Genomic DNA, 124,165 nt, shown 5'->3' with positions numbered 1-124,165 from the left:
ACTCACCTCAGCCTCCCAAAGGTGCGGGATTACAGGCTGAGCCACCGAGCCCGGCTAGACCAGTTACCTTAATAGTATTAAGTCTAGGCCTGGTGCAGTGGCTTAAGCAGGCTGAGGCGAGAGGATTGCCTAAGACCAGGGGGTTGAGACCAGCCTGGGCAACTTGGCAAGACCTCGTCTCTACAAGAAATCAAAAAATTAGCCAGGTGTGGTAGTGCATGCCTGTGGGTCCAGCTACTTGGAAGGCTGAGGTGGAAGGATCGCCTGAGCCCAGCAGGTTGAGGCTGCAGTGACCATGAGCATGCCCCGGCACTCCAGCATGGGTGACAAAGTGAGGCTCCAACTGAAAAAAAAACCAAAAAACAATATTAAGTCTTTCATTCTATGAACATAGGATACCTTTCCATTTACTTGTATCTACTTTAATTTCTTTCAGCAGTTTCTTTTCCTTGGTTAGGTTTATTCCTAGGTATTTTATTTTTTTGATGCTATTGCAAATGGAATTGCCTTTTCTTCTTTTTGGATTGTTCATTGTTAGTGTATAAAAAGACAACCAATTTTTGTGTGTGGATTTTTGCATCCTGTAACTGCTGAATTTGTTTATTAGTTTTTTTTTTTTTTTGGTGAGTGTAATATTTAGAGTCTTCTACTTGTAAGATCATGTTCTCTGTGAACAGAGATCATTTTACTTCCTCCTCTCCAGTTTGGATGCCTTTATCTCTTTTTCTTGCCTAACAGCTCTGGCTCCGATCAGTACTGAGTTGAGTAGAAGTGGTGAAAACAGGCATCCCTGGCTTTTTGTTGATCTTGGAGGAAACACTGCCTTTCACCACTGAGCATGGCACTAGCTATGGATTTTTCACGTATGGGCTTCATTATATTGAGGTATTTTGAATCTTGTCAAATATTTTTTCTGCCTTAATTGAGGTGGTTATATGGTTTTTGTCATTCATTTTGTTAATGTAGTGTGTTATTTATTTTTTTATTTTGTTAGAGACAGGGTCTTGCTCAGTTCCCTTGGCTGGAGTGCACTGGCACCATCAGGGCTCACTGCAGCCTTTACTTCCTAGGCTTAAGTGATCATTCTTCCTTGACCTCCTAAAATGTTGGGATCACAGGCAAGAGCAGATTAAATTTTGTATGTTGAACCATTCTTTCATTCCAGGAATAACTTCCACTTGGTCATGATGTATAATCCTTTTAATGTGCTATATTGAATTCGGTTTGTGAATATTTCATTGAGAATTTTTGTAGCAATATTCATCCGGGATACTGATCTATAATTTTCTTATAGCTTCTTTGGCTTTTGTATCAGGGTAATGGCAGATCCGTAGAATTAGTTTGGAAGTGTTTCTTCAATTTTTTGAAAGAATTTGAAGATGATTGGTATTAATTCTTCGTTAAATGTTTGATGAAATTTTCCAGTGAAGTCATCAATCAGGTCCTGGACTTTTCTTTGTTGGGAGGTTTTTATGCACTGATTCAATTTCCTTACTAGTTATTAGTCTGTTCAAAATTTTATATTTCCTTCTGATTCAGTTGTGGCAGGTTTTATGACCATTTTAAAACTGTGCTGTCTTTTACTGTTGAGTCGTAAGAGTTTTGTTTTTTTTTTTTGAGTCTCACTCTGTCGCCCAGGCTGGAGTGCAGTGGCACACTCATGGCCACCCCAGAGTCGACCTGCTGAGCTCAGGCTATCCTTCTGTCTCTGCCTCCCAAGTAGCTGGGACTACAAGAAGGCACCACCATGCCCGGCTACTTAAAAGAAAATATTTGTAGAGATGTTGTCTCGCTATGTTGCCCAGGCTGGTCACAAACTCCTGGCCTCAAGCAGTCCTCCCACCTTGGCCTCCCAGAGTGCTGGGATGACAGGCTTGAGCCACCGTGCCCCGTAAGAGTTAATATTCTAGAGATTAGACCATTGTCAGTGACTTACAAATATTTTCTACTATCCTTTGGCTTGTCTTTTCAGTTTTGTGACTGTGACTTTTGTGGCACAAAAGTTTAATTTTTTAGAAAGTGCAATTTATTTTTTCCTTTGATTGTCTGCACGTCAGGCATTGCTCTAAAAAACCATGGCCTAGTCCATGTCAGAAGGTTTACATTTTTGTTTCTGTCTAAGAGTTTTATAGTTTTAGCTTACCTTTAGGTCTTTGATCTGTTTTGGTCAATTTTTGTATATTGCATGAGGTAGGGGTCCAAATTAATTCTTCCACCTGTAGATATTCAGTTGTCTCTGCACCATTTGTTGCAAAGACTGTTCTCTCCCCATTGAATATCTTGGCATCTTTGCTAGAAATCATTTGCCCCAAAATGCATGGGTTTATTTCTGGATCCACAATTATGTTCGATGGATCTATATGTCCTTCCTTATGCCAGAGCCAGTCTTGATTACTGTCACTTTGTAGTAATGTTTTGAAATCAGAAAGTGTGAGTCTTGTAACTTCGTTCTTTTTCAAGATTGCTTTGACTATTCTGAGTCTCTTACATTTCCATCTAAATACTAAGATCTTACAGTCAGACAACAAAAGGATATCAATCAATAAATATATAAATAAATGCTAAGATCAGCTTGTCAACTTCTGGAAAAAAAAAAAAGCTTGCTGGGATTTTTATAGGGATTGTGTTGAATTTGTAGCTCGGTCTGGGGACCACTCATAAATGTTTCCTATTTCATGTGTCCATACGATGTTCTTGATCCCTAGTGTCACTGCCTTCACTGAATGCCCATCATGCACTGCCTACATGCCGGCTGGTCTTCCCATATGTTCACTATGCCTTCAGTCTGCTTGTCCTCCAGTCACTTGTTCTCACTGTTCTCAGGCTGATTCATCTAAAAGGCTTAGGATCCGCTGGTAACTCCCCATGGCTTTCGGATTTATTCACTCATTCATTCAAATGAGTGTCTCTGAGGTCCTTAATGTGCCAGTCATGCTGGGAATACAGAAGAAAACAGACAAAAACAGCTGCCCGTGTGACGAACTTACATTCTAGTGTCGCCGTAAACAAAATCAGTAAAATAACCAGTGTGATATATAGTGACAAGTGCTATGGAGGGAAGCAGCGAGCAAACGGAGGCAGAACGGGCAATTTTAAACAGGGTGATCGGTCAGGGCCTTGCCGAGATATCTAGATAAATATCGGATGAGGCTGGAAGCCATGCACGTATCTGAGGAAGGTTCTGAAGCCAGGGCACACAGGAACTGTCAAGGCTCTGAGCTGGTGACATGCCTGGCATGTCTGAGGAATATTAAGGAGGCCAGTGGGCTGGAGACGAGGGGGTAAGGAGAGAAACGGGGGTCAGAAGGAACAGGTAGCAAGTCGTGTGTGACTGGGCTAGGCTTAGGGCTGTGGCCTTTACTCACCAAGAGGTGGGACGTCATTGGAGAGTATTGAGCAGAGGAGTAACAAACAGGTCCTGACTCAAGTCTTAACAAAACTGCTTTAGCTGGTGTGCTTAGCAAAGACATGTTTGGGGGTGGAGTGGAGGTAAGATGAAAGCGGGCATCAGCTGTGGTAGGCAGCCTCTAGAATGCCCCCAGTCGTCCCTGCTTCCTGGGATTCACACCCTTGCATGATCCCTCCCGCTCGCGTATGGCCTAGACCTTGTGGCTTTCTTCTAATGAACAGAATATGGCAAAAGTGATGGGATGCCACTACTCAGATAAAGTTATAAAGAGACAGTAGCTACCATCTTACATGCCCTCTCTTGCTCCCTCGGTTGAAAGCCAGCCATTTTGTGAGCTGCCTTCTGGAGAGGCCCATGAGGCGAGGAATACAGGGAAGCCTCTGGCCAACAGCCAGTAAGAAACTGAGGTCCTTGGTCCAACAACCCATAAGCAGCTAAATCATCCCAACAGTCACATTAATGAGCTTGGCATCAGATGCTCACGGTTGAGCCTTCAGATAAGACTGCAGCTCTGACTGACAGCTTGACTGAAGGCTGTGAGAGACCTTGAGGCTTCTGTACCCAGATAATCTGCACCCATATGCTGGATCCACAGAAACTGTGGGATAAAGCCTATTGATTTAGGGTGCTAAATCTTCAGATAATTTGATACTCAGCAATAGATAACTAATATGTCAGTTAAGAAGTTGATGCAATTATCCTGAGAGATGATGGTGACTTAGACCAGGGTTATGACAGAGAAGTTGGCAAAAAGTTATTGAATGCTAGATATATTTTATTTTATTTATTTTTGAGTTGGAGTCTCACTCTGTTGCCCAGGCTAGATGAATAGTTCTGGTGGAAAATGGAGCAAAGGGGAAATCCTGATGGAGTGGGTTCAAGAGAGGACTGAAGAGGACCTGGAATGGTGAGTACAGAAACTCATGGAGTTGTGCTGCAAAGGCAAGCAAAGAAACAGGGTGTTAACAGAAAGGGGAGGAGGAGTCAAGAAAAAGGTTTTTTTTGAGTTGGAGTCTCACGCTGTCGCCCTGACTGGAGTGCAGTGGCTGCTCCCGGCTACCGCAGCCTCGACCTGCTGGGCCCTGGCGATCCTTCCGCCTCAGCCTTCTGAGTGGCCAGAACGACATACTGGTGTGTGCTACCACGCCCAGCTAATTTTTTTGATTTATTGTAGAGACGAGATCTCGCCAAGTTGCTCGGGCTGGTCTTGAACCCGCGGGCTCAGGCAATTCACTCGCCTCGGCCGCCCAAAGTGCTGGGATTACAGGCTGAGCCACCAAGCCCGGCCAAGAAAGATTTTTTAAAGATGGAAGAAATAATAGGATGTAGGTATGTTGGTGAGAAAGGTTCAGTAGACAGAACAAGTGATGCTTTGAGAGAGAGGAGAATCGCTGGCCAGCTGTCCTGGAGGAAGCAGGATGTAATTCTTACCGTTTCACTTTGTATCCAACACCCTCTGCATTACCCTATTTCTGTCTGCCTCCCAGCTTGTGTGTACCCTTTATGTCATTGGGTTTTTGCAGTGTGGAGATCTTGGACGGTCTCTGCTTTTTCTCTGCTTTCAATACACCTTCCTTTAAGGGATTCATGCTAGTTTTTCAAAACAATAGCAGCAACCAAATCTCAGCTTAAGTGTCACCACCCTGGGAAATTTTCTCTGGTGCCAGTCAGAGTTCAGTGGTCTTCCTCTGGGCTCCTGTAACCTTCCTTTCTCTCTGTCTCTGTATAAGACACCATGATCAAACTTGTTTAACTTCCATTAGGCCACAAGGGCAATATTGGTAGAGAGACCATTCTTTATTTGACTCAATGCTCAGCACATATCATAGTGCTTCGCACACAGTGAATATGCACACTAAGTCTTTGAAAAAAGAAATCAGAGAACCTTCTAAATACAGAGATGTCTTTAGTTCTCGTGGCAGATAGACGTTCTGGCAATGAAAGACAGTTGACTTCAGATATGAATGTAGTACTGGTTAATCAAGTAAGCAGAACATATGCAGTTGATCCTCATCATGTGCTGATTCCACATTTGTGAATCTGCTCTTCTGAAAAACTTATCTGTAACCCCCAAATCCATACTTGCAGCACCTTGAGTCACTCGCAGCCACATGTGGAGAGGCAAACAAATCTGAGTTGCTCAATGTCCACGTTCCTAGCTGAAGTTGAACAATGTGACGCTCGGCCTTCATGTTTTAGCTTTCACACTGCAAGCATCTCTTTTCCATTATGGCCAGTGCCATGTTTTCCATATTTTTGTGCTTTTTCATGGTGATTTGTTTAAAATGGCCACCCATGCGCAGTGCTAACGTGCCACCTAGTGTTCCTAAGCACAAGAAGGCTGTGATGTGTCTTCCAGAGGAAACTACGTACTAGATAAGTTTTGTTTAGACTTGAATTACAGTGCTGTTGGCTGTGAGGTCAGTGTTAACAAGTCAATAATATATTTGAAGCGTCTTTAAACATAAGACAAGATTATGTATTGATTGATTAATGAAAACGTTGTGACCGGAACCCTGTTTTTTCGCTAGGAACAATGGTTCAATATTTGCTAATTCAGTGGTTGGGGGCAACTTTATAGAACAGGATTGCTGCAACTAAGAAAAGTTGACTGTAGCTGGGCCTCATCCTGAAGTTACTGATCAGATTCTTTCCACCCCTTCCTACGGGTGAGGTTCTGATGGATTTAGATGGACACTTGTAAAGTAGCTGTCATCAAGATGGATCTCTGGTTGCACAGCTTCATATTTAGAAAAATCTGGACCGCAGCTACCCCGCTCAACTTGAGGGGAAAGCAGTGTACCAGTTCCAAGGAGATCTAATGTCTCAGGGGATCTGATGTCTTGAAGATAGGTAGGGTAGCCATGAAGGTCTCCTACAAGCATGTCAGATATTAGTGCCTAGAGTGTTTCTGAGACGTCCATTTTCTAGAGACTGTGTTTACCTTTGACTTCCCAGACTCTAGAGGTCTGGAGTCATTCAATGCTTGGTGAATAAATAATTTTGGTAATTGTCTACATTGAAGACTAAAAAACACTACTGAGAGAAGAAGAGATGTATATCATGTTCATGAATTAGAGGACTCAATATTATTAAGATGTCCATTACCTTCCAAACTGATCTCCAGATTCAGAGCAATACAAAGCAAGATCACATCAGGTTTTTTGTTTTTAAAGAAATGTGTTAAGGAAATATAAAAGATCCAGAATCGCCAAAACAATCTTGACAACACAGATAAGAGGGCCTACACTACCTGACTTCAAAGCTACCTATAAGCCTAGAGTAATGAAGGCCGTGTGTTATTAGTGCAAGGATGAGTAGACAGAGTCCAGAAGTAGACCCTCTTATATAGTCAATTAATTTTAAACAGAGGTACCACACCAATTCAATGAAGGGAATATTTCCAACAAAGGAAGCCAAATCAAACATTACGGAAGGTCAGTGGGAGGAAGATCCTCATTCCTTGTCTCACATCATACATAAAAATGAATTTGAGGATGCTCTTAGACCTAAACATAAATGTTTAACTCCTTTTCATGTGCTTGTTGGTGACTTATATTTTTTCCCCTAAAATATCTACGATGCTTTCAGATGAAAATTCTTTCAGAAGAAAACATAGAATATCTTCATGGCCTTGAGGCTGACAAAGTTTTTAGAAGATACAAAAAGCACTTAACCATAAAAGGAAAAAAAAACTGAGCTTCGTCAAAATAAAACATGTCTGCTCCCCAGAGGCATGATAAGAAAATAAACGGGGGTTGGTAGGGGGTGTGTGGTGGCTCACATCTGTAATTCCAGCGCTTTGGGAGGCCAAGGTAAAAGGATTGCTGAGCTCAGGAGTTCAAGGTTATAGTGGGCTATGATCACATCACTGCATTCCAGCCTCGGCAAAAGAGTGAGACACTGTCCCCTCTCCCCAAAAGAAACTAAGGAGACATGCAACAGCACAGATGCAATAGAAATCAGAAAAAGGGTTGCTGGGACACGAAGGGGGAATGAATTCACCACAAAGGCACAAGGGGAATTTCTGGATGATGGAAGGATTCTTTACCTGGATTGAGGTAAAGGTTACACAGGTGAACTATAATTCTACAGTCTGTGCACTTTACTGTCTATACATTATATCTAAATACAAAGCATTTTACCTTAGAAAATTAGTACTAAAAAACCCGATTTATCAGAGGGCCCTCTGCCTCTTCGAATAAGTAGAGCTCACAGAAGTGTGATCATTTAAGTCCATTTGCCGTAGCCTTGTCCTTTGAGTCAGTGCTTCAATACAAAACTTAAATTGGTTTTGCATTCACCGAATTTTCTGATAACATACTTCTAATACAAATTTTGTCCTAAATTTATTGTGCATCATATTCTACTTGTACTTTATTCATTTAAGACAGAAGTTACTCTAAAGATAGCCCCAACACACAACACCTTTTTTTTTTTTTTTTTTTTTGAGTTGGAGTCTCACTCTGTCGCCCAGACTGGGGTGCAGTGGCCGCTCCCGGTCACTGCAGCCTCGACCTTCTGAGCTCCAGCAATCCTTCCACCTCAGCCTTCCAAGCAGCCAGAATTACAGGTGCGTGCTACCATGCCCAGCTAATTTTTTGATTTATTGTAGAGATGAGGTCTCGCCAAGTTGCCCAGGCCGGTCTCGAACCCACGGGCTCAGGCAATTCACTCACCTCAGCCTCCCAAAGGCACGGGATTACAGGCTGAGCCACCGAGCCCGGCTACACCTTTTTAAATGTAAGAACAAATGCCTAGATAAATGGATTTGTCCAAGATCATACTCTTATTTCATTTCAGAAATACATCAGTGATGCATTGTTGGTTGGGTGTGGTGGCTCACACCTGTAATCCCAGCACTTCGAGAGGCTGACGCAAAGACTGCATGAGCCCAGGAGTTCAAGATCACCCTGGGCAACACAGATCTCATCTCTACAAAAAATCAAAAACATTTGCTGGCTGTGGTGGCGTGCGCCTGTAGTCCCAGCTACTATGGAGACTGAGGTGGAAGGATTGCTTGAGCCCAAGAGGTCGAGGCTGTGATGAGCAGAGATTGTGCCACTGTACTCCAGCATGGGTGACAGAATGAGACCTCGACTCAAACCAACCAACCAAAAAAAATGATGCACTGTCGATCTTTGCAAATAGTAACAACTGGGCAAAGACAATTGCTTAACTTTTAAAATAAATGCAATTAAATTAGTGTGTGTGTTTTAACTGGCAATTGAGGAAGCATTAGGGAAAATGTTTGGGTGTCCAGAAGTTGGAATATTCTAAGTATACATTTATATACATTATATCAGTTATATACATACATGTATGTATTTTTGAGTTGGGAGGCTCGCTCTGTCACCCAGGCTGGAGTGCAGGGGCACGATCACCACTCACTGCAGCCTTGACCTCCTGGGCCCAAGCAATTCTTCCACCTCAGACTCCCGAGTAGCTGGGACCATAGACGCACATCACATCTGGCTTTTTTTTTTTGGAGAGACGAGGTCTTGCTATTGCCCAGGCTGGTCTTGAACTCCTGGGCTCAAGCAGTCCACCTGACTCAGCCTCCCAAAGTGCTGGGATTATGGGTGTGAGCCACCATGCCCGGCCTGTGTTAATATGTATATATTTATTTTTGACAAGGGCCGGACAGAGTGTGGGTGGCTCCTGTGTTCCCGGGCACTGTGGTCCGAGATACAGCGGTCCAGCAGCCTCACTGACGAGGCCACCCTCAGTTGTTCCTCTGCACCAAGGATTTTCTATTACAGCAGACATTGCCGCGGATTAAGGATCCTAAGAAGTCACTGGATTTTTATACTAAGGTTCTTGGAATGATGCTAATCCAAAAATTAGATTTTCCTACTATGAAATTTTCACTCTATTTCTTGGCTTATGAGGATTAAAATGACATCCCCGAAGATAAAGATGAAAAAGCCTGGCCATTCTCCAGAAAAGCTACACTTGAACTGACACACGACGGGGACACTTAAGATGATAAGACCCAGAGTTAACACAGTGGCAATTCAGACCCTCGAGGATTTGGTCACACTGGAATTGTTGCTGATGTGCATGGTGCTTGTAAAAGATCTGAAGCACTGGGAGTCCAATTTGTGGAGAAAACTGAGGATGGTAAAATGAAAGGCCTTGCATTTATCCAAGAATCCTGATGGCCACTTGATTGAAAATTTGAATCCTAACAAAATGGCAACTGTTGTTTAGTGCTGTGAGAATGCTCCCTCGAGATTTTAGTAATGACAGAGATTAAAAAGGAAAAAAAAATATTGTGTGTGTGTGTGTGTTTTGAGTAGGAGTCTCACTCTGTCACCCAGGTTGAAGTGGAGTGGCACGCTCACGGCCACCACTGCAGCCTCGACTTGCTGGGCTCAGGCAGTCCTTCCACTTAGGCCTTCCAAGTAGCTGGAACCACAGGTGCACACCGCCACACCCGGCTAATATTTTGATTTACTGTAGAGATGAAGTTTCACCAAGTTGCCTAAGCTGGTCTTGCAACCCGAGGCTCAGGCAGTCTTCTCGCCTCCACCTCCCAAACTGCTGTGATTATAGATGTGAGTCACCGCGCCTGGCCTGAGTTAATATATTTTATTTTACTTTATTTTATTTTTTTGAGTTGGAGTCTCACTCCATTGCCCAGACTGGAGTGCAGAGGCATGCTCCCGGCCACCACAGCCTCGACCCACTGGGCTCCGGCGATCCTTCCGCCTCAGCCTTCCAAGTAGCTGGAACTACAGGCATGTGCTACCATGCCTGGCTAATTTTTGATTTATTGTAGAGATGAGGTCTCGCCAAGTTGCCTGGGTGCGTCTCGAACCCGCAGGCTCAGGCAATCCACTCACCTCGGCCTCCCAAAACACTGGGATTACAGGCTGAGCCACTGAGCCCGGCCGAGTTAATACATTTTGAAAAGCACTTATTTTATATGGACCAGGGCTTTTCCAAATGCACACTGGCTCTTGGCTGCTTTATCCTGAATGATGCGATTTCTAGTGGAAGTGTGTTGGTTTTACAGTTGGTGCATTTCTGTCAGATCCTTTTTCAGGAGTTGTTCTGATGACTTGTAAAACCTGGGTCATCAAATAACTACATTTTAAACAACTGAAGTCAGTGAATGTCATAAATGATATTGCCATCACTATAATGGACAGTAAATGCAGTCAGATTTAACTTAAACCAAGTTTGGCTGTGATGAGCAGAGAGAGACTTAAATGCTTAAATAACAGAGATACACTTTAACTATATAGGAAAACTTTTATTTGATAAATATAACTTCATAAACGTTAAAAAATTATGAGAGCTGCACAAATGTACTACATTTACCAACAATGCAGATAATTTTCCAAGGATCACATGAGCCGGCCACAGTGTCTGAGGTCCAAAACTCTAGACTAAGTTTTGCTACAATATTTCCAGCTACTCATTCCTCACAAAAATCCACCCTCATGGTCATTACAAACATGTCATTCATTACGATCTATTTTACGTAGGAATATTATTCAAGTTATATCGCATAAAACAGCACTTTAAGAATGTTTTAATTTTATGAAAATAGATAACTCATTTCAAGAGACAAATAAAAACGTCTATAAATGGGGACCAAAGTTTAAACATGTTTTTCATGAACTCTTTGGTGTGTTACTTTTATTAATACCCGCTTATATCAAACTCCAAACTGATTTTTACAGGAAAAACGCAAACATGAAAGATTTTTCCCTTTCCCCAGCCTCCAAGTGACATTCAGAGTCGTATACTTTTAAAACTTTCTGCTCTTCGTTGTCAATTTTTTAGAGGCCTTGATTTCTGCTTATCAGGGCTCTCAAGCTACCAAACAAGTTCAAACCATCTTCTGCACTAGAAATGACTTCTGTCCCGGTACTAATAATAGGTCCGCGTGCAGGTGTTTCCTAACGGGATTTGCCTCGGTTTCATCTGCTCTTCAGGAGAGGCCTGGGTTTGGCTCAGGTCTGGAAGCCCGTGGACATCATGGCGCTTCAAACCCGAGGAGGGCAGGTGGGAAATGCAGACTGTAACCTCTCTCCCTCTCTCTCCTCAGCGCCACAGCAAGCCTTTCTCACCTCTGCTCCTGCCAGAGTGAGTCTACACTCGCTAAGCCGAGGTGGGGTGCTGAGTCACCAATTCTGGAAGCGGACTTGGTCTTGCACTATCTCCAGGCTTACAGCCGCAGACTAGGCAAAGGCAGGCGAGTGTGGCAGACAGCTTTGAGACCCGCGATTAACTTAAATAATACATTTAGCATCTTATTCTGGCTTTGGCAGATAAGAATAAGTTAATTCTCAACATCACACTTTCCAACGCAACAGGGAAACTTCTCGTAATTACTGGTTATATAGTAGTAATTTTATGAGATGAATATGAACACTACCAAATGATGAAAGCTTGTATATTGCCCTATCACTTTTTTCAATAAATAGGAGAAAACTCTTCTCTTAAAATTACAAGGCAATCTTCCTTTAAAAATAGAGTAGGTTTTGAACAAGTAGAATGAGTGCACCGGTGGACACCATTTGCTTTACTTTTTGGAAATGAAGTTCCCCTTAACTAGCCTCAAATGCGGAGTGCAGAAAATCCTGTCACTCTCAGTACCACACGGGCTAGCTGACCTCCTGTCTTGCTGCGTTTGGTCACAGACTGCTTGAGGACTTTGTGGTCCCTCTTTCGTGTCAGCAGTCAGTCTGATGGCAAACAAACCCCAAAAGGTAGGTAGGATGCAGGCCTGAATATCATTTTGCTGTATGTATGTTTTACAAGATACTCGACAAGAAAGCAAATTCCATATCATCCTCTATTAAACTACTCTGAATATTTCTACAATATTTCCTCTTCTGGAACATGAATTAGTGAATGTGTATATTGTATACTATATTATCCCTTGAAAGTATTTCCAGAATAACAGATCTTCCTAAACCCAACTCTGGAACATCTAAGTTAATGGGCTATTTTTGAAAATCAATATTTAGCCTACAATTAAGAATTTAGTATCTTTGTATTATCGAAACAAACAAATGTCATATCAGCATGAAATAGTTTACCACAAAAAAAGGTAAAGTCTTAAATCTTAGTTCTGCCACTCTTTTCCTACCAGTCCAATTCTAGAAGGCTTATCATGAAACTAGAAGGGGTGCAAGGTTGCATAATACATTTCCATAAAGGAATTATTACATTTTCAAGGAAAAATCTAGCAAACCTCATTTATCCATTTCCTTACAATTCTAAATAGGCATACAATCATTATTTGTGTAGAGCTGGGTAATAGTTCTTAAACTAATTTCTAAATCTTAAAACATTACTTCTTAAAAAACCAAAAACAAATTATAATACTGAATCTATATGATATATTTAGGATGGAAATTAAGTTTTGAAGTGCAATGAGTTAATTATGGTAACATGTACTTGATTAATCATTCTTAGCATTTTAATTTATTGCTGTCACGACCTGATACAAATTTAGTATTTCAGACTTTGTTTCATTTACATTCCATAGTCACACCTGACAATATACTTTATAATGGGACACAGGGCAGAATTCACTTCACTGTGGTAGTCTGCTGTAACTTAGACAACAAATGCTAACCTAAAAATAACAAGATTCTTAACTGAAACCCTTTATTCTAAAGTCTAGCTTACAGAACGACAAGAGCAATTCTAAGTTGGCCACAGAAAGAGTCTCTTCTCTTTATTGATTTAATTATCCACAATATTTTGATTTGTATAATTAAAAGTATTTGCAATACTTAAATACTGTCCAAACTTGTTTATTATTGACATAGTTGAACTTTACAACATTATCATCAAATACTATATACAGAGCCTTCAGATAGAGGAAAAAAGCAAATTTAAATATATTAATCAGATTAAAGCATGCAAAAGATCTGATAAAGACATTAAATTAATAATATGCTAATGTATCTAATTTACCCATTTATAGGGTCTTCATATTCTGCCACAAAATGTGAATAAACATCAATTTGAAATTTGGTGAATGGACCCGATTCCTGATTAATATATCAGATATGATATATCTTTGCATTTATGTTGCAAACTTTACAGGCTGTATTACAGTACAGTCAGAGGAATCTGGTACTGGTAGAAATTTACTACCCATACCGTGGTAAATAATGGTTGAAAATTATTCTTCTAATTTGCTCTGTGCACTTAGAAAGCATTAATGAACGAACAACACAGGTCACTGAGGGACCCAGATTCTTCACTATTCACATTAACTTTTCCCATGAAAAGCTTCAAATATAACTCTAATAAAAAAATAGAGTTCTCAAGGCAAACTTTCAGCATAATTTACAGAAGCAGATTTAAATAGAAGTCATTAACCAAGCTAATCCTAAAAAATACACATAACTAGGTTTATCTCTTTTCTATCTTGATAGTAAAATATAGTGGCCTCAGCAAGAGGCTGAAATGCCCTTAAGGAGTCCCATTAGCATAAGGGACAAACCAGACAAAGAGATGGAAAATGTCTCTTTATTCACAAATTTTAACATGCTCAGATTCAAATTAGTGGGGGTGGGAGGGCTATACTAGGGGTGGTGTTGATGCTTTCTGTTTGTGTGCCATTATAGCTCTGAGTGGGTCTGAACTATTCCAGAGATTTCAAAAAGTAATGTCAGAGCTAACATGGCTATTAACAGGATGATCACACTGAAATTTGGGAAAGGAGGGGAAATGGCTCCCACAAAGTACTACTGGCCCTTTAACAAGTAGATGAGTCCATTGTGGAGAGAGTCAAGATGCTCCTGTCGTTGGTATAGAAAGGATCCGATGCACTCCATGATCTAAGGCAACAATAAGAGAAAAGTTGGGCTCACCAGGACCTATGTTTTAACTGAGAAAAAAATTCACCCTAAAACGTAGGACCCAAATGCAATTTGAGTTTTAAAATAATCACTGATTGATTTCATTTTTAAATGCTAAAGAGAAGTTCTTCATACTAGTATCAAATGCCCATTCTATTTATATTATACAAAAACTTGGGAAAAATAATGCTCTAGTCATATAAAAATATCAGCCAAACTACAGACATTCATTAGCATTAAACTGTTCCTATATGTCGTAAAGCATAAAATGCTTTTAAAATCTTAACAGTTCATTAAGAAATAAGTATGTTATTAAGAGTTATGTGGGTTCAGTTTTACTGAAACAGTCTGTTTATTGAAACAAACAAAAATCCCACTTACCAAAAGTTTTGGAATGAAACAGTAGTATGTTCATTTCTTTTCAGCTATAGATTCTATTCTAAGGACTTTAGCATAATTAACTTAAATATAATCAATGGTCTATTCAAAAGGTATCAAAGACACCTGTAGGTCACTAGCATTTTCTTTTAACTAAGAACAAAATGATCTTCTACTGGCCTGAAAAAGTTAACTGCTGTCTGTATGATAAGGCCTTTAAGCAACTCATTACGGAATATTTTACTTGCAGCTGTAAACTTAAATTAGCTTGAGTTAATTTAAGCTAAAAAAACTCAAGACCAAAAGTCGCCTTCCATGTTTAAAATAGAATAACCTACTCAAGGACAATCTTAGAATTACCAAGTGAAAGGTGGCTTTTCTCGAGATTAAATACATATCATGTAAATTTTGCCAGGATTCTCACCTTCCCTAAATAGATGTCAGAGGAAGAGACTAGCATGTTAAATGGCCCCAATACACCTTTATCAAGTAACTTTCCCAGAGACTCTAAGTTTGTATGTAGTTAAAGTTCAAGCCAATTATTAATGAGCATAGCCTCATAATTTGAAATCTCGAAATTTTTACAAAGTTAGCAAACAAAAAACCAAGCAGCATCTATACCAGTTCTCTAATTTTACCGCTTTCCAGAAAAGCCGGAACAATATTTACCTCAGTTTAAGGAAGGGCTTGTTCACTACTCTCTAGCATGTAGAACTGTGTCTGGCACATATTAGGCAACCAGTATTTGTAGAATAAATGAATAAAATGAGAATATGGAAATTTCTGAAAGAGCAAGTATTTATGGGGAAAAGGTATGCTTTTAACTAAAACATAACTGTCAGTACCCCAATTATCTGGAGTCAGATGTTCAAATCCAAACTGCCAAAATTTCCATTAGTTTTTCTCTTTCCAACCATTGCCTGAGCAGAAGAATCTTATCAGGTCTTTACCTAATAAGGACCTAATGAAAAATGAACATTTCCTTCATTTTCCAGTCTTTTCAAAGCACACATGTGCATTCATATGTTAAATATCATTTTTGACAGAATATTAAACACCTGAGCTACATATTAACTCCTTTCTATTTAAAAGATACTTTTGATTAGGATAAAGTAACTGTCAGTACCAGACCGGGTGCAGTGGCTTACACCTGTAATCCCAGCACTTTGGGAAGCCAAGGTGGGAGGATTACTTGAACTCAGGAGTTTAAGACCAGCCGAGGTAACATATCAAGGTCTTACCTCTACACAAAAATCAAAAAACAAAACAGGCTGGGTTTGGTGGCACATGCCTGAAGTCCCAGCTACTCGCTGAGGAGGAAGGATCACTCTGAGCCCAGGAGTTTGAGGCTGTGGTGAGCCGTGACAGTGCCACTGCACTCCAGCCTGGGCGACAGAGTGAGACTCCGACTCAAAAAACAAAAGAAAGAAACAAACTGTTAGTAATAAACTAACAGAAAATCAGTCAGTGCTGAAACACAGTTCTTTAGGGTACAATATAGCATATTCTTTGCATAGCACCACGATGCTTCCTTTGAAGCTGAGCTTGAAATATGGGGTATACCTTTGACACATCAATTAATAAAATATAAGCACAATTTCTGAGCCTGGTTAGTAAAAATTTAATCAGCAAATAGATTTGTCATATAAAAGCACTAGCTGTATTTCTCAAGCGATGCCCATTACTCTTTTGTTTAATATGTCTATTTCCAAGAGCCTCCACATCCTGTAATGAACGGTGGTCTCAGCCTTGCCCTATCTTTTAAACTAAACGTGAAACAGAAATGTATAACTGAGGCTGCTCCAAATCAAGATGGAAACGCCACATTTCACAAATATAATTACATGTACAAAAGAAATCAAAACTCTACATATCAAAATGACTTTTAAAGTTTAAATATAATGTTACTAGATCTATGGCAATTTTCACATAGCCCTTTGAAAAGCACCAAGCAGCTCGCCATATCGTATAATTTTTCTAAAAAAAAATCAACAGATCTGAAAAGACTTTTTAGATTATACATCTGAAGAAAAAAGAGAAAATAATAGTAACCAACAATGTAACTTGTGATGCTGGACAAAACTGGAAAGGCATTTATAGTCTGTCAAATGTGATATTAACTACAAAGCTAAACATTTTATTGGGAAAATAGGCAAAAACCAGAAAATAATATAGTGCAATTTTAAGTGAAAAGATAGAGATGAAAATAGCCACCTTCAAGAGAACATGCCAAAATACATTCAGCAACCCTTGGGGCAGTATCAAAAGGGGCAATGCACCATAAACCTGGCTGTAGAAAGAATAATGGGGCAGATTACTCACATAATTGACACAAAGAGAATGGATATAGTACGTATAAAGAAGAAAGTATGTTTTGACTCATTTAAAATTAATTCTAGTTTTAAAAAAATCATTAACAAAAATGAATAGTTATTAAAGAGAGATTTCTATTGAAGCAGAAATTTAAAAAATTCTCTAGAAATTCTACTGTGTTTTAGTCTGACTCCCCATCTGGATTCTCTGCAGTAAAGCCGTGTTACCAGGTAAAATCATATTATAAATGAGGTTCTTTTGGAGCTTCCTTTGGGAAACTTGCTGGCCTAGGTGCATGACAGAGCTATCTTTTATAATGCAGTTGTGTAAGTCCTAACAAAGACCCAATGAACTTGACTGTCCATAGAAATCCCCTTATGTGGAAGGAAATTACTACAAAATGATATCACAGCATGATGAAAATATTAGATTACATGTTATAATCAAGTCAGAATAAATGAGGACTGAAATCATAGATATTGTATTCACATAAGAATACTGTTTATAAATTTAACTGTACCATAAAGTCATAGCCGTAGCTAAAGGTAAAGTGAGAAGTAAAAAGTTTGCCAGTAAAAGTGACCTGAATTTGATGACAGATGAATGAAATCATAGCCAACATTTTTAAAACACAAAGCTAACCAGATAATACAAATTCTTTTGTCAGTATGCATAGTGGTGCCTCCTCCATCCACCCTTTACAACCTGCTCCCGGGGTCCTTTCCAATCTTTCCCAGCACACAGAAAGGAATAAGACTCATGCAGCAGGCTGGGGACAAGGGGACTTGACACGGATCCCTGCCCCTCTGTAACCTTCATGCATACGCTGTGCAGCTGCTCCGCTTTTGAGAAGATGGTATCGTTCACCTAAAGAATACCAAGTGTTGAAAAAGCTATTTCTACTCCCCACCATCCCCTAAATAATGATATGCCTCTTGGAAAAATGTATGCAGAAACAAATCCATGTCACTTTTCAATGAATTTTAAATGGCATCTACCAGAAAACAGCATTTTTAGGTTATGATGCACAAAAGCAAGCACTGTGGTAAATCTAATTCAAGAACCAGATTGAGAGGGGACAGAGCATTAAGATTCTATTAACCCATAATTTAAAGAGCCTGTTCTAATTTGTAGATTTTTAATTAGACATAAGTACCAAGCAAAAGAAACTTAAAAATCACGACTCATTTCAAAACTTCATTACAGACATAAGAAGGGACAGAGGAGCAGAAATACAGCCTTTTGTGTTTGTAAATACTTCAAAGCCTCAAATGATTGGCTAGAAATATACATAAAGAGTAAGAAAAGCAAAGCCTTTTGACGTTGTTATGGAGATTTTGTAAAGACAAAAAGCAAAAAACGCCCCCCAAAACCAGAAATAAAATAGTAGTATAGGTTAATTTAAAAAAGAAAGTTATACAAGCCAAGAAAGAGTACCATATACACACTCCTATTCACCACATTTTAGAAAGATTCTGAAGCAAAATGTTTTGTTCATTAGATGAAAAGTCTCTTCAAAGGTGCTTTCTCTTCCTTTGTGAGTGAAAGAACACCCGACCCCAAAGCCACAAAGTGAAATCTACCACCAAGGAGGCTAATGAACAGCAGACTTCCTACTCCAGTTGGTAAAACCAGCTGCTCACTGATTGGGCATCTAGAGCTGCAGGTTCATCCCGTTCCAGTTTACAGACTACTCATTTGCAGCAAAGGCTACTTAGAGAAATTTCACACCTGCTGATGTGGGTCGGACTACATCTTCCTATAACTCGTTCCAGCATTCTTCCAACAGATGCGCACGCTGCTTCTCCTTCTGGGAAACAGCACATGGAGTCCAAGCACTTGATACTTGAATTTGCTTCAGTAAGCTGGAGGAGTTGAAACAGAAAAAAATTAGTTGTTTATAGACCTGGACTTCCAAAACACATTAAACAAAATTACAGCAAGCACTTTCAAACCAAAAGTAATGCATACAAATATACGTTTCTTTACACTATAGGAAATGTATGAAAGGCTTTAATTAGTAGCGTATAACTGTATAAAATTATTTAAAAGCCTTATAGCCTAAATTAGAGGTCGAGTAAAATAATTATATAAAAATCAGCAGCTAGATATTAGCCAAGACAAAGGCTTTTAATATTTTATTTTAGTGACATATACTGGCCAAAATGACTTTCACCAACCACTCAAAGAAACTTAGTAAATTCTAATTCTTCATGTAGTTTTTTTTAGGTGAGATGCTCCTGTAATTTCAATTTTAAAATGTCTAGCAATTGAGACAAGTAGAGTGTGAGCTGTCTTGAAGACTGGGGAAGTAGCAACCAGGTAGGACCCAACCCCAATCTTCAACAGTAACAGCAGCACCAGGAGCTTTATGTAGTGTTTACTATGTGCCAGGCTCCAAGCACTTTACACATATCCACTCCATAGTTATCTTGGAAAAAACAACATTTACCTTAAATTGCTAACTAACTGTTAAGTGCCATCCATGCCCATAATTAGCTCGTCCTGCTTTTTAAGTTAGCTGATGGCACATGGATTAAAATTTATTAAACAAGTGAATACTTAGTACTATTAAGAAACGGAATTACTTTTTGAAAGCATGCATGCTATATATTGATTCGGGCATAAACAGCCCAGCAAAATAACTTAGTTCTATATTACTAACAATTTAAGTTGTGTTAAAATGAGAGGGGAAGATGGGATGACCACATAGCTCAATGAATCCCAACCCTGGTTTTTATTAGTCAAGGCTGCTCCTAAATTTCTCAAGGGTTGTTGTTTTTTAAAAATACTTATTTTAATTCACTTTCCTTTACATTTGTGACATCCTGCATGACACAGAACAATAGAAATAAATTCATTAGAAGGCTGTACTTCCACAAAGGTTGGGAATCACCACGTGTCAGGTGTAGGCATGGCAACAGAGGACACTGTGGAGATGCTCACAATGGACACAAGACACGGATGTGGTGGAACAGAAATAACCTGGCCTTCGGAACGAAAGCAACTGTGATGTTCTGCAAGAGCCACGCTGAGAGTGACCCTACTCAACACACAGCAGTGTGACACAGAACACAGATCCTAGCAGGCAACTGCCAACTAGACCAGTGTCTGAGGACCTGCTAAGTAAGCACTGAGAAAGAACCAAACATGACTTATTCTTTTGTTACAATAGTCTTGGTTTAGGATTGTCTAGAGCACCGTTTCTTAAACTGTGTTTTGTGAGATGTTTACTGACACTTCATGAAAAACAGGACCTGTAGCCAATTAAATTTGAGAAACACTAATTCAACAAAAAATTTTTTTCTGCCTTGAGTTGACGGGGGTGTCACTTTGTTGCCCTGGCTGGAGTGCAGTGGCATGATCATGGTTCATTCACCACAGCCTTTACCCTCTGGGCTCAAGTGATCCTCCTGCCTCAGCCTCCTGAGTCCCTGGGTCTACAGACATGTGCCACCACACTTGGCTAATTTTTTGATTTTTTTTATAGAGACGAGGTTTTGCTATGTTGCCCAGATTGGTCTTGAACTCCTAGGCTCAAGTAATCCTTTCACCTTGGCCTCCCAAGTGCTGGGATTATTACAGGCGTGAGCCACGGGCCTGGTCCCAGTGAAGTTCCAAACAGATTTTTTTTTTTTTTTTGAGTTGGAGTCTCACTCGGTCGCCCAGACTGGAGTGCAGTGGCCGCACCCGGCCACCGCAGCCTCGACCCGCTGGGCTCCAGGATCCTTCCGCCTCAGCCTTCCGAGTAGCCGGAATGACAGGCAGGCGCTACCACACCCGGCTGATTTTTTTATTTATTGTAGAGATGAGGTCTCGCTGCCCAGGCGGGTCTCCAACCTGCGGGCTCAGGCAATCCACTCACCTCAGCCTCCCAAGGCGCGGGATTACAAGCTGAGCCACCGAGCCCGGCTCAAACAGATTTTTTAAGTAAAGAACTATCAGTAAGTCAAGACACAGTCAGTCTCCATGGGGGATGCCTGAGATATAATCCTCCCACTTGTTTACTCAATGAACTCCCCTCCCTCCTAACAGGAAACATTAGTTAACACCGGGAGGAACATTAATATTCAGATAAATGGTTTGGGAAATGCTGGTTTAGGTAACAGGCTTTCACCATTTCCCAGTTTTCTCTTCGGGTCCCTGGGCTCCTGCTTCCCCAGTCTTAGTTTCCTTCTCCGTAGCAACCAGGACTCCAGCGCTCCCACCTGCTCCAAGGATAAAGTCAACACCCCAAACGCCCCAGGCCCTCTATCACCTGACCCCAGGCTGCTTTTCTGGCTCTTCCACTCAGGGCTCCTGTGCAGTTTCCACTACAGCCAACTAGGCAGTGCTCTCTGCCTGTGGGCATGTGTCGGGGCCTGCTATCAGCTAGGGTCACAATGCTGACCCTACACTGAGGTTCAGTTCAAATCCTATCATCGCCATGAAACCACCCCTCCCCTCTCCAACTGAGTCATCTCTTTCTCTCTGGATTCTAGTCCACTGCTCGTCTGCATCCCTTAAATGACACAAGCATTAACTTAAATTCAGCTTATATTTATTTATTTACTGTTATTTTTTGAGTCGGAGTTTCACTCTGTTGCCCAGGCTGGAGTGCAGTGGCATGCTCACGGCGACTGCAGCCTTGACCTGCTGGACTCAGGTGATCCTTCTGTCCGTCCCAGCCTTCCAAGTAGCTAGAACCACAGGCATGCATCACCATGCCCAGCTAATTTTTTTAATTTATTGTAGAGACGAGGTCTCACCATGTTGCCCAGGCTGGTCTCGAACCCGTGGGCTCAGGTAATCCTCTCGCCTCTGCCTCCCAAAGTGCTGGGATTACAGGCGTGAGTCACCATGCCCGGTTTCAACTTCTATTTATTGAGCAAGATTCTGTGCCAGTTACCACAGGAGAGAGCAAATCCTGCACTCAGTCTTGTGAGCTACAGATAAAGGTGAGGAAGAGGACAAGTTAATAACACACACTGATGCAGTATGTTAATGGATGCTTAACACAGATGTGCCAGTTACTATGAAAGATGCTTCTCTCGCAATGTCTCATTTAAAACTGTTATAATAACCCGTTGGAATAGGCACTATAATCATCCCCATTTTACAGAAGAGGAAACAAAAAGATGAAGAATTTGTTCAAGGTTACCCACCAAAGCTGGGGCTTGAATCTTGGTTTGACTACAGAGCCCAAAGCCCTTGACTGTGCCTCTATACTGTCTTCTAAATTGTTTTCTACTCAGAAAAGAAGAGCTCAAACCCAGTTGCTGCTGGTGGTACCAGTGGGAAGGAATGAAAGATCTGATGAAAAAGATGGCATTTAAAATACCTCTTGAAGGATGGGAGGTATTTCAACAGCTGGAGATGGGGGACAAAGGGCACTCCAAGCTGGTGAAGAGAAAGAGTAATTGTGTGTGGGCACAAGTGTGGTGCATATTCTGCAGAGGCTTAACTTAAGCATAAGGGAGTAGTTGTTACTATGGCCCCCTCGCAAAAAGGCCAGAGTGACTCAGTGTGGAATCCATGGATCCGTGCTTATCTGTAATCACTGTTACTGACCGAAAAAGAAATAAGCATTTCTGGTCTGTGAGAGTTTACAGTTTAGCAATTGGACAGAATACTTTTTTTTTTTTTTTTAGTTGGGAGTCACTCTGTCACTGTAGCTGGAATCACAGGCATGTGCCACTATACTCAGCTAATTGTTTGATTTACCGTAGAGATGAGGTCTCACCAAGTTGCCCGGGCTGGTCTCGAACCTGTGGGCTCAGGCAATCCTCTCACCTTGGCCTCCCAAAGTGCTGGGATTATAGGCGTGAGCTCCTGCACCCGGTCAGACAGAATACTTTTATAACTGTTGAATCTAACAATAATTTTAAAATTGGGGCTTATTTTATATATGTTTTAAATTTCATTTCCCTAGTAATTTATTTTGATTCTATTTACAAATGTATTGGTCTATCATGTATTAGAAATTAAAAACAAGAAAATAAAGCAAGAAAACAACAAACTGGTCCTTTACCCAATTTACCAGGGAGCACAGAACTAAACCAGAAACAAGAGCAAGCAAGGATCTTGTCTGATACTTTTTAGTTAAACAACATTTACTTTGCTCAAAGTTGGTGCTCAATCAACTGAGAAGGATTTACTGAGGGTGACATACAGAAAGTCACCAGCATCTGAGTGTCCATAAATGTGCAGGACACTCAAGTCTGGATCTGACCTCAGGTAATCTGCTTTGTATTAATCACCTTTCACTTTAAAACCTGAGGACAGGCATTAAAATATGGACAACCAGTACATATCTTGAAATATCAAAAAGAAATGAACTCTTCAGGGCACCTTTCTAAATTAAGCAAAATATTACTTCCTTTTTTCCCTAAACAGGAAAAAAAAAAAAAAAAGAAGAAGAACCCAGCTGCTCCCTGTAAAGTCACCTATGGAAAAGGTCATACTTTCACCACCAAACCTTAAAGCTCTGCCACCCATGTGCAAACCTTTCACCTTAATCTGCAGCCTGTGGCCATAGCTACCATATCGTGAATCGAGTGGAGCATTTAGATCTCATTTCATTCAAAGTAAGGAGAGGGAATCATTTCATTTTGGGGGGACTACTTATAAACACTAAAAAAGAAAAAAGGCATAGTAAGGGGAATGAGACCGTATCTGGTGGTGTCAAATAGTAACTTTACTTATTTTTATTTTTTTTGAGTTAGCATCTCACTCTGTTGCCCAGGTTGGAGTGCAGTGGCATGCTCATGGCCACCCCAGCGTTGACCTGCTGGGCTCAGGCAATCCCTCCACCTCAACTTTCCAAGTAGCCAGAACGACAGGCACACATTACCATGCCCGGCTAACTTTTTGATTTATTGTAGAGATGAGGTCTCGTCAAGTTGTCCAGGCTGGTCTCAAACCCGTGGGCTTAGGTAACCCTCTCACCTCGGCCTCCCAAAGTGCTGGGATTATAGGTGTAAGCCAACGTGCCAGACCACCAAATATTATTGATTTCCAGATTTGGTTAAGAATCATAAAATTCCTAAAACAAGTAATAGCTTATTTCAGTATTCAAAATTGCAATGGAGATAGCCATTCAATATGGCATCCGGATAACTGGCACATATTACTCAAGGCTTGTTTCTCCAAAACATGCTTCAGGCTAAAATTCACTCCCTTCTCTCTTCCCAACTCCCTAAGTGAAATAAACAACTTTTGAAAGATAGAGATAAATATAAAGAAAATACTTCCATACTGTCTTTTAGGAATTTCCTGAGAGGAAGAGATTTCTGTATGTGTTGCCTAAATTTAATTATGAAAATAAGAATACAGTAAGAATTACATATAATTATATGGATATAAATCAATCGATTAATTAATTAAAGCTTATTTTGATAATTTGGCTTATCCCTAGTTTCAAAGGGGTCTAGAGACAGAGTCTGACTATGTTGACTATACTGGTCTTGAACTCCTGGTCTCAAGCGATTCTCCTGTCTAGGATTGCAAACATGAGCACCATGCCTAGACCCTTTGTTTTAATGATGTACTTATTCAACTGGTAACATAAATAGCAATATATGACTAGGAATTTATAGTTTAGGCATGGAAAATGGCCAAATCTCCAAATTTAATGCAGAGGGCAAATTAAAGTCTCAGGGTGTAAGAAAGAAAATTCACTTATCATTCCACTGCAAAGTAACCATAAGGGCCTTGTTATTTAATAGGAGCATTCTAAAAACCCAGTTCTCAACTGTATTGTACACATTTCAACAGACATGAAAGCAAAGCAAAGATCAGAGCAATGCCTTATAAAAATATCTACATGAACTTGAACCTTTGGGGAATTTTTGCCACAAGGACATAATCTTATAGCTTTAATATTGTCAGGTCCCAAGTAGCTGATCTGCTCTGTAGATTATCCAGGTCACGATACAAATCCTGGCCAGCTCCCATTCTACCCAGCAAGCTCTTCACATGAGCTTCTCTTGCAGGTCAATCGGGGCATACTAAAAACACTTAATCTCTTCCTATGTTAAAGTTCAATGCAAGATAAGTATATTGTAAATATAATCAAGGGAAGCATACCAAAACAAAATAAAAACTCAGCATTCTTTTAAATTTCTTTTCAGTGGATAATAATAATTGAAAGTTTATTAAATTTACATTTAGGACAATTCACAAAAGGAAGCTAATTTAAAAATTTTTTTTAATAGAATAATTCAGATTCTTCAAATTATTCTATGATCTGATTTACAGTGTAATTAAAAAACTTACCAATCTTCAATAGGCTTTGTTTTAAAGTTTCCCCATTTGCTTATCCCAGATGAGTAATCTGGACTTGTAATTACAGTAAGCAAAATGGCAACTAGTCCTAGTAAAAATATAATTATTAGTGGTAGGAACTTTTATCCTCCATAATTACTACTAATCAAAATACTTTGCATGTCCTAATCAGGTCTAGAGTGGTTGTTAGGGTTTATTCCTCAAGAGGGGAATAAATTAAGCCCTCAATACATCTTTTTAAATTAAAAAAGATATAACCATACAAAAGTTAAAGAAACTGAGACTTTGCTGTGTGTTAGGCAATAGAAAATTACTTGGCACGGAGTGTAGGCCCTCATTCATTTGATTGTTCACCTCCAGAGTTGGACTTAGAGAAGTAATTCAGTATCTAACCACATTAAGATGTGCAAAATGATACACAACTACAACTTCAAGGGGAAAAGGATTTCAGAAATAATAGAAATAGCATGACATTTTCAAATGGAGAAGGGAAAAGACATAATTTTTTGAATGTGAGCCTGCAGGTTGTAAGAATAACTTTCTAAGTTAGAGTGTGGGTAAAGTTTGATCATTGTAACTCTCAAGAAAGATTAATAAAATTTTCAGTGATGGACATATGAAAAATGGAAAGACCACAAAAAAGAGAACTAAACCAAAACAACATATGAGGAACAGTGAAGGCATCAGTAAAGTAAAAATGGAAATGTCAGGTCAGCTGTCCCAGAACACGCCCCAGCATGAGAACGTAGCGATGAATTCCGGGCAGATTCGGCGCAGTACTACCTAGTGCACGCAACAACTGTCCTGCTGGCTGCAAGCCTCAGCTAGCAGGTGCCTACTGTCCTCCCCTCTGTGCTGGCTTTCAGCAAATTCATATGCTGAGCTGACTGAACCCTGATCTTCTTCCATCTGGAAGGACAGAAAAGCAACAAGTCTCATATTACAGAATGACACTCTTCACCATATACAAGTTTAAAATCAAGGCAATAAGTTGGGGTCCACAATCTGTGAGGCACAAAAGAATGTCACACAATAGCACAGTTACTGTCACAAAAGAGGGCTAACAGGCGCTTCTTAAGGGGAACACAAGGACACAAATGAAGCCAGGATTTTCTAGTGCACAAAACTCTTACGAAACATGTATTACAGCCAAGTTAAAACCAGATTTCCTTCAATAAAATTCAAGTTTTTCTATTACATTCATTGCCACCAAGATTCAGGGTTCTTACTGCAAAGTCATGTTCAATTTCTCACCTCTCACACTCCCTTCTCAGAAGACTACTCTAACTGGGCTTCAGCAAGATAAACGGCTAACAAATGTTAGGAATGTGCATAAGGGGCTTGCTTGATTTATTTGTTAACAAAATCAATTTAATCCTTAATCTGGAATATATATATATATATGTACATGTATGTGTATGTGTGTGTTGGGGCCCCACTGCTGCACAGGCTGAAGTACAGTGGCATGATCAAGGCTCACTGCAGCCTCGACCTCCTGGGTTCAAGTGATCCTTCTGCCTCAGTCTCCTGTGTAGCTGGAACTACAGGCACGAGCCACCACATTTTTTACTTTGCAGAGACGAGGTCTAGCTACGTTGCTAGTCTCAAACTCCTGGGTTCAAGCAGTCCTCCCTCTTAAGCCTCCCAAAGAGGTGTGAGCCATTGCGCCCAGCCTGAAATAAGTTTTTAATGAAGTTCAACTAATTAATATAAATTTCTGTTCTTTGTTTATTCCATGTTTGTACTAGAGACTTTCTAAGGAGGTGGAAAATGTGCTCATAGCCACTCTTATTTTAACTTTTCATAAATTATGAGAAAATATCCTTAATGAATGTAAAACACATTTTGCCTCATTTTTATGTGTTTTTCTAGCCTTAGAACTGGCCACTAGTTATTTCTATTAAAAAAGTCACAGTGAATTTCTTACATAAATAGAAAATAATGTGCTTGGCCAAGGAGCCAATAGGGTGAAGCTATCATCTGTGGGATTATGACTGAAGACCTCCAAGTCTGAATCCTGCCCAGGCAGAAAGACATGGCAGCACCACGGAGACTCGGCTGGCCTCAGATAGCTGATCCCCTGCCCTCCTGTGGCGGGCACCCCCTACCGCGCATCTGGACCAAGTCCAGTGCAGAGAGTTCCACATCTGGACACAGGGCGTGGCTGGAAAGGTGACTGCCCCCTCGCCCTTTATGCACTGCACGTTCGTGGGGAACCTGGTGCTAAACCATTCCATAGACAGCCTGTTTCTGGGTTGGAGTTTCATACATAGCAGTGTAGCTCTCTCACTGCAATCTGCTGAAAGTCAGCCCTCGACAAAAGAGTTTGAAAAAAATAAAAAACAAAACAAATAATAAATTAGCAGTAGACTTTCTTGGTTTTAAGAGTACAGTAAGTTTATGTGAAGACTACTTAACTGCTGAGGGTGGTTGCTCATGCCTTCAATACCAGCACTTTGGGAGGCCAAGAGGATTGTTTGAGCCCAGGAGCTCAAGACCAGCTTGGGTAACATGGTGAGACCTTGTCTCTACCAAAAAAAAAAAAAAAAATACAGTCTAACAGTTTTGTCTATTAAATAAAGTGGAGGGAAAAATAAACTTTTTTTGTTTTTTAAGAGACAAGTTCTCACTCTCTGTCACCCAGGCTGGAGGTGCAGTAGCATGATCATAGCTTACTGCAGTCTTGATTTCCTGGGCTCAAGTGATCCTCCTGCCTCAGCCTCCCAAGTAGCCGGGACTACAGGCATGTGCTACCATGCCCAGCTAATTTTTAAAAAACTTTTGGAGATGGGGTTTTGCTGTGTTGCCCAGGCTAGTCTTGAACTCCTGGCCTCAAGTGATTCACCTGCCTTAGCTCTCGAAGCTTCTTTTATTTAAAAAAAAAAAAAAAAAAAGTTAACAGTTTTGTGTTAATGATTCTTAAGAGGTACTAACTTGATTAAAAATTTAAAAGCTCTTAAGAATATCTGATATTCACACAGTTTTCCTCTCTGCCACAAGAGTGAACTATGCAGCTATCAAGGATTACACCCATGGAATATTGCTCAGTGTAGTTTAAAAACAAGATGTATTCAAAATTCACAGGATACATCAGAAGACAGAAATACATGGGAACTTGTTCTCCATGCAGCTATGAACAAAAATGCGCACCTCATGGTCGGTCACTCTCTGCTCATTTGAGTAACTGTTATTTCTGCCTGGCTTTTGGTCAAGCATAGTATTTCTTCATTTTGTTTTTCTTTAATGCTGATGGTAAGCAAATAGATCACAGTATATAAAATGGTCATTTCATAGGTGAAAGGCCTGGAGGACTGGAAAGGCAAACTGATTTGGTTAGGGCCTGCTGGGAGTAGCACCAAGTGTAACACCACCATTCAGGGCTGCCACTCCCTGGACAGTACTCACTAAATCACCTGATTGGAGAGTGGCTTGCAGAAGGGCCAGTATCCTGCTCTCCCTGTGATCTTTCACAAATAAGTGTTAATACTACTTTACTATAGTATTATAAGGTCTGGAATTGGAATCTCTTTGATTTATGATCTCCTGTCCCCATTTTTTTAAGTTTAGTATTGCTAAAAAAAAATGGCTTGATTTAAACCAATATGGTATGTGAAAATATGATTTTCACAATGTAAAAATTATCTTCACTTGACAAAAGAGTTGGTCAGAATGTTCTTTCAAATAATGAGCTCTCCTATTGCCTTAGAGTTTAAATATTTAGATGTTTTAAAATGTAATATCTGTCTGGGAAAATGTAATATCTGTCTGGGAACGGGGAAACACCCCATATCAACAGGGTGCCTGAATGAAACGCAATTGTATACCTAACCCTTAACTGTACCCCACAACTTCACAATAAAAAAAAAAAAAAGGAAAAAAAAAATGTGATAGAAACCCATTGTCTTTAGAAAGTTACTTACTAGCTGGGCATGGTGGCTCACACCTATAATCCCAGCACTTTGGGAGGCAACAACTGTTTTTTTTTTTGAGTTGGAGTCTCACTGTCACCAGGCTGCAGTGGTACGCTCATGGCCACTGAAGTCTCCACCTGCCGGGCTCAGGTGATTCTCCCACCAAGTAGCCTTCCAAGTAGCTGGAATCACAGGCACATGCCACCACGCCCAGCTAACTTTTTGATTTACTGTAGAGAAGAGGTCTCACCAAATTGCTCAGACTTGTCTCGAACCCATGAGCTCAGGCAATCCTCTCAACTTGGCCTCCCAAAATGCTGGGATTATAGGCGTGAGCCACTGCACCTGGCCGAAAAGTATCAATTGCTAAAGAGAAAAATTTTAGTTACATTACCTTCCCTTAAAACCATATTTAATACCTAGTTTTGGTATCTTAATAAGAATTATAGAATTTAAGCTTTCATTCCCTTTCATCAAAAGACATCTCAAGGCCACCAGTTATTTTTTTGTAGAAATGACAGAATGAATCTGTCTGTGGAGATAAAGGTATATACAAGACATACAAATACACTGTTCAATTTATAGATGCACTAAATAGTAGCAAGGCTATGAAATGCTTCAGCAGCCATTACAGCGGACACACATCCATATGCACATGTATTTACAACACAGATTAGGCAAGATAGAAAACGGGCAACTCTCACTTCCATGTGACTACAACTTAAAACTTAGCTTTTTAATTGAATATTCGTAGCTTTAATTGCTCAACATGCAGGAGCAGTCTTAACTAAGAATAGACAAGCAGAAGCATTAGAATTGTGCTAGAAAAGGTAGGTAACATCTAAGACAGAGCCTCTTTATTCATGCCTCTGTCCATCTTTTGGATGCTGTATTATTGAACTTTAGCATGCAGAAGAGTTAATGAGGTTCTACTCCTCCTACTCTACCTAAGTTTGCTCAGCTGATTCCTTGCCCTCGACAATGGCTGCAGTGCGATGAACTCGTCACTTAAAGCGACTGTGTTGGAGTACATCTATAAGTGGACAGAAAAGGAATGGGACACACAACAAGTCAGTGAGTTGTATTCATCACCTAAGAGACAGACACAGGACAAGCTTTGCAAATACATCTGTTCCTACATGAGTAAGAAATATCATACACATACATGACTGACATTTGTAGGGCTGCTGGGTTTGCCATCAAAATAATTTATTCTTCACTCTAACTCCACATTGTTATTCTGGAGAAAAACAAGGCTCAGAATAAATGCTGATAGCTCTTCTTTTGATATGATTTTCCTTGCTACTTCTGGTAAACGAAGAAGTAGCTGACTTTCTAGCTATTTCTTCATCACTGGAAATCAGAAGTGATGATATAAAGCTGAAATAATAATGACTGCCACCTGTAGCAAAGGAATAATGTTACTTATGGGATTCAAATGACCATACACCGTCAAGGAAAAAAATCCCCAAAACCAAAAAACTCAGCAGGCTAGAAGATCCCTTGGTGGAAGCAGAGATTTCCTTCTTGGATCAGACTGCCTAAAATATCTGGTTAAGTCATTTAGAATTGAGTTTAGTGAGATTGGCTTTCACACATAGATAAAATGATTAATTAAAGTATAGTCTACTTTAATCAATTTTAGCTTATGCTAAAAGAACCAAAATATATATACAAGTAGTTTTAACTTTTTATTTGTCTAAGGGCCTACCTTAAGGTACCAAAAATTTCCTACATATTCTTTTAAGAAGACGCTACAGGAAAGGTAATAAGAACTGATATTATCACCTTTTGTATCATTAAGAAATCTCTATGAAAATACATAAGCTTGAAAATGCTCTACTTAAAGCAGAATTTCTAAGAATAAATGCAAATAAATATGATTATAAGTTGAATATCTCCAACCCAAAGATCCAAAATCCAAAACTTTTTGAGTACTGACATGATGCGCAAAGGAAATGCTTACTTGGAGCATTTCAGATTTTGAATTAAGGATGTTGAATCAAAAAGTATAATGCAAATATTCCAAAATCAAAAAAAAGTCTGAAATCTGAGAGAAGCATTACAGAAAAGGGATACTCAACCTGCATTTACTTTGATAAAGAATTACGATTTTAAAATGATGCCACTCATATTATTTTGGTGAAATGTAACTGTATGGAGGCCAAGAGGGAGAGACAAATTATTCTCCACAAAGGTCTAGAAGTAGTATAACAGACAATGTATTAAAAACAGTACTCTTTTATCATAAATATTTATCTCTGAAAGTTAGAAACAGTAAGACAGGCAAATGCTTTTGACAGATAGTTAAGTAATATACTGTAGAGTTTTTTGAAAAAGACTGTCCACATTGATATTAATGTATGGACAGAGTAATAGGATTGTGTGAATTTCTTAGCCTAATGTGAAAATCAGTATCACAGCGCAACATTCTCATCCTCATTATATTTATCATGATAACTTGCTTACTGAGGAACAACTTCTTATAGACCCAGTGTTAGATGCTTCATGTTCATTATCTCTAACAACTATGTAAGGCAGTAATTATTATTCTGATTTTATAGAGGAGGAAATGAAATTGAGGTTGAGTGAACTGACTTGATCATACACTGTTGAAATAGTATCTGAACTTAAGTTTGTCAGGCTTCACAGGGCTATGTTACCTCAGTGGTGTTAAAATGTATACTGGCTAAGATTAAAGTTACCAAATCAAATAAATGCTAAAGAACTGTTGATATGACCAACATTATATGACCAACATTTAAACCAATGCACTGTTCAGGAAGCCAAATTCAAATCACAAAATATTGAGGAAGCACATTTTCAATTTGTAGAATGAATATACAACTACATTTCCAAAATTTAAATAAAAGTTGCTTGGCATGTTACCAAAAATCTCAAGCTGGGCAAAACTAAATCATTTTAGCATTTATAAACCCTGTTTACCAGGGCATAAGAGTTGATTACAATACATTCTTAAGAGTACATACCCAATAATATGGTATAGTTAAAAGAACAAATTGAGATAGATTTCTAGCTCATATACTAGTCAAATATACAAAAAAGGTACATTTAATTAAATAGTTACCATATCTTGAGCATATATTATGTGTCTGAAAATTCTTTCATTTCAATTCTGACTACAAAGCTATTTCTATCATGATTTTACCAATGAGGAAACTGAGACTCAAAGTCGCGGAGATACCAAGTAGCAGAGCTGGGATTTGAACTGAGATTCATCAGGCCCCCAAAACCATATTCCTAAGCACTATGTAATATCCTGTTAATATCTGCTGTAGCTTAATATTTATCAATAAACGTTTAGTGAGATAATGTATTTGATAAAATTCCATTCTGTAAAAATTTTTAGGTTAACTTATTTTGTAATCTTTTGTTGAAAACAATATATCCTGAAAAAATATTACTCAAATTCTAATCTTTCCTTTTTTTTTTTTGGTTGGAGTTTCACTCTGATGCCCAGGCTGGAGTGCAGTGGCATACTCATGGCCACCGCAGCCACGACCTGCCAGGTTCAGGTGATCCTTCTGCCTCAGTTTTCCAAGTAGCTGAAATACAGACGTGCAGCACCATGCCCGGCTAATTCTTTGATTTATTGAAGAGACAAGGCCTTGCCAAGTTGCCCAGATTGGTCTCAAACCCCTGGGCTCAGGCAATCCTCTCTCCCTGGCCTCCCAAAGTGCTGGGATTACAGGTATAAGCCACTGTGCTCAGCTAAATTCTAATGTTTCTAAAGACATGGCTATGTATATCCATTATATATCTGATGGAATTCAATAGTTTCCTACTTAAAAATCTTGAGGTTTATTAATAACAATGTAATTTTAAAAATTACAATTTATCAGTGGTCATGAAATTAATAGAAGTAAGAAAATTTTAAAATATCATATTTAGCAATGTTTATATTACAAAATGATTGATATAGAAATGGGTAGTTTCAAATTTTCTAACATAAGCAAATTATAATAACAGCTGTTCATCATTAAAGACCCTTAAATAAAAAGATACTGAATACAAAAAGTGGTTACCTGTGCCTTCTCAGTACTTGTAGGATAGAAGTGTCGGTCAAACACCTTCTTTACGATGTCAAGAAATAGACATGTAACAACCATGAGGATTATGGCAAACCAAGCAGAACCACTTGACAGGAGCTGAATAAACACAAAGTACATATTCTGGGAGCCCAAAAATGGCCTGCAAGGAAACATAGTTGAAACTGAAAGACTAAACCTAGGACATCATATAAACACACTACATTTAAAAGTAGCAATTAAATACTCAAGGAAGATGGTCAAAATTGAAATCAACATAATTAACTAACTAATAAAACAAGGCAAACTTTAATTGTTAATAATAAAAACACAGCTTTTATTAGTAGCAAAGTGGCAAGCAGTTGATCAGACAACCCTATCTTAGTGGTTGGGCATCAGAAGGATAATGCAGTAACACAGATTTAAGAGATGAAGAAAAGCAGGAAAATGTACATAACAAAGTATTTTTTTAATGCACAATTAAAAGAACTGATAATCCAAACCTTAGTTTGAAAGTTTTATTGAGAGGCTCTTCTTTAAATATTTTAAATACTAGTCTTACATATAATAGCTATCGTAAAGATATTCTTTTTGGATTTTTGTACATATCACTTCAAAAGAATACAGAGAAATACAGAAAGAAATGGAGAAACAGAGAGGATTATGAACAAACAGTATTCATAAGAATATTCATTTATGATCCTAAACATAAGTTAATGTTGAGCTAATTCGAGTTTTTGGCCTGATAAACAGCACAGCAGGCAAGTGTAAATACAAATTCTCCAAAAGAGAGACTTAAGTTACCCCTCATTTACCAAAGAATCTTAAGCATTCATTTTAAATCTATCATTGTAACTAGCAGAGTATGAGACTCTACCAATGAAGAGGTGCAAACTACCTTTGAGAGAGAAGTTAACTCAATGGATAAATTCCACTGGTTCTATGCAATTTATTTTATCATATATGTTAATAAATAATTTGGAGTAACACGATTAGTGTGAAGAAAACTAATTGTGAAATAAGACAAATGGGGTTCAAATCTTGGCTTTGTTATTTTTTTTTAAAACCTTTGTGACCCTGAGGTTTCTTTTTTTTTTTTTTTTTTTTGAGTCAGTCTCATTCTGTCGCCCGGGCTGGAGTGCAGTGGCATGCACATGGCCACTGCAGCCTCGACCTGCTGGCCTTAGGCAATACTTCTGCCTCAGCCTTCCAAGTAGCTGGAACCACAGGTATGCGCTACCACACCTGGCTGATTTTTTGATTTATTAGAGATGAGGTCTTGCCATGTTGCTCAGGCTGGTCTTGAACCCCTGAGATAGGCAATCCTCTTGGCCTCTACATCCCAAAGTGCTGGGATTACAGGCATGAGCCACCATGTCCAGCTGAGGCTCAGTTTTTAAACAGAAAAAAATGAGAATAATTATTGTGATGAATCAATGTAATATCTTATATAAAAAATGTGGAACGCAGTATGTATTCAGTACATGTCAGTTTCTTTTTCTCTCCTTATCAGTTAAGATCAACTGAATGAAGTGAATTTATTATCGGGACAGGGTCTCAAAGCTATTCTGAGCAGACTCTGTGCATAATATAACCTATGACAATAGATATATATTATAGTTGAATCAATACAATTAAAATACAATATAGTCACTCACCAGAGAATCCCTCCATAAAACAAAGAAAATACAAAATAAAATATAATAGATCCCCAGGTAACAAGATGGTTGATCCAAGTCCAAAAATGAGTTTCCAAAGCCATCTAAAAAAAATAAAATATTTAGAAACATAAATAGCTTTACTTTAACCTGTCAGATAAAGCTCAAGAATAAGCATATTAACTATAAGTATCTAAAAGTCACATGGCATAATCCATCAAAAGATAAATATTAATGAAAGGGCCCTTGTATGAAATGAAATAATTTCAAGCTTAAGATAGTTTTCTACTGTAAAGCAGCAGCATTGAAATTTCATTTGATTACTCTATTCTCAACTCTGTGGCCTAAAACAAATTGTATAGTCTTGCACTATACAGAAAGAAGCACAATTTCAGAGCTTTTTATTAGACCATAAAAAACAGCTGAGGCTTCCCAAATTAAGGAACTTTAAAAAATAATTTTTTGACAAAAATTTAAGTGAATTATTAAAATAGCAATTAGTGAAATTACTCACTACTGAAAATGGAACAGGGAAAACTACCTATAGCTAAAGAAATGAAGAGAATTAACTACTAATTATGTGGACAGACACAAAATGTGTTCATGTTTCTAATTTTAGTACCATACCTTTACTGTAACTGTAATAACCATGACTGTGAAGACCAAAGTGCCAAATGTCCAGTTTCCAAACATCTAAACAAAAAGAACCAACTATTATATATGTGTTAACATGATGTTAAATCAAATATAAAATAAAAAAAGTAATTTCATTCTTTACTATATATCACTTAAATTATTTAAGTAAATTACATTTAAAACTGGTGACTGTGTTAATAAAGTTAAGAGTATGAAAATAAAAAGCATAAAGCATTATTATGTACATAAATATTATGCACAATAATCCCTTGCATAACATTATCAGACTAGAAATCCAAAGATGGGTTTAGAATTGTGTAGCAATTATGTAGTTGTTAGTAACTGCTTTATTCCTATCACACAGTAAAAAATAATAAACAGAACTCTGTTTAATCATAATTATTTTCTGAAATATTTCCAACCAGAAGTTACAGCAGATCACCTGCCACAATATTTCTGGACACAGCCTAAGTAGAGCAGAAAAAAAAAATTTATACTTAGAACCGGTATCTAGAAGGAAAGATAATGGACAATGGAATTTCTTCTTAAATAATTCCATTAAAAAAGGCAGTTACTGCCAGTCATAAAGTGCTCCCCTGGGCTTTACAACCTAAACTTAGTAAGGTTTATTAAGCATGAAGAATCCCAAATGATCACCAGGATTTTATTTCCATAAATAAGAACACATCCAGAAGGTTATGTTAACTGAGTTTCACAAGGTTCTCATAATCTTAACATCGGCTTAAAAAATTAGTTAAAAGGCTTTGTTTTCCATATTACACATTCCTAACAATTAGCATTTACTTAACAAATTACTTAACATCTCTGTCTCTCTTTATTTGTAAAATGAGGACAACCCCCCTAAGTTTCTATAAGAATTAGGGTATATAAAACAGTGTACCTGGTATATATACAAGGGGGGACCCAAAAAACCTCCCTAGAATTTATTGATAAAAAAATTATGTATTTTAGTCTTACATGTTTCAACTTCAGTCACCTTCAAAATACTCTCCATTTGATGTAATGTACCTATTGAGACACTTTTCACACTGCTCAAAACAGGTTTTGAACTCAGCAGTTTTGATGCCTTTTTTTGTTTCACCTCTTCTACATCAGCAAAATGTTTCCCTTTGAGAATTTTTTTCATTCAGGGAAACAAACAAACAAACAAACAAAATGTCACTCAGGGTGAGATCGTGTGAATAGGGATGGTGGGGGCATGGGGGTCATGACTTTTTTGGTCAAAAACTGCTGAACACTCAGCATGGTGTGGGAAGGTGCACTGTCATGGTGAAAGAACCAGTCACCTGTCGGCCTTAACTTGGGGCATTTCTCTCACAAATTGTGATGCAACCTTCTCAAAACTTCCAGATAAAAACTTTGGTTGACTAATTGATCCGGGAGAACAAATTCTGAGTATGCTACAAGGGGTCCACCCTCCAAAAAAAGATAATTCTGTTTTTTTGGGGGTTCCTCCTCATATAATAAGCAATCAGTAAATAACAGTTATCATTGTAAATAATGAAACATCAATGAACATTCTTTATTTGGGGTTATTGGGGGAAATTTTTTTTTTTTTTGAGTTGGAGTCTCACTTAGTCGCCCAGACTGGAGTGCAGTGGCCGCTCCCGGCCACCGCAGCCTCGACCTGCTGGGCTCCGGCGGTCCTTCCGCCTCAGCCTTCCAAGTAGCCGGAATTACAGGCATGCGCTACCACGCCCGGCTGATTTTTTGATTTATTGTAGAGATGAGGTCTCGCTGCCCAAGGGGGGGTCTCGAACCCGTGGGCTCAGGCAATCCACTCACCTCAGCCTCCCAAAGGCACGGGATTACAGGCTGAGCCACCGAGCCCGGCTTATTGGGGGAATTTATTTGACAAAAATGAAAATGTCATACTGAACCTGCTTACTTTTCTCCTTTTACCACCTCTTCATAATGAAAATCAGTCTCAACTTAGCTCATGAAGGAGTGTCAAGCTCCTCTTCCAGAGATATGGGGACTGATGCTGCAATGCGATCAGGGGACCCAGGCTGGAAGTAGTAACTAAGGCACGTGCCTATCTTTCAGTATCTGCTTTTACTGGCCTAGACTGGGATGTGTTACCTGCCATTTTCCTTAGCATGGAGGATTTAGGGCTTCTTTGTGCACAGCACCCCCACCCCCCTAAAGGAGCTGTACAAAAGCACTCACATGGCTTTTTGGGGGGCAAAACTATAAAAAGTAACGCATTTCAACTGTAATCAATAAATTAAGACTGCTGTCTTCTTCCATTCTTACATCCCCTTGAGCTGGTTGGCAATGAGTGAGTGGCAGAGGGCATTCTGGAGATCTCACTAAAGAGAAGTGAATTAAACTTTGGTTTGGTTTGGATTAAGTGGGACATACTTATGTCAGTCATAATCACTTTCATATATACTTACCTTTGTATTTATAATTGTATGCTTTTTTCCCCCCTTAATGTGGGCCTGCTATAATGTTTAGACTCTACTGAACCTGGATCTGCTGTCCCTGCTCAGAAGAGACAGATGCTCAAAATACTCTCTATACCAATCTCTGCTTTCTAGATAACCTTTTAGACAGAAAGGATGAGTGTACGCAGTGTACAGGTGAAGAACTGATGGCCTAGAACTGAGTCCCAGGCCACTGCTCCATTGAGAGCAGTGGGTCTTAAATGGAGGTGATTTTTGCCTCCCTGAAGTCATCTGGGTTTGTCTGGGACATTTTTGGTTGTCCTAACCAGGGGAGTATATGTGTGTGCGTGCTAATAGGGGCTAGGGATGCTGCTACACGTCCTACAATTCATAGAATGAGTTCCCACCACAAAAAACTATCCAGCTCAAGATGCCAATATGCAGAGGTTGAGAAACCTTGATTCAGAGGGTGGGACAAAGAGAAGACTGAAAAGGAGTAGTCAAAAACACCAGGAAGACAAAGGAAGCGACAGAATCTGAGAGAAGACAACTTGGCAGGAAGGAGGGCTTCGTAAATTGTGCCCAGTGGTCAAGGACATAATGTCTGACAAATGCTCTTGAAGTGATTGTGGTCATAAAGAACATGGTTTTGATAAGAGAGCTGGGGGCAAAAACCCCTCTGGAATGCATTCAAGGGAGAACAGGAGGCCAGGAAGCAGACAGTGAGAAAAGATCACTTCTTCAAGTTTTGCTCTATAGATACACAGAAAAATGTAGTCAGAGTAGGAAGCTGTGCTTTTTATTAGAAGACAGGAGATCCCAGAGCATGCTTATATGATGATAGGCTTGATCCAAAGAGGATGAAAAATTGATGGTGAAGGAACGAGACAGGATAACTGCAGGAGCAAAGTCCTGGTTTAAGCAAGAAAGGGCTTAGGAATAAACAAAAGACGAAAAGGTTTTCTTTATCAGGCTTAACTTGATAATACTTCTATCTATCTGTACAAGATTATCTTCCCTACAGTTAATCAGTTGCTCAATTCTCCAGTATAAACTATCAGTTAACCATAGACTGATTATACCATAAAACTGATTGTTGGGTGATACTGTAAGAAGCAAGGTATACTTTTCTGTTCTCCTCTAAGGTATAGCAATATCTACTCTCTATTAAGTACCCAGAATATTGTTAGTGCTTTAAATATCTGTTTCATGAACAGATGAGCATATAGAAAAATTTTATAATAAACAAGATATTTTCACCATAAAACATTTTATTTAAAAAATCTAGATTTACCTATAGGAATGAAATTGTATAAGTGTTCTTAAATGACCTGATTGGTAATTGCAATATTTAAATCATTTCAATTGAAATAAAAGATACAGCATTCTCTGTGGAATACAGATAAAATACAGTGTATTTCTAGTCTTACCATTTGATGGTTAGGTTTCAATAGCTGATGACATGTATTGCATGAAAGAGAAATTATTTAAGAATAGGAAATACAGGGACAAAGTGTTAAAAATTAAAAAAAAATAGGGGAAAATATTACAAGAAAGGTTTATTTTTCTTTTTCTTAAAATTACAACCTGAAATTTCATCTCCTTGGTTTACCTTGGATTATTAATTACTTATCCCTAACTATTCTGATAAATGGTCCATACCAACAAGGCTTAATGATGGGGTGAAAAATTGCTTTTTCTTCTCAAATCCTTTCTTTCTCATTCAATGTTTAATATGGTGGCATAGTGTATAATATATATATATATGCATTTTAGAATGGTGCCGAGGTTCTAACAATTTAAAATCTCTACTGGACAAGTCTAACGAGAATTTAAATATTTCAACAGCTTTCTACTTTTTCTCCCAATCCTATGTATTTTGGACTTTAATTATTTTAATTTTTAAAACTGAGTACAGTTCTACAAAGAGGAAAAAAAACATTAATGGTAGATATCTTCCTTTGCATTCCTGGACACTTCAGGAAAACAAACAAAAGAAACCCCTTATTTGGGCAGGATCCCATTTTATTTTATTTTTTTCAGTCAAAGTCTTATTACTCTGTTGCCCAGGCTGGAGTGCAGTGACCCAATTATGGCTACCACAGCCTCGACCTCCCAGGCTAAGACGATTCTTCTACTTCAGCCCTTCAAGCAGAGGGAGCTATAGGCATGTGCTGCTATGCCTAGCTAACATTTCTGATTCATTGTTGAGAAGAGGTTGTGCAGGCTGGTCTCGAACTTTTGGGCTCAGGCAATCCTCTTGCCTTGGCCTCCCCAAGAGCTGGGATTACAGGGATGGGCAACCCATTTTAAAGATTAGTTAGCTAGTTTGTAATTTTCATATCAGATCACTGGGAATAAGTGGAATAATAATAATAGTGTTTGGGAGCCCAAATTAACAAAGAATTTTAAATATCTTTATCTTCTGAAGCCTTTAGTTGAAACCACCAGAGAAACACTGTCATAAGATACTAAGATGGGAACTCAACTACCTCTGGAACTATTCTGGTATTTTCCTCCCTGCATCATCTTAGTTTTCCAATCTCACCATATGACAATTCCCTCCTTCCTGTTTCTGTCATTGTAATTTTTACTCATCTAATATACGCTTCTCTGGCAGCCAGGATGCCTTTTGCTTGCATTCTGTGGAAGTCTCTTTTAACTGGAGGTGAACTCAATATCTCACATTTTCCTGTCACTTTTTTCCTTACCTATAATCTTAAGTAGCATCTTTCTGTATTTATAATCTTAAATAGCTTCTTCCCTGAGTAAATTTCCTTATTAAGACCACAGAAAGACAATGTAAGTTATTTCAAAAAATATTCTGAACCAAAACAACATTGTTAGCATAAATGTATGCTAAAATGACTTATTTTGTAGGGGTCAACAAAGAAGTTAAATTCTTTTTTTTTCAAAACAGAATTCTTAGTTGCCTTTCTAATTTATAGTATACTTAACATTCTTCAAAGGTATATACAACTATTTTTTTTAGCATGGGGAGTTTTCCAGTTTTTACCGAAACTCCAGACAAATTCTAAATGAGATGTAAGCTGGGCTCGGTGGCTCAGCCTGTAATCCCGCGCTTTGGGAGGCTGAGGTGAGTGGATTGCCTGAGCCCGCGGGTTCAAGACCCACTCGGGCAACTTGGCGAGACCTCATCTCTACACTAAATCAAAAAATTAGCCGGGTGTGGTAGTGCACGCCTGTAGTTCCAGCTACTTGGAAGGCTGAGGTGGAAGGATCGCTGGAGTCCAGCAGGTTGAGGTTGCGGTGGCTGGGAGTGGCCACTGCACTCTAGTCGGGGTGACAGAGTGAGACTCCAACTCAAAAAAAATAAAAATAAAATAAAAGAGATGTAACACTTATTTAGCCTTAGAAAGAAATGATTTAATAGGCAGTCAAATTTATAAAAACAGAAAGCAGAATGGTGGTTGCCAGTGGCTAGGGGTGGGGGGACTAGTAGAGGGGACTAGTTGTTTAGTGAGTATAAAGTTTCAGTTTTGCAAGGTAAAAATTTCTGGAGATCTGCTGCACAGCAATGTGAATATATTTAACACTACAGAACTACACATTTAAAAATGTTTAAGATGGTTTTAGCCATTTAATATGTCAAAACTGCATATTTTACATATGTATAGTTTATTATATATCAGTTATACCTTAATAAAGCTGTTTTAAAAATGATTTCATGAAAGTCAGTTTGTATATGAAAGTCAGATGGTATATTATTTTGAGAAGGACTTCAATTTTTTTTTTTTAAGTTGGAGTCTCATTCTGTTGCCCAGACTGAGTGCAGTGGCATGCTCATGGCTACAGCAGCCTCAACCTGCTGGGCTCAGGCAATCCTCCCACCTCAGTCTTCCAAGTAGCTGGAATTACAGGTGTGCCACCATGCCCAGCTAATTTTTTGACTAATTGTAGAGAAGAGGTCTCGCCATGTTGCCCAGGATGGTCCTGAACCCCTGTGCTCAGGCAATCCTCTCCTCTCAGTTTCCCAAAGTTTTGGGATTACAGGTGTGAGCCAATGCACCTGGCTAGACTTACATTTTAAAAGTTACATCAAAACCTTTCACAAATAAATATTTTATAACAATCTTGTCTTTTTTCAAAATTCTATTAATAAAAATGATTACACTTTAATGATAAATTTGCTTACAAATTTAAGGTAGCATGAGAGTTAAACATTTATAACTATCAAACATAAACCTGTAGTGTTCAATGATGCCTGGTTAAAAACAATTCCAAAAAAGTTGATGCTATCAGATTGTAGAAACAATTTAAAATCTTAAGTTCATTTTTAACTTTGAAAAATAAAATAATTATACAAACATATATTCAACCAAATCACTAATCTGCGATTTCTTGACAAATGTTTATAGTAATACAATAGTACTGTTTTGCAAGACAAGCCCTAGCTTTTAACTAATATTTATATTCAAATATTGTGATTACTTTTTAAGTCTGTATATGGCTAAGCAAATTTTGTGTGAGTTTTACTCTACTATTTAGAAGAAAAACAGTAAAAAATTAGTCACTAGTTCAGAACTAATATATTTTTGGTCCTAGCAACTTGTTAAGGAGTAATAGTAAAGGAGTATCTTTTTTTATGGTGCTCTGAAAATAAAGGATTTGCCTATAAAAAAGCAGTTTTAGAGACATGCACAGACAGGAACTCAGACGTGTCATACACACTCTTTCAGTCTTCTCAAGTTTCAGTGAAACTGATCAGGACTTACATTTTACTAAGGGAAAGAAAGGCTTATTAAAAAGATTTGAGAAGAATATACAAAGAATGAATGGCTCTTTCCTAAGCTAAACTGAAATTAAGAATGAGTGAATATTTCTTTTTTTTTTTTGAGTTGGAGTCTCACTCTGTCGCCCAGACTGGAGTGCAGTGGCCGCTCCCAGCCACCGCAGCCTCGACCTGCTGGACTCTGGAGATCCTTCCACCTCAGCCTTCCGAGTAGCCGGAATTACAGGCGCGCGTTGCCACACCCGGCTAATTTTTTGATTTATTGTAGAGATGAGGTCTCGCCTGCACAGGTGGGTCTCAAACCTGCAGGCTCAGGCAATCCACTCACCTCAGCCTCCCAAAGGCACAGGATTACAGGCTGAGCCACCAAGCCCGGCTATTAAGGGGATATTTAAATAAATTATTACATGTAGTAGAGTATTATGTAACTATGAAAAATATTTTGGAAGCATTTTTAATAATATACAAAAACCATTTAGCCTATAATGTAAGAAAGTAAACTATGAAATTAATAAAAACAGCAAAAAATCTTTTAAAAAGGAAAAGAAATAGTTAAAATAATAGAAGTAATGACATCTGGGTAGAGGGATGTTGGGAGCCAGCCTTGGAGGCCCGCCTGATTGACAAAGTCCAGGTGTGCTGAGGACCCCAGGCTGCAAAGTGAGTCCGGGCAGCTGAGGCCCTTCTGTCTTCCATCTTTGCTGTTTGTACAGCTGAAGAATTCTGTACAGTCAAGCATGAAGAGAACAACACGTTTATGTGAAGTAGTCACAGCTAACCTGAGAATGTCATGGTTCATTTTTCCATTTCCCACTATGCTGTTTGGCCTTTCTAACATATGCAAGGGTTAAACTCTGAAGCACATCAAGAATGCTTTCTTTCACTTGGTTATAAGTTACTAGATATTGCTTGAGTAAAAAATGATATAAGTGCCGGGCTCAGTGGCTCAGCCTGTAATCCCGCGCCTTTGGGAGGCTGAGGTGAGTGGATTGCCTGAGGCCACGGGTTCGAGACCCACCTGGGCAGCGAGACTTCATCTCTACAATAAATCAAAATGAGCCGGGCGTGGTAGCATGCGCCTGTAATTCCGGCTACCCGGAAGGCTGAGGCGGAAGGATCGCCGGAGCCCAGCAGGCAAGGCTGCGGTGGCCGGGAGCGGCCTTTGCACTCCAGTCTGGGCGATGGACTGAGACTCCAACTCAAAACAAAACAAAACAAAACAAAACAAACAACAACAAAAAAATGATATAAGTATATTCACTCCTTATTTGATTTAGAATTATGTAGTTGAGTGTTTAGACATAAGGTTTTTTAGAAGCACAAGTTTATAGTAAGTTTATTATGAATTCATTATAAGTTCTAACACTTATCTAGGAGTTATGTAGGTGATTTATAACACTGTTTTCATAGATTTTGGATGAAGATTAATCGTTAAGGTTTTTACTTAATTCAATAGTTAAAATTCTAAGTTAACGCCTATAGAGTGGGTTTTCACTGAATTCATAATGTACTAATTGGATACTTTTATGATAAATTAACTAAATACAGAGAGTAACCTTGGGGGTCTGGGAAACATCACTAAAAGCTTCTTTTGAATTTTCTTTAGAAATACACACTGCAGTATAAAAGAAAAGTAACGAAGATACCTGGACAAGAGAGGTGATTACAAAGCTCTGAAGGTCATAGAAGGCCCAGAGAGAAAACTCCTGACAAATGAAGAAATGTGCACTTGGAAACTTTCTTGAGACACTTCAAGGAATGTAATTCGGGACTCTGGACTAAACTATCATTTTTGGCTTTATGAATAAGACTCATTGACTAAAAGTAGATAGTGTTCTTGGCCTGTTTGTTGCTTCTAAGACCACTAGATGGTGGTAACTTTTAAAGGATAGATACGTGAAGGAATTTTCTTTGTCTTGCCTCTTTACGAATGGTATAAAAGCTTTCTGTTAACTAACATTAAATGACATCTGTCCTGCAAGCAGGTGTTCAAGTATATCATTTTGTCCTAAGTTCCTTCTTTCGCCTATTCTGTCTCTCCTTCAAGAAACTTCACACCCGGCGGGAGCAGGACTCCGGCAGAGGGACAACAGACAACTTACTTTCTTCATACTTCTTCCTATAAATTCTAAATTTACCAAAATGGGCACATATTACTTTTAAAATCAAAAAAGCAGTATCTAGCAACAAAAGATCTCTCTAATTTCCTTTTCTTTTCACCCAGTGATGAACACCCACTCTTCCTATTTCTTACCTCTGCTCCTTCCTTCATTCTGTCCAGATTTCACATCACTGTTTTATGGAAGTGGCACCGTGACTCACACATCTATCTGTATGCTTGGCGGCACTTGTAATGGCAGCAAGATTACGCAGAAGGGCACCAGGCTGACAGTTGTTTCCCAAAGTAACCTAAGCACACCAGATTTTTTCTCTTTTTCTTTGAGTTGGAGTCTCACTCTTGTTGCCCAGGCTGGAGTGCAGTGGCATGCTCACGGCCATTGCAGCCTTGACTTGCTGGGCTCAGACGATGCTTCCACCTCAGCCTTGGAAGTAGCTGGAACTACAGATGCACGCCACCACACCCGGCTAGTTTTTGTGACTTATTGTAGAGACAAGGTCTCACCAAGTTACCCAGGCTGGTCTTGAATCCCCAGGCTCAGGCAATCCTCTTGCCTCCGCCTCCCAAAGTGCTGAGATTACAGGCAGAGCCACCACGCCTGGCCAGCACACCAGCTTTAAAGTCACACACACAGCTGTGAGCCTGCACCTGATTCCTGTAATTACTTACTGTGTGAACTTTCGTAGCCTCTCTCTTAACCTGTCAAGTTTCTTAACCTCTCTGAGGTTAATTTTCCAATATGCAAAAAGTAACAGATGATATTTTTCTCACACAGGGTTATTATGATTTAATAAGCTAATGCATTTAGTATACTTGGCACAGAGAAAAAACTTGCTAAAAAGTTGTTATTATTTGGTAAGTAATATAGCCTTTATGCTACACAAAATAAATTCCTATTTTTAGCCACATCAGAAGAGAAGTGGCCAGAAGACTTGTGCTCCTACTGCACAACCTGAAGGAATTTGCATGGTTAGGGCCTCTCTACATTAGAAACCTATTTCGGGGGGGACATAACATCGAGTACCAAACTTTACCCGTACAATGACCTCTTATGTACCTAACCCTGAACTGTACCCCACATCTTTAAAATAAAAAAAAAATAATAATAATGTCATCTCAAAAAAAAAACAAAAACAGAAAGAAACCTATTTCGTTTATTGCACTGGTATATTTTGTTATTAGTTTACTTGCTCATTTTCTGTATCCCTCACAAAAACCCTAAGCTTTATGACCAAGTAAACTGAGCCAAGTATATAATACTTAGGACCAAGTTGGCCCTCAATACATGTTTGCTGAATCTTGTATTTCTCTATCTCCAAGTGTATTTTGCAATACTTGAAGTACTGGAAATAGAAAAGGGAAACTAAAAGTGACATGCATTTCCAATCCACCATAGTACCACTGCTGTCATTTCTTTTCTAACCTATTTAGCTAAGTCTAGAAAGAGAGGTCTAGTTCTGCCAAGAGCAATCCAATCAGGACACAGTGTAACAGTGTACAATTTGACACCCTTTCCTAATTTCACATTTCAGAAAAGTGGCACTAAACAGTAGTTTATGACACCTACATAGAATTGCTAGTGACACTAAACAGTAGTTTATGATACCTACATAGAATTGCTAGTGTACATTGAAAAGCATGACAGTACTCCCTAAGCAAACAAATACACACAAAGTCTTCCTTTCTCATATGAAAAGCCAGGGTGATAATACCTCTCTAACAGGATTATTTTGAGGATTAAATGGAGATGGGACATGCAAATTACTCAGCAGCACAAAAGTAAGCACCAAATGAATGGTAGCTATCATTAAAGCACAATCCTGAGGTGAACAGCATGCAGGCACATAACATATCTCCTCGTATGAGCTAATTCTTGAATTGCAAAGTTGTCTAGTAACTTCAGTTTTATTTTAAGACTAGATTGTATTGCCTTTCTGTTTCAATTTGTTTGCATTAAACTTCATTACATTAAAAAAGTTTTAAACCTTTTAATATTTGTACTTTAACATCTGAAATTTTATAATTTAAATGAAATTTTACTTTCATTTTCTATGACAAAAAGTTATCAAAAACCAAACCAAGTCAAATTATTAACAAGAATTCTTTAAAAAATTAAGGATATTTTACCTGACCATTTCCAAGCAGAGATATATCTTTCCCCATTAGAAAATAGGATCCAAAAAAGAAAATAAAGGCATGGCTGAAACCCAGGATGGTCCAATAAAGAAATGTTTTAATGCTTAAGAGACGATTTTTACTAATGTCTCTGTAAATTAAAAAAGAGAGAAAAGAAAAAAGGAGCACATTAGGAATCATTTATTACTTGTCTGTTAAACAATTATAATATGATCATTAAAAACCTAGATGGATTTTAATTTAAAATTGTTTGAAAATATTAGCAGAAAGAATAAATAAATCAAACTTATAAACCACTGCTCATATCACACACCTGTGTAATGGCTTATAGTTCACATTATATATTCAAGCATATTTTCTCATTTGATAAAAAAATATGATATAGACAGAATACTTCAGTTTAATTGTGAAACGCTGACTTATCTATATTATATTCTTCTGTTAACATTCAGTCACTCTGCCATGATGGTCTCTTTTTAGTGGGGTCATCTTAGTTAGGTTCAGCATAAAGCTGCTAATTAACTTCACTTCCAACAATAGCTATATGGGAAGAACTATTTGTGCCAATCTTGGGTCAAACCCTGTCCTAGATATCCTGGGAAATCAAAGGAAGCTATTCCATATCTGGATAATTAGATAACTCGATGAGTGGTTCCTCTATAAGAGTTTATGGCAGAAACCATGAGCTGGCCCAGAAGAACAGGTCCCCATCACATCTCTGGAATTACTTGGTTCTGGGGAAGCTGGAATAAAGCAAGGGATCTGGAATGGGAGTCAATGTCCTCAACCCTGCACTTTGCACTGATTATTATTTGTAAATTCAGCAACAGTAGAACATAAACTAACTTTTTAAGGAATTCTAGAGACTACCAATTAGTGAATCAATGTCTTTTTGTGCACATGAAATAGAGTATTATTGGTTTACAACAGTAACTGCAAATTGTACAAATGACAATGCGTTCCTGGGATTAAAGTGCTCTTTCTTAAAACACTGGAAAAAAATTTTTTCTCTCTTTGATACTCAACAAAGTCATACAACTAAAGAATTTTCTATAGTAAAGTATAAATCACCAAGACACTAAAATATTTGCTTATTTTTTAGGTACTTTAAATAATTGGTAACTATTTAATACACTACTTGCAATCAGAAATGTGAAGGATGTTTCACACAAGGAAATACTTACCGATAGAGGGTGGGCTTGTTCTGTAATACATGAGGGTCTATATGTTGTTCCAAAAGACTATATATTAGAATAGGTAAGGAAGTAAAACAAATATTGTATAAAGTCAGGTACACGCTGTCATACAATGTCTAGAAAGAGAAATTGGTGGGAATGTTGAGGGTCTAAATTATGTATTAGTATTATACTTATGCATATAATCACAAAGCATATTCAAAACAAAAATCATACAACTTTTTCAATTTCACTAAAATCCATTTTATTAATTCCAATTAAATAATTCCAATTTGTTTTTAATATAGACATTAACATACGTTGCTCCTAGATTTATATTCTTTGTGGGAACTGGAATATTTTGCTATGTCAGGTATTTCTGTAGTTACAGTGAATTAGGTTCTCCACAATTTGGTCATTGTGAAGTGATTTACACAATCTTCCTACACGAATCCCAGACTTCTAACTATTCCCTCAATATGTGCTACACATAAATTTTGCTTTCATGACTTTGTCTCTCGTTAATATCCTACATTTCCTTTAAGGCGCCAAACAAGACTATCTTCTTCCATGAAACTCTGCACAGTGGGTTAAGCTCTTGATGATAGCTTCCACCGCTAAACAGTCACAGGTGCTACTGTTGGTACTAACTGTTTAGCACTTAGCCAATGCTTCATATGTTATTTTATTGTTATCAACACTACCTCCCAAATTACACAGTCAATTCTCTGAAACTCTGGCCAAAATAAGTCAGGTCCCCTTGTCATATAGTCTTACCACATTCTTAAGTTAATTCAGGTAAACAAACTGTTACTGGCAATCAATGCCCAAGCAAAGATTTAGAATTTAAAATTACAGATTACGAACAGAGGAGAAAACAGCAGTTATGAATAGGAACAACACATGGAAAACCTAAGATAATTAAGTTCTTGTTTTTAGTTATTAACTCAGCTAAGGTAAATTACTTAATCTCTGTGAATTTCACTTTCCTCTTCTATAAAATGAAAAAGAATAGATCAGGAATGGTAAATACATGATTTGTGTGCAAACAAAGATGAACATGGTGCCCATCACAGAACTACTAACAAATTAAAGCATTTTTCCTCTGAGCCTATAGCTTCAGAAACCTTTTCAATGTAGCACACCAGGTGACCCTATTAATTATTTGAAGATAGCTTCTGAGACAAAACTTATACATCATCCCTGGAATAAATCACTATGGTTCCTTCTAAATCTAAAAAATTCTGAGTCAAAAACAAAAATGAGGTAAGTCTGGCTTGATATGGATTCTATAGAAATATCACAAATGAGTTGAAAAGGCTATCCCAATTATCTCATAAACTGTTAAGAGTTAATATCTATTTTTTAAAAATCATCCAGAATCATATTTTGGTATTAATACTCACCTGAAACTGAAAACCAGAATACATAAATATTAATGTTATGCTGATTCAATAACAAAAATCAGAAAAGTTTTGACTAATTATCTGTAAAATTAAGAAAAATGAAAAAAGTCCCTCCAAAAGTCTATCAAAATCTGAACATGCATACCTTACTCTAAAAATGACAAAACACAAGCTTCTATTTACTTACTTGTTGAGAAAACAAACAGTAGAACTGATATAAAAATTGGGGTGTGATAAAGCACACATTCTGAAAAAGAAGATTAAATGAAAAATAATTAAAACATGTAGGTATAAAAGAGGAAAACAATTTAATGGCTACTAAAGTGTCCAAAAATACCACCTCAGATGTGATGGTCCATATAAAACAGGAAAGAAGTCTCAATTTATTAAAAATTGTCTAAAAGCATCCTAAGCAGATATGCAGATGTCAGAATGAAAATGCCCTTGACTCCGATCACTGACAAGCAATACTATAATTTTGAATTTGCAACCTTCCAATTATTAGTCAATGTGTTTCCTATATTGTACAGTAAGAAAGATTTACTCACACTTTAGGGTTATGATAGTTTTCCAATGGGAAAAAATTTAAAACACAATAAACTGAATTATTAAAACATCTTTTTGTCTCAATATACTCATATCACAAGTAAAAGTTGGAATAAGTTAGAAGACATCATCTTATTTGTGTTCTTGCATTGGCTTGCAGCAACTAATGATAGGAATATATGCAACATAGCACACTCTGATGTGTTATATGTACTGGCAGCAAGGTTTTTGTTTTTTTTTTAGTTGGAGTCTCTCACTCTGTCATCCAGGCTGGAGTGCAGTGGCATGCTCAGAGCCACCACAAACTCGACCTGCTGGGTGCAGGTGATCCTTCCACCTCAGCCTTTCAGGTAACTGGAACTATAGGCATGAGCTACCATGCCCGGCTAATTTTTTGATTTATTGTAAAGATAAGGTCTTGCCAAGTTGCCTAGGCTGGTCTCAAACCTGGGCTCAGGCAATCCTCTCACTTCAGACTCCCAAAGTACTGGGATTATAGGCATGAGCCACCGTGCCTGGCCCAGCAGGCGCTCTTAATGTGGGTTCCTCAGACTCCCACCCTCCACAAAAGTGTATTTTAATAGTAGAGTATTTCAATACAACTAGTTTCTTTGTAATCCTATGAACTTTATTTTATGCATATTAAAGCCCTGTATTGAAGAGCTCATACATTTCACTTAGACTATCAAAAGGTCATCATGGCACAAAAAAGGTGAAGAACTGCTTGAAACCAACATATTGGAGTTAAATTAAAATTGATTACTAGTTCAGGACAAATTAAAAGAAATAAAATTTGTGTTCTAATTTGCATAAAATAAAATATATCATTTTAAGTATACATTTTTGATGTGTTTTGACAAATTTATATACAATTAAAATAAAATTAGGCAGCTTTTCCATCACCCTAAAAAGTTCTATATCCCCTTCCAATCAATTTTACCACTGGAACCCTTGGCCCCAAGCAACCACTGGCAAGTTTTCTGTCAGTATAAATTAGATTTATAACAAAATAATGGTATTTTTACTAATATAAATGATTTTTAAGAAAAATTTCTATGGTTATAACATTCTAACCATATAGTTAGAAACTTATTTGGTTTCTAATTTAAATTGAAACTTCAAATTATGATATCAATAATTGATTCCAAATACATGAAACTTACCTTATAAAAAAAATACTGTACAAGGGTAGCTATCCTAATATAATAAAAATGACCATGAACAAAAAGCAATTTGGAGAGGAATTTAAATCTGGCTATTGCATAGTCACTGTTTCTTGCAGCCTGTCTTCCTTCTTTACCCATGATTCCTGTAACAAAGGGTTCAAAAAGTCAAGTTCACTAATAGCTGGTAAGTGTAATTTTCATGACATATCTTTAAATATCTTAATTATTTACAAGTATAGAATTTGAACACTAATCCTAATATACAGCAGATAGCCGATGTCCAAAATGTTGTTCTACTTAAATATGTAACTAATATAAAGCTACAATATATATACCAGACAGGAAGCATCAATATTCAAAGACTCAGAATATAATAACATGCAGATAATATAAAAACAATATTGAAAGTTCAAGATCTACAATGTCAAAAATTAGGCTAAACATGTACTCAGCCTTTGCACAGTTAAAAGGCTCCCTTCCTGGAAACTGGCAACAGCACTTGCTGGCTAGGTTAAATTGTCTAACAGCTTTTTTTTCACTTCTGTAAATCATGCTTGCATTGCTTGAAAGGTACCTAGGCCTCCAGGATGTTGCAGTTTAGCCCACTTAAAAAGTCACAATGTGGTTTAGCCTTTCTTAAGCAAGCCCCTACAGCTAATCAGGGCCTCTTGCTGTGGGACTGTTATGTCCAGCAGGCAACTGGCCGCCGGCCCAGCTCTTGGCTAATAAAAACCTCTCCTTTTTATAACTTGAACTTCTGGTGTTGGAGTCTGTGAATTGAGCATTCAGACCCTATTTCACAGGAACATCAATTTTTGCACTTAATAGCACAAGTACTGGGTTCTAGACAGATGGACAGAAAGAATGCTATAAAACAGATTTAACTTCACTATTTCCAATGAATACAAAAAAATTCAAATTAAATAATTTGAACCAAGCAATAAACTTTCATGTGTAAGTCAATGTGTACTTAAAAAAGTACATTTTAAATAAATAAATTTGAAAAATATAATAAATATAATATAGTAAATATAATAACATATCATGGCTCACTGCAGACTCAACCTCCTGGGCTCAGGCAATCTTTCCAACTCAGCTTCCCAAGTAGCTGGGACTATAGGCATGAACCACCATGCCTGGCTAGTTTTCAGATTTCTGGTAGAGATGAGGTCTTGCTATGTTGCCCATCCCAGTTTGTCTTTTTTATCTTTAAAATTTGTTTTGGGGAGTTTTTACCTCTGCAAGATCTTTTCCCTGTAGTTAACTATATTTCCTTGCTTTGGTATTGTGCTTAAAAGATACTTCTACCCTCAGATAACAGGATTATTCACTAAATTTTCTTCTATTACTTGTTATGGTCTTTAAAAATTATTTAAATCCTAATCTGGGCGGGGCACAGTATCTCACATCTGTAATCCCAGGACTTTGGGAGGCTGAGGCAGAAGGATCACTTGAACCCAGGAGTTCAAGACCAGCCTGGGCAACATAGAGAGACCTCTTCTGGACAAAAAATTTTAAAAAATTAGTTGGACATGGTGGCATGCATCTGCAGTCCTAGCTACTCTGGAGCCTGAGGCAGAAGGATTGCCTAAATCCAGGAGGTTGAGGCTGCGGTGAGCTGTGATCATGCCACTGCACTCCAGCCTGGGCGACAGAGTGAGACTGTGACTCAAAAAAGATCCATCTGGAATTTGTTTTGCTATAAGTAATGAAAAGAAACCCACTTTTTTCTTTTTTTCCAAATAAATGACCAGTTTTATAAATGTTTGTTACTAAACAATTTGTTGCCCTATATATTTGAAACATCTCCTTTGTCATATATTAAACTTCCAGATGCTTTATTCTAGTCACTGGTCTGTTTTGTTGTAACAGAATCACGCTGTTATAAATACTGTAATTTTTTTATCCTTTAATACATGGTATAGGACGTTACCAAATTGCTATGAAGATTTATGGGAAATAAAAACAATATCAAACTAGGAAAAAAGTAAGTTTTCAAAGTGAACAGTTAATTATCTGAAAGAGGAAGGAGTTGATTTGAGAGAGAGATACTGCGAATAGCCGATGTGATAACTACCCATCACAAGACATTACAGAAACTATTCCAGAACAGGACCTAGTGTAACTCTCACAATTTACCCTTCAATAAAAAACACCTAGCCACACTTTTCTTTTTTGCTCTGCTCTGTATTTGTAAAATAAAATTATAGAGACAGCTCAGAATACAGCTAACATAGGAAAGGATTAATAAATTAAATATAACGAAACGATATTAGTATTTTGGATTCAATAAAAGTTTTATCCAAAAAAAGAAAAAAGTTAGAATAAAGGCTATTAAAATTAGAAAACTATCTGAGGTTTTATGTTTTTATTAGTTTGGTACAGTTTCCTACCTCTAAAATTATCTTTAAGATGCATTGCAGGCCGGGCTTGGTGGCTCAGCCTATAATCCCGTGCTTTGGGAGGCTGAGGTGAGTGGATTGCCTGAGCCTGCGGGTTCGAGACCCCTCTAGGCAACTTGGCGAGACCTCATCTCTACAATAAATCAAAAACTAGCCGGGCGTGGTAGCACGTGCCTGTAGTTCCAGCCACTTGGAAGGTTGAGGCGGAAGGATCGCCGGAGCCCAGCAGGTTGAGGCTGCAGTGGCTGGGAGTGGCCACTGTACTCCAGTCTGGTCAACAGAGTGAGACTCCAACTCAAAAAATATATAAAATAAATAAATAAATAAAATGCACTGCAGAATCTTTAGGTTCACAAAGTGTATAACAGTAACATTCTAAAACAAGAATTTAAAACCATAGGGCAACTATAAATCACAAATTTAGGATTTAAAAAGGATAAAATAATGTGTGGAAGTACTTTAAAAGGTACAAAATGGCATATAAAAATAAAGTTACTTTTATTATGAAGAAGAATTGACAAAGATAAAATTCACTAATGTAGTAGTTATTTCCTTTAAATTTTGGAACTAAAATATACAAAATAGTAGGTTTAATTATAATAGGTTTCTGACGGGAATGCACTGTGATATGTTACCATGTTGTATTTAGTTTTCATTAACAAATTTAATATTGTACTTTAATCTATACAAGGAAAATTCTAAACCACCAAATAATTATACCACTTTAGAAGTTCAGGAAAAAAGTCAATCACCTATGCCAACATGAGCTTCCTGTATCATGCTTACATCATTAGCACCATCACCAACAGCCAAGGTGATAGGTTTCTCAGGTGAGATTTTTATCAGTCTTATTACCTGGAAGACATACAATAAATTAGGTCTTTATGTTAAAATTTCAATTTTCTTCAGTGTTAATATTTCAGTGAAATGTTTTTCAATTTTATTGCATTCACATAATATCATTTATCTAAGATGATTCTGTAATAAGAACAGTGAAGTGATAAAAAAATTTAATTTTATATTAGATAATAATATGCACTGGAATTAATTTTTTGAGAAATATTCCCATTAAAGTTTTAGAGATGTCTTTTAGAAATGTCAAAACAAAACAGAGAATTATCTTTCTATTTTTTGATGAAGAATAATCATCTTTAGAATACAGCTTAAATTTTTTAAAGGTTTAATAATAGTGTAAAAGACTGTACTTATGGGGCAAACTCCTCGGGTCCCCTCCCACTGTGGGAGCTTTTCTGTCCTCTCAATAAACCTGCTTTAAAAAAAAACAAAAACAAAACAAAAAAACTGTATTTACTTGAATTGTTAGGCAAAATTTTTAATTTCTCAATAAATTATTTTTACACTTGGTATAGAGGAAAGACAATTGTTTTGTAATAAAATTTAAAAAAATTTTTTAAAGTAATCAAGATTAAATCCAATGAAATCAAAAGAAAGATTTTCTGAAATTCTTGAATGTACTTTTATAAAGATCCTAAGTATTTGCCCTGTTTGACCTCTAGTTTTAGTTTCCAGAGACTAGGGTAAATGAATTATAATAATATAGGCACTGTAACAAAACTCCATGAAGCCAAAAAACCTGGATATCTCAAGTACTTATTAGATCGATATGTGAAACAATCAGTATTTAGATACACATTGCCAAGGATATTTATGAAATATATAGTTTAAGACTTCAAATCCCAAATTTGGAATGACAAAAAAGGTACAAACTTTCACTTGAATCACAGGTAGCTAGAATTTAAGTATTTCCTGCCTATAGCTCCATATTACAAATTAATTGGCTTTTTAACTTAATAGCCACTTTTAACAAAGATGTATCATTTCATGAGAATGCAATAAACAGATAAACAGAACCATCTTGAGATACAGATAATCTCCTAGGCTCCTTCACTAGCTAAGTAACAAACTGAAGTAACATTAGTTGTCACAGTTTAAATGTGTGTGTTCAGCAATGTCATGAACTTCTATCCTTCAGACTTTCCAGGTCATTATGAATAGCTGAAACTTTAATGTTCACTCTGAGAATTCCAGAAATCTAATGTACATGATTTAAATTCGCGAGATGTGACTGACTCATAGTAAAATGTATATACTGTACACCACCAAATTGAACTATGATGGGGGACTCCCCCCACAAAAAGGATTTGTTTTGGAGAGCGGGTCTCCTGTAGTATAGGCTTCCCCTGATAGGTAAGTTTAGTGTATGAGGTTTTCTCTTTCTTTGTTTTCCAATTTTTCAAGGACATTAAATATAATGGATGCTCTTGGTCTATATTTAGTCACAGAGGGAATAAAAAAGTTGTGAATATTCAGGAAGGCAAGTGCTTGTTTCAACATATGAAGAAAAGGAGTTTAAGAGTGGTTGAATAACACTGGAAATGTATGAAAAGGATATGGAAAAATAAGAACGTAGGAACAGAGAAAACTGAGGAGACTAGAAAGCGATATGAAAACCAGCTGTAGGATACACCGCAGAGTGAATGTGGGCCACAGGTAGCTTCAGAAATCCTGTGACAATTCTAGGAAGTCCCATCTTTTTTTATGGGTCAGTAGGGATGGCTACCATCAAGTTTGCTTGACAATGCAAACACCAGCTGTTTTGCTGTCTTGTTAATTATATCCACAGCTCCCTATAGGGAGGGGAGATGAACTTTCCCAGGCTTATCTGTGATTTCTAGCACACTGACTCTGACCCCTAGTTGCAGGGGTTTATGATAATTAGGCTTTTTACTCCTCTGTGGGGTCAACTGTTTTTCCTGAGAAGGAAGCCTATGTGGGCTTCTATGTCAAGTCAGAGATGTGGATGTGTGGGATAGTATAATGCCCATCGGCATTAGTGTACCAGCTAGTGTTGTTGTGAGAGGCTGTGTTCAGCTTCAGTGAATTTAAAAAAAAAATTTTTTTTTTTTGAGTTGGAGTCTCACTCGGTTGCCCAGACTGGAGTGCAGTGGCCGCTACCGGCCACTGCAGCCTCGACCTGCTGGGCTCCGGCAATCCTTCCGCCTCAGCCTTCTGAGTAGGCTGATGCGCTACCACGCCCGGCTGATTTTTTAAAAATTTATTGTAGAGATGAGGTCTCGCTGCCCAGGGGGGTCTCGAACCTGCAGGCTCAGGCAATCCACTCACCTCAGCCACCCAAAGGCGTGGGATTACAGGCTGAGCTACCGAGCCCGGCTGAATTTTTTTTTCAGATTCTTTCAATGCGTTTGCCCATTTTATGAGTGATTTACATGAACAACCTGTCCATACCATATTGAGTATTAAGCAGCTTTTGACCAAAAACTAATGACCCCTGTGCTCCACCCTTTCTATTCACCCAGTCTTGCCCCAAGTGACTTTTTTTTGCTTACTTGGATGAAAAATGTTCACAAAGGGAAACGTTTTGCCAAGGCGAAAGAGGTGAAACAAAAAATGGCAGAAGTACTAAAAGGCATCAAAACTGATGAGTTCAAAAACTGTTTCTGAGCAGTGGAAAACAGTCTCAATAGGTGTATTGCATCAAATGGAGAGTACTTTAAAGGTGACTGAAGTTTAAACATGTAAGAATAAATTCACAATTTTTTATAAATAAATTCCAGTCTTTTGGGTTCCCTCTTGTATGTAAGGCATTAACCTTAGAGAATATTTTTAGATTTAAATATTTACGAGACTTTTTATAACATATACATACTTTTGCTTTCTGCAGTGGTGCCATACGGCAGCATAATACAGCTGAACAATTTCTGCAAACTTCCATGAATAGTTTTTCATGCTCCCTGAGGGCAAGAGACAGGCTGGTCCCATCTACAACCAGCCCATGCTGAATCACATGATCCTCCGTAATTCTAAAAAATAAAATAAATACATCCTCTTTCAGATTCTTGGAAGTCATATTATTTACACTCATATAGAACAAAAGATTCTTACTGAAAGATGGATCATTCACCCACAGACATCATTGCTATAAAACAGGTATGTCAGAAAACAAACCCAGTTGTATTACTTGAAGTTTAAGATTAAGCAAAACTGAGTCACTGATATGAATAAACAGGTTATATTCAATTTTACCATGAACTTATATATAGATAGAGTAACTACAGTGAACTGTAACATAATCTGAGGAAATTCTCCCAAATTATGATTATGGAAGGTTTTACAAAAATAAAAACATTATTAAACATTCAGTAAATCCTATTAATTTTTAAAAGCTAAATGAAATAAAGAATGTTCAGGAAAATCCATGAGCTATAATCACCATATGTGTAAATAGAAAGCAAGAGAGTGAAGAACTCAGTACTAACCACTATGATGGGTTGTAAGGCCAGATAGTACTGTGGTGAAACCCTCACTTATGGGCATATGCTACATAAGTGCTATTCAAAGTACAGCCTGATGAATGGGAGCTAGGTAAATTTATTGCCAGTAAGAGATAAGGAGCTTTACACCATTATGATTCAACTATATCACTAAGCACACTATTTTATTCAGCTGTTTTTTCCCCACCAACCCTTTCTTGATGAAGGAAGTAGTACCTAGATTTATATACTAGTGCAAGCTCAATTCCCACTGCACACCAGCAAAGACCCTTCTGACTGTCTTTTTAAAACATCAGGTTAGTATCACATCAATGCCTGCAGAACACATATAAATAAAGCACTGAATTAACAACTACGGTATTGTCTTCTTGTGTTTGTTTTCTGGGTGAGCATCACAGGACCACAAATTACAGAAACTTGTAGGAGACCTAATATGCCTACAAACAAGAAACCCTGATGCTCACAATGATGCCCTCCTTAATTTACTGTGAAAATTAGACTGTGTTGAAAGGGGCCACCATCTGTTCCCATATGGGGCATAAATTTGATCTGCCCATAAAAAATATAGTTATAAAAAGACAAAATTTCGAGTATAAATTCTTATGAAATAATCTTTGAACAGTAAAATGCAGATGAATTTCCCAGTTGGGTCATGCAAAGTGTTTTCTGTAAAGGGCCAGATAGTAAATATTGTAATTTTTGGCTTTGTGGGTCAAGATGCAAAACTGAGAATGTTATAGCTGGGTGTGGTGGCTCATGTCTGTAATCCCAGCACTTTGGGAGGTGGAGGCGAGAGGACTGCCTGAGCCCACGGGTTCAAGACCAGCTTGATCAACTTGGCAAGACCTCGTCTCTACAATACATCAAAAAATTAGCCAGGATTGGTGGCATGCTCCTGTGGCTCCAGCTGCTTGGAAGGCTGAGGTAGAAGGATAACCTGAGCCCAGCAGATTGAGGTTGTGGTGGCCATGAGCGTGCCACTGCACTCTTCCCAGGGTAACAGAGTGAGACTCCAACTCAAAAAAATAAAAATAAAAAATTGAGGATTTTATATAAGTACTTATATAATGAGAAAGAAAAGAAACTTCAACAAAATTTGTATTGACTAAGTTAAAATGTAGTAATAATTGAGGTTACTTTTTAAAAATAAGTATATATTTTTTCACTGGCCAGGTGTGGTGGCTCATTCCTGTAACCCCAGCACTTTAGGAGGCCAAGGCAGGAGGCTTGCCTGAGCCCAGGAGTTCAAGGACAGCCTGGGAAATATAATAAGACCTCATCTCTACACCACCCCAAAATTAGCTGGGTGTGGTGGCACACACCTGTAGTATTAGCTACTTGGGATGCTGAGGTGGGAGGCTTCCTTGAGCTCAGGAATTCAAAGCTGCAGTGAGCTGTGATCATGACATTGCATTCCAGTCTGGGTGGCAGGATAAGATCCCAACTCAAAAAAAAAAAAAAAAAGTTTACTAATGAGAAGAATGAAAATTTTTTTTTGGGGAAAAGATTGTATTTTGCTTAATTGGGGTTCAAACCATCAAAATTAATGCAAATGTTCACCTGCTAATGTCTGCCTGTAATGAGACTTTATATTTCAATACAATAGAACTGTTTTTAATGAGATTTATAATTAAAATGTCTTTTCAAACAGGTAGCAGAGAAAAAATATCATTGTATAATAAACATAATCCTTAGTCATCTAATTCAATAATAAAATAATTCCCACTCCATTGTGCCTTAAAAGTGTGATGCTAAGAGTCCATTTTTCTTTTTTCTTGGTTTGACATGATGACCATATACTGACAATAATTTTTTATGCTATGGTGTTATTCATGGCACTCAAAAACATTACTGCATTATAATTGTGTCACTGTGATCTGTGGTGTATCAAGCAGCAGTGTGAAGTGATGAAAGTTATTTCATAAAGAAAGTTTGCTGCAACTACTCAACTCTGGTTCTATAGTGTAAAAGCATACATTAGCATATGTCAACAAACAAATATGGTTGTGTTTCAATCAAATTTTATTTACAGACACTAAAAATCTGAATTTTATGTAATTTTTCACTTCATGAAATATTATTCTTCTTTGGATTCCTTTTTAGCCATCAAAAACTACTTTTAGCTCATAGGCTACAAAAACAGGCCATGGGCCATAGTTTGCTGGCCCCAGAACTGTATGATACAGGTACATATATTCTCACCTTCTGGCAAGTTGCCTCAATTGTTCAGCACACTCATTGTCTGATTTCTGGTTTATAAGTTCAAGAATGTTCATGGTTCTATGAAAATGTCCACAAGATAAACTGACACTAACAGCTGTTTCATGTTTGTCTCCAGTGAGTACCCATACTTTGATACCAGCCATTCTTAATGCTTCAATAGTTTCTCGAACTTTATCTTGTAGTCTGAAAAGAAAATAAATAAATTGGTAGTAGAGAACACTTTTCTGACTATATTTTAAGTTAAACTATTCTGACTGTATACTAAATTAAACTATATATATATAGTTTATATAGTATATAGCATATGTAAGGTAAATTCTAAACTCCTTGACCTAGGGATGTTATAATACAGCAATATAACTGGAATTTTCTATTAGGAAAGAAACAAAAATAAAAAGATTAGTGATTATCTGGCTAACAACAACAAATCAACCAATTAAAATCTACAACTTCTTATTTTAAAAGTATACATTCAAGGTTGACATTTATTTTAATAGGATGTCTTAAATTTCAAATCAGTAGATTTTTCTCTTTTTGTGAAGAAAAACCTCTCAAAGCACTCAGAGTCCAAAAATCAGACTGTAGAAAACAAAGCGGTACATAAGGTGAGCCTTAATAAATCTCATAAGGGTAAATGAAAACATAAGATTTAAAATATGCAAATATCCTCAGATCTAGGTGGTAGAAAAAAAAATAACAACAAACTTCATTTATAGAATTCAATCTAACTCATAAAATTCAATTTAACTCAAGAAACTATAAAACAGACACTGAGATAAATGCTGGGGAACAAAAATGAAAAATAAATGGATTCCAAGGAATTCACAGGCTAACAGAGGAAAAGGTCTTTAAACAAATAATTATAAAACAGTGCCACAAGGACAACAACAATAACTACTACAGTGAGACTTCACAAACAAAAGAATTTCTAATCCTCCTGGGTGTCAAGAAAGGCCTTACTGGAGTGGGGCTAATATCTGAGTCATACTTTATGACAGGTATTCACAGATGGATAGAGATGGGAAGAATCACCTAGGCGGAAGGCACAGCCTTACCCAGGAACAAAGGGACAGCATAGACTAGTTTTAACTATAGCTGGCATGCAGAGAACTACAGACAATTTGGTATTGTTGAACTAAAGTAGAAAGGGACAGTGGTGGGAGGTGAGGCTGGAGAATTAAGCAGGAGCTTAAAGTCTTTGCATGGCACCCTGAAGAGTATTCTAAAAATTCAAGCCTATAGGGAAAACTATAGATAGATGGTTTCTTGCATCTATTTCGGATACCTGGTTAGAAAAAATATTGCATATATTGACAGGGAAAAAATAAGACTTTAATTCTCATTTTGATTTTAAATATAATTATTTATCACAAGATGTTAATAAATAGGACTTATGTCATATATTAGAAACACACAGAAAAATTATTATGAGAGAAAAATGATACTGCTTACTTAGCTGATACTCACCTGTCTTCCACAGCTGTAGCTCCCAGTAAAACCAGATCTTTCTCTATGAACTGGAAGACATCTGCCAATTTTTCTTCCCGTTGCTGTAAGGCAGTTCTTGCTTCAAATAGACGTCTATCTATTTCCTCATACTCTTTTGATGTAAATTGTCTATAGGCTATACACAGAGTTCTTAGCCCTTTCTAAACAAAATTTAAAGACAAAAATTGAACACAAATAAATAATGGAAAATCAAGAAGTCACTGAAATAAACTGAGGACCTATTGCCAAAATCAATTACAAATCATTTAAAGCACCATCTGCTAGTGATAGGAAATAAATCAAGTGTCACAAAGCCCTATTGATCTGTGTTATGGGGCACATATCATAGATCTTTCAATTTCTGAGTTCCTAAAAAGCTGCTCAAAATGATTAAAGTCGCCGGGCTCGGTGGCTCAGCCTGTAATCCCGCATCTTTGGGAGGCTGAGGGGAGTAGACTGCCTGAGCCCGTAGGTTTGAGACCCTCCTGGGCAGCGACACCTCATCTCTACAATAAATCAAAAAATCAGCCGGGCGTGGTAGTGCATGCCTGTAATTCCGGCTACTTGGAAGGCTGAGGCAGAAGGATCACCGGAGCCCAGCAGGTCGAGACTGCGGTGGTGGGAGCAGCCACTGCACTTCAGTCTGGGCAACCGAGTGAGACTCCAACTCAATAAATAAATAAATAAATAAATAAAGTCATTGAATTGTAGGATATTAGAGTCCAAAAAGGATCATAAAGACTATATTATTTGTGGTTAAAAAATTATGGTACATCAAAGGTCAGAAAGTTCTATGATGCGACCTTCAGGATTATCCAGACAGCCTGCAGGTTCTACTCTCCTGCTTTTAACTTACAAACCCACTTTTTTATACTTTACAAGGTTGTTTTTTTTTTTTTTTTTAAGCAAAGCCGATCATAATTTCCTGAGGATTCATTGTATGACAAAACTGACATAAAATAAAGAAGTCTGTAAATGGCTACTTTTCAACACATGATGCTTTTCAGATGTATCAAATGAATGATTTTAAATAATATCATTAAATCTTTATCAGTGAATTGGAATCAGAATTATCTGATTTTACTGGGCTCAAAGTTTTCTTTTGGTATTAATCTCTGAAAGTTTATATCTAAATCTAAAGACATATATAAGTTCCTTTTCTTGCTATATGTTTTCCTCAGAAAAACCTGTAACAAATGTTCTAATAAAAAAACTTAGAAAGGGTGAATTTTAAAATATAATATAGAACTATTTAGCAGTTTTCTAAATATTGGTATTCTCTCACTTATAAAAGACTCACACCTAGAAATAACTGTTTTTCTTAATTAACTTATCTGTGACTGCTAACATCAACTTATGTCATTCCTAGTTATTTTCCTGGTTGCCACTGATGTGAATTCACCTCATCGTGGAAGACTGTCTTTTCAGGTTTATAATCCGAATAAAAATACAAAGTATGGAATGCTAGTCAGTGGTGTCTGAGGCAAATACTGGATATGTCTGCAACTTTCAGCTGTATTGTGAAAAAGGTGACAATTTAGAAAAGACCATTTCATTGTGCTTAATGACAGAAGTCTGAGGCAATCAGCTTCAGATTTTTTAAAATTTTCAACCACTTAGTATTAGGGAAGTGAAAAATTTGCTGGTCATGAACGTGTTAACAATTAAGGAGTCATTAGTTATTAATATTAATATATCATTCATTCATTCATTCTGCAACACTTACTGAGAACCAACTATGTGCTAGCATTGTTCTGAATATTAAAATGGTAGTAAGGTAGAATAATGTCTTTGTTACAGTATGATGGGTTAACTGGATCATACACAATTGGGAAAAAAGTAATGGGAGAAAAGGAATAATAAATTAGTAAAGGAGGAGATGAGCAGAGATGACTATGGAGTATACACTTACAGACATGCAAAAATGAGAGATGATGAGGTTCTAAGACTGAGAGAGCGCTGGTTAATGATTTTGGTGTTCACTTAAATTATGGGTCTTTGTTTTGTAAGATTCTCCTCTATTCTTTTACTTTTTAAATAACAGAGACATCATTTACAGAACATAAAATTCATCCCTCTCAAGAGTACAAATACACTCTTAGTATATTCACAGGGTTGTGCAATCATCACCACCACCTAATTTCAGAACTTCTCATCCCCCTCACAATGACTCCTTTTTCTCCCTTTCCTCCAGCCCCTACAACCACTAATCTGCTTTCCCTCTCTTTGAATCTGCTGATTCTGAATATTCTATATAAATGTAATATGTGGCCTCTGTGACTAGTTTCTTTTACTCAGCATAATCTTCAAGATCCATCCACGTCGTAGCATATTATCAGTACTTCACTTCTTTTAACGGCCAAATAATACCCCAGTAAATGGATATACCACATTTGGTTTATCCATTCATCAGTTGGAATTTGGGTCTTTCCATTTTTTCGCTGTTAAAAAAAATGAATGCTTATGAACACTCATGTGGAAGTTTTTGTGAGGGTGTGCTTTCAATTATCTCGAGAGTGCATCTAGGAGTGGAACTGCTTGGTCATATGGTACCTCTATGTTTACCTTCTGAGGAACTGCCAGACTGTTGTTCAAAGTGGCTGCATCATTTATTATCCCACCAGTAATATATATATTGAGGGGTCCAGTATCTCCACATAATAAGGATTCCCTTATATTCTGTTCATAACACCCTTTTTTAGTAGTGTAGTTTGTGCAGTCCTTGCAACCAGAACTGGCCTGAATGTAATAGGTTTGAAGAGAAGACTCATATCTTAGCAAGTTAAGAGTAAGTTTTTAACACAAGGAATGTGGAGCCAACACACAGTGTAACAAAGCTGCAAAACTGCTATAATTTATCATACATTATTAATAAAAAATGAAGCCCCAAATAGTTCATTAATAGATCTTTTACATCACTTTAAATCATAGGAATTTGCACTCACCAAAGCAAACTCATCTACATGAATTCTGGTTTTTTCTACTTCTCCACCTATACATCTTGGGAGAATTGATGATTCAGCTCCTTTAGCAAATAGTAACTTCTCACCTAAAAAGAAAAAATGAGTCATCAAGCTCTTAATATTAGTAAAATAAAAATTTATGAAAGTTTACATTGGTTACCTGAAGGTGCCTGAACAATTACACTCATTCTCCTACGATCTGAATCAAATTCCAGAATATGAAGCAATTTGTATCTAAAGAAAGAAAATAAGAAAGACAAAAACTTTATTTTTTAAAATACTATTAAGTTACTATAGAAAGAATTCCTATAAAATGGCTAATTTAGAACAAGAAACTGATCAACTACATTTTCAAGATGATGAGTTATGAGCCATTAAAAACAGAATAGAAATAGAAGGAATCGACATTGAGTACTTCCTAAATGCCATTTACTTTACATACCTTATGTTACATACCTTATGCCAAGGAAGTAGGTCTCACCTCATTTTTATAGACAAAACCCATTAAACTCAGAAAAACGGAATAATTTGCTAAAGTCAATTAAGGTTATAAGTGGCAGAGCAAGATCGGAATCCAGATCTGTCCAGCTCCACTTAAGGTGATTAATTCTTAATCATTTTTCTGTCCTAATACACCTGACAAATATGAGTATAACCCACCCTCATTAGTATCAGAGGCTCATTATAGTAGTGATTATGAAGCTGGGTGCATGTGTGCAGGGGTGGAGAGGTGGTGACAAGTGCTACTCTAGGGAGCTGTACACGAATTTGTGTGGATAGGTGAGGTAAGGCTTGATAAGTCTTTCGGATGAATCTTACACAATGATGCACAGAGGAAATGCTTTGCACATTTCAAAGAAAAACAATGGCTTGAGTGATGGTTTATAAGTTCATGAAATTAGTTAGACAATCTCTCACATGGAAGTAGCCAAAGAATGGGGTTCTTTAGTATAGAAGAACAAGTTTGGAAAAGCATAGTTGGAGTTGAGACATAATCAGAATTGATAAAACCATGAAAAGTGTAAGTATAATAAGCAAGGGCTGTTATTAAAGAGTGGAACTATTAGAAATACACAGCTGTTTCTTAATGTTTGAAAGAAAACTATCATTGGAAACATAAGGAAAGTTTTCTTTATCCAGTGAGTAGAAGAGACCCATTACCCCAGGAGAGTTTAAAAATAAACAGTTAAGTAAATTCAAGAATCAATAAGCTAAAATACAGATGTAAGATTCAGAGCAGAATAGTGTTATAACTATGATGAGATGCAATGTAATGTTGACATATTCTAGAGTAGAGTTTAGTAAACATTTTCTGTAAAGGCCCAGATAGTACATATTTTAGGCTTTGCAGGCCATACATAGTATCTGTGGCATATTCTTTCTTTTTTTAAAACAAGCCTTTAAAAATGTAATTTGTAGGTTGTACAAAAACAAAAAAAAAAATATGTTACAATGTGTGAACAAAATTACCGTTCCAGTTTTCCAAGTGTTTTAACTTCCATCGTTTCTTCAGAATTGCCAATAAATACAACACCAATCCTAGGGATAAAAAGAACAAAGAGATATAAGACTTAAGAAATGATATTCCACAGCTGGGTGTGGTGGCTAATGCCTGTAATCCCAGCACTTCGGGAGGTGGAGGCAAGAGAATAGCCTGAGCGCAAGGGTTCGAAATCAGTCTGGGCAACTTGAAGAGACCTTGTCTCTACAATCAAAAGAATTAGCTGGGCGTGGTGGTGTGTGCCTGTGGTTCCAGCTACCTGGAAGGATGAGGTAGAAGGATTTTCCATACCTGGCAGGTCAAGGCTGTGGTGGCCATGAATGTGCCACTGCACTCTAGTAGGGGCAACAGAGTGAGACTCCAATTCAAAAAATAAGACAGTTCATATTGTACAATGTGTCATTACAGCTAAGTCTGAACAAAATCATTTAAAATTTATTTAAATGTACTTAAAAGTATTTCCTTTTAATAACCACTGCTTTTGGTGGAGCATAGTGGCTCACGTCTGTAATATCAGTACTCTGGGAGACCGAGGTGGGAGGATCACTTGAGACTAGGAGTTTGAGACTAGACTGGGCAATACAGTGAGTCCCCATCTTTACAAAAAAAAAGAGAAAATTAACAATTAGCTGGGTGTGGTAGCACATGCCTGTAACACCGGCAATTTATGAGGCTGAAGTCAAAGAGTCACTTGAGCCCAGGAATTCAAGACTGCAAGAGTTGTGATCGTGCCACTGCACTCCAGCCTGGGCAACAGAGTGAGACCCTGCCTCAAAAAAAAGAAAAGAAAAAAGAATATATATATCTCATTACTTTTAAGAACTAGAAGGATCAGAGTTTGTGTGGTACAATATATGCACAAGTATTTCATATGAATTTTATTGCACAGATTTCATAGTAATAAGATTGTTAAAGAGATCTTAAAAAATATGACTCAATATGAGCTTGGTAACGAAATTATTGACACATTTCAAAATCTCATTTACAATGCACTTCTACTTTTATGTGTTTATATGAATTGACAACTTAAAATTATAAATTTATGTTTGGAAATTTTAAATGATGATCCTTTAATGCTCTAACATTTATTTAAAAGATGTTTTTCTGAAGATTTTGAAATCAGACTGTATTACCTTGCAGCAGCTTCTACTAGTGCCTTCTCATCTGGCGAAGATGCGTAGTACTCCAAGTGGGAGGGTGCCAGGTTGGACTGCCAGGGACCATCACCAAAGCAGTCAGCCTGAACATTGCTAATCTGTACAGTGTGACAGAGACTGACTGCTTTAAAAAAGAGATCATGTTCTTTAACCTGCAGAAATATAATAACATTCATGATAAAAATACCATTTCAGAAACCAGAAACAGCATCCTAAGATCTAGAACAAGAATGTTATAACCTTGAGTGCCTGAATAATAGCTGGTTGTTTCCACCTTCAAAAAGAGAAATGTCACATTTGTTTAGAAACCTTTAACACAGGAGCATCTTTTTAGGAGGCATAACCAAATTGCAAGTAGAGGGAATATTCTTTTGTGGAAAAAGTGAGGTCTTTAGTATTAAATAAATTTAAGCTCTATTTCACTTCAAGGCAATAGAGCTTTTCTTAATTCAGTTCCATTTAAATACTCAGAGAGCGAATGCAGACACATATTAAACGATGAGTTTGGGCCAGGCACGGTGGCTCATGCCTATAATCCCAGCAGTAGGCAACATAGTGAGACCTCGTCTCTACAAAATCAAAAAATGAGCTGGGTGTCGTGGCATGCACCTGCAGCCCCAGCTCCTTGGGAGGATGAGGTGGGAGGATTGCTGCAGCTCAGGAGTTTGAGACCCTGACTTAAAAAAAAGAAATGACAAGTTAATCTGGGCTATAACTACAAATACTCAGCATTGTATTTTGTAGTGTTGAATCTAAGATATACAATTCAAATATATAGTACTCGCTGCACTGATACAAACTTTTCCTACAACCCAACAACTACTGAAGAGAATTATTTAACATGAAATCCTTATTTATTAGTTTAAAAATTACTTACTAGTTCAGTTTCATTTTCAGGACTGGTTCTAAAAGAACTGGTTGTAAGATGGGCTAAGTTGTTAAGATGGGATAAACTACTAAGGTAAGATAAGTTTCCTTCTGAAGAGTCTGGTGTTGGTCCTTCCGGTACAAGTCTACCATTGATTTCTTGGAATTTCATGCCATTAATTGAACATTCCCGAAACTGCATCTCATTTTCTGTCAGTGTACCAGTTTTATCTGTAAACACATACTCCACCTAGAAAGATAGAAAACAAAGAAAATAGACCTTTGTGTTCATGGCACTACATTAAACAACAACAAAATACTTGTCCTCTCTCTCTGGAAGTCAAGTTTACCTATTAACATTGATATATGGATGCTAAAATTCTTATCATCCAAACACAATAAAGTCATAAAGATGGTAAGGAAACAAAACAGGGTAACACAAAATATTTTAAATCTACATACACTTTGATGTCTGCGGCATTTTTAGATACATGATCATCTGTAGAGTTACCTAAGAATGTGGCATTAGAACTTCTTTTCTATACCTTAACTAAAGTGTTTTTAAGTAGTAGGACTCAATAATTATCTTTGAAGAAAGGGTAGAAAGGATGCTTAATAATCCAGAACATGAAAGGGTATCTCTGGGCCAGGAGAAATGGTATGGCGCTAGGAATAGGAATACAAAATGATAGCAACACAAGAAAGTTAGAGGTGAACAGGCATATAAAATAGAAAGACAAGGTTGAACAGGGCAGAAAAGAAACTTAGTGAAAGAAACTGAATGTTTAAAAGGAAAAACAATTTTTTAAAAGTAGATAAGACAAACAATTTTAATACTTTTGGAAATTAATTCCAGAAATTTTATTTTATTTTTTGAGTTGGAGTCTCACTCTGTCGTCCAGACTGGAGTGCAGTGGCATGCTCCTGGCCACCGCAGACTTGACCTGCTGGGCTCCGACAATCCTCCCGCCTCAGTCTTCCAAATAACTGGAACTACAGGCATGTGCTACCACGCCTGACTGATTTTTGATTTATTGTAGAGATGAGGTCTCACCAAGTTGCCCAGGTAGGTCTCGAACTTGCGGGTTCAGGCAATCTACTTGCCTCGGCCTCCCAAAGTGCTGGGATTACAGACTGAGCCACCGAGCCTGGCCCAGAAATCTTATTTTAAAAGAAGGTATGTCAGGCTGTGCACGGTGGCTCATGCCTATAATCCCAGCACTTTGGGAGGCCAAGGTGAGAGGACTGCCTGAGCCCATGGGTTTGAGACCAGCCTGGGCAGCTTGGCAAGACCTCATCTCTACAATGAATTTAAAAAAAGTAGCTGGGCATGGTGATGCATGCCTGTGGCTCCAGCTACTTGGAGGGCTGAGGTGGAAGGATCGCCTGAGCCCAGCAGGCCGAGGCTGTGGTGGCCATGAGCATGCCACTGCACTTGAGTGAGACCCTGACTCAAAAAAAAGAAAGAAGGTAGGTCTATGAAGAGAAGAATATAACAGTCAAGTCTTGATCCAACCAGGATAATGATGAGGATTTGAACACTGCAATAATTATTTAAAAAATAAATTCTTTAAAAAGATAGGCAGACATCACAAGAGAAGAACAAACTATACACCAACATCCCTTATAAATACACACAAACCAAATCCAGGAACAAGTAAAAAAGGATTTTATACCATGTGGGACTTAGCCCAGGAATGCAAGATTGATTCAACATTTTAAAAAATGTTACTCACTATATTAATAAAGTGGTACTTACTTATTCTGCTAATAAAATTATATTCTATTCTATTAGAGTTCATTTTAGTAAAGAATTTTTCTATCATTTATGGTATTAATTGATAATTTATTCTTTTAATTCTAATCTATTATATTAATTACTCTATAAAATAGAATATTTTATTATTCTTTATTCTATTAATAAAATAAGCATCTCAATAGATGTAGAAAAAGCACTTAACAAAATCCAATACCTTTCATGATAAAAAAACATTCAACAAACTAGGGATGGAAGGGAACTTCCTCAACTTGTTAGAAGTTTTCTACAAAAAAATCTCCTAACATATACTTTACAGAGAGAGACTGAATGTTTTCCTCCTGAGATCAGGAATAATAAAAAGATGCCTAGTCGGGCACGGTGGCTCACGCCTGTAATCCCAACACTTTGGAAGTTCAAGGCAGGAGGATCACTTGAGCCCAGAAGTTTGAGACCAATGTGGGCAACATAGCAAGATTTTGTCTCTACAAAAAGTCAAAAAATTAGCTGGGCGTGGTGGCATGTGCTGGTAGTCCCAGCTACTCAGGAGGCTGAGGCAGAAGAATCGCCTAAGCTCAGGAGATCAAGGCTGCTGTGAGTTGTTATTGTGCCACTGCACTCCAGCCTGGGCAACAGACTGAGACTCTGAAAGAAGAGATTTTCTGCTCTTGCCACGTTAATTCGACATCATACTTAAGGTTCTAGCCATGGCAATGAGGCAAGAACAAAGAAATAAAAGTTACCCTAATTGGAAAAGAAGAGGTAAAACTATTTCCAATGATTCAATGAGGTTGGTATTATGTACATTCTAGAGAAGAGGAAACTAAGGAGGAGTAGGATTATGTAACTTATCCAAAGTCAAAGAGCTAATAAGTAAATAGTGAAACTGGAAATAGGAGATAACATACTTTACCTTTGCTATCTGATATCTATAGTACATGTTGAATTGGAATTTAAATGTGGGTAGAGAGAAATATCACTTACCTATATAATAAGAGAAAATTCTTTTAGATCAAGAAGAATAAGAGATGATATTATGATATACATTAGCAGTCAAACAGAAATAATAGTCCAGAGATGGTTAGAATAGAGTCTGACCTAACTTTGAAAAAAGATATTAACTTTGGTTTTTAAAATATAGTATATACAAAATCAAGAAGTTTAATCTTTTAACTTTGATGACGTCATTATTGTAAACCTTCATAAGAGCTTTTCTTGGATAACATGGAAATGAAAGGACATATAAGAGTGTGAGATAAAGTAGATTTTATTGGTACAAAAATCAGAATAGTAATAGAAGCAATAAACATACATAAAACACTTAGTCTTAAAAGTAAAGAGAAAAGCTGAGAGGATTAGAAATTAAAGAAAGTAATCACTAAAAGTTTCTTAAAGAGAAAGTAGTTATAGATAGGTACATACAGTATGAGATTCCAGAAAGAAAATTCTATCATTAAGCAAAAAGGAGGAGAAGAAGCTTGAGATAGAAAAGGTCAAAGGCAGACTGGAAAAAAAATTGTTCAGAAAAGTAAAAATGGGCTATGTGTTAGGTTTTGAATACGTGATATATAATTAAAGAAATGTGACACGAATTGCTATTTGTTATCTACAGCAAATGTTATATAGCAAAATTTATTAAAGCCTTTTAAATGCTACTAAAAATAAATGGATCAACTTCTGGTTAATCATGGCAGGCTGAGCACATGCAGTTATCTCTGTTTCTCTTGAAATGTCCCCACAGTGAGAATAAAGAACAAAAATAATGGTTAAAAAAAAGTCAGCATCAGAGGGGAAATTGTAAGATGGAAAGATGGAAAGGAGATGAGTGAGTGGTAACTGATTTCCCACAACTCAGAATCTGAAACCCAAGCAATGAGGAAACCCATTCCCAGACACTCTCAGGAAGCAGGTACACCAGCTACCTTGAATCTGGGAGTACAGAATGGGGCTGAAAATGGGGTATTAAGAAGCAGTTTTAAATCCTGAAAACCCTTGTAACTTGCAAACTTGAGACTGCATCTTATTCATCGGAGCAATAGCTAGAAGGATTTATGCCCTATGGAACCAGAGGGAATGTGGAGTCCATGGACGACTGAAAACAGAGGTGAGACAGTGCACTAAACAGAGATTTCTACTGGCCAGCTCTAGCATTATAAGCAGCAGAAATAGTACCTGTAGTATTTCTCTCTGGGGAAATTGAAAAAATACCAATAAACACTGATGTCTAGGGAATATACCATAAAACAGCTTGCCTGCAAGCCCATTGAATAAAAAGTTTCTAATAAGCATATTAGTGCCTTATTTTTTAAACTTAAAATGGGCCAGGCAAGGTGGCTCACTCCTATAATCCCAGCACTTTGGGAGGCTGAGGTGAGAGGGTTGCCTAAGCCAGTTTGGTCAACTTGGCGAGACCTCATCTCTACAATAAATCAAAAAAATTAGCCAGGCATGGTGGAGCACGCCATGCCTGTAGTTCCAGCAACCTGGAAGGCTGAGGCAGAAGGATCGCCGGAGCTCAGCAGGTTGAGGCTGCGGTGGCTGGGAGTGTGCCACTGCCCTCCAGCCTGGGTGACAGAGTGAGACTCCAACTCAAAAAAAAAAAAAAAAAAAAAAAAATTTAAATGACAGCTAAAGATTAGTGTTCTTTCAAAGATTTTTTCGTACATGAAAGGTAGAGTTGAAAACAATTTACCATCAGTGCTGCTATAACACTGTCTTGAAAATACTAATTTGGCTGGGCATGGCAACTCATGCCTGTAATACCAGCACTTTGGGAGACCGAAGTGAGCTGACTGCCTGAGCTCAGGGTCCAAGACCAGCCTGAGCAACATGGTAAGACCTCATCTCTACAATAAACCAAAAATTAGCTGGATGTGGTGGCACATGCCTGTGGTTCTAGCTACTTGGAAGGTTGAAACCAAAGAATCACCCGAGTCTAGCAGGTTGAGGTTGCGATGGCTATGAGCATGCCACTGCACTTCAGCCTGGGGGACAGAGTGAAACTCCAACTAAAAAAAAAACAAAAACGCTAATTTATTCCAATGTAGTTTATATATAAGGGTACAATTTGAGCACAATACAAACTTGTGTTTCATTATACACAATTTTGTCTATAAGAAACACGAAGCGAGACCTCATCTCTACAATAAAGCAAAAATTAGCCAGCTGTGGTAGCGCGCGCCTGTAGTTCCAGCTATTGGAAGGCTGAGGTGGAAGGATCGCCGTAGCCCAGCAGGTTGAGGCTGTGGTGGCCGGGAGCGGCCACTGCACTCCAGTCTGGGTGACAGAGTGAGACTCCAACTCAAAAAAAAAAAGAAACACTAAGTGAATTCAGAAAACTACATACTAGCTGCATAAGACTAAGAATACATGAAATGCACAAACTTCAAAACTGCTACTAGCTACTTCGGTTCGTCATGTGTTGTGAGGCTCACTCGTCCACATCAGGTGTTTTAACTTTCCTTCTGATTTCAGACAACCTTCTTTCTAATACTTTAAAATAACACAAGATTGCAACCCTTCTGATGCCTACTTTTTACAAGCAAGCTTTAGATCTTTTCAAGATAAGTGCCATATTTATTATAATATTTGTATATTTCTTAACAATTTGGCAAGTGCAGTTTTTATTAAGTTCAACCTTTTTAAACGTGTTCTTGATAATGTTTTGGGGTTGTACTCCTAATACCATTCTCCCATAAGCTCTTTGGTTTTGTTGCTTTTTTTTTGTTTTTTTTGAGTCGGAGTTTCACTCCATCTTCCAGGCTGGAGTGCAACAGCACACTCATGGCCACCCAACCTGCTGGGCTTAGGTGAGCTCTTTTTTTTACTAGGCAATTGTTCACAGTGCAGTGATTTTTAAGGAATGCATATGTCATATTATAACAGAACTGACTGTTCTGGAAAAGGAATGAGAGGCAAACGAAGATAATGGAGGGAGCAGAGATGACTTTAAATCATCTAGTACATTAATATATTCAAAGAGGTAAAAGGACAGATTACAGTCAAGAAACATGAATAAAAGGCAATTTAAAAAACGATTCAGAAAATACTGAAATATTAGAAGTTAACAACATTAATGCAGAATAAAAGAAAACAAAAGATAGGTGAAGAGATAAAGCTGAGAAATTTTCCTAGGAAGTAGAAAATAAAAACATTTAAAGGAAAATGGAAAATTGAAGAGAGTTAAAGTATCATTATAAGTGGTCTGACATCTAAATAGTTAAGTTTTTTAAAAAAAAATAGAAAGACTTATCAAAGAAATAATGCAAGAACATCTCTAAAATTGAAGGACATGTACTTCCAAACTGAAGGGACTCACAGAGTTCATTACCTATGAAAGAAGAAGAAAAAACAAACACCAAGGTAACATCATAAAATTTCAGAATTATCGCATAAATAGAAGACCCTAAAAGTTTCCAGAGATAGGCTGGGCTCCGTGGCTCAGCCTGTAATCCCAGTGCTTTGGGAGGCCGAGGTGAGCGGATTGCCTGAGCCCGCGGGTTCGAGACCCGCCTGGGCAACTTGGCGAGACCTCATCTCTACAATAAATCAAAAACTACTGGGCGTGGCAGCACGCGCCTGTAGTTCCAGCTACTTGGAAGGCTGAGGCGGAAGGCTCGCCGGAGCCCAGTAGGTGAGGCTGCGGTGGCTGGGAGCGGCCACTGCACTCCAGTCTAAGCGACAGAGTGAGATTCCAACTAAAAAAAAAAAAGTTTCCAGAGATTAAAAAAACAGTTCACACATAAAGAACTGGGAATCAGAATGGTATTGAATTTCCCAACAGCAACACTGGAAGCTAGAAAACAATGAAGAAATGTTTTCACATTTTTGAGGAGAAATGATTTCCAATCTGGAATGCAATACCCAACTAAATTATTAATCAAGTGTGTGAAGAGACTAAAGATATTTTCAGACACACAAAGTTTCAAAATATTTTCCCATCATATCTCCTTTATCAAGAAGTTATTAGAGGATGTGCTGCACCAAAATGAGGGAAGTCAGAGGTGGGAAGATGTGGGATGCGGAAACCGAAAATCCAAATCAGGAGATGGGTAAAGAGAATTTCCAGGGTGATGGTAACGGGAAATGCAGAGTGACAGCTAAGAAGCAGGCCCATAAAGAGTAAGTCCAATTGGAGCAGGAAGATAAAAGCTAACACCAAAAAAAGGAAGAGGATGAGGGAGGAGGAAAGGAACTCTCAGATTACCTGATGCGTTTGCTTAGGTAGAGAGGTACTGCATATATTGTCAGAGACTTGTTTGAGGTATATGGAAATTAAGCAAGTGAAAAAACAGAAATAACTCTAAGGAAAACAAAAACTATAAGGAAGGAAATGTAGTTATAGTACTACCAGGTACACATATAAAACAGGGAATAGTGAACAATATTAGAACAGTCATAATAATGTCAATAAATAAATGTAGATTAAATGCAAATTGCAATTTAACAATATTAGGAGGCTGTGGAGAAGCAAAGAGAGCATGTCTGGGGGAATGATAAGTGTAAGAGCTATGTCTTTATAGTCCTTCGATAATGTATAAACTTAAGAATCAAGGGAGGGCACACCTCATCAACAAGGGTACCTGCATAATGAGCATTTGTATACCTAATCCTGAATTGTACCCCACATATTTAAAATTTTAAAAAAAGAATCAAGAAAAAACACCATATAGAAATATACTGGTAAATGGAAAAAACAACTTAAGATTAAAAAATCAGAAATAGGAATTAGGAGCAAAAGCAGGGCTATATAAGGTTCATAATATCTTCTGTTATTTAGTCTTTGTACATGAATTGCTTTAATAAAAACAACAAATTAGAAAAACAATGTCAAAAGCATTTTCACCTGTCCAAGCTCTTCATTCAGATCGGAAGTATTGACTTGAGCTTTCTGATCTGATTCTTCATGATACAGATCAAGATCCCAGCCAATAAAAAAAGATCCAAGAAATTTCTGCATTTCAACTGTCACATATAATGAAATTGGAATGATGAAATTGTAGAGTACCAAAAAAGCAAGGAAGTCCGAAATAAATCTCAGAATCTAGGAAAAAAGAAGAAAATACACAAGAATTTTTTCAGTATCACTGGAGAAAATTATCAGAAAGTTTCGTGTAACTATATCCTGAGGTAGAATAGTCTCTCATGAATTGAAATTCATCTACTGAACTGTCTTTTTAACATTGCATTTCCTCTGGTTATTTTACTGCTCATTAGAATCTTAACCAAAGAAAAGGTTAAATCCAAATTAATTTGTTACTTTTCAAAATTTAACAAAAAGTCTGGTGTGACTGAAACTTCTTTTGACAAAATTATAATCTCTGAAGAGTATTTATCCATTTGACTTCTACCCTTTTAAAACACAGATAACTAAAAATTGAATGTAACTTTTAAAAACTATAAAATAGTTGCTGGGCTAGAGTTGCTAGAAACTAAAACTCTCAAGTACAGATCACACAGCAACAGCCTACTTAATGGCTTAGCAGCACTACATTTCAATATGCATTCTGTGAAAGGAAGAGTACCTAATCGTGAATGAAACTGAAAAATATGACCCTCAGATTATCTGCTTTGTAGTTTCCTGAGATCACAATTTGTCTTCCAACAAGTGCATTTTAATCTAAAGTGAAATGTGGAGATGATTTACCAAAATTGTAGGTTAAATTCTCTTGGTGGTCCATATTTAATCAGTTCAAAACTTTATATGACATAATTAGTATATTGTTTCATATCATTAAAACTGACAATAAGAATCCTTGAATTATTCAGGCAAAATAAAAAATAAATCAGTTTACTCTTTAAATCATTCAGGATAAGATACAGTAAGAGGAATAGAAAACTGAATTTGCAGTATTGATGTGGAATGCAAATAGAGACGGATTTAAGATTCTGTGACTTCTTTGAACTATTCAAGTCATGCCACAGGGAATGCGACTGCGTATGCCCTAAATTGCAAAAAAGTATACCATGACAAACATGCTGGTTTCTTTGCATTTGCAATGCCATTTTGTCACCCTTCAGTACTAATGGTTTTAGAAGTCACAGTAGTCCCACCAAACAGAAGTCACTATCAAAGCATTAACTATGTCAAAGAATAAAGTTTCCTTTACAGGAGTCAAGAACACCATAAAATACCTTACTACTATTTCTCTGATGTTCTGTTTTTTGGTTATACCAAGGTTCATCCCATTTTTCTTCAGCTTGCCATGCATATTTCAAGATAGTGCTGATGATGGCTTCAGAAATAAGAATTATTAGATAAATTATCAAAAATGTATTCATTGACCTGAAACAAGAAAAATATCAATCAAGTGTTATTATATTTGCCTGGAAATTGAGCCTTGTAGTAAGGAAGAAGATACTATATAAAGAAGATACTACTGTAGCGATTTTAAAGGACATAGTTTTTATATTTAAGAAATAACCATTCAATAGAATCTATTTACTAGAAATAAAAGAATCAATACATACAGATGATAAGCCTCACTATTTACTATAGCTATGTTACTGTTCAAAATGTTTATAGCAAATGACAGTTTTGGCCATTACTTTGCCATAAGTAATTATTCTTTGATTTTTTTTTTAACATTTTCAGCACCCATCTAATTATAAGTATGATAACTAAAAATAAGTAACATTTTTATAGCATTAAAATGTTATAAAACTTTTGTCATAGCCACTATTTTATATAATCTTTACAAAAACACTATGAAGAAGAAATTATTGCATCTTTTTTGCTGATGAAGACCAAAGTCCAATATCATCCTGTAAACTTCCCTAAATCACATAAGTCAGAAATTGACTTCAGAATCCCTCTTCTCTTTTGGGTAAGCTTGATGTCACACACCTTTGATTTTAGGTTTAAAAACATAAATTATTAATACAACTAAATATTTTATCATTTAAAAATTCAAACATATACAAAATAAACAGAATGGTATAATGAACCCCTGTGCATCCAACAAGTACTGAGGGAAAATACAGGTCACAGACTTTGTAAAAACTCCTAAAGACAGAAAAAAAATGCCTGATTCCTGATTTGTCTCCCTAGGTCTTCCATAATTCAGCCTTATCTTAACTATGCAATAAGTTGATATTCCACTATCTCCAATGTAAACTCTCTATATACTGTAGTGAGAGTAGGTGGGGAGTAAGGGACACAAGAAAAGAACTCTTCTCTGTTGAGTATTTTGTGTCAGGCACAGTATTCAGGACTTTACCTAGAGCAGCACTGCTCACATTTTTACAGATGAGAACATTTGGGAATGAAGAGAATGAAACAACTGGGCCAAGGTCACATAGTAAGCAGGTGATCTGAAGTTCAAATTCTACACCTGTCTCCAAATTATGAGATCTTTTCATTGAACTTGTCACGTCTCCTTTTGATAACATAATGCCACAATGCCTGGTATATTTCCATCTTTCTGCCTTTGTGCATGCCTTCCCTCATCAGATACGCTCTCCTTTTTGCTTACATTGTTTAACCTATTTTTCAAGGTTTAACTTAAAACCCATCACATGCCTAAAGTCTGTCTAATTACTTTAGTTTATATTCAATTTAAACTATTTAAATTTAAGACTAGTACCACAGTTCCTATTATTTAAGTTTTCATTTTATGTTAGTTTTAACTTTAAACTTGATGAAAACTCCAAAAGGAGAAGGAAGTCTCTTGAAGAAAACCTACCACAGCTACAGGTCCACAGAAAAATAAAGATTTCTGGATTGAGTTTTCTCAAGCAGAATTCAGTCAACTGTTTCAAAGTCTCCTATAGTTTCTGAATAAAACTTTAAAGTTGAGATGCTGATAAATCTTCTATTTTTACTAACGTATTACCTCTCACTAACGTCCCCTTCCCAATTGCAACTTAATATAACAAGTCTTCGACTTTACTTTTTAATAAAATATTTTAAAAAATAAAATGCTTTAGGAATTTGCATGTCATCCGTGTGCAGGAACCATGCTAATTCTTCTATCATTCCAATTTTAGTCTATGTGTTGCCAGAGTGAGCAAGCAAATCTTTTTTGTTTGTTTGTTTGTTTTGAGTTGGAGTCTCACTCTGTCGCCCAGACTGGAGTGCAGTGGCCGCTCCCGGCCGCCACAGCCTCGACCTGCTGGGCTCCAGCGAGCCTTCCACCTCAGCCTTCCAAGTAGCTGGAATTACAGGCATGCGCTACCACGCCCAGTTGATTTTTTTGATTTATTGTAGAGATGAGGTCTTGCTGCCCAGGCGGGTCTTGAACCCACGGACTCAGGCAATCCACTCACCTCAGCCTCCCAAAGGCACGGGATTACAGGCTGAGCCACCGAGCCCGGCTGCAAGCAAATCTTTTAAACTGAAAAACAAATTTTGACACAAAGAAATCTTATTGCAGAAAAAATTCAAACACATGCAAATAAACAGAATGCTATAATGAACCCTTATATGCCCAACATAACTTCAAAAACTAAACAATGTCTATCATTCTTTTTTTTTTTTCAGTTGGAGTCTCACTCTGTCATCCAGGCTGGAGTGCAGTGGCATGTACTCCAGGCATGTGCCACCACACTCGACTATTTCTGATTTATTATAGAGATGAGGTCTCTCCATGTTGCTCAGGTTGGTCTTGAACCCCTAAGCTCAGGGAATTCTCTCACCTCTGCCTCCCAAAACGCTGGGATTATAATACATTAAAAAAAAATTAGTTGGGCATGGTAGCGCACGCCTTGGAAGGCTGAGGCAGAAGGATCATTAGAGCCTGGCAGGTTGAGGCTGTGGTAGCCATGAGAGTGCCATGACACTGTAGCCTGGGGGATGGAGTGAGAGCCTGACTCGAAAAAAAAAATTTTTAATTCCATATATAGTGTAACCACCACTATCAAGATACTAAACTGTTCCATCACCTCATATAAGAATTCCTTCATGCTAAAACTACCTCTGTATCTGTACCTATCCTGTCCCCTGGCAATCACTAATCTGCTTTTCATCTCCATAGTTTTGTCATTTTTAGAATGTTACATGAGAATCAAGCAGTATATGATCTTTGAGCCTAATGTTTTTCAGTAAAGATGGTGCCTCTGAGGTTCATTCAGGCTGCTGCCCGTGTTAACAATTCTTTCATTTGTATTGTTAAGTAGTGTTCCAGTATATTGATGTCCCAGAGTTTATTCAACTGTTCACCCCTTGAAGGACACAGGGATGTTTCTAGTTTACTGCTCTCACAAATAAAGTGGTTATAAACACTTCTGTATAAGTTTTTGTATCAGCATAAAAATAATTTCTCTGGGATTAATATCCAAGAGTGCAACTGCTGGGTCATATGGTAAACACGTTTAGTTTTGTAAGAAACTGCCAAACTACTGTCCAAAGTGGGTACACTCTTTTTCATTCCCACCAACAATGTATGAGATTCAGTTCTTCACCTTCTAGCCAGCATTTGGTATTACCATTGTTTTTATCTAATAGATGTGGTGATAATTCCATGTGGTTCTAATTTGCTTTTCTCTGATAAGTATTGATGTTAAACATCTTTTTATGTGTTTAGCTGCCACCTGCAACTCCTCTTTAGTGAAATATGTATTCACGTCTGTTGCTTATTTTCTAATTGGATCATTGCATTACTGCTGAGTTCGAGAGTTCTTTAAATCCCTAAATTTAAGGCCTCTGGGAGATCTGTTGTTTACAAATATCTTCCCAACCTGTAGTTTGTCTTTACACTCATTTAACAGGGTCTTTCATAGTCCCAAAGTTTTTAATTTTGATAAAGTCCAATTTATTAGTTTTTTTTCATTTAGAAATTGTGCTTTTAGTGTCATATCTAGTAACTCATTGCCTAACTCAAGGTCTTGAAGATATTGTTTTCTTCTAAACATTTTATAGTTTTATGTTTTACACTGAAATCTATGCTCCAATTAAATTTATTCATATAGTGTGAGATTTAGGTTCTTGTTTTTTTTCTATTGATGTCCAATTGTTCTAGTACCACTTACTGAAAAGATTATCCTTCTTCCATTGTACTGTGCTTGCACCATTGCCAAAAATCACTTGGATGTATTTATGTTGGTCTATTTTGAGTTTCTTTATTTTACTACACGAATCTATATGCCTATCCTCCACCAACACTAACTTGTCTTGACTACTGTGGCTATACAGCAAGTCATATTAGATGGTGATTGCTCCCATTTTGCTTTTCAGTTTCAAAACTTTTAGCTATGATAGCTCCTTAGCCTTTCTATATAAATTTCAAAATAAACTTGTCTATTTCTACAAAAAGATCTTGCTAATATTTTGAAAGGAACTGTATTTAACCTATTAACTGATGTGGTGAGAATTGATATATTTACTGTACTGAGTCTTTCAATCCATAAACATGATATAACTTTTCATTTATTTAGATCTTTGATTTCTTTCCTCAGCATTTTGCAATTCTCAACATAGAGATTTTATGCATTTTGATAGATATATATGTAGGTTGTTCTTTCTTTGGCGAGCTCTAGAGTCTGTAGGGCTATCCCCTCTTTCATACCTGATATTGGTAATTTTTTAGTTTTTCTTCTACCATTTCTGTTTCCCCCTTCGATCAGTCAAATTTGGTAGAAATTTATCAATTTTACCAATATTTCCAAAGAACCAACTTTTGGCTTTAATTTTGTATACTGTTTCTCTGACTTCTAGTCCATTGATTTCAGTTTGGGTCTAATTGTCCCTCTTTGTCTAGCTTCCTAAGGTACTAGATGAACTCAGATGATTAATTTTAAACTTTTCAGTCTGGCACGGTGGCTCACGCTTGTAATTCCAGCACTTTGGAAGGCTAAAGTGATAGTATTGCCTGAGCCCAGGAGATTGAGACCAACCTGGGCAAGATGGTGAGACCTCGTCTCTACAATAAATAAAAAAATTAGTAGAGTGTGGTGGCGCACACCTGAAGTTCCAGCTACGTGGAAAGCTGAGGCGAAAGGATCACCTGAGTCCAGCAGGTTGAAACTGCGGTGGCTGTGAGCATGACACTGCACTGTAGCCAGGGCAACAGAGTGAGACTCCAACAACAACAAAGAAAATTTAAGTTTTTCTTCTTTTCTTATGTAAACATTTATAGCTAGAAGTTTTGCTCTGAGCTAGGCTTTGCCTTGCGTCTGCAAATATGAGTATATTAGGTTCAAATGACCATTTCGTTTGAAATTTCAAATTTCCCTTTGTGATTTCTCATTTGACCCATGAGTTATTTAGAAGAGTTTTTTTTTTTTTTAATTTCCAAATATCTGGGCATTTTTCTTTTGGTTTTAATTTCTAATCTAATTACAGAGTATGTAAACATACTCTATCATTTTAAACCTTAATTTTGTTTTATGGCCCATAACATGTTTTGTCTAGTCAGACTTGCTATGTACAATTATGTAACCATTCTAGCTGTCATATGTTTACTATTTGCACGGTATTTTTTTTTTTTATGTCAACCTGTTTGTGTCTTCATATTTAAACTGCATCTCTTCCAGAAAGCACAGTTAGGTCCTGCTCTTTTATCCAATTTGACAGTCTCTGACTTCATTAGACTGGTGCATTTAACCAAATTTAAAGTATACCACACACAATGTAATTTTTGGTCAGATTTAGAACTACCATTTGCTATTCGTTTTCCATTTGTCTTATTTGTTTTTTTTTTCTGCTCTTCTTGCCTTGTGTTTATCAAATATTTTAAATATTCAGTTGCTCTAATGACTTATTAGCTATAACTCTTTGCCTTATTGTTTTTAATAGCAGCTCTAGGGATTAGAATATACATCTCTATTTATCATTTATACTCTTGCCCCCATTTTTGTGCTACTATTGATGTAATTTATGTATTATAAATGCCACAATACAGTGTTTTACAATTAACTTTGAACTGTCTCATAACTTTTAAATAAATTAAAGAGGAAACAATGTTTCCCATATATACATAACCTTTTGTATTTAGGAACATTTTATTTCTGATTCTCTTTATTCCCTCTGAGGAACTACCTTTAGCATTTCTTGTCATATATATGAGGAAGTAAATGCTCTCAGTTTCTGTTTATCTGATGATATCTTCATTTCACCTTTTTTGGGAAAGAGTTTTGCTAGATATCATATTTGGGGATGACTCTTTTTCTTTCAGCACTTTTCAGAAGTTATTTGATTGCCTTCTGTCCTCTGCTGTTTGTTTGTTGTTTTTTTTTTTCTGGTACAGATTTATAGGGCCTATAAATAATTTTGTTACATGTATATATTGCACTGTCACCAAGTCAGGGTATTTAAGGTGTCTATCACCCAAGTACAACACATTCTTGTTAAGTACTCTGCTATCAAACACCCAATTTATTCCATCTATCTCACTGTATGTTTGTACACTCTAACCCACTTATCTTTATCCACTCTCCTCGCCCTCTACTCACCCTTCCCAGTCTGTTATCTATCTTTCCAGTGTCCACCTAGAAAACTTTTGGCTCCTACATGTAAGTGAGAACATGTGATATTTGTCTTTTTATGGCTCACTTCAAGCTCCATTCATGCTGCTGCAAATGACATGATTTCATGTGTTTTTGTTGCTCAACAGTTTTCCACTGTGTATATACAACATATTTTCTTTATTCATTCATCTGATGTACACTTAGGTTCCATATATTTGCTACTGTAAACAGTGCTGCAATAAACATGCAAGTGCAAGTATCTCTTTGATATACATGCTTTTATTTTTAGTAGACACCAGTAGATGGGACTGCCAGAAATATTTTCTATTTTTCTTTAGATTTTAGTAGACCATGATATGCTTAGGTGTGGTTTTCTTTGCATTTTTTTCCTGCTTGGAGTTCACTGATCTTCCTGGGAGTGTAGGCTAAAAGTTATTCTCAAATTTTAGAAATTTTCAGTCATTATTTTGTCAGATATTTTTATTCTGCCCTTTTTGCTCTTTTATCTCCTGGGGGAATAAATTACATTTATGCCAGTAATTCTATTTTTAGTTTTTTGAGAAATTCTCATATTGTTTTCCATAGTAGCTCTACTACTTCATATGCCTACCAATAGTGTATAAGAGTTCCTTTTTCTCTGCATTCTTGCCAATATCTATTATTTTTTATTTTTTTAATAGCAGTCAATCTGACTGAGGTAATAAGGTAAGATGGTATCTCACTGTGGTTCTGATTTTCATTTCTCTGATGATTAGTGATGCTGAGCATTTTTTACTGTATCTGTTACCAATCTGCATGTTTTCTGTAGAGAAATGTCTATTCATGCCCTTTACCCACTTTTAATTAGATTATTTGTTTTTCCCCTGTTAAAGTGTATAAGTTCCTTATACAGACTTGGTATCAGTCCCTTGGGTAAATAATTTGCAAATATTTTCTCTCATTCTACAGGTTTTCTCTTCACTCTAGAAGAGACAAAGGAAACTCTATTTCCTTTGTTATTCAGAAACTTTTTAGCTTAATATAAACCCATTTGTCTATTTTTTGTTTTTGTGTGCTTTTGAGGACTTAGTCATAAATCCTTGGCCAAGACCCAATGCTCAGGACAGTAGTCCCTAGGTTTTCTTCTAGTATTTTTATAGTTTCAGTCTTACATTTAAAATCTTTAATTTGTTTGAGTTAATTTTTTAACATATCAAGTGACAGGCATTCAGTTTCATTCTTCTGCAGTTTTCCCAGCAGTTTATTGAAGAGGGTATCCTTTCCCCAATGTCCTCTTCTGTTTTTGACGAGAAACAGGTATCATTCATATTGTTATTCACTCACATGTGATGTGTTTCCTTTGATTCCTTGAAATATTTGCTATTTTTCTTTAGTTTTTAGTAGACCATGATGTGCTTTGGTGTGGTTTTCTTTGCATTTTTTTCCTGCTTAGAGTTCACTGATCTTCTTGGCAGTGTAGGCTAAAAGTTTTTCTCAAATTTAGAAATTTTCAGTCATTAATTTTTCAAATATTTTTATTCTGCCCTTTTTTCTCTTTTATTTTTTGGGGAGAATAAATTACACTTATGCCAGACAACTTAATATTGTCCCACATGGCTCTAAAGTTCAGTTCATTTTTCCTCCATCTTTTTTAAAATTTCTACCTCAAACTGAATAACTCCTATTGCTTTTTCTTCAAGTTCACTGACAATATCTTCTGCTTTCCTCAATATGGTGCTGAGTCTATCTAATGATGTTTGCATTTTGGTAATTATATTTTCAACTCAATAATTTCTATTGGGTTCTTTTTTATAGTTTCCATTTCTCTGCTGCGTTTCCCCATATATTTATTCAAGTTTTCCTTTAGGCACTTAAAATATTTATAATATCTGCTTTAAAGTTCTTGTCTGCTAATTGCAAGCACTAGATTATCTGAGACAGTTTTGATTAAGTACTTTTTTTCTGCTTTTTTTTTTTTTTTTAACATACTGGACTTTATAAATAATACATTGTAAATAGTCTGGGGTTTTTTTTGTTTGTTTGTTTGTAGAGACAGGTTCTCACTATGTTGCCCAGGCTGGTCTTGAACTGCTCCTGGTCTCAAACAGTCCTCCCGCCTTAGCCTCCCAGAGTGCTGGGATTACAGGCATGAGCCACTGTGCCCAGTCAGTCTTGTATTCTTTTATTTCTCAGAAGAATGCTAATTTATATTCCAGTAGACAGTTAACTTGGCTAGGCTCAAACACCAAACTGTCTCCACTGCAATGGGCAGTAGCAAAATACTCTGCTGGATTCTCTTGGCTTCCTGCTGTCATTTTTCTGCCAAGCCCACAGGAGTCTCTCTTGCTCATGCATAGTTCTAGCAGTCAGCCAAGGACTTGGGCAGTATTTATGTGCAGGTTTTGGAGTTAATTCTTTTATGTGGCTTTCTCTTTTACATATTCTCCCCTAACTTTCCAGTTGCTCTTCTAGCTTTAAACCTTGTCCTCTGTACTTCAATCCAGTAAAGCTTAGAATTTTTGATGTCCCAAGCAGCATACACATTGAGGAATGTCCTCAGGCAAAAAGCTGTACTCTTAAATCTTTCCCCTTGCTGCTGTCAACTTCGAAGATTAGACTCCTTGACAGTTTCTATTTGCTTCAGGTAACTCTCCAGTACTTTCACATAGTTGTTTATTTTTAGGAATTTTTTTTTCCATTTTATGATTGTTATCTGCCAGTTATCTGATCAAGTTACCTCACCATTTACCTAACAGTATTTACTTTTAAAGTCATACTTTAGCATCTGCTATGCTAAACACTATGTAAGATGCTACCTGTATACACAAATATAAGAAACTATTCCTATCCCCAAGGATATATTTTTGTTTACTTGCCTTGAAAAATTTATTTTTATTCACATATCTTATACATATACCAATAATATATACATAGTTATAATTATATGTAAATAAATGAAAACAGAGTTTTTCTTACTTTTCTACTGCAGATCGTTTCTGTGACTTGCTCTTGTAATTTAATGCCATCTTAGTTTCCATCCCGGTGTATATAGCAACACCTGCAAAACAAGATAATCTTTTAAAATAACCCTCCAACAAGTTTCTCAAGACAATAAATATACTCACTAGCATAAAACATTTAGTGTGACATCTGTTATAATTTTGCTTTCCTTTACATCTTTTCAGAGTTTTTAAAGGATTTCTGAGTCCAATTTTGGGGAATCCTAGTCAATCTGCTAAATGAGGGAGTGCATCGGGAGTGCATCGGGAGTGCACCTGTTCCTGAGTTATAACAGATATCTGAATGCAAAAGATATTATTTAAGTTGGAACTGATGGAAGAAAGGAATTTGAAAAGATAAAGGTGGCAGGGAAGGCCATTATAGATGTAGCGAGCAGTGTTCACAAAAAAAGAAGAAAAGAAAAGCACTTTCTGTTAGGTTGGAACAATGGAATGGGGCCAGAGTGTGAAAGGCCCTGAAGGTCAGAGTCTGAAGTCTAGACATCATTTCATAAGCACTGGAAAGATAATATGGAAGTTCCTCAGAATAAATCAAGTAAACACAAGGCAAGTGCTCCTTTAAAAATGTGCGCCTATGTGAATGCTTCTGAGATGAGTGAGAATGAAAGTGGTAATGGAAGTGAAAACGGGATGAATAAAATTAGGAAGTGAAAATGGAATGAATAAAATTAGGTAAGACCACTCTAATGAGAAACTTTGCAGGCATACCTTGGTTTGAATGCTAGCTCTGTCACTTAGTTCTGATTCCTAATGTAAGTAATTTATCTGAGTCTCAATTTGCCTGTCTGTAAACAAGAATAAATAACTCAGAGAGTTTTGTGAAGTCTGCCATGAAAAATTATCAAAACGCCTAGAAACAGACAAATGATCAATAAATGTTCATCCTCACCCCTAAATAGTAAAAACTGAAAAGTAGTGAAAACCTCATCATGCCTTATTCCTAGAGATTTGTCCTAAAACTTTTACCCATTAGAATTATTCCTAAAAGGCAGGGGTTATAATTCAATTGACAAAGGGCCCTGAAATTATAGAAATGTGGGAAAACAGCTGGAATGATTCAATCGGGAGACTTAGAGCTGAGGCAAACAACAGATGATACACCCATCTAAAGGCATTCAAATATACATCTTATTTTACATGTACAAAATTTGGACTCCTGCTTCAAGATAAACAGGAGTGATGGTGTTACTCCTAGAAAGATATGTTAAAATACAGTGTTACATGACAGAATCTAAAAGCCCCAAAGAGAACATTTTCATCACCCCCAAAGAAAACTCTGTACCTATTAAGCAAACATTCCTCATTCTCCTCTGCTCCCCAGCCCCCTGGAATCACTAATCTGCTTTCTGTCTCTGGGAATTTGCCTTTTCTGAGTATTTTAAATACAGTTTCTCCACATCTTTACTGACACTATTTTCTGCTTTTTTTTTTTTTCTGATATATGGATTTCTTCATCAGAGAGCCTAACACTGAGATATAAGCTATAATATAGATATCAGGAAAAAAGAGAATTAGGAAAAGGACCTCAAAAGCTGTAGAAGACAGCTAGTGGGTAACTTCACAGGCCAAGATACTAAGGGTGATTCCTAAAATAGGAGTTAGCTGACAGACAGCGAAAGGCTATCTTCAACTTCACAATTTGCTTAGAGTTGATTCAGAATGTACTAAATTAATTAAGATCTCCAAGGCATTAGCAGTATTTATTTACTCTTTTGATCCAGTCAGTATATGTTCCAATAGTACCTGGTAAATAGTCAGAGGTCAATAAGAATTTGTTGAATAAATGAATACATGAATGAATAAGTCTGTAATTATTAATCCAGTCTAAGAATAATCATAATGAAATTACAGAAGTGGTTTCCTGAAGACAATTTTTCCACAGACAGTAGGACTGGGGGGGGGCGCGGGAAGGGAGGGATGTGCAGTCAAATCTCACTGCTAATGTTAATCTGTATTTGCAGCTGCTCCCCAGTGCTAGCATCACCACCTCAGTGCCACCTCAGATCATCAGGCATTAGATTCTCATGAGGAGCATGCAACCGAGATCCCTCCCATGCACAGTTCACAATAGGGTTCACACTCCCATGAGAATCTAATGCCACTGCTGGTCTGATAGGAGGCAGACCTCAGTTGGTGTGGAGCGACTGGGAGTGGCTGTAAATACAGATAAAGCTTTGCTGCTTTGCTCACTGCTCACCTCCTGCTGTGCAGCCTGGTCCTAATAGGACACGGACCAGTACTGACACCATGATGCCAGATTATACTGGTTCTCATCCACCATTATTAGAAGTGACATAAATTATCTTACTAGCACTTAGTTTCACAAGTATCCACAAAGACAATATAAGAACAAGGCTAAATCTACTACTAAAAAACAGGGATCAACAACAAAAAAATGCAACACAAAACTACATTAATATGATGTTTATAAAAAAAATCATTGTCATAAACAATATTTAATCATAAATTATCTAACCAAAAGACCACAAATGCTGTGCTTTTAAAAATACTTCATATAAAGCATTAACACAAATCAACAATTTAAGATGTTTAAATATGTACAAACCAAAAATTTCTTTTGTGTTTTTTAATCTAGCTCCACGAAGCAGGAGACTCTCAGGTCCCAGAGGTCTAGGAGAAAGAGTAAATAACCATAAAGCACTGAATATATTAAAAATTCAATTCAATTCTAAAATGGCGTCTTCACCAGGTGGTACTTAAGATGTAGCTACAATACTGCTTTCAAATAAACCCAAAATCCCAGGTACCATAAAGCTGCCTAGGCCAATCATGATGTTAGTTACTGTAACAACAAACGCCTGTTGTAGCAGTTTGGTCACTTTGGGATTATTTAAGATTAGTGGCTTAGAAATAAGATTATGCAAGTAAATAAACTCACAAAGCCACTAGTTTCAAAACTTTTAAACATAAAATTCAGCAAAATCAAAGTTTAAGCAGTGATTTTAAAATGTTTAGCAGAAGATGAAATTATAAAAATTTTGATTAAAATTAATACACAGCTTTGAAAGGGGAAACAGAATTAAAATGCAAGGTAAACATAAACTGTAGTATGATTTGTGTATAAATGCATGAGTTCTGCACGATTAAAATTACACTGGATTATAAAATACAATGTAGAAAGTATGTTAGTTCTTTTTCTAGGCAAGATAGCACAATATAACTTGACTACTTGCATTGCATACTTCTTGGTGCACAGGTCTTCTTGCTGTTTGAATTTCTCTCCATAAGGGAGATATAAAACGACAAGGAATAACTAGAAAGGAAATTGTATCTTCTTAGTGATAGCAAAATGATGAGTCTGCTATGGATAAGTTAAAAAGCCTTTATTTTGCAGATATCCCTTATGCTTCTCCAAAACATACATATATACACATAGTTATCCAAACCAAAAAGAATCTGAACCATTTATGACGATCAGTAAATCCAAACACTGCAAAACATGCAATAAACCAAGGAGGACCAGGTACTGGGGACATGGTTACCAAGTGTGGGATTATTAGACAGTCATATTTGGAGCATATTCCATGGATATTCCAAAATCAATGTGGAGGCTAACTATTTGGAGCTATATCAAAAAGTTTTTTTTTCACTTTGTGTTACTTCTAACAATATAGAGAAATACTATTAGCTCATATGGACATATATAATTGGGCTATAATGACAACAGCTTCAGATGAAAAGATAATTCATCAGCTGTCAGGTTGCTTCAGTTAAGAACATGGCTCAGCCTGTAATCCCACGCTTTGGGAGGCTGGGGTGAGTGGATTGCCTGAGCCTGGGGGTTCGAGACCCGCCTGGGCAACTTGGCAATAAATCAAAAAATTAGCCAGGCGTGGTAGCACGCGCCTGTAGTTCCAGCTACTTGGAAGGGTGAGGCGGAAGGATCGCCGGAGCCCAGCAGGTTGAGGCTGCGGTGGCTGGGAGCGGCCAGTGCACTCCAGTCTGGGCAACAGAGTGAGACTCCAACTTAACTTAAAAAAAAAAAAAAAAAAGAACATGGTTCATTTTTTTAACCACTCTAGGGGCTGAAATAACGTAACTGCTATATTCCCTTACTAGCCACTGTATCTTAATGCAATTCAGACTGTGCATCCAACCATTTCCCACAACTTCACTATAGAAATCAAAATAAACCTAGTCATAGTTATTCAGCAGGGGTCCTACACATACAAAAATCTTGTTACAGATTTATTAGATATGCTTCCACTTTAATGCTTATTAAAAATGTGAATCAGTGCTAATGCATGGTGTTTTTGGTGACTTGTCTTGAAGATTTCATTTTAAAATGCTCAACTCTTTCAGTTAGTGACTTATCTCAAACAGCCAGTATAATTGAATATGTCCCCAGAAAAGAGGGAGAATATCAAATCTGATTAGAAATTCAAGAGCTGATTCCAAGATTGATTCTAAATTAGGTTTACGGTCATGAGTAACAACGTAAGCTCATCCTATCAGCAAATCTTTGAACTGACAAACTAAAGCCTTTCATTTAGGCGCCAGAAAGTAACCCAAACACTGAGGGGGAAAAAAACAACCAACCAAGCAAAAACCAGTCAGAAGAGTAAGTGGTCTTGAATTGGCCACCAAACACTCTAGCTTGCACTGAATGATTTTAAAGTGAAGAAGACTATAACATTTATATTGGTTAAATATTATATAAAACATTTTTCATATTCTATACTTTAAGTGTTGTGTGTTTAAATGTGTAAGGAGCTGAATAAAAGTGGCTATATTTCCTTCTAATGTTACTGCCTAATATTATTAGAAAAAGAAATAAAAAACACAAGTAATCTTACTAAATTATTTTGAAGATATTTCATGGGATTTGATTCATCCTCCTTGCTGCTGCTATAAATTACTAGCAGATGAAATGCTAAATGCTTTTAAATTAACCCTTTCCCATGATAAGCTGCTTATTTATATAATCTCCCTTTAACTTTTAATCCTTTACCCAAGCAGTCCCCACTTAAAGGTAATTAGATAACATGAATTATTCTTACCTTACAATTTCTTCCATTTGTTGAGTTATTATCATTCGTCCCATGAATCTATTAAATAAATCACCATATTACAAATATGAATACAAAAATGTAGTAACTTATAAATAACATCAACGGATGGAACATTTTAGAGAATTTTTGCATTATTCTTATACATGAAACAAGTCAACCTTCTGTATATAGGAATGGCCCAATATTCATGCTAAAAATTGTAAAATAAACACTCAGTTCTTAAACTTTAAAATATTTAAAAGTCTTGCTATCTCTACTCCAGCTATAAATGAGGTAACGAGTAAGAATGTTTTCCAAATGGCAAGAATTTGCAGCATTTTGGATTTCAAGATTTTTCGGATTAGGGACATTCAATCTGTAATTCAATAAAAGGAAAATTTTAAGTGTATAAAGTTAGGTATATAAAAATATTCTATCAACTGTCAACAAATATATAGTAAGATCTGCAAATATATAGTAAGATCTGCAATATATCAGATACTGTTCTAGGTGTTTGGGATATATCAGTGAACAAAACATACAAAGTGCCTGACCCTGAGTTTACATTCTACTGGAAGAGAGAGATAATAAGCAATGAACATTATAAGTAGGAAAATTATATAGTATACTGTACGGTATATGTTATGAAGACAGAAAAGCAAAATAGAATAAAAAGGATCTGGTTGCAGTACTAAGTAGTTAAGGCAGGCCTCACCGAGGAGGTGATTTGAGCAAAGACTTGAAGGGTGTAAAAGAGTTTAACAGCTAGTCTAAGGTGGGAGTGGATATGGGGACGTAAGGAGGCCAGCATATCTGGAGCAGACTAAAAAGGAGAAGGATAAGAAACAAGTCAGAGAGGAAGCCTGGGGATGGCACCAGATCTTACAGATAGTTATAAAGATATGGGCTTTGGCTCTGAGAGACATGAAAAGTCAGCACAAAGTATGAGTAAAGGAATAGTATGGCCTGACTACATTTTTAAAGGATCACTGTGGCACAGTGCTCACAGTACTTTGGGAGGCTGAGGTGAGAGGACTGCCTGAGCCCACGGGTTCAAGACCAGCCTCAACAACTTAGTGAGACTTCATCTCTACAATAAATCAAAAAATTAGCCGGGCGTGGTGACGTGTGCCTGTAGTTCCAGCTACTTGGAAGGCTGATGTGGAAGGATCGCCTGAGCCCAGCAGGTTGAGACTGCAGTTGCCGTGAGTGTGCCACTGCACTCCAACCTGGGTAACAGAGTGAGACTCCAACCAAAAAAAAAAAAGGATCACTGTGGCTGACTTTGTGAGGACGGACTACAAGAGAAAGAGCAAGGAAAAACCCAGTAAGGGTGCCTTTGATAACAACAATCCAGGCAGGAGATGGTAATGGTTAAAACGGCCAGATCTGAGTGTATTTTGAAAGTAAGCCAACAGAATGTTCTGATAGTCTGGAGTGAACTATGGGGAATGGGTGAGGAAAGGTGAAGGAAGAGATGCAAGGAGTCAGGGCTGACTCCAAGGTTTCTGGCCTCAGCAATCAGAAGGATGAATTGTTATCAACTGAGATAAGAAAGTCTGTTGGCAGTAAAAGTTCTGGAGGGAAGATCAGTAGTTTAGTTTTCAACATGATTGATTTGAGATTTCTTCTAAATATTCAGATGAAACTGTGGAACAGGCAGTTGGGAATGAGAGTCTGGGAAGGAAGTCGGGGGTGGAGATACAAATCTGGGAGTCATCAGCATGTAGAAAGTAGATAGTCTTTAAAGCCACCAGACTGGGTAAGACCACCAAGAGAGTGAGTACAGACAGCGACGGGTACCGGTAGGGAAGGGAACAGAACAAATCCTGGGCACTCTAATAGCCAGAAGTCTAGAAGAAAAGGAAAATTCAGCAAAGGAGACGGAGAAAAACAGAATAATGAAGGAGGAGGAAAACCAAGAGAGGGAAAGGTTCTGGAAGACTTGTTAACAAATTATATCAAAGAGGAGAAAGTGATAAACTATCGAACAACCGATTTTAAATTGGTGAACTTATTTGTAATATGGCACCATTAAATATTTGTAATAGCAAAACAGTAAAAAAAGTATAGAAAGATTAGGGAATAGTTCTACACTCTAATACATTCACTTGGACTATTACACAGCCATTAAAAAATGATCATTAAGAATACTATGCAGTATAATGGAAAATACTTTCTTAAATCACAAAACAATCCACATTTTCAAAAAATATTAGAAAACACAAAAAAGAAAAAGCAATTAAAATGCAGCAGAAATCCTACCATCAGAAAATTACTAACATTTGTATATACAATTCTGCTAAGTTTTCCTTTCTCTCTGTAGCTATTGATTATTCCATCTTGCTATCAACTACCTACCTATCTAATTCATACACACACACACTTTTATTTTTATATAATTGGATCATATGAGAAATACAACTTTATCTCTTATTTCATTTAACATTATATTTCAGTATGCACTTATGTCATTAAATCCTTTTTTATGAGTTGGAGTCTCACTCTGCTGCCCAGACTAGAGTGCAGTTGCATGTTCCCAGCTACCATAGCCTAAACCTGCTGGGCTCAGATGATCCTTCTACATCTGCCTTGCAAGTAGCTGGGACTACAGGAGCGCAACACCATGCCCAATTAATTTTTTTACTTATTGTAGAGACGAGATCTTGCCAAGTTGCCCAGGCTTCTTGCCTCTGCCTCCCAAAGAGCTGGGATTACAGGTGTGAGCCACCATGCCTGGCATGTCACTAAATTCTTTAAAGACATTTGCAGTATCTACATTTATGATGAAAAACAACCTGGAATTTATTTAGAAAAAATTGTTTTTATTCTTACACATTTAAACTTCAGTCACCTTCATAATATTCTCTATTTGATCCTATCGAGATGCCTTTTCCATTTTTTAAAAAAATTTTATTTTTGAGTTGGAGTCTCACTCTGTCGCCCAGACTGGAGTGCGCTACCAGGCCCGGCTGATTTTTTGATTTATTGTAGAGATGAAGTCTCGCCAAGTTGCCCAGGCGGGTCTTGAACCGCAGGCTCAGGGAATCCACTCACCTCAGCCTCCCAAAGGCGTGGGATTACAGGCTGAGCCACTGAGCCCAGCTGCCTTTTCCACTTCTTAAAACAGTTTTTGAACTTGTCAGTTTTGATGCCTTTTCATATTTCTACTGTTTTTTGCCTCACCTCTTCCACATCAACAAACCTCCTCTGAGGACTTTTTTCATCCAGGGAAAAAACAAAAAAAAGCACCACTTGGAGCAAGATCAGGTGAACAGGGAAGGTGGGGCACAGGGGTCTTGCTCTTTTTGGTCAAAAACTGTTGAACACTCAGTGCAAAGTAGGCAGATGCACTTGTAAATCACCCATCATGAAACGGGCAAACATACTGAAAGACTGTGAAGCCAAAATTCACTGAAGTCAAACACAGCCTCTCACAACAATACTAGCTGGTCCACTGATGCCAAAGGGTTCCTAGAACACTTACCTAGTGGGGGAAACTTGTACTACACGGGGCCCACCGTCCAAAAGATATTTCTGGTTTTTTGGGGTCCCCCTTGTATATCTATCTAAGCATTCTCCTACTTGAAAATGATAAATGCTTATAATACTTCACCTATCTACAGCACATAATAAAGTAAAAATATAACTTGTAAAAATATTCTCTTAAACTCCAATGAGCTCAAGGATATTAACTATTCTTATTCATCTTATTTATCGCCTATCACAATGAGCACATAAATGCTCAATAATAATTTATTGTTTTTGGAGTTGGAGTCTCACTCTGTCACCAGACTGGAGTGCAGTGGCCGCTCCCGGCCACTGCAGTCTTGACCTCCTGGGCTCCAGCGATCCTTCCGCCTCAGTCTTCCAAGTAGCTGTAACTACAGGCACGCGCTACCACACCCAGCTAATTTTTTTTAATTTATTGTAGAGATGAAGTCTCGCCAAGTTGCCCAGGCAGGTCTAGAACCTGCGGGCTCAGGCAATCCACTCATCTCAGCCTCCCAAAGCGCAGGATTAGAGGCTGAGTCACTGAGCATGGCTAACAATAATTTGTTAAACAAATGAATAAAAACAGTAATGAAATATTTTAAGTAATGAGATATAGATATAATTTTTTGAGGCAGAGTCTCACTCTGTCGCTCAGGATGGAGCGTAATAGCTTACTCATGGCTACCGCAGCCTCAACCTGCTGGGCTCAGGTGATCCTTCCACCTCAGCATTCTAAGTAGCTGGAACTATAGGTGTGTGCCACCACACCCAGCTAATTTTTTATTTATTGTAGAAACGAGGTCTCACCAAGTTGCCCAGACTGGTCTCGAACCCCTGGGCTCAGGTAATCCTCTTGCTACGGCCCCCCAAAGTACTGGTATTACAGACGTGAGTCATTGTACCCAGCTGGCAATAACATAATTATGAGTTAACTATTATTAAAGCCTGCTGTAATGATTACATTTATATTTAAAATAAACTATATACTTCCAAAAGAGGAATTATTTTTTATTTAAAAAGTTGTTTAGGCTGGGCATGGTGGTGCACGCCTTATAATCCCAGCACTTTGGAGGCAGAGTCAAGAGGATTGCCTGAGCCCACAGATTTGAGACTAGCCTAGGCAACATGGAGAGACCTCATCTCAACAATAAATCAAACAAACAAACAAGAAAAAACTACCTAAGTGTGGTGGTGCATGCCTGTAGTTCCAGCTACTTAGAATTCTGAGGCGGAAGGATCATCTGAGCCCAGCAGGTTGAGGGTATGGTGGCCTTGAATGTGCCACTATACTCTAGCCTGGGCAACAGAGTAAGACTGCTACACACACACACACAAAAATAAGTTTTAAAAAACTTTCTCCCAGCTGGGCTCAGTGGCTCAGCCTGTAATCCCGCGCCTTTGGGAGGCTGAGGTGAGTGGATTGCCTGAGCCCACGGGTTCGAGACCCGCCTGGGTAGCGAGACCTCATCTCTACAATAAATCAAAAAATCAGCCGGGTGTGGTAGCGCATGCCTGTAATTCCAGCTACTTGGAAGGCTGAGGTGGAAGGATCGCCGGAGCCCAGCAGGTCGAGGCTGTGGTGGCCGGGATCGGTCACTGCACTCCAGTTTGGGCGACAGAGTGAGACTCCAACTCAAAAAAAAAAAAACAAAAACAAAACTTTCTCCCTATATTCCAAGATACAAAACCACAGATCAAAGCATTAGTCATATTTCATCATTTTCTAGCTTTTAATAACTTTTTAAAATTTGCCATTGCCTAAGCTTAAGACCTAACAGCAATATAGAAAAGTACTTAATTCTTTACAGCTAAACACATCATGTAGTTTCAGTGCTCTTAAAGCATATTGAGAGAGGATCTAGCTAGAGAAAAGCCAGGCAGATAGACAGGATGGGTCCCCCAGTAACACAGCAGCAAACTTACTGCAGGCCTCTCTGGTTACAGATACACCCCCCATCTGTAACCAAGCCTCCCTACAAACAAGCCTCCCTACAAGCCTCACAAGAAAACACTCACTGCCGGGATTGGAAAACAAACCAATCAGTTCACTGCTTAGTGTCAACCAATCAGCTCAATATTAGGCCCTCCCCCTCCAGTCTGTGGGTTCTTAGTACTAACCAATCACCATAGCTGATTGTGTTAGCCAATCAGTTCGGCCTTAGGGCTATATAAGCATCAGGTTTTGGTTCCAAATTGGCAACCCTGTTGAGTCCCCTCCCTCTGTGGGAGCTTTTCTGTTCTCTCAATAAATCCTGCTTTCTCATCTTCGGGCCAACCATGTATCTCATGTCTCTCACGTCCCTCATTCCTCCATCCGAGTCCCTCATGTCCCTCATTCCTCCTAGGTGCAAAATAAGAACCCAGAACTGAAGAACACTCCTGGAGCTCAGCTTGCTGACCCACTGAGGTGACACTCTCGCAGCCCAGCCAACCACAGAAAAATCCGTATCAATATGATTCCACTTTTTCAAGCCAGGCGCAGTGGCTCATGCCTGAAATCTCAGCACTTTGGGAGGAGGAGGCAAGAGTGTTGCCTGAGCCCAGGGCTTCCAGACCAGCCTGGGCAGCTTGGCGAGAACTCATCTCTACATTAAGTCAAAAAATTAGCCGGGTGTGGTGGCACACACCTGTAGTTCCAGCTCTTTGGAAGGCTGAGGCAGAAGGATTGGCTGAGGCAGAAGGATTGCCTGAGCCCAGCAAGTCAAGGCTGCGGTGGCTGTGAGCTGCTGCTGCACTCCAGCCTGGGAGACAGAGTGAGACTTCAACTCAAAACAAAGCAAAATGACAACAAAAATTAAGTTTACTAAATACAGGCGTGAGTCACTGTGCCAGACTAGTGAACTTAGTATTAAAAGAAGTTAGTTCCTCTGCTCCTTTCAGAAACAAGGATTTTTACAAATCTAACAAACTAAAAATATATACTTTTAATTTTGGGCTTATTGTGATAGGCAATAAATGAGTAAGATTACCTTCTGTCCTTGAGGAATTTGTAGCTGTTAAATATTTACGTAACATTACATATCCTTCTCTTTATTATCTGCTATATATAAGTGAAATATTGAAAGTTTTATAAATTATAAGGCTCTAATTTAAAAGGAATATCCTCTAAATAATATAATAGTGAATAGAAAGTGAGCAGAGACATAACCCCTGCCGAATTCAGGGTACTTACCCCAAAAAATCATTAGATTATTTTCTTACAAGGGAATACTCTTAAGTCTACAATAACTAATGTTATCGCTATAAAGTGAAAACTCTAGTTCATAACAAAATAGAAGTTAATGTGAAGGAACTTATGAATAAAAACACGACCTCTGAATTAATACCGTTGGCTTAGAATTCTGGCAAATTCTGCTTTTAGTATTTTTCCCCATTAACTGAATCTACCCCAACCCATCGCACAAATATTGTCTCCAATGGTTAAAGATTTCATTTTATGTTTATGATGATAAAAAAATAAGGCCTGTAAAGAGGACTTAAAATGAGTACAATGACCACCACACCATACCTGTACAAGTCTGCTTCTGGTTGCTGGCATTCTATTACGGCTACTAGTGTGTCCAAACTGGCAACTGTTTGTAATACTGCTGTTTCTGGAACTGCCATATGTGTCTGGAAAAAAAAATGAAATAAATTGCACAGTTTCTTTTTTTAAATTTTAATTTAATTTTATTTTTTGAGTGGAAGTCTCACTCTGTTGTCCAGGTTGGAGTGCAGTGGTACGCTCACAGCCACCGCAGCCTTGACCTAATGGGCTCAGACGATCTTTCCACCTCAACCTTCTAAGTAGCTGGAAGTACAGACATGTGCCACCATGCCTGGCTAATTTTTTTATTTATTGTAGAGATGAGGTCTCATCAAACTGCCCACGCTGGTCTCAAACCAGTGGGTTCACGCAGTTCTCTCACCTTGGCCTCCCAAAGTGCTGGGATTATAGGCATGAGCCACCACACCTGGCCCACTTATTTATTTTTGAGTTGAAGTCTCTTGTTGCCCAGGCTGGAGGGCAGTGGCCTGCTCACGGCCATCGCAGCCTCAACCTACTGGACTCAGGTGATCCTTCTGCCTCAGCCTTCCAAACAGGTGGAAGTACAGGCATGTGCCACCATATCCGGCTAATTTTTTGATTTATTGTAGAGATGGGGTCTTGCCAAGTTGCCCAGGTTGGTCTCCAACCAGTGGGTTCAGACAATCCTCTCACCTTGGCCTCCCAAAGTGCTGGGATTATAGGTGTGAGCCACCATGCCTGGCCACAGTTTCAAGATCCAAGTGGGACCTTAGATATCAACTATTTCAAATCTCTTTTATAGAGGAAATCATGGTATACTGTACTTAAGATTATTAAGCTGGACAACAAAATAGAGGAGAAAGTCAAATGTAAAATAAACAAGGAGCAGCTGGGCACAGTGTCTCATGCTTATAATCTCAGTACTTTGGGAGGCGGACGTGAAAGGACTGCCTGAGCCCAGGGGTTCGAGACCAGCCTGGGCAACTTGGCGAAACCTCATCTCTACAATAAATAAAAAATTAGCTAGGCATGGTTGCCCATGCTTATGGTTCCAGCTACTTGGAAGGCTGAGGGGGAAGGATGACCTGAGCCCAGCAGGTCAGGGCTGTGTGGCTGTGAGCATGCCACTGCACTCCAGCCTGGGTAACGGTGAGACTTTGACTTAAATAAATAAATAAACAAGGAGCAAAGGAAGTTATTATGATCACCTATCTACAGAGGCCATTTGCATCTAATAAAATTAAGTAACTGTATATAGTCACTACTGCTAGGTTTACTATATGCAATTTATTTATTTTTGGTTTTTTTCTAAGACATCTTATTATATGGCATATTATAAGCAACCTAATAGGGAGAAAAATGTGAATTTTCACACTTGATTGCACTCTGAAAATTGAGAAAAATTATATTTGTCCCTATCTTAACAAGCACCAAAAAAAAAATTACATACATATATATCAAAGATTAGATTTTTCCTAAAAACACTTTCCATTTTTTTTTTTGAGTCAGAGGCTCACTCTGATGCCCACGTGTGAGCCATCATTCCCGGCTAATTTTTTTTGTAGAGACCAGGTCTCGCCAAGTTGCCCAGGCTGGTCTCAAACCCCTGGGCTCAGACGATCCTCTCGCCCCAACTTCCAAAGTATAGGGATTACAGGCGTGAGCCACTACGTCCAGCAAAACACTTTCCATTTTTAACTGGAATTGCTAAAACATGTGAGAATATTTTGAAATAAATATATTATAACATAGATTCTTTTGTAAAGCTTTATAATTTTTTAAAGTTTCAGTAATTTTAAAAATGTCTCTCTCCTTAATCAGATCAAATGTTGTTATTTTAACCAAAGAAAAATACCACTATAACCCAAAGACATTCTGTTCACCACAATCAATATTCAAACATATACACAAACAGACCTTCAGGTTAGTTTCTCCATCCAAACTTGCAGTTGTAACGTGACATGAACCATCAGGTCGGTCTGAGGACAGAAGCACCAAATCTGCAGGAAAAATTTCATCTTTGGCTATTCGAACAATATCACCCACCTATGGAGAATTTTGGGGAAAGTAAATACACAGATTTTAAAAAGCAAAGATTTATTTTTACTGGCTTCTAAATAAGTGGCCTATCACAGTATTCTAGTGTAAGAAAACAGGTTTTTAACTAAAACATTATCAAGATTAGAATTAATTGCTATGATACCAAAATAAAATTGATTTCTCTTATTTACCAGATGCATACCCGAATGTTTTTTGATCTAGTTTTTACAAGGCCACCACTTCGAACAACATAAACAGGAGCTCCATTTACTTCATTATCTGAGTTATGTCGTAACCAATCTTCATAGCCCTGTAAATATGTAAAGTGTAAAAAAAAAAAATCTTTCTCAATATAAGTTGAGGATACTTTTTTCAAACGAGAAAAAAAACCCCAAACATTTCATTCACCAGAATTATTTTGATGCATATGCTCACAGGCATCTGATATTCATTCCTACTAGATACACTCTCTTCACTATATTGTCCTGGCTTTCTTAGGTCCTCCAGTTATACTTTTCAGTTTCTCTATGTGAGGTCCCTTCACTGTCACCTTTACAGGCCCTTTTTTCACACTTCACTTTCTCTCTAGGAGATTTCTTCTATCCCTGCATGTTCAGACAGTATAAATAAGCTGGCAATTCTGAAATTTATATCTCTAGCCATGTCTCTCTTCTGGATTCCAAACTCGAAAATCTAACTGCTATTGTACCCCACATCTTTAAAGTAAAAAAGAATTTTAAAAAGAGAAAATCTATCTGCTTTATTAATATCTCCATTTTGATGTCTCATAAATATATTTAAAATATTCAAAGCCAGATTGATGGTGCTATTCCCAAAATCTGTTGTATTGCCAATGTTTCCCATTGTGATAAATGACATCACTATTTTATAAGTTGTTCTTGTCAGAAATATAGAGGGTTTTTTTTGTTTTGTTTTGTTTTGAGTCCAGATGTCTCACTCTGTTGCCTAGGCTGAAGTGCAGTGATACAATTCCGGCTTTCTGCAACCTTGACCTCCTGGACTCAAGCGATCCTCCCACCTCATCCTCACTAATAACTGAGACTACAGGTGACTGCCACCATGCCTGATTAATTTAAAAAATTTTTTTATGCAGACAAGGTCTCACTTTGTTGTGCAGGCTCGTTTCAAACTCCTGAGCACAAGCGATTCTCCCACCTCGGCCTCCTATATTGCTGTGCCTAGCCTAAAGAGATAGTATTAAGGAATTAAAATGTAAGGTATAGAATAGGTTGTTTTCTATGCTACTAATTGTGAAAAAATACGCTTGCCTATGTGAACACTTTGCATAGATATCTGGACTAATTTTTAAAAATTGATCCCTTGGCAGCAGAACTAGGAGAGTGGGAGTTAGGACTCTAAGACTTTTACAATATGCTATTTTATACTGTTTCCATTGTTATAATATGCATACCTATGACTTTGAAAATATCAAAACACTATAAAATAAAAAGCAAGATATTAAAAATTATTTTGAAGATCTGGTTTTTTTAAGGGGGAAACCTTTTTTAGAAAACATTCTTAAGATACCTAAATTATGTTGGTCCTATTTCAGTCACAATTTATCATTTTACAGAAATTTAGTTGAGAGTCAAAATATCTTTTCTAAAATAGCCCAAAGCACATTTTATTTTATAGTCAGATAATATTAGTAATAGCTGCACTCCAGCCTGGGCAACAGAGTGAGATTCCAACTCAAAAAATAAAATGAATTAAATAAATTTAATCCTCAACTGCAGTAATCATTCTTACATAGGCTTGAGGTATAATCTTTCTGCTTCCTGCCTTTAGATTTTATGCATTTTTACTTCACCCATTCTGGAAGGAGACAGGTTGTCGATTATTATCATGATTATATTAAGCTCCTATTTTGTAGCACTTTTTAACTCAGTTAATGGCATCACATTCCCATTCACAGTTCATATTTGGCAAAAAATATAGGGAGATAAGGTCAAGAAATACTGTAACATTTTTATACTACTTTTAATAATATTCAGTAGATTCATTCATTCATTAATTCACCTATGCTACAACTCTTCGAGGCCCAATGTGCATGGCCTTGTTCTGGTCACCGGAGAAAAGCCAGTATATAAAACAAAATCCAACCTGGGCAACATAGTAAGCCTTCGTCTCTACAAAAAAATAAAAAAATAAGCCAGATATGGTAGTGTGCACCTGTAGTCCCAGCTATTTGGGAGGCTGAGGTGGAAGGATAACCTGAGCCCAGGAAGTAGAGGGTGTGGTGAGCCATGAGTGTGCAATGCACTCCAGCCTGAGCGACAGAGCGAGACTCTGACTCAGAAAGAACAAAAACAAAATCAAAATCAAAATTCTCTGCCTTCATAGAGCTAAACATTCTAAGGAAAGTGACAGATGAACTAATAAATATTTATCAATAGAACAAAAGGTAGTGACAAATTATATGAAAAAAAAAAGGCCAGAGCAAGAAAGTAGCATAGTGGCCAGGAAAAGTCAAGTTAAGCATATGAATAAAATGAGGAATTGAGCATAAAATTATCTGGTGGAAGAACTTTCCAGGAACAAAGTACAGCAAGTCATAACACCTTGAGATAGGAGCTTGCTTACTGTGTTTGAAGACAAGTAGAGGAAAATAGCTGAAACACAGTAAGTATGGGGAGGAACCTAAACCACCCCGAATCGGAATTTATTTATAAAACATTGTGTATTTATTCTTACATGTTCAAACTTCAGTCACCTTCATAATACTCTCCATCTGATGCAGTATACCTATCGAAATGCTTTTTCGCCAGGCATGGTGGCTCAAGCCTGTAATCCCAGCACTTTGGGAGGCCGAGGCTAGAGGATTGCCTGAGCTCAGGGGTTCGAGATCAGTCTGGGCACCTTGATGAGACCTTGTCTCTACAATAAATTAAAAAAAAATAAGCTAGGCATGGTAGCGCCCGCCTATAATTCTAGCTACTTGGAAGGCTGAGGAGGAAGAATCGCCACCTGAGACCAGCAGGTTGAGGTTGTGGTGGCTGTGAGCATGCCACTACACTCCAGCCTGGGTGACAGAGTGAGATTCTAACTAAAAAAAAAACAAAAAAAAAAGAGAAAAATGCTTTTTCTACTGCTCAAAACAGTTTTTGAACTTGTCAATTTTGGTGCCTCATAGAGCTTCTGTCGTTTTTTGTTTCACCTCTTCCACATCAGCAAAACATTTCCCTTTGAGGAGACATTTTTCATCCAGGGAAACAAAAGAAAGTTGCTTAGAGTGATATTGGGTGATTGGGTAGAGTGGGGCATGGGGATCATGCCGTTTTGGTCAAAAACTGCTGAACACTTAGCACACTGTCAGTAGGTGTGTTGACATAATGAAAGAACCAGTCACCTGTGTGCCACAACTCAGGATATTTCTTCTGCAAATCATGATGCAACCGTCTCAAAACTTCCAGATAAAAACTGTGGTTGACCATCTGATCTGGAGGAACAAATTCTGAATATACTACAAGGGGCCTGTCTTCCCAAAGATAATTCCAGGTCTTTTTGGGTCCCCCGTCATAAAAGGAAAAATGGTAGGAAATGAAGCAGAAGGAGGAACCAAGGACTAGATAGGCTATGTCTTGTAGATCACTGAAAAGGCCTGTGGGTCAAGTGTGATGAGAAGCTTCCAACAGGTTTAGGTAGGAAGGTAGTATGATCAGATTTTAAGAGATCAATGTGGCTGCTGCTGTGAAAACTGTAGGAGGGCAAGAGTGGAAGTTAGAGAACTATCCAGAGAGGAAAGCAATTGCCCAGGCAAGAGATAATGGTGGCCTGGACTAACACAGTAGATCTTGAAGTTAGGGATAAACAATCAAAGGATGAATCCAAGGTCTGTGGTTACTGGATGGAAGTGCCATTTAATAAATGGAGGAACAGTAAGAATAGTACAGTTTTAGAGGGGGAAACAAATCAAGAGTTCTGTTTAAGATTCTTGTGAGGCCTGGCTCGGTAGAGCTCAGCCTGTAATCCCAGCACTTTGGGAGGCCGAGGCGAGTGGATTGCCTGAGCCCACAGGTTCGAGACCAGCCCAGGCAACTTGGCGAGACTTTGTCTCTACAATAAATAAATAAAAAATTAGCCGGGCATGGTAGTGTGTGCCTGTAGCTCCAGCAACTTGGAAGGCTGAGGTGGAAGGATCACCAGAGCCCAGCAGGCTGGCGGGTGGGGTAGCCATGAGTGTGCCACTGCACTCCAGCCCGGGCAACAGAGTGAGAGTACAACTCAAAGAAAAATGATTCTTGTGAGATGACCAAGTAGAAATGTGAAATGGCTACACGTATGTGTTTGGAGTTCAAAGAATAGTTTCAGGATAGATACAAATTTAGGACTTTCTTCATATAGATGGTACATTAAGTGACTGGATGGGATGAAATCACACTAGAGGAGAGTATATATGGAAACGAGGTCCAAGTTTGCTATTCTGATTAAATAAAACCAAGGAAATATGCAACTGTATGGAGTGATCTGGATGCTTCCTGACACAAACTCTAGTCTCCAATTTAGGAATAGAGTAGGGGATATTAAACTGAGTGACAGCGGTGACCTAATGTTCTGACACATAGATGCATAATGTAACAGTTAATCTATAGGCTCCTCTTATTCTTCCTATGTAAGCAATAAAGAATATATTTCATCCTAGAATTGTAAAATGTCAATTTTATTTTCATGTCAATTTATATCTTATCCTTACATCTTATAAAATGAAAATTTACCACATTTACCTGAGAAAATTCAATTAACTCTCCTGCAGGTGGAAAGGATAATCTCTGTATAACTGACAGTCTGTCAAGATTTTTTTGAGAACTGGTAGCTATCCTGATATATTCCTATAAATTTTTTTATTTCTTGCTCAGTATGTTTATCCAATAATCCTATTTCTCTATACCTAGATTTTAATGTCAATTTATGATTTGAGTGAAGCTATTTCCCCTAGGGTACTACTTTACATGAAAACCAACTTCACCAGAGAAAGCTATAAACTGTAGAAAAATACTATGCAATTTTTATTCACAAATGTTCATGCCAGAAGTACACACTGAATTCCCTATAAACATATCCCTTTTAAACTGTATTTCCTTTAAATATCACCAAACTCTACGATTTAATTATAATAAAAAATCTGTTTGACATACAAGTTGGTTGACATACATATACAATACTTGTTTTGGGATACTGCCTAGCTGTTCAACAGAGCAACATATTGTAACAATGGTAGGTATTCCATGAATCACCAGGTACTTGAAATATACCACATATCAAACAAATATGCTGCTTTCTTATGGATATTATTTCACAGCAATAAATGTTACCCTGAAGTGCAATTATTTAGTAACTTCTGAGAGACAAAGGGAAAATGATAATAGAAAATACTTCATACCTGCTTTATGGCGGTTACTGTTATCACAAAGAATAATGGAAGTCCACTGGTAATTGGACTGGTAGGTGTATCAATCATAAGCTGGATTTAAAAAAATAATGCAGAGTACTATATTTTTACATTGTATACATCATACTTTAACATCTAAAATCTCATACTATTATTTACTGGGTTTAATTTAGTTCACAATTTCACAACTTCACTTTGTTGGTTCTTACATGAGGTTGGTAGAACACTTAAATTTATTACCTATCCACACATATTGCAACAAGAGTGAGCTAAATCATGTTGCTTCCTTAATACAAAGGACCCTTAAGTTCTTCTTCAATAGCTGCCAAGGAGTAGACTACAGCTGCTCAGGTATCACTTCACATTTCTCTGTACATCCAGTAAATGCTGAAAAGTCTGTCACCAAATTCTACCCTGGGATTCAGAATAAAATCAACACTTGGGAGAGTGAACTAGGAAAAGGACTATGGAAAGGGTTTTTCCCACAAGTGATTTGTTATATCCAGCAAAACCAGAGGGGGATAACTAAGAAAATGATGATGAAGTTATGATTTAAATCATACAACTGAGGTTTCAATAAATTGTTGGAGAAGCAAAAAAATATTTGCAGTAATTAGGTATGATTAGTTAGAACATGGATATAATGAATTCTTAATGTTCCTTTACTCAGGATAAGCCAATTAAATTTGTTCTATTCCACAGATAAGCTGAATTCCTCATCTTAGCTAGTCATTTCACAAATATATGCAAGATACGTGGATATGGTTAGTATAAATTTCTTGCTTTTTCAAGAAAACCAAGTTGATCTCTATTGAGAAATTCAGAAATCAGAAATTCTTTCTCTGTTCACTAAGGAAAGCAATTTCTTAAAAAGTGAATGTTTCCTAAAGTTTTTAAATGATTACTTGACAAGTTTCGATTTTTTTTGACATTCCTGGTTCTACTGAGAACAAAGTTCAGTTTATTCAAACATTTAGTGCCACAATGGAATAAACTGCAATATGAAAATTAAGCAACCGTTGAACAGCCAATAATGAACACAGATTTAAGTAAGAAAATGATCACCTGGCCAAAAAAAAAAAAAAACAAACCTACATGGGGATGCTTAAAAATTAAAATTTTTTAAAATAAAGTTTAAATTAAAAAAATTAAAAGCCAAAGAAAAGTTTAATCTATACAAATATGATTCCATAGGCAGAAATGTGTCAAAAACATGCACTATATATTAAAAGCCAAAATATGTATGTCCTGAGGCAGGATATCTGAAAGATGATGGGTTATATTCTTGGCTTAGATTATGGTTAATCTAACGAGTACAGCACATCATAGGTGAAGCAAAATACAATTGTTGTTAAGATTCATAGGCAAATTTTTTGAAATCTAGATGTGACTTACATCATTCCATTTAATGAATACAATGGGGGAGCCTTGTAGGAAAAAAATGATCACATGGTCAAACGATTAAGAACATGATGTAATTTTTCCCCGTTCTAAGGCACATTTTTAGAAACCATGTTAACAATCTATTGAGTGATAAAGCTTACCTGAACCAAAAATATAATAAGAAAATAAAAGTTTGCCACTCTTCTGAATTGTTCAAATAAATTTTTTGGAACAAAATTCCACACAGTATACTAAAAAGAAAAAGGAGATATCAATACATTAATACTTAAAAATTTAATTTATACTATATAGATATAATAAGAAAAGTAAAATCAGATTTATTAAAGCCCTCAGACAATGATATAACTCTATTATTTATTTTTTGGTAGAGACAAGGTCTTTACGTTGCCCAGGATGGTCTTGAACTCCTGGGCTCAAGCAATCCTCCCGCCTCAGTCTCCCAAAGTGCTGGAATTACAGGTATAAGCCATCATGCCCAGCAAAATGATATAACTCTAGATGCTACAGAAATGATTTATCTGGTTTCTAGAGTTCAGGACTTTTATGGTACTTTCCTTTTTTCTTTTACCATTATTTGCAATTTTTGTACAACTTTTAAAACCAAGACAAACTGGAACCCATCAATTTTGTTATTAAATTCTTGATGTTTTAGAAGTTGGCAAAGGCAGTTCTAAAACAGCATTTTAATAATTTATTTTGAACTCTGGCTATACGAAAGGATACCTAATGCTAAAGATGAATACAAGCTGATACAAATGCTGGCATTAGATCCAACTTATTTTATATTTTACTTAATTCAGTGTCAGAAATAGAGGAAATTGTTTAACTGTTCAATTATTTTTTGTTTAGTATGAAAGACAAAAAAGTAACCTATAATGTTAAAGGAATAAAAATATTCTATAAATGATTACTGGGATAACCACCAAGAAAATTGCATAAAGGATATAAAAATCTGTCACAATATCAATTTAAACAGATAAGACATTAGAGTATGGTCAAAAGCATAGATGCTTAGAGGTTAAACTGCTGGGGCCCAAATCTTAATTTTTAACACTCACTAGAAGACCTTGGACTTAATCTCTCTGTGTCCCACTTTGTTCCTCTATAAAATGAGGACAATATTAATCATAACTTACGGGGTTCTTATAAACAGTAAATGAGCTAACATATCAATGAAGCACTTAGAACAGAACCTAAAACTAATTGCTACAAAAGTGTTTGTTATTAGTATTAATCAGCTCATAAGCCTACAATGCTATTTTATAAGGGCAAAATAAGACATTACAAATTATATTTGAATAACAACTCACAACATAACCTCATATATGAAACAAGGAAACAGTTTATAGAACTTTTACTTTCCCTTATATATATATTCTCCCAGAGGAATATAAGATCCCTGAGGCCAGGGACATTATCTATGTATCTGCTCTATCTCCAGTGGTGGAGATAAAAAAAATTTGCAAAATAGATGAATGAATAAATAAATGCTGAAATAAGTTTTTTCTCAGATAATATTCTGATGTCAGACAATGAAGCCTTGATGTTTATCGACCAATTCAAGATTTTTGAAGAGGCAGTTCACCTAATTTTCTCTGGTATAAGATGGTTTAATTTTTGAATTTTCATGTGTCAAAATTTCCATGTGGCTGAGCACCGTGATGACTCATGCCTGTAATCCCAGCACTTTGGGAGGCAGAGGTGAGAGGACTGCTTGAGCCCACGGGTTTGAGATCAGCCTGGACAACCTGAAGAGACCTCGTCTCTACAATAAATCCAGAAATTAGCTGGGTGTGGTAGTGTGCAGTTATAGTTCCGTTACTTGGAAGGCTGAGGTGGAAGAAGCACCTGAGCCCAGCAGGTTGAGGCTGCAGTAGTCATGAGTGTCCGTGGGTGACAGAATGGCAGTACCAGTGGTTCCAGAATCTGAAGATGGGAATCATGTTTAGGGCTCTTGAGAGAAGAGAAGCAGATACTTCCAGGACCAAAAGAAGTTAATGTTCAATATATATATGAGATGGTCATTCTGGGTCAAGTCATTTCTAGGTGGTCTTAACTGGAGTTAAGAATCAGTTGTCCTACAGGAGTCGGAATATCTCTGTGTAACTTATTCAGTCACCAAATCAACTGCATAACTTCATAAGAAAACTTAGAGGCCAGGTGCAGTAGCTCATGCCTGTAATTCCAGCACTTTTGGAGGTGGAGACCAGAGGATTGTCTAAGCCCAGGGATTGGAGACCAGCCTGGGCAACTTGGCGAGACCTCGTCTCTACAATAAATCAAAAAATTAGCCAGGCATGATGGTGAGTGCACAGTTCCAGCTACTTGGAAGGTTGAGGTGTAAGGATCACCTGAGCCCAGCAGGTTGAGGCTGCAGTAGCCATGAGAGCCACTGTACTCCATCCTGGGCAACAGAGTGAGTGAGACTTCGACTTAAGCAAAGAAGAAAAAAAGAAAGAAAAGTTGGCAATGCCCTACATTTATACCCAATATATTTAAATCATAGCAGTAACAATATATTTTGTATTCCGGGATCTTAGGAGAGCAGCTATTGGCAGTAAGGGAATTGGTTTTAAGGTGCTTTCCTTGGCTAGCTCAATAATACAAGAAAAAACTCAGAACAAATAAAAATTTTTATGAAAATCAGCATAAAAATGGTAGGTGCTGTTGTTTCTAGGTTTTCTGGAACACAAACATATTTATAGACAGAACGAGTCTAAATGCCGCGCTTGTCCTATTGTATCGAGGAGACTCTAGTGATATAATAGTAAATACTATGAAAATGCTGCTAAGATAATAATTTAATTTTTATGTATATTCTGTTTATGTAGGGATAATAATTTATTGTGCTTTAAATTTCTAATTATGTATAATGGTTAAGATAAATGAGTTAGAATTAAAACTTCCCTATAGTTATACATGGCTGCATAATTGACCTTATTTTCCTTAGTAAGAAAACCAAAACATGGGTATAGAATTAAATATTTTGCAAGGAAGTTTAAATTTAAGAAAATGTCATTACTATGGCCAATTAAACTAAACAAAGACATATCATGCACCTGCAATGAGTAAGACACTACCACTATAAGAGAAACACAGATAAGATTTAATATGAGAAGATTAAGAACAAAATATTAACAGCTGTATCCAAAGATAAAGTAAATGAAAGAAAAACTCAATGAGGGAGGTCTTATTAGCTTTAAAAGAAGAATATTCAACAGACTGACAATCAAGGGCAAAAAAAGGGAGAACATTTCAGGAAGAAGGATAGTGTGAATAAAGGCATCAAGGAGAAAAGTTCATTGTGGTTCTGTGAGATAGAAGATAACAGGATGCAGAGAGTTCAGAGTACTAATAAGGGAAGAAAAAAGGCAGTGAAAAGAGAGGAATGAGAGGCTGCCTTCATGTAAACTCAGGAAAAAAGTGATCGCACCTGTATATTTACATTCTTGAAATTACGGTAAGATATGAAACCTAAATTTCTACTAAAACAAAATCTACAATGTCCACAAAAACATAAAATCAACATTTTAGCAACGTGAAATCAAAGCAAAGGCATGGTGATTGGAAAGTTCAACATGAGTTTGTGGAATGCATAAATAATGTGAAGGCAGAAAAAAAGGGGCAGGGCAAAGGAACTGCTGACCTAAGACAACATCCCTGGGAAAAATGAGGTCAAAATTAGATTAAAAATGCTAGTTGCTTTGGAAGATTCTTCTTAAGGTGCCCTTTCAAGCAAAAGCAATGATCTGAGAACTTCACCCTCTGTCTCTCTGACTCACATCCTCTATAAACTGTACTGTCCAATAAGGTAGCCACTAGTTGCATGTGGCTACTGACACATAAAATAAAATTAAATTAAATTAAAAATTCAGCTTCTGAGATGTTCCAGCCATATTTCAAAGCCTCAACAGCCTTGTATGGCTATTGTCCATCATAAGGGACAACTCCATCATGAGAGAAAAGTCTACAGGATAGCACTACTCTACAATCTCTAGCTTTAAAATAACCTAAGACATCTTCAAACTGCCTTAAGAAAAAAATGAAACAAGGAAGAGTATTAAAAGAATGAGGCAGTACTTTAGCACCATAAAAATGTTTACAAGTGAGTGATAACTTTGGAAGAAGCAAGCTTTAAAGACACACAGAAGTAAGTTCAAATTCCAATCCAGCCACACACTGCTGTACAACCTTGGAAAAATTATCCAATTTTCCAGCACTTTAATAGAAGAAATTGATATAAAATGAGTATAATGACACTTTGCAGAATAGATTTCAGAAAAGCTATCTCATAGGGTTGCAGTAAGAATTAAATAATATAAAATGAGGAGTACTTAATATATACCTGTTACATAGTATACATATTAGTTTCTGTTTAACCACAACTAAAGATAATTTTTTGGCACGTTGGCTACCGTGATATCAGCAACTAGCCGTTCCTTTTATAGTCTACCATTTTGGTTAAGATAAATCTACCAACAGCCATTTTCTTAACATTCTAAGGATATAAATATATACTCAAAGACACACAATAAATCACTTTTTAAAATAAAATGGTACATATCCACAGTTTTACTCAATGTAAATCCTTACCTTAGATGAAATGATCCGGTTATCTATAAATTTCTGAGGTGTGTAAAGGCCATTCTGAGGAAACCTGTTGGCTATGTAAATGGTTCTTGTGTCACTTTGATGTGGTGGGTCAAAACCCTAAGACCAAGCAAGAGAAAAAGAAATACCAGTTAACCAGGCTAGTTGTTATGATACTTTACTTTTGGTTTTATTAATTAATCAGATTCCATATATTATTACTGCTATTAAACTGTATATAGACTCAATCAATTGAATTATTAGAAAAGTTATGCCATCTGTATTTTTTCTTTTACAAATAAGTAGGTAAAGTATCTCCAGATAGAGACTTAGGTAATATCTCTAGTAATAAACAGTTCAAGCACAAGGGTGGGATTGGCAGACGCTGGACACTGCTAGGGGAAGGAAGAGAGGGAGGAGGGAGGGGGGGCATGTGGTAACACACTGGGCACCAGGTCTACTACTGAGGCAGGGAGAGAGCCAGCTAGAAGCCCAAACTTCACCTGTATGCAACTTATTTAAGCAATAAACCCTCACATGTATCCCACAACACTAAAAACAATTCAGACTCTGTCAGAAATGCTACTATAAGAAAAAAAAAAATCAAGGCTGGGAGTGGTGGCTCATGCCTGAAATGCCAGCACTTTGGGAGGCCAAGGCAAGAGGACTGCCTGAGCCCAGGAGTTAGAGACCAACCAAAGCAATATGGGGAGATCTCATCTTAACAATAAATTTAAAAATTAGCCAGGCATGGTGGTGTGCACCTATAGTCCCAGGTATCTGGAAGGCTGAGGCGGAAGGATCACTGGGCCCAGCAGGTAGAGCCTGAGGTAGTGTGATCATATCACTGTACTCCAGCATGGGCAACAGAGTGAGACTTTGACTCAAAAAAAAAAGGAAAAAAAATCATACTTAGAGACCTAGAGAAGCATTTGGTAAGATTTCTTTTCCCACTGCTTTCCTTCCTTGTCATTCCTGTGTTCCTTCTCTTAGGAGGCTTTCTGCTCAGCGATGTGCAAGTCCGTTGTCACTACAGCTTAGTAAGCTCCTAGCAAAGGTCTATATTTATTTTTACTTATTGTACACCCAGACAGACTTGATTTCAAAGAGTTTCGTTCCCAGAGGACTTAGAATGCATTAAGTAGGGTCTTGCCCAATCATTTGTGCCAGTTACAGTATCAACTGATTTCCTGAAATAGAGAAACAAATATGCTCTAATTCCTGGGACTGAGGAACTCATATTCTGGACCATCTCTCAAGGTACATTACTAACAAGCTCTAGTGGAAAAGACTTCACTGGTGACAAGGATACTGACACTTTGTCTCTGCAGTACTGAATGAACTCTCTTTCAGGATTGCAGGCGAATCTTTGAGACTCCTTTGACAGATCTCAGGAGACCGACAGGCTGAAGGCAACACCTAAATGCATGGTTTTTGTTCTCACAAATGACTTGAAATTCCTTCAATTTCCTTTTTTTATTTTTATAGTGGCCAAGGGCTGTTTACCTATACTAAGTATTTAAAAGGCTAATTAAGCTTGCTATTCATAAACTACAATGATCCATTTTTCAATATTACTGAAGACCCTAATTTAGTAACCTACTACGTGTGTAATCTGGCTGTCATCCAATGTTTAGTCCCTATAAAATTTCCATTAAGCACAGACATACACAGGCAGCAGGAGAGCCCGTATTACCTAAAGGAATATTTTGCTTAGTAGTACATCAGAATATCAGCAGGGTTGTATACCATATTCAACTGCTATCATTCTTGGTTTTAAAATTTTATTCTGTGATCTTAGAAACAGCTAGTAAAGGACTATACAAATGTATTTTATATGCATCATTAACAACATGTTTATCTGTTCATACTATTTAAAGTCCTATAATTTTCTAACCTGATTTTGTAACATTTTAATAGCGACGACGATGTTTTACAGACATGTACCACCATGTGTCTGATTTCAAAATCAGTTGTTTCAAGGAAAAAATATGGTAGCATGCATATTTATTTTCCCCATAAATTTTCTTTTAAACTTTTCACAATTTGGTAAATAAATAAATAAGTGAACAAATGAATGAACAAACACAGTTTGACTACTGCTGCAGTAAGACCAGGCATGGTAGCTCAAGCCTGTAATCCCAGCACTTTGGGAAGCTGAGGTGGGTGGACTGCTTGAGCCCAGGAGTTTGAGACCAGCCTAGGCAACATAGCAAGACGTTGTCTCTACAAAAAATTAGCCAGGCATGGTGGCACATGCTTGTAGTATGAGCTATTCAGCAGGCTGAGGTGAAGAATCACCTGAGCACAGGAGGTCAGGGCTGAGGTGAGCTGTGATCATGCCACAGCACTCTAGCCGTGGTAACAAAGTGAGACCCTATCTCAAAAAGTAAAAAATAAATTTTAAAATGAATGAATGTTACTGCTTTAGTCTATGGAATATTTCTCAAAAAGGGTTCACAGGAAGTTTATCAATAAACTGGTAACTGGGCCGGGCTCAGTGGCTCAGCCTGTAATTCCAGCACTTTAGGAGGCCCAAGACGAGTGGACTGTCTGAGCCCGCCAGTTCAAGACCAGCCCAGGCAACCTGGTGAGACCTTGTCTCTCCAATAAGTAAAAAATTAGCCCAGGGTGGTAGCACATGCCTGTAGTTCTGGCTACTTGAAAGGCTGAGGCAGAAGGATCACTGGAGCCCAGCAAGTTGATGCTGGGGTGGCCGTGAGTGTGCCACTGCACTCCAGCCTCGGCGATGGAGTGAGTCTCCAATTCAAAAAAACAGAAAACAAAACTGGTAACTGAAGAACTAGGCTGCATGACGTGTATTTCTTTAGCATCCACTTAGTAATCATGTTAGCATATTCCCCATACCTGGTTCCTGCCCCTTGACATGCTTTCTGCTGTCTTTCTCTCCAGCATCACTCTGCCTTCAGCTCAACTCAACAGATTCAGATGGAAATCTGTAAGAGTTTGTCTGTCTGTTTGCTTGTTCATTGAGCTGGAGTCTCAGAGAGGTACAATCATGGCTCACCTCAGCCTCAACCTCCAGAATTCTGCGAATTCAGGTGATCCTTCCACCTCAGCCTCCAGGGTAGCTAGAACTACAGGTGAGCAATACCATATTCAATTAATTTTCTAATTTTTTTTTGAGTCAGAGTCTCACTCTGTCACCCAGGCTGAAGTGCAGTGGCATGCTTGTGGTCACCGCAGCCTCGACCTGCTGGGCTCCAGCGATCCTGCCACCTCAGCCTTCCAAGTGGTTGGAACCACAGGTATGTACGACTACATCCAGTTAATTTTTTTGATCTACTGTAGAGACAAGGTCTCGCCATGTTGCTCAGGTTGGTCTCAAACCCTTAAGCTCAGGCAGTCCTCTCGCCTCCACCTCCCAAAGTACTGCTGGGATTACAGGCTTGAGCCACTGTGTCTGGCCAATTTTAAAATTTTTTTGTAGAGACAAGGTCTCACTATGTCGGCCAGGCTGGTCTCAAATCCTCTCGCCTCAACCTCCCAAAGAGCTAGCATTACAGGCATGAGCCACCACGCCTGATCATGTAAGAGCATACTTAACATTGATAAAATATCACTCATGTTATCACTTTAACACGAAATTATACATCATGCATGAAAGCTACTAGGATAAAGTAAAAAAAAAAAAAAAAGAAGAAGAAGAAAAGAGAAGGAAAAAGAAATTCCAGAAAGAATATATAAATGTTAAGATGTCAAGACAACTAAGACAGAAAACCACTGATGTAGAATTTTATTTTAATTTTTTGCTAAATTCTAAGATTGGAATTGATGTACATTTAAAGTTAAGAAACAAAAACAAAACAAAAAAATACAAAATGACAAAAAAAAACTATAGCAACATCTCAATTTTGACTAGAATTTACACATAAATGCATGCACTTTCCATGAAGCAAACGCTCATCATTCCCCATTTTTCTCTACTGGATGATGAGAACCAGTGATCACATACTAAAATTTCAAAACTCCTGAGATTTCAACAATTATTTCAAAGGGATACGTTAAAAGAAATATGTTAAAATATATCAAAGGGAGATATTATTTCAAAAGGATATATTAAAATGTTCCCCCAAATCAATTTTAAATAAAATTGAATTTTAGAATTTCTACACAGCAGCTTCATATTCTAAGATATCACAATGTAAAATAAGAAGACAATTCCAAAATGAGAATGGTCATAAGTTTTACCATATTACTAAAGATGATATAACATCTACTTATGCATTCTGAGGTTTTTCCAGCTGTGATTTGCACAGAATCTGATCCACTCATGTTATAATCAATGGCATGTATATATGTATGGATGTATATGTGTATTTTCTTTCATAAGCAAAATAGTTAAATTTGACATATGAATTTGTAGTATAAATATGGCCAAGTGTCCCTAATGGAAATTAAACCTGTAACTTCAGTTCGTCAGCATTATCTTCTCTGCAACAAATTAAACTAGCCACAAACTAAACAGAAATAAAAGAACAAAACTATCCAAAAACGAAGACACTGACTCTGAGCAGGGTCCATAAATAGGTTTCAGTTCTGTGAATCCCTGAAATTGTGGGCAAATTTGCATGTGTGTGCATTTTCCTGGTAAGAGTGTGTATAGGTTTCATGAGATTTTCATGATGCAAAGAAGCTTAGAACTACTTAACCTAAAATCTTGCTTTGTAATTAATTCCTTATCCCCATACTCTATATTTAAAACTGCCTCAAGAGAATCTTTACGTTTCAATAAACCTCTACTTTCTTTAACAGGAGTCAAAGCAAACAACTATTATCAAAACTAATTGCATACCTATATTGTTTGTATGAAGTTCAAGTATATCTTCCTACTACTTCTACCAAGCATCAACTCCAACTCCATGGCACTGGGGAGGAAATACAATCCAAACTGCCTAATCACTAGGTCAAGGCTATGTGCCAGGGTTCAGAAATCCTTGGCACATCTTACATTTTCTGTTGTCATCCCACACTACTCATTCACACCCTCAGTCTCTTGATACTTGCCTGCTCCTTTCTCCTCCGATTTTATCATGTCCCGAGCACAGGAATTGAGATAGATCAACGCTACTCTAGCTACCCTTAATTTTATGCTAAAAAGTACACTACAGGTACTGGAAGCACACAAATTGTTCTTAAACTATGTTTTTTGGGGGGACAGGGTATCTATCTCTCTGTGGCCCAGGCTAAAGTACGGTGATGCAGTCATGGCTCACTGCAGGCTCAAACTCCCTAGGCTCAAGCGATCTTCCCACCTCAGCCTCTGTAATAGCTAGGGCTACAGTCCTGTAGGTTTTCTTATTATTATTTTTTAGTAGAGACAGGGCTCATTATATTGCCCAGGCTGGTCTCAAAGTCCTGGCCTCAAACAGTCCATCCACTTCAGCCTCCCAAAGTGCTGGGATTACAGGTATGAGCCACCACACCCCTGGCAAAAAATTATCATATTCTTAAAAGATATGAAATTTTAAACCCCTTTTTCTTTTCTGATGAGTTTCTGAGCACATGTTAGAGCCATGGGGACTTTTTTAAAAAGTGGGTGAGTATTTAAGGGTGAAAAGAAATCTCAAGGTGGCAGATAGGGAGGAAAAGAACATGGGCTGATTTGAAAGAGACTCCTTTTGTAACTACAAACTGATGAGACCTGAGAAACAAAACCATCAAATAGCTATATAAGTTTTAGAAGCTGATCTCTGGCATAACGCACTATAATACTTGGAAATAAATCCCAACAGTTTGCATTTTCAGGTCAAATATACCAGACTCTACATTATCTTAAAATCCCAAAGACTTTATTTAAAAACACAAGCATTACAAATAAAAGAGCTAAGAAAAGACTAAGCCTACAGTCATGAATAATGTAATTAAATATTGTCATATCTCTTTAATATAACTAACACACCATCTTTAGAGTTCATAGTGATTTAAGTAAATGTGTGCCTTCTACCATTCTTATATGTGATCTATTTGCTCTATGACAGAAGGAAAATGAATCAAAACAAACTGAAAAAATCCAAACAAAAAGAAGCTTCAGAGTTAAAACTGCAATAGCATAAAGTTATTAAAATAAATGGACAGAGATCTATTTAGGTCATAAAATTAACAGAAGTGATTTTTGTTAGCAATATGTTTCAATTACAAAGACACATAAAAATGGCCTAGCAAAAATACCTGGCATGATGGCTAATGCTTGTAATCCCAGCACTTTGGGAGGCTGAGGTGGGAGGAACGCTTGGGTCTAGGAGTTCAAGACTAGTAGCCTAGGCAAGATAGCAAGACCTCATCTTGACAAAAAGTCAAATTATTACGGGGGGGGGGTGTGGGGGCACACACCCATAGTCCCAGCTACTTGGTAAGCTGAGGAGGGAGGACTGCTTGAGCCCAGGAGTTTGAGACTGTGGTGAGCTGTGATCATGCCACTGCACTGCAGTCTGGGTGACAGTGAGACGTCGACTCAAAAAAATAAAAAACAAGCCAGGCACAATGGCTCACACCTGTAATCCCAGCACTTTAGAAGGCTGAGGGGAGAGGATTCCTGAGTCTAGGGTTCGGGACCAGTCTGAGTAACGTGGTGAGACCTTGTCTCCACAGTAAGTCAAAAAATTAGCTGGGTGTGGTGGCACACACCTGTGGTTTCAGCTACTTGGAAGGTTGAGGCAGAAGGATTGCCTGAGCCCAACAGAACAAGGCTGCGGTGGCTGTGAGTGTGCCACTGCCCTCCAGCCTGGGCAACAGAGTGAGACGCCTACTCAAAAATAAAAATAAAAATAAAAAAAGCCAAGCTTATAGGAAAAAATGATTAACTTATTTACCGAGATCTACAAAGCTAGTTGTAAATTACTGTTTCCTGGACATAGACTTTCAATTAAAAAATACCTATATGCAAGATAACATGACACTGATAACAGACCAAAGTAAGACAATAGAGAAAAACTTAGAACACCCAGAATATGTGGCCAGTATGATGGCTCATGCCTGTAATTCCAGCACTTTGGGAGGTCGAGGTAGGAGGATTGCTTAAGGCCCAGAGGTCAAGATAAGTCTAGGCAACATAGCAAGATTCCATCTCTACAAAAATATAATAACCAGCTATTTAAAAATATATATATATACATATTATATAAACAATTTTAACTTTTTGTTTTATATTAAATAACTTTCATTTTGTTTTGTTTACTGTTTCAGAAAAATCATACCACCAATGAAAATGTTATTTCAGTCACCAAGACAATACACTTTTAGTCTACATTAGTAGCCATGGCATTCACAATGATTACAGAATCTAATTATTATGTCTAGTGGTCATGACTGAGTGTTTACATCCTGAAATTATATTTAATATAAATGTATTTCTTTACTTTTACTTCATGTGACAATTAGGGTATTAGTGTTGATTTCTTAAAAAGTATTTGTATAAGAAAATTATTTAAATTTTATTTCAGGATTAAATAAAGAGTATATATAAAGTATTTTATAGAAATAGGGGCACTGGCCCCTGACAGGGTTGAAAATCAACTGTGTCCATGGATGACAAAATATAAGTTAAATGACACATATGCACTCTCTCTCAAGTCAGAAGGTGCTGCTTATACCACATAGCAGTACAGCCAGTATTCAGACCAGGAAACTCCTGTACAACAATCATTTCCAAGTACAAATTTAAAAGGATAGAGTATTAGGTTTAAAAAAATCTCCACAATACCAACATAAGAAATGTAGTGAGGTCAAAGAATAGAGATGATGGCTGAATCCTATTTAGTTATTTGGACAAGAACTGACAGAAAAGGAAGAAAAAAAGATGAGTGGGAAGAAGTTATACAATTGTCTTATTAATTTCATATGCTAGAAATCTGTTTACAAGAAACTGAGAAGCATGTTTCAGAAGAAAGTAAAGCATGTCTATACAGGGTTTAAAAAAAAAAAAACCTCAGTAAATCATACACTAGTGATATGAAAACTACACTTTAGGCAGAAAAATGATTATTTAGCAACACTGGGTCAAACTGAAAACATATTTTCAAAAAAACACAAAAGAATTTTAGCCTATTTTCAGTTATTTTAGAAAGCAGTCATTTGCCCTGTACTTATGCTATTAAAATTGTACTGCTGATGTGCATTTTGCCTTCTTATGTCTTCCTGTATGCAATTTTATAAAATGGACTTTAGTACTCATTGGGTACTTACTAGTCGGATAAAAGAAATGCATAACTTAGCCCCTGGCCACTTGGAGTAGATGAAATCTCAGTGATTTAGGCCTTAGGCTATGTGATCTCTCATACTTAAGACCAAGCCAGAATAGTTTTCAGGTTTAAATGAGGGACATCCAGCACAAATATCTAACAATTAACAACCTAGTAAGCAGCTGGATATACTTGTCTAGAGCTTAAAGAGGGATAGATTTGTTTATGATTAAAGCCAAGAAGTGTGTATGGGATTGCCTCTTAACAAGAGGATGAGGGTAGGAAATGAAATTCTCAGGGAAATCATTTAGCTCACATGTGAGAGAAAAGGAATAAGCAAAGCAGAAAAATCATCACAGAAAAGTGGTGTGGCAGAAACTCAGAAAGAAGTTCCAAAAAGGAATTATTTCATATGCTACAAAGAAAGATGAGAACTGGAAGAAAATGGACTGAAATCCAACTACGCAGGATTGGTGAGTGAGTGGACAGGAGGGTGGGCAAGCGGGGACAATGCCTATCACAAAGCTGTGTAAGATGAAGGATTAGGGATGTAAGTTAGCCATAAGCATATTTTTAGGGTAGAAATGAAGGATCTAGTGAAGGAAAAAAAATAAGTTTTTAAAGAAGAAATTACCAAAAGATCAAGCAAGAGGTAGGAAAGCAATAACTTTGGAAGTGGGCAGGATCTCTCCTCATCTGAAGAGTTTTTTATTTAAACAAAAATGAAAAATGAAGAAAGCTGAAAGCATCTGATTTCTATCTTGGCAATAATTATAAGAAATACCTTTGTGACGAGCTGATCAGTATGTGTTGAGTTACTCTGTGTGTTTACAAACTTCATACCTTCCTAAGGCTTTCTGCATACACTTGAATGTCTTAAGGAAGTTCAGACTGCTATCACCAGTTCCTCCCTAAATAACTCTAAAATGCACAGACTTCATTTCCCCCCTTTAACAGATATTTCTTGTACAATAAAATGAAAATATATTTAGGAAACTTGAAGATTCTTTAACGGCAAATGGTCATCACAGGCACTGACTGGTTCTGAGTTTTGGATTTCACAGACCAAAACTTTTTAAACTGGAAAACTGACATAGGGTTGCCAACTTTTAATTTTCCCAAGCAAGAATATTAAGAAAAAAGAAAGGAAGGGAAACAATCTAAGCCTTAAGATAGCTATTCTCAAAAAATCTGAGAAACTGTCACAGCTCAGAGGTACTTGAGAACACATGTTGACTAATGTAACACTGGTATCCCAGAGGGGATTCTGAACCAGAAAAGGGACACTGGAGAAAAATGGATAAAATTTAAATAACGTATACAGTTTAATTAATAAGTGTACCAATACTGGTATCACAAATTTAGTACAGTAATATAAGATGTAAACAAGAGAAACTGGGTGGGAGGAGTGTATAGGGAATTCTCTGTACTACATTTGCAACTTTTTTGTTAATTTGCAACTTTTTTGTTAAAAAAGTATATATATATATATTTATTGTTTTTAATTTTTGATTTTAAAGAGATGGGGTACAACTCAGGGTTAGGTATACAAACCTATGCAGGTACCCTTGTTAATGAGGTGTGTCCCCCTCCTGCAGCAGATTCCCACTACTGCCAATCCTTTTCTTATAGTATTACAATAATTGTTCAAGGTCTGCTTACGAGTGAGAACATGTGACACTCAGTTCTTTGTTTCTATGATAGATCACTCGGTACTGTAGACTCTAAAAAGTATATTTTAAAAGTTTAAAAAAGGCATTTCTCAAAAACAAGGACATCTATAAACGTATGCAATCATATACATTGCACTGACCTAATTTTTCTCATTTGCCATGAACCACTGACAACTTTCTCAATTTACATAAAATATTTTCGCTAGGGAACCATGGCCCAGGAGACTGTAAACTAGAAAGACTGTTAAAAGCAGATATGATTATTTAGAAATTTTGACTTTCCTTTTCTCATAATAAAATTCTAAGATGCTTCAGTTCCCCCCCTTTTTTAATTCTGAAAATATATGCTAGAAAAAAAGAGGAACAACACTGGCAGGTAAACACTGCATCAATCCCCCTTAACTTTCCATAAGGAGTTGGATCCACGCAAAGTCTGAAGGTCTTCTGTACATCTAAGTTAGAGGACAGTTCCTTTACAACACTTAAAGTTCAACAGGAAAACACAAGATTAGAACTACTTTGCAGTCTCTCAATAGAAAGAATCAGGTCCACCCTCACTGTTAAGAGTTTTCTGAACTTACTGTATATTAAAGAGCATGCTGTAGAGCTAAAAAAAAAAGCAAAAATATCTATATTCCCTTTGTAGCTCAGAGGTAAAAGTGAAGAAACAATTGTCTAGGTAACATATGATTGAGACCTCAACTGACTACACACTGCTCAAGCTTTCCCTGCCACTGTACTCATTGCAAAGGACTCTTCAAAGCAAAATCTTAGAATACCAATATGTAACAATGCATTTATTAAGAAAAATGTTTTAATAACATATTTTATTATTAAAATTCATTTAATAGCACATTTTGTAGGCACTGTACTAAATTTCAATAAAAAATATTTGACCATTCTGAACTATCAAGCAACTTAGTATTTCATCTTAAAATTCAATGCTGTGATTTATAAATACTATGAGCAAGGTAATATGGTTGTGAAGTGTGGCAATATCAAAATGAAAAGACAGTGACTCTGACCTGAATAAAATTTCATTTACAAAGATAAGGTCTTTTAATAAGCCCAGAATAAAATATCAAGTAAAGTTAGTAAAATTTTGACTGAAATAACACTAGGTCACAGATGACATTTATTTTCTTATAGCATATTATCAAATATATTCTTCTGAATAGTTAAAAGTATGGCATAATTTCATTACACATATAATAAAAATTATTAATAAAAATGGACAACTGGCTGGACGTGGTGGCTCATACCAAAGCAGAAAGATTGCTTGAGCCCAAGAGTCAGAGACTAGCCTGGGTAACACAGTGAGACCCTGTCTCTACAAAAAATAAATAATTTGCCAGTTGTGGTGGCACACACCTGTAGTACCAGCTACCTGGGAGGCTGCAGTGGGAGGCTCTCTTGAGCCTAGGAGCTTGAGACTGCAGTGGGCTATAATTGTGCCACTGCTTCCAACTGGGGTGACAGAGCAAGACCTTGCCTTTTTTCTTGAGTTGGAGTCTCACTCTTGTCACCCAGGCTGGAGTACAGTGGTACTCATGGCCACCGCAGCCTCAACGAGGGCCACCATAGCCTCAACCCGTTGGGCTCAGGCAATCCTTCCATCTCAGCCTTCCAAGTAGCTGGAACTACAGATACACGCCACCATGCCCAGTTAGTTTTGTGATTTATTGTAGAGACGAGGTCTCACCAAGTTGCCCAGGCTGGTCATGAACCCACAGGCTCAGGCAATCCTCTTGCCTCAGCCTCCCAAAGTGATGGGATTACAGGCTGAGTCACTGCATCCAGCCAAGATCCTGTGCCCAGCCAAGATTTTGCCTCTTAAAAATATAGACAACTACCTTGTCTCTTTTCAGCATTCCAATTTCTATTTCAACATCACAATTTCTCAAATGTCAACATAATTTTTGAGCTTGCAAAATTCAAAACAAAAAAATTTAAAACTCAAAAACTCTCAAATTTGTCAAGCTGTTTTAAAGTGAATTTAAACATACTGCAGTTTGCATTACATAACAAATGTAAGAGGACACATGCATCAAGGTATAAGCAAGGCCTAACTACTAAAACATATTTCACCTTGAAAAATGGCCCTGGTTTCCTCTACAAATCTGTTACCACAGTCTCCAGAATACCACTGCTGCCTAGACATTCCTTCCTAATCCATTTGCTAGTCTTGTCTCCCTCTCGAGGCTGATTTAGGATGCCAGGCTTGGGAAAAAGGAGATAACAGAGAAAGCTACTGCTATTTCCTTCTTCTAACTATGGCTAAATCTGTTACACACAACTAAACTCTCTGGAAAAAACTTTCTGGGTTCCAGTCCTGGCTCTGACATTGATAGCTATTGACCTCGAGAAACTCTATACTTTGAACTGTTCTTTTTACTTCACAAAAGCAAAGATGGATAGTCTTTTTTTTTTATAATTAAGAAGACTTAGCCAGGCTTAAAATAAGATAATCATTTCTGTAATCAGTGGCTGAGCCTTTGGGACTCTGGGTCTGGAAATAGGTAGTCTGAAGTTCAACTGCAATGGCAGGATAAGAATTAGCAGCACACTTCTGCACCAGGGTCCTAGAGTC

The 124,165-nt window shown here is 37.4% G+C and overlaps 1 protein-coding gene and 1 pseudogene across 1 annotated transcript; one reads left to right on the top strand and one right to left on the bottom strand.

Annotated features, from left to right (window-relative positions):
* Positions 1–9,022: 9,022 nt before the first annotated feature.
* Positions 9,023–9,622, top strand: LOC103273274 (annotated as a pseudogene).
* Positions 9,623–10,655: 1,033 nt separating this feature from the next.
* ATP11B (ATPase phospholipid transporting 11B (putative)) lies at positions 10,656–111,816 on the bottom strand. The gene is made up of 29 exons (XM_008070679.1): positions 111,705–111,816; positions 107,252–107,341; positions 105,699–105,779; positions 100,500–100,607; positions 100,175–100,303; positions 98,258–98,361; positions 91,264–91,311; positions 88,809–88,873; positions 86,199–86,280; positions 76,974–77,124; positions 75,685–75,882; positions 68,094–68,333; positions 67,193–67,368; positions 66,029–66,097; positions 64,719–64,792; positions 64,541–64,644; positions 61,575–61,756; positions 60,087–60,290; positions 57,260–57,413; positions 54,324–54,426; positions 51,167–51,312; positions 49,645–49,704; positions 48,061–48,188; positions 46,868–47,006; positions 35,449–35,514; positions 34,822–34,925; positions 33,161–33,326; positions 18,670–18,803; positions 10,656–14,226 (listed from the first exon to the last, which is right to left on the bottom strand). Exons 3-29 carry the CDS (start codon positions 105,774–105,776, stop codon positions 14,145–14,147), a joined length of 3,294 nt encoding a protein of 1,097 aa, XP_008068870.1. The 5' UTR covers positions 105,777–105,779; positions 107,252–107,341; positions 111,705–111,816; the 3' UTR covers positions 10,656–14,144.
* Positions 111,817–124,165: the final 12,349 nt, after the last annotated feature.

The sequence above is a fragment of the Carlito syrichta genome, unplaced genomic scaffold, assembly GCF_000164805.1.
Source record: "Carlito syrichta isolate Samal-C Ts95f unplaced genomic scaffold, Tarsius_syrichta-2.0.1 Scaffold313936, whole genome shotgun sequence".
NCBI classification, from domain to species: Eukaryota; Metazoa; Chordata; class Mammalia; order Primates; family Tarsiidae; genus Carlito; species Carlito syrichta.
Note: the sequence above shows the minus strand (reverse complement) of the source record. Positions and strands in the feature narration are given on the sequence as shown.

Bases quoted from the DNA above. Each gene is read 5' to 3' on its own strand.
- ATP11B (XM_008070679.1), bottom strand. From the start codon at position 105,776: ATGATTGATACACCTACCAGTCCAATTACCAGTGGACTTCCATTATTC. The intron at 48,189-49,644 runs GTAAGTAAATAG...TTCTCTTTCTAG, and splicing joins ACTGTTTGTTTTCTCAACAA to ACATTGTATGACAGCGTGTA. The intron at 34,926-35,448 runs GTATGGTACTAA...TATTTTTTTTAG, and splicing joins TTATTACAGTTACAGTAAAG to ATGGCTTTGGAAACTCATTT.